The 144,179-nt window shown below is 43.6% G+C and overlaps 7 protein-coding genes across 7 annotated transcripts in view; 5 read left to right on the top strand and 2 right to left on the bottom strand.

The window, feature by feature from the left end:
* The window catches only part of cdc23 (CDC23 (cell division cycle 23, yeast, homolog)), a 31,731-nt gene extending 7,695 nt beyond the window's left edge, over positions 1-24,036 (top strand). The window contains exons 5-16 of the mRNA XM_079507183.1: positions 1,145-1,250; positions 1,671-1,803; positions 4,095-4,272; positions 6,114-6,211; positions 7,164-7,245; positions 9,416-9,569; positions 11,921-12,040; positions 14,639-14,714; positions 17,156-17,217; positions 19,038-19,116; positions 20,556-20,675; positions 21,791-24,036. Of these exons, the coding sequence (XP_079363309.1) occupies positions 1,145-1,250; positions 1,671-1,803; positions 4,095-4,272; positions 6,114-6,211; positions 7,164-7,245; positions 9,416-9,569; positions 11,921-12,040; positions 14,639-14,714; positions 17,156-17,217; positions 19,038-19,116; positions 20,556-20,675; positions 21,791-21,940 (1,358 nt within the window). The 3' untranslated portion in view covers positions 21,941-24,036. The remainder of the gene's footprint in view (positions 1-1,144; positions 1,251-1,670; positions 1,804-4,094; positions 4,273-6,113; positions 6,212-7,163; positions 7,246-9,415; positions 9,570-11,920; positions 12,041-14,638; positions 14,715-17,155; positions 17,218-19,037; positions 19,117-20,555; positions 20,676-21,790) is intronic.
* Positions 24,037-26,466: 2,430 nt separating this feature from the next.
* LOC306927449 (pyruvate dehydrogenase E1 component subunit alpha, mitochondrial-like) lies at positions 26,467-45,206 on the top strand. The gene is made up of 11 exons (XM_079507200.1): positions 26,467-26,614; positions 28,074-28,142; positions 30,503-30,676; positions 32,960-33,086; positions 38,105-38,196; positions 39,095-39,187; positions 40,000-40,155; positions 42,061-42,132; positions 42,748-42,815; positions 43,409-43,517; positions 44,532-45,206. The coding sequence occupies exons 1-11, from the start codon at positions 26,555-26,557 to the stop codon at positions 44,694-44,696; spliced, it is 1,185 nt and encodes a 394-aa protein (XP_079363326.1). The 5' UTR covers positions 26,467-26,554; the 3' UTR covers positions 44,697-45,206.
* A 3,751-nt stretch (positions 45,207-48,957) lies between these two features.
* On the top strand, positions 48,958-61,693 carry prdx4 (peroxiredoxin 4). The gene is made up of 7 exons (XM_079507207.1): positions 48,958-49,293; positions 50,935-51,052; positions 51,163-51,279; positions 57,292-57,414; positions 59,375-59,505; positions 61,275-61,309; positions 61,424-61,693. Exons 1-7 carry the CDS (start codon positions 49,062-49,064, stop codon positions 61,481-61,483), a joined length of 816 nt encoding a protein of 271 aa, XP_079363333.1. The 5' UTR covers positions 48,958-49,061; the 3' UTR covers positions 61,484-61,693.
* A 3,356-nt stretch (positions 61,694-65,049) lies between these two features.
* LOC306927459 (diamine acetyltransferase 1-like) lies at positions 65,050-70,363 on the top strand. The gene is made up of 6 exons (XM_079507210.1): positions 65,050-65,385; positions 65,824-65,875; positions 66,847-66,930; positions 67,449-67,550; positions 68,223-68,263; positions 69,467-70,363. The coding sequence occupies exons 1-6, from the start codon at positions 65,320-65,322 to the stop codon at positions 69,632-69,634; spliced, it is 513 nt and encodes a 170-aa protein (XP_079363336.1). The 5' UTR covers positions 65,050-65,319; the 3' UTR covers positions 69,635-70,363.
* Positions 70,364-74,717: 4,354 nt separating this feature from the next.
* On the top strand, positions 74,718-98,976 carry LOC306927460 (zinc finger Y-chromosomal protein 1). The gene is made up of 9 exons (XM_079507211.1): positions 74,718-74,809; positions 79,686-79,782; positions 83,049-83,453; positions 87,218-87,367; positions 92,108-92,236; positions 93,388-93,528; positions 94,352-94,495; positions 95,356-95,892; positions 97,272-98,976. Exons 2-9 carry the CDS (start codon positions 79,716-79,718, stop codon positions 98,138-98,140), a joined length of 2,442 nt encoding a protein of 813 aa, XP_079363337.1. The 5' UTR covers positions 74,718-74,809; positions 79,686-79,715; the 3' UTR covers positions 98,141-98,976.
* A 4,453-nt stretch (positions 98,977-103,429) lies between these two features.
* LOC306927559 (lipocalin-like) lies at positions 103,430-118,528 on the bottom strand. The gene is made up of 6 exons (XM_079507340.1): positions 118,383-118,528; positions 116,635-116,774; positions 107,969-108,048; positions 106,963-107,076; positions 106,182-106,283; positions 103,430-103,660 (listed from the first exon to the last, which is right to left on the bottom strand). Exons 1-6 carry the CDS (start codon positions 118,482-118,484, stop codon positions 103,641-103,643), a joined length of 558 nt encoding a protein of 185 aa, XP_079363466.1. The 5' UTR covers positions 118,485-118,528; the 3' UTR covers positions 103,430-103,640.
* Positions 118,529-135,681: 17,153 nt separating this feature from the next.
* On the bottom strand, positions 135,682-142,562 carry LOC306928841 (palmitoyltransferase ZDHHC23-A-like; the record flags this gene model as incomplete). The annotated part of the gene is made up of 5 exons (XM_079509113.1): positions 135,682-135,967; positions 137,783-137,950; positions 139,990-140,393; positions 141,041-141,350; positions 142,438-142,562. The coding sequence occupies 5 exons, from the start codon at positions 142,560-142,562 to the stop codon at positions 135,682-135,684; spliced, it is 1,293 nt and encodes a 430-aa protein (XP_079365239.1).
* Positions 142,563-144,179: the final 1,617 nt, after the last annotated feature.

Genomic DNA, 144,179 nt, shown 5'->3' with positions numbered 1-144,179 from the left:
TAAATAAATGAAACTATACAAAACTATAAGATCTACAAATTACATTACAACATGCTATCTAAGTGACATTTTAACCTTTGCATGGTCATCAAGGCTAGGGCGGGTATTAACCGATTTTAGCGCCATTCACATGGAACACGAGAACCTATTCTTTAGAACCTCTACGCCCAACACAGCTTTCTCGGGTTTGAATTGTTTAATCGCTTTTTGATCTGTTTCGATCGGTAGCTGATCTTGCTACCGCTAACGATATTCTGGGACAACAACACAACACACAACCGGCCATTTTGAAGATGCGCGCGCATCCACTTCCATTCTAAGCCCTGCAGTAAAACCACTGTATCTCAAAAACGACATTGCGGGGACAGAATCTGGGCCAGACAAGCGTTTTCAACGGCCTGTAGCAGGCGCTGTGATACTCGCGGTCGGCTTTATCCACCATCGACCGAGAGAACAACAACCGGTGAAGACACCACACACATCAGTTTGTCACAGGAACACAGAATTACGGATATTTGGATCTTCAAAGTAAGTGTCACGCGCGATAAAACCCTGGCAGTACGCGATCAAGAGATGGATTAATGGTAGCGGTAAATGGGTTTTAAATCGAGGCGTTTGTAAAGTAACAGACAGACTGAACCAAATTTTGATTGTAGTTTTAGTCATGGTCTTTTGAATAGTTTTCATTTAGTTTTAGTCACATTTTAGTCACCTGGAATGTTTTAGTGTTAGTTTAGTTTTAGTCGACTAAATATCATAAGATTTTAGTCGACTAAATCTACAGTTGATTTAGTCGACTAAAATGTGTTTTGGCGGGCCTTGATGCCGTCGTAATGGCTGACTTTACACTTGCTGAAAATCGCAGATCTACAAGCTCACAGCGCGTCGCGACGCGCTGTGAGCTTGTAGATCCGCTATTTTCAGCATTCAAACCAAGTGTCCCTTCCTAACATCCGAGTGTAGTTTTTATTTGTTGACGAAATTGTGAATGTATTTAGTCTTAGCTTTAGTCATCATAGCTTAGTTTCCATGTAGTTTCCATTTTAGTTTTCGTCGGTGGAAAAAAGGTAGTCGACGGACATTTTTGCGTCATAGTTTTAGTCGACGAAATCAACACTGTCCCCCCCCCCCGTCCCCCCCCCAGGTCCACTGGAGAAAGGCCAGGTCCGCAACGAAGCCCTGCGTGAACTGAGGGTGGAGCTGAGCAAGAAGCACAGCGCTGGGGAGCTGGATGGCTTCACACTCTACCTGTAAGAATCCTCTAGCGTTCCCACACACACACACACACACACACGCACACACACACACGCATGTATGTCGCACCCATTTCACTGTATCTTCCAATTCTGAGCGTGACACATACTGTATTTGTAGCATTTCTCCGCTGTCGGGGAAAAAAAACACCTAACTCAAATGTTCATTTTTCAGGAAATTAAATATATACATTTTTCAGGAAATTAAGAGTGTGTGTGTGTGTGTGTGTGTGTGTGTGTGTGTGTGTGTGTGTGTGTGTGTGTGTGTGTGTGTGTGTGTGTGTGTGTGTGTGTGTGTGTGTGTGTGTGTGTGTGTGTGTGTGTGTGTGTGTGTGTGTGTGTGTGTGTGTGTGTGTGTGTGTGTGTGTGTGTGTGTGTGTGTGTGTGTGTGGTAATGTGCGTGCGCTCTACACACAGGTATGGGGTGGTGCTACGGAAGCTGGATTTGCTCAAGGAGGCGGTGGAGGTGTTTGTTGAGGCAACGCACGCCCTGCCTCTGCACTGGGGAGCCTGGCTGGAGCTGTGCAACCTGGTCACCAACATAGAGATGGTAAATACATACACATAAGGGGGGGGGGGGGGGGGTGTACTGTACACCACATACACATTGTGTGTGTGTGTGTGTGTGTGTGTGTGATTATATTAATCGTCTAATTTGAGGTGATGATCGCAATTATTATTGTTTTAGACATAATCGTCAACCATTTCCACGTGAAAAAATGTTCATATATTTTCAAACATTTTCAAATATGGAGATGGCATACTTCCAAGTTCAAAACGTGTTTTGAGCTTTCCACCTTTCATCTTTTTTAAGTATAACATTTTTGAGTGGTGCCCAACCACTCCAAGGAACAGCAATGTCCGTCCTAACCTATGTGACTATGTTACTATTGGTTAGAGTACCAGTAGGGGCAAAAGTGGCGCTGTTGTGCCAGAAACAGAGAGAGAGATAGTGCTGCACTGTTGCCTGCTAATGAGAGAGAGAGAGAGAGAGAGAGAGAGAGGTTGCACCACTCAGTTCACACAGGTGTGATTTTTTAAATACGTATGTTTAAAAAATATATATATATATCTGCCCTGTGCACTTTATTACGAAGACTTACGAAAATAAATGTAATTTTGATTCGTAACGTTCCAATGATCAACGACGGACACATAATGAAATCGTTAATCACAATTATTTAAGTGACAACTAATCGCCAAACTAATCGTCTTAATTGTGAGTGTGACACCCATATAGCACACAGTGTATAATAGGTTGAAATAAAGGACGGGGAGCAGAATTATATCGCGTGCGGACATTCCACTTTTCCTTCATGTGACAACCCATAGCCCCACATCTTTGAGTAGACTTGCCTTAATTCTAAAGTCAATCACAGACACTGTGCTGAAACTGTCTTAAAAAGAAGCCATTCAACTCCCTGCCCCCACTGTACAAGATTTGGGCATTCTCTTCTCTTCTGTTCTGTTGCGGGAGGGAGAGGCAATTATGTTAGCAGTCCGTTCCCTGTCGGTGTGGTGTGACCATGTGCCGCTCATCATAACCAGCTGCCAAGTGTGCTGTGACGGTCTCTGTCATTAAACAGCCACATTCTACAAAGAATTGACCCTCCCTGTCTGTCTACTAGGGATGTGCATGACTGATCAGAATCATTTTAATGTTATTAAGAATGATTAATCGGCCCGGGCCTGCCTAGCGGTCCGGGCACCTTGGCTGCCTAATCCAGCCTGACAAGCGTGTTGCGGCTCCCCATCTCTCTCGCCCCCATTTCCTGTAAGCTTACTGTACACCAGGGGTCCTCAATAGGTGGTCCGCGGTCCAACAATATCGGAAATTAGGGATGTCCTGATACACTTTTTTTCCTTTCCGATCCGGTCCCGATACCACAATTTTCCAGAGAATAATATTTATAATAATAAAAAAAGAAAAGAAAATCTCATTTTGAAGTCCACCGACTGGGAATAGTGTTTTATAGCTATCTAGCTATATATCTCGTGTTGTGTTTATAGCAGACTCCTCACTCAAATGTGCACTTGCAGTTTGGGCAACTCCAAAGCAAACTCCACATGCCCCAACATTTTATTTACCTGCCATAGTGTCAACCCCTTACCCCTGTGTCGGATCTGTGGTTAGACTGGCATATTTGACGATACCGATATTACCCGACATGACCAAATAAGGGCCGATCTGATACTTTTCCGATACCGATACAGTATCTCTAATAAAAATGATTAATCGATTCAAATCAAATGTTAGTAATTGCACAATGCACATACTGTAAATATTTTTATTCAGGTAATCCTTAGCGTTGACCTCATTCACCATCCTAGATTTACAATCATTTTTGCATTGCATTGGCCTATCAATTCAATATTTATTTGACATATTTATGGTTTTCGATTTCCTAAATATAGGAAAGCTGTTAACCTGGCTCCATAGACTAATCTATGGAATCTAATTTTATGTAAATGTATTCCACTGTTTGACTGTCTGTTTTCCCGTTTTGTGTTTCTTGTGAGGACTGCGGATGAAAATTAGCAACTGTGCTATATCCGGTGTATTTACGTCCACGTGACGTCCATTAATATGCATTGTCCTGTCCAAATAAACAAAGTAAAAAAGTAAATCGGGCTAGGAAACATTAGCAGGCGTGTCTTTTAGAATGACTAACTGAACCGTTAAGAAAACACAAGCTTCAACAGTAAAAGATCAATGCAATTCATTCTGGTATCCTTGTGAACCATATGGCTGCGTCCCTAAAATAAATGCACCCTCAGAAATAGGATGAATGGCTCATTGTGTCGTCCTCCTCTTCTCTTCTCTTCTCTTCCCCCGTGCAGCTGAAGTCTCTGTCTCTGCCGGACTGCTGGATCCGAGACTTCTTCATGGCTCACATGTACACGGAGCTGCAGATGATCAAGGAAGCCCTGCAGAAGTACCAGAGCCTCATCGAGGCCGGCTTCTCCAAGAGCACCTACATCATCTCCCAGATCGCAGTGGCCTACCACAACATCAGAGGTATTGTTGTCCTCGTCGACTAAAACTAAGACGAAAAATGTCCGTCGACTACCTTTTTCCACTGACAAAAACTAAATGGAAACTAAATAAAAGCTAAGCTATGATGACTAAAAGTAAGACTAAATATACTGACAATTTCGTCAACAAATAAAAACTAGACTAAAATGTTAGGAAGGGACTAGTGGACAAGAGATCCTGTAGATTCCGTCGACTAAAATCTTATGACATTTAGTCGACTAAAACTAGACTAAACACTAAAACATTCCAGATCAGAGGTTTTTGTGTCAAAGTAGTCAGTGATTTAATTGGCCATATAACCTGGCCACCTTTTACACAAATTTTATACAATAGCGTTTGTTTAATTTGTCAGTTACTGGTCGATCTTGGAAGAAAATGATTGGTAGCCTTATCTGTCCCAAACATTCTGATTCTGATCGGAACCACACCCTTTGTAAATGGTAAATGGACTGCATTTATATAATGCTTTCCCCCAAAGCGCTTTTCTTTGCATTGTATTTCACATTCACCCCCACATCCACAATACACCGATGGCGGAGGAAACCATGCAAGGCACCGGCCTTGCTCATCGGGCAGGCTGTTCAGCGTCTTGCTCAAGGACACTTCCACATCAATAGGCCTATCTCACAGCCCGCTTTTCACGCCCACTTCCGGTAAATAGTGGTGTCTTTAACATTAGCATTTACACGTTTTTTTCTCTGGAGAATCTAAGTACATTTTCTAATGTAAAAATGTGACAGACCAATATTATTATGAAGCAAACAAGATGGTAAATCAGCTCGAACAGATAGAACAAACCTTACCTTGAGAAAACAAAAGTTGTAGACTTCTTAAATTACCTCTGTTAACATGTAGCGTCTATGGAGTGACGTCACGCTATCACCACTAACCCCAAAAGAGGGCGTATTAAGGGGGGCGGGGAAATTCTGTGAGATAGGCTTTTTAAGGGTGCCTCCACTGCCGACGGTTGCGTTTGTACCACGTCTGACTCTGGACGACGTCACCCATTCGTCCCGGGTTCATTGTTTGACGCCGTCCAAACGCGTCGCAAGTTCCGCACTCAGCGGAGCCCCCCTGGCCTTAGCCAGGAGGATCCCGGGGATCGAACCTGGAACCGTTGAATTCCAAGGCGGGCCCCGCTCTACCTCCTGAGCCACTGCTGCCCCCAAAAGTTAACCCATTTAGACCTGAAAACGATTCTAAAAAATGTCTTCTAAATCCTGACAGTTTTCTGAAAAACCTATGTTTCTATGTCAGTGGTGCTCAGCCCTTTTCACATCAAGGACCCCCAGAATTATCTGTATTTGGCCGCGGACCCCCCATCTGAAAACATGTAGTTCCAGGGGACCCCGTCCAGAAGCAAAACGTTCGCTCTGAAGAATTCAAAGATTTGCTCCACATTCTCACGATTAAAAAAATAAATAAATAGCAGATCTACAAGCTCATAGCGCGGCACCGAGTGCCGCGCTACGAGCTTGTAGATCTGCTATTTTTCAACAGCTAAAGCACAACATAATGCTTAAAACACCAAAAAGGGGTTCCCGCCCCAAAATGGGTTAAGGAGTTAGGAGCTACATTGTAATTGGTTTAATGGTTGCCAACAGAAACATTATTGGATTCGGTGAGATCTCACTTCAGGCAATAGAAGCTATTAATGTTAATGATGATGATGATGGTGGTGATTCTTTTATCATTTCTTATTGTATTTCTGTTCCCTTGCCACTGCTGCCCAATCACCCCCCCCCACCACCCCTGCCCCCCGGGATCAATATCGGTGCTCTTGTCTTTTATATTTTTGTTTTGTCTGTTCTTCTTAATTGTAGATATCGATCAGGCTCTGGCTCTGTTCAACGAGCTGCGGGAGCAGGATCCGTATCGCATCGAGAACATGGACACCTTCTCCAACCTGCTCTACGTCAAAGTGAGTCTCTCTGATGAATCACTTACTTTTTTAGATTAATTGAATTTGATACATACTGTGCTGTCTGTCTGTCTGTCTGTCTGTCTGTCTGTCTGTCTGTCTGTCTGTTTTTAACAGACAGACAATAGAAACGCTGGCACCTGGTCTGCGTTTCTATTGTAATGTATTGGCATGGATTGTGTTTTAAGAGCTTGTTGAGCCTGTACTATAATGACCTGCCCAAAATGTGCACACCATGTCGAAAGTGGTCCATATCGAATGCCATCCCAAAGAGGAAGAAAGCCTCCGTTCACAACAGGCAGATACAAAGACGCAAAGATAACAGCATATCTTTGTAATCTGTTGCCGTTGACGTCATCAAAGTGTGCGTCCGTGGTGACGTGTGTCGGAGGTGCGGCGGCCGGCGGGGGACATTGAGCTTACAGTTACAGCTACAGTTGTATCTGGAAGTTTAACCCATATTGACCTGAGGACGATTCTACAAATGCTTTCTAAAATCCTGACGGTTTTCTGAAAAACCTCATGTTTCTGTGTCAGTGGTTCTCAAACATTTTCATGTCAAGGACCCCCAAAAATATATGTATTTGGTCGCCGGCCACCATCTGAAAATATGTTGTTCCAGGGACAAAGATTTGAGTTTAAAACGTTATGAAAAATAGCAGACCTACAAGCTCGTAGCGCGGCACTCGGTGCCGCGCTATGAGCTTGTAGATCTGCTATTTTTCAATAGCTAAAGTATAGCATAATGCTTAAAACACCAAACACCAAAATGGGTTAACCCAGATCGGCTTCAATGAATGGTAGACTGCATCTTTGCATCTGCCCGTGTGAACGCACCATTGTGTGTCTGTGTACCTGCCTGACTGTGTGTTCTGTGTCACATGATCTCATCCACAACGTTTGTTTGTGCACCTGACTGACTGTCTGTGTGTTCTTCTGTGTGCTTCCACAGAGCATGAGGCCGGAGCTCAGCTATCTGGCGCACAACCTGGTGGAGATAGACAAGTACAGGGTGGAGACGTGCTGTGTTATAGGTAAGACAATTTACAATTTAGGCATTTAGCAGACGCTCTTAATCCAGAGCGACTTACATTAGGCAAGAACAAAAGTATGGGAATACATCACACATATAAAATGCATTTATCAAGAAACGGTGGGTATGAGCGGTTTTGCCGACGTGCTAATGATGGGGGACAATTTAAAACAACGACGGCTTGCATGCTGTCGTTTGCTACTAACATTGCATGCACAAGGGCTGCCAAAGTAGGCTATCTTTTGTTGTTTTTCTTGTTTTTTCGCCCCCTCTCCTCTCTTCGAAGTTAGACTGGGCAAGCTCTAAACTGACTGGGCCACGGTGATAAGGGGGCCCAGACGCGACAGGTGGTTGCGTCATGGAAGTATGGTGGAACGGGTGAAAGTTTGGTTACATTTTTAAAAAGACAAGAGGGGAGCTAAATGCAATAATGTAGCACAGTTGTTAATTAGTCAAATAAAAGCAAATGCTCGATAGTGGGCTCGATAAGGACCCGGCTCGATAAGCCTGCTCGGTAAGGTGATCGCTATCAATAAAAAATGAACGAGCTCCATCCCTAATTCTTTAGCTCTTTACTGTATTCGTATATGAGATGTATAGCGAATACAATCTTGAACCTTGAATCCTAGTCGTAAGGGTACAACAGCAGCAGTGGCAACACAGAAAAAGTGCCGGGAGGGTTCATTTGCATAACAATTAAATTGGCTACTCTAAAATTTAGCAAAACCAAAAAAATAAAGAAAGCAATGGATCAACGTCAGCATGATTGTAAAGTTTACTATGCTCGCGCTACGAGCTTGTAGGTCTGCTATTTTTGAAAAATCGTGAAAATGTGGCGCAAATCTTTGAATATATATTCTTTCAGAGACCGTTTTTAACTCAAATCTTAGCTTCTGGGGGGGGGGGGGGGGGGTCCCTGGAACAACATATTTTCAGATGGGGCTCGGCGGCCAATTACATAAAATCCTGGGGGTCCTTGACATGAAAATGTTTGAGAACCACTGACATGGAAACAAAGGGTGTTCAGAACACTTTAGAAGGTATTTGTAGAATCGTCCTCGGGTCTAAATGGGTTAATGGTACTGGATGTTTATGAACCTTAAATGAACATTAATTTCCTTGCTGTTATTTTTCTTCTTTTTTATTGAGTGGTGTAAACCACTCCTACAACTGGCTTTGTTAGTCTGTGCAGAAAGAAATGAGCATGGTTGCTATGTTCACCCGGGTGTGATTTCATTACGTCAGACATGATTTCATTACATCAGACAGGCTATATAAGACCTTACACCACTCAGTTCACACAGGTGTGATTTTTTTTGAACCGTTATGTTTCTTGGACTGGCTATTTGTAAGGTTTGCAATGTTGATGCTGCTTTGTACTGAACCTAGATATTGTACGATTTTGAAAAACAAATACAATTTTGAATTATAAAAGAATCATGTGCCGATATGCTGTGTGTCTGCGTGTTGTCCACTAGGTAACTATGGTGTGTCTGCGTGTTGTCCACTAGGTAACTATGGTGTGTCTGCGTGTTGTCCACTAGGTAACTATGGTGTGTCTGCGTGTTGTCCACTAGGTAACTATGGTGTGTCTGCGTGTTGTCCACTAGGTAACTATGGTGTGTCTGCGTGTTGTCCACTAGGTAACTATGGTGTGTCTGCGTGTTGTCCACTAGGTAACTATGGTGTGTCTGCGTGTTGTCCACTAGGTAACTATGGTGTGTCTGCGTGTTGTCCACTAGGTAACTATGGTGTGTCTGCGTGTTGTCCACTAGGTAACTATGGTGTGTCTGCGTGTTGTCCACTAGGTAACTATGGTGTGTCTGCGTGTTGTCCACTAGGTAACTATGGTGTGTCTGCGTGTTGTCCACTAGGTAACTATGGTGTGTCTGCGTGTTGTCCACTAGGTAACTATGGTGTGTCTGCGTGTTGTCCACTAGGTAACTATGGTGTGTCTGCGTGTTGTCCACTAGGTAACTATGGTGTGTCTGCGTGTTGTCCACTAGGTAACTATGGTGTGTCTGCGTGTTGTCCACTAGGTAACTATGGTGTGTCTGCGTGTTGTCCACTAGGTAACTATGGTGTGTCTGCGTGTTGTCCACTAGGTAACTATGGTGTGTCTGCGTGTTGTCCACTAGGTAACTATGGTGTGTCTGCGTGTTGTCCACTAGGTAACTACTACAGCTTGCGGTCGCAGCACGAGAAGGCGGCTCTGTACTTCCAGAGAGCCCTCAAACTGAACCCCCGCTGCCTGGGAGCGTGGACCCTCATGGGCCATGAATACATGGAGATGAAGAACACCTCTGCTGCCATCCAGGCATACAGGTTAGAAGAAGAAGGTCTAATGTTTGTTGGAACCGTTTGACCTAAATCAGGGGGTGGGCAACTTTGACGATGGAGTCGGGCCACTATATTTCCACACTCACTCCCTATAGGGCCAAATATTACTGTCGTAGCAAAGAATTGACGTTCTAAAGCGGTTAGTCCCAATACTTTATTCTGATTGGCTGGTTAGCGCTATTCTCCCGTCTCATAGCCTACTTGCCGAGCAAAACAAGGAAGTGATGTGGCTCGCTCTGGTGGCGCAAAGCGTAGCTACTTTTGTGAATTTAATAGTTTTATTTGGTTAATATTGCTATACCTTTGTAACCGTTTTAGAAAAGCAATAAGCCACTCGGGGCCCTCATGGCTCTCATGGCTTATTGCTTAAATCTAGATCGGCTGTTTTTGCTATTTTTTAATTGGAATCCTGAAAATTTACATTTTTATGTCATTTCAAATGCCTTCAATTATACGTGTGTTGAGCATTGAGCTAATCATTTAGACTGAAGTAATTAAAGCGGGTAATGTTTGCATGTTGTGGAATTGCAACAGCTGAAACCAATATTATATCAGTATTCTGACATTAACCTGAGGGCCACATTAAGTGAAGGTAGGGGGCCGCATGTGGCTCCCCGGGCCGCCAGTTGCCCACCCATGAACTAAATCAGGGGTTCTCAACGTTTTTGGCCGGGTACCCCCGTAAATGCTTTGGCAATGTCTCGGGACCCCCGCCCGCCCCCTCCCTCCCTCCCGACCCCAATATAAATTGACTGCTACAATAACCTTAATAATGGAGACAGTACACCATAAATAAATACTGAAACCACATTAGGGAAGGTGTATGCATGTACTATGTGTAGGCCTAATATGTAAACTCTTCATTTCCATTTTCCAGCCATTCAGCAAAAAATAAATAATAATTTGGGGACCCCCCAAAATAAATTGGCGACCCCCTCCCCCCCGAGGGGTCGCGACCCACGGGTTGAGAACCCCTGACCTAAATGAACCTTGTTTTTAGGAGTCTGTCATGACACCTGGTATGGTACCATGGTGACAGGTAGGGACCTGGTATGTTACCATGGTGACAGGTAGGGACCTGGTATGGTACCATGGTGACAGGTAGGGACCTGGTATGGTACCATGGTGACAGGTAGGGACCTGGTATGGTACCATGGTGACAGGTAGGGACCTGGTATGGTACCATGGTGACAGGTAGGGACCTGGTATGGTACCATGGTGACAGGTAGGGACCTGGTATGGTACCATGGTGACAGGTAGGGACCTGGTATGGTACCATGGTGACAGGTAGGGACCTGGTATGGTACCATGGTGACAGGTAGGGACCTGGTATGGTACCATGGTGACAGGTAGGGACCTGGTATGGTACCATGGTGACGGGTAGGGACCTGGTATGGTACCATGGTGACAGGTAGGGACCTGGTATGGTACCATGGTGACAGGTAGGGACCTGGTATGGTACCATGGTGACGGGTAGGGACCTGGTATGGTACCATGGTGACGGGTAGGGACCTGGTATGGTACCATGGTGACAGGTAGGGACCTGGTATGGTACCATGGTGACAGGTAGGGATACATGGGTCCTTTTTTTACGTTCATGAAGTGTTTACTTTCAAAGTGGCTATTGTTTTTGTTTTTTTTACAAATGCCTGTGTGGTAAAATGAGAAGGCGTCAAAGTTGAAAGTGGGAGCGTGGGCCGGTTGGGGGGGAGGTTGTTTTGTTTTGTCTGTAACTGTCCGCATTAATTTAACTTATTTACCTCATTTTATAGAGCGTCGCAGTCACGCCCCCTACCCTGGACCAGGAAATGATTCTCCGTTCATTTTCCTCATAGACATTTCAGAAAGTATTTATTTAAAGACGTTCACGCCGCGGACAAAGCCAACTCGAGTCGTGACAAATCATGACATCAAACACAATTTTTTGGGCCGAACAAATAATTAGAAAGAAGAAAAAAACACTTTTTGTTGTTTTTCTTCTTTGTAATTATTTGTTTGGTCCAAAATATTGTTTGTGTTGTCATGAGTTGTCACGACTCGAGTTGGCTTTGTCCGAGGCGTAACCGTCTTTAAATAAATACTTTAAGGAATGTCTATGGGAAAAATGCATTGGGATTCATTTCCTTGTCCATGGTAGGGGGCGGGACTGCGACGCTCTATAGATATATATTTTGCGAAATCCTGTAATTACTGGATTACAAATTCCAAAGCTATGTATTTCTCCGTTCTTTGCGAGAAAAAAAAAAGGTTTTCCTCCATTTCCAACCATGTGATATATATATGAGAGAGTTTAGCTAAACAACATATATATATATATTTCCTCCCTCTTCTACTAGACATGCCATTGAAGTAAACAAGCGAGACTACCGTGCCTGGTACGGACTCGGACAGACGTACGAGATCCTCAAAATGCCTTTCTACTGTCTCTACTACTACCGGAAAGCACACCAGCTCAGGTATGAAGTACAGTATGTCTTATATGTCTATAATTGACATTGACATTACAGTTGTTCATCAGCATGCACAGTCAGGAGAGGACACACACAGAATAGATGTTTTGTCTATGTATTATTTATAGGCTACTACTGTGTCTCCTCGGTTTGAAAACCACAGTGCGATACCAGGTGGTTCAAGTTCAAGTTTATTTGAAAAACACCATTGCATAACGGTATGACCTAGAAAAAGTGCCCCTCGGGGCACAGGTCTCCACCAGGGCAGGTCAGGTTGTGGCCTCCTGGTGGCGCTATAATAGGCCAATGTGAAAAGGGTGCCATTTCTTCATACGCCTTTGATGGCAATTGGATGATTTGAGGCATTTTGTTCCAAAAATGTGTTTTGCAACAATCAACCTGTTGGTGGCGCTATAACAGGCCAATGTGAAAAGGGTGGAATATATTCCTCAGCCTAGTAAGAAAATGTGTGAAAGATTTCACGTAAATTGCATGCTGCGTTCATGATTAGAGGCTTTTGTTCAAAACGGGGCAATCTTGCAAACAGTGAAAGCCAATTATAGCCAATTAGGATGGAATATGAAATATCGGACAGATCCGACTTGAGCACATGACCATAGAGATACTGTGTAACGATTTGTGAGATTTTTTGACAGAATCTGGAGGTGTAATATAAAAAAATGTGTTTTACAAAGGTCGGCCTCCAGGTGGCGCTATAAAAGGCAGATGCGGAAAATATGGGACAGAGGTTCATCGTTGGCATCCAGGGAGTGTGTGTACAAAGTTTGGCATCGACCGGGTTAACGGTGCCGGAGATTAGCTGGTAACGGAAGGACGGACACACGGACGGACGGAGTGCAAAACATACTCTCTCCCCATGCCTTCGGCCTGGTGGAGACAATTATGATGTTTCTTACATTTTGAGACACAAGAGGAGCTCTATTAAAGCTTGTACGCCCCAAGAGCGTCATCTGGTGCCTTTTTGTGTGGCTCACAGGTTGTGTGAGTGTCCTCCCATTCCGTAGTGTGTAGCGACTTGTATTTGTATTCCCTTCTTAAGCCCAAACCACACCAAAGGGTCGGGTTGGGACAAAACCTTTTTTTTTGTTAGACCAAACGGTAGGTTATGGTAACCCCGCTTCTTTGACTATAGAGCGTCGCAGTCCCGCCCTCTACCATGGACCAGGAAATGATTCTCCGTTCATTTTCCTCATAGACATTTCAGAAAGTATTTATTTAAAGACGTTTACGCCGCGGACAAAGCCAACTCGAGTCGTGACAAATTATGACAACAAACAAAATTTTTGGGGCCGAAAAAAGAATTAGAAAGAAGAAAAAAACGGCAGGTTACAACACTTTTTTTGTTGTTTTTCTTCTTTGTAATTATTTGTTTTGTCCAAAATATTGTGTGTGTTGTCATGATTTGTCACGACTCGAGTTGGCTTCGTACGACGCTTAAAAGGTCTTTAAATAAATACTTTTCGAAATGTCTATGGGAAAAATGCATTGGGATTCATTTCCTGGTCCATGGTAAGGGGCGGGACTGTGACGCTCTATAGAGGGTATGCGCTAGCCTGGCTAATAAGCCAGACTCCAATCACACTGTCGTGTGGTATTTGAGTCTGGAGATGCTGTGTATGGATCTTGTTTCCCGGGGGGCGGGTTCAAACATTGTCTCTTTGACGCAATTGGTCAGAGCTACTGTCAGTCAAAGGTCTCAAGCATTGAACGTCACTGTACCAAAGCCCGCCCATATTGCATACCGTGTCCCGATTGGCCACACCTGTTCTCTGGTGTAGGAAATGGGAATTGAGCCTCTCCAGACCCTAATCCGCCGGCAGGCAATTTGTTTTTTTGCCAACGGCTGATTCGGTCTGGCTTATTAGCCAGGCTAGGTATGCGCATGCTTAAAGTGAATGGCACATGGAGTGGAAAATCGAGTGGCAACGCAACATGCAAAGTGACTTTAACATTGTTTAACGTTGTTTAATGCAACCAGATTGGACTTTTCTGTTTGGATGCATGGGTTGTCAAGGCCAGAAAGTATTTTTTGCCACTCAGTAGGCGTTCCTGCATAACTTCCGGGTTTGATGATGTCACGTGCATCATCAAACCGTGCATACTCTCTATTCAGTTTCGGCTCTAAAATCAACCGAACCGAATACCGCCGAATATGCTTTTTTTTGTGCCACTATTCGGCCAAATAGTTTCGGTGGCCGAATATTCGGTGCATCCCCTACCTAGTCATTTGATTGGTTCAGGCTACGTCGCAATGGCCGACTCACCATATCAGGACAGTTTTTGTTTGTGTGTGTGATATCGCACAAAAACACTCCCTCCTTGTCTGTGTTGAGGGACCTCCTTGTCTGTGTTGAGGGACCTCCTTGTCTGTGTTGAGGGACCTCCTTGTCTGTGTTGAGGGACCTCCTTGTCTGTGTTGAGGGACCTCCTTGTCTGTGTTGAGGGACCTCCTTGTCTGTGTTGAGGGACCTCCTTGTCTGTGTTGAGGGACCTCCTTGTCTGTGTTGAGGGACCTCCTTGTCTGTGCAGATGAGGTGTTGTGTTGGTTGTGTGACCCTCATGTCATGTGTCTTTTCTCTCCAGACCCAACGACTCTCGCATGCTGGTCGCCCTGGGGGAGAGCTACGAGAAACTGACCCAACCCTCCGAGGCCAAGAAGGTAGTAGCAGCATTAATACTTAACCCCTTTTGGTGTTTTAAAGCATTATGTTATACTTTAGCTATTGAAAAATAGCAGATTTACAAGCTCGTAGTGCGGCACCGAGTGCCGCACTACGAGCTTGTAGGTCTGCTATTTTTGAAAAATCGTGAAAATGTGGCCCAAATGTTTGAATATATTCTTTCAGAGCGAGCGTTTTTAACTCAAATCTTTGCTTCTGGGAGGGGGTCCCTGGAACAACATATTTTCAGATGGGGGTCGGCGGCCAATTACATATAATCTTCGGGGTCCTTGACATGAAATATTGAGCACCACTGATATAGAAACATAGGTATTTCAGAAAACTGTCTGCATTTAGAATACAGTTTAAAAATTTCGACCTCCTTAATGTCTTTATTATTCATCCATTTAGCGCATTAAAACTGGGGAAGCGATCTGTCATTTTAGATTTTTAGCTCCACATATATAGCACATTGGTTCTCAAAGTGGGGGTCCAGGGACCCTCACAGGGGTCCTTGGGGGCGGTTCAGGGGGAGCCCCCCCCAGCAAAAGTAGTTAGTATACTAGTGTCACAATGATTTTAACCATTATTGTATACTTTGTCTATTCAAAAATATATGCAAGATATACAAGCTCATAATAGTATTATTGAGCTTGTAGATCTGCTATTTTTGGAAAAATCTTGAAAATGTGTACAAATCTCTGAATAGATATATATACAGTATATATTTTTAAAGCAAACATTTGTAACTCAAATCTTTGCTTCTGGGGGGCCTTGGAACAAATCATTTTGAGATGGGGGGGGAGTCCGCGGCCAAATACATTTAATTTTGGGTCTCCTTGACATGAAAAGGTTTTGAGCACCACTGATGTGTTAGCAACATACGTTTTTCTCCTGAAAAACTGTTGGAATCAGCCTCAGGTAGGGCATTAAGCAACTAGTCGACTAGTTTACTAGTCGACTAGTAAATCCACTAATCGACCTTGTTGGTACTAGTTGACTAGAAAAAAAATATATATATATATATTTTTTTTCCCCCGATTTTTGTAGGCCTCAAGATCAGGTAGATTAGAGTTATAGTCACCATGTACACAGTTTTTCAATGCACAAATATTTATTTCCCCAAAAAAAAGAAAAAAGTTAATTTTTTTAATTTATTTTATTTTTTACATAATAGGTAGTTAAACAACTAGTCGACTAGTAAACTAGGCAACTAGTCAACTAGTAAAAATGACTAGAAGTGAATGCCCTAGCCTCAGGTAGAGTTCTCAAACTCTGCCCAAACCCAGTGGTTAATTTTCAGGCCCTGAGTACTCACAAAACTAGTGCTACACTGCCATCTAGTGGTTGAAACGGCTGGCCTCCTGGGGCATGTCATTCTTGTGACATAAGCTCCTGTTTTTCACGTTTCCGTGCCATAATGGTGATGTAATGGTTCCTGTTTTTCATCGATTTCACAACCTTTCAACCTTGTGTCCCCATTTTGGTTTATGTCATAATCTGTGAACATTATGAAAAGAAAATGTAAAAATAGCCTCGTGTAAATTGTCTATTGAAACGGTTGTACAATTAAGTATACAAAAGTGTTTAACAGGTATCATTACATCACAATTTGGGGGCCTGCTCTATTGGTAGGGTCGAGCTGTACCCCCTACTGGGAGCAGCGGACTGACTTCATGCTTCCTTCTATGCATGAGGAGTCCAAGCTGCTTCTTTTCACCTGACAGAGGGGGAATAACCCTGGCCGGACGTAGCGCGTGGAAGGAACACGTTATTCCAACCAGTTCCTTTCCCCTCCATCAGGCGCCCCGGCTGGCCAGTGGGAGGTTTTTAAAAATATTTATTGATATAGAATGTTTGTTCAGACAGTCTTCAGGTGGGGGGGGGGATACCTATTATATCCAATCAGGAGATAGAACTCGCACAGGATACTGATTTTAATTAACAGAGTGAAATTGGAAGTGATGACACAATGAATAGACCCAAATTTTTAACTGGAACACTTGAACCCATTTAGAACCTGAACTCGGTGCCGCGCTATGAGCTTGTGCTAAAGTATACGTAATGCTTTAAACACCAAAAGGGGTTCCCACCCAAAATGGGTTAAACGCCAAAAGGGGTTCCCGCCCAGAATGGGTTCAAAAGGAAGCTAGTTCAACGGGAACTCTCTCCTGATTGGCAAATTTGGCAATCCACGACCTGGAAATGTATTTTCCATTTTAACAAAGATCTGGAGACATGGGGAGACACCTGCTACCGAACTACGCACGCAAATTAATTTCACCTACTTTTTTTACTTGTAAAACTGTGATGTGACAATTCTTGAACAAACACATCACAGACAAAAAAACAACCAAAAAATATATCACTTGCCCTACCTTTTAAAAAGAAAAAATCAATAAGTGTGTTCTGAGATTCACAATGTTTTATTTTGCTCTAGTGTTACTGGAGGGCCTACTCTGTGGGAGACGTGGAGAAAATGGCTCTGCTCAAACTGGCAAAGTAAGTTCCAAGCAGCAAGAGTCACCAACTGTAAATAACTTGGTATATTATCATCATCATCATTCAGAGTCACTGACTGTAAATAACCTCATTGGTTAAAATGGTGCGTTTTATATATAGCGCCTTTATCCAAAGCGCATTACATAGATTGTGCATTTTGGGCGGGAACCCCTTTTGGTGTTGGCATTATGTTATGCTTTAGCTATTGAAAAATAGCAGATCTACAAGCTCGTAGCGAGCCAAAAGGGGTTCCCGCCCAAAATGGGCTAAGGCAAAATGACCTAAATTTCGTTCTGCTTTCAGTAGCGTGTGGCGTGTCAAACGAGGGGGTTTTCATGATTCTGAATCCATTCCAAGCATTAGTTTTGCACAAAAAACACTCCTTGGGCTAAAAACGGCCATAGCCACTTGCCCAAATGTGCTCAAATGTGGTGACCTTTTTGTGCAAAACTAATGCTAATTTGAGGTCATTTTGCCTTATTGTGCCTTAACAGGTTGTTGATGGTGGCCATATGGATTTGGGGCTCTCGTGAATTTTCCCCGCATTTTTGCGATTTACATGGGGGCTCAATTTGTTTTAAGCAATTAGGGGTTCAGTGTCTTGCTCAAGGACACTAACTCTGGGGGAACCCACAGGGATAGAACTGGTATATCATCATTCGGATTAAAGCTGCAGATTGCCCTCGTGCAGTGGTTCTCAACCAGTGGTCCGGGGACCACCAGTGGTCCTTGAGGTTGGTTCAAGGTGGTCCCCAGCTATAAATGACGGAGAGTTGTTAGCCTAATGGACCCATTTAGATATGTAGCTCTTGAGTGTGTAAAATGAGAATGTAGAAGAATTGTTATTTTCATCAACGCCTGTTGTCTCTCCTATGACACCACCGTCAAATCAGCATGAAATTGTGGACTAAATCCTATAATCTAACGACAACAAAATATTCAAAGTTTTGGGTCTGAGAGGCTAAATGTCATCAAATGGTGGTGGCCTGTGGCTCAAAGTTCAAATGCTGAATAACCCATTCTGGGCGGGAACCCCTTTTGGTGTTTTAAGCATTATGTTATACTTTAGCTATTGAAAAATAGCAGATCTACAAGCTCATAGCGCGGCACCGAGTGCCGCGCTACGAGCTTGTAGATCTGCTATTTTTTTTTTATCGTGAAAATGTGGCGCAAGTCTTTGAATATATATTCCTAACCAACGTTTTTAACTCAAATCTTTGCTTCTTGGGAGGTCCCTGGAACTATATATTTTCAGATGGGGGGGGGGGGGGTCTGCAGCCAAATTCATATAATTCTGGGGGTCCTTGACATGGAAAAGGTTGAGCACCGCTGACATAGAAACATAGGTTTTTCCGGAAAACTTTTAGGATTTTAGAAGCCTTTTTTTTTCTTCATCGGCCTCTGGTCTAAATGGAATAAATAATGGGCGGTGATACAGTTGGAGGCCATCAATATTGTCCTTTTCTTTTTGCTGAGGTTTGCGTGAAAGGACAGTTAACCCATTTTGGGCGGGAACCCCTTTCGGTGTTTTAAACATTATGTTATAATTTAGCTATTGAAAAATAACAGATCTACAAGCTCATAGCGCGCCACCGAGTGGCGCGCTACGAGCTTGTAGGTCTGCTATTTTTGAAAAATCGTGAAAATATTTATTTCAGAAAACTGGAGGATTTAGAAGGATTTTTTAAAATTTTGAGGTCAGGTCAAAATGGGTCAAATGATAATGATAAGGGACAATATCGGTGGCACCCAACTATATGAAATGGATTGAAAGCCACTGCTCTTGCGTGTTTCCTAACACCTCCGGTGCCGTCTTACAGACTCCACGAACAGCAGTCTGAGTCTGATGATGCCGCCCAGTGTTACATCATTTACATCAAGGACATCTTCTCCTGTGGGGTGAGGAATAACACAAGTCTGTCTGTCTTCTTGCTAACGTGTGAAATCGGATTCCACACAAAAAGCACAATTTCTACTTGGTGTACATGAAATAGACGATCTACTAGGGCATTCACTTCTAGTCATTTTTACTAGTTGACTAGTTTACTAGGTTAACTACCTATTGTGTAAAAAAAAAGATTTTTTTATTTATTTTATTTTATAAATATTTGTACATTTAAAAACTGTGTACATTGGTGACTATAACTATAATCTACCTGATTTTGAGGCCTACAAAATCGGGGGGAAAGATAATAATACAAATGTACTTTTTTTTTCTTATCAACTAGTCAACTAGTACCAACAAGGTCGACTAGTGGATTTACTAGTCGACTAGTTGCTTAATGCCCTACGATCTACAAGCTCACAACGCGCCGTGCTGCGACACGTTGTGGTGGACTTGTAGATTTGCTGTTTTAGCTACGAGGCTACGTGGAGCGGCTACTGTATCTGCAGTGTGCAACCTAAACCCTGTTGATTTTGACAGCAAATGTGCTTTTATTTTAGTTGTAGTCTTATGAATACAATTTCATTTAGATTAGTCATCTGAAAGGTTTTAGTGTTATTCTAGTTCTAGACGACTAAAATATCACAAGGTTTTAGTTGAGACAATTTGCTGTTGATTTTGTTGACAAAAATGTGTTTTGGCAGGCCTTGATGGCCTGATTTTACATTTGGTTGCATGCTGAAAGTAGCCGATCTACAAGCTACAACAAGTGTGAGCTTGTCACTTGTCTTTTAGTTCTACTGTCTGGATCTCTTCTCCACTAGTCCCTCCCTAACATTTTAGTCTAGTTTTAATTTGTGGACACAATAGAGCGTTGCCGTCCCGCCCCCTACCATGGCCCAGGAAATGATTCTCCGTTCATTTTCCTCATAGACATTTCAGAAAGTATTTATTTAAAGACGTTTACGCCGCGGACAAAGCCAACTCGAGTCGTGACAAATCATGACAACAAACACATTTTTTTGGGCCGAACAAATAATTAGAAAGAAGAAAAAAACGGCAGGTTACAACACTTTTTTTGTTGTTTTTCTTCTTTGTAATTATTTGTTTGGTCCAAAATATTGTTTGTGTTGTCATGAGTTGTCACGACTCGAGTTGGCTTTGTCCGCGGCGTAACCGTCTTTAAATAAATACTTTTTGAAATGTCTATGGGAAAAATGCATTGGGATTCATTTCCTGGGCCATGGTAGGGGGCGGGACTGCGACGCTCTATAGTCAATTATATTTAGTTTTAGTCATCATAGCATAGTTTTTATTTCGTTTTTACTTAACTTTCGCCAGTGAGAAAAAAGGTAGTCGACGAAAAATGTTCCTCATATTTTTGGTCGACGGATTCAACCCTGCAGCTGAACCCCGGTTTGAATGTTTTTTTTCTTTGGATGGTCGTCTCCAGGAGCAGTTGGAGCACGCGGAGGTGAGCACCGCGCTGCGCTACCTGGGTCAGTACTACTTCAAGAACAAGATGTACGACGAAGCCTCGTACTGCGCCCAGCGCTGCTGTGACTACAATGACGTGAGTACAACACCACCTGACCAGCTCAGTGTCCTTGTGGTTAGAGTGTTCGCCCTGAGACTGGGATGTCGGGGTTCGATCCCCGGCCGGGTCATACCAAAGACTGTAAAAATGGGACCCAGTGCCTCCCTGCTTGACACTCAGCATCAAGGGTTGGATTGGGGGTAAGTCCCTGCGACATACTAGCGTCATGTCCAGGGGGTGTACTTGTACATCAAGCTGCCTCACGCTACAGAAACAGGAGATAGGCTCCTGCCCCTATGGGCCTCATGGCTCGGCAAGGCTACTTACTTACAACAACACCAGTCCCACATCTCTACACACGTGTCATCTGCATCAGCATCCGTTTGACTCTCTTTGTGCTATTAAGTGGTGTTTTTTTAATTAAATAACGAAAAGGTTAAAGCTCTATATTTTCCGATAATAATCCGGTAATCATTCTGGTAAGCACTGCTATAAATAGAGTGTTTGTTCAGTTGAGAACTCTACTGCTCATTTCTTTTAAGTCACTTCCAATTCCACTTGTTTTGTACCGAGTTCTTTCTCCTGGTTGGAGGAAGTTGGTATCCCAACCTGAAAATGTATTTACTATTTTTGCTGGAGACACGGGAAGACCCACTGTTTTGGGCGGGAACCCCTTTTGGTGTTGGCATCATGTTATACTTTAGCTATTGAAAAATAGCAGATCTACAAGCTCATAGCGCGCCACCGAGTGGCGCGCTACGAGCTTGTAGGTCTGCTATTTTTTGAAAAATCGAAGAACGACTGACATAGAAACACAGAAAACTGTCAGGATTTAGAGGACATTTTTTAGAATCTGATCTCAGGTCAAAATGGGTTAACTGAACAAACACTCTATCTTACTACAGGAATATAGAGCCACGCTGCTCATACGCTGAGTTGGCGGTGCCCGGGTCGGAGCGAAATTAGAACATGAAAATCTGTGTGGTCGACTGGCGAGTGACGCACGTCATGCTAAATACAAATTATACTTTATTCTGGGACTGTGAGAGCCGAGGTTTGAGCATAAAGGACTACAATGGGGTTTGTAAGTGTGTGTAATAACTAATAATGTCACGTTTGACATTTTTCTCTGTTTTTTGTTTCTGCAACAGGCTCGTGAGGAGGGCAAGGCTCTGCTCAGGCAGATCTCTCAGGTCAGAGAGCCGACGGAGACGCCGACGGCCGAGCTGTTTGCTCCTCTGTCCAACAACACGCCCGTGAGGAGGCTGTCTCCTCTGAACCTCTCGTCCTTCACACCCTGAGGAGGCTGTCTCCTCTGAGCCTCTCCTCCTAAACATACTGAGGAGGCTGTCTCCTCTGAACCTCTCCTCCTAAACATACTGAGGAGGCTGTCTCCTCTGAGCCTCTCCTCCTAAACATACTGAGGAGGCTGTCTCCTCTGAACCTCTCCTCCTAAACATACTGAGGAGGCTGTCTCCTCTGAACCTCTCCTCCTAAACATACTGAGGAGGCTGTCTCCTCTGAGCCTCTCCTCCTTCACACCCTGAGGAGGCTGTCTCCTCTGAGCCTCTCCTCCTTCACACCCTGAGGAGGCTGTCTCCTCTGAGCCTCTCCTCCTTCACACCCTGAGGAGGCTGTCTCCTCTGAGCCTCTCCTCCTAAACATACTGAGGAGGCTGTCTCCTCTGAGCCTCTCCTCCTTCACACCCTGAGGAGGCTGTCTCCTCTGAGCCTCTCCTCCTTCACACCCTGAGGAGGCTGTCTCCTCTGAGCCTCTCCTCCTAAACATACTGAGGAGGTTGTCTCCTCTGAACCTCTCCTCCTAAACATACTGAGGAGGCTGTCTCCTCTGAACCTCTCGTCCTTCACACCCTGAGGAGGCTGTCTCCTCTGAGCCTCTCCTCCTAAACATACTGAGGAGGCTGTCTCCTCTGAACCTCTCCTCCTAAACATACTGAGGAGGCTGTCTCCTCTGAGCCTCTCCTCCTAAACATACTGAGGAGGCTGTCTCCTCTGAACCTCTCCTCCTAAACATACTGAGGAGGCTGTCTCCTCTGAGCCTCTCCTCCTTCACACCCTGAGGAGGCTGTCTCCTCTGAGCCTCTCCTCCTTCACACCCTGAGGAGGCTGTCTCCTCTGAGCCTCTCCTCCTAAACATACTGAGGAGGTTGTCTCCTCTGAACCTCTCCTCCTAAACATACTGAGGAGGCTGTCTCCTCTGAGCCTCTCCTCCTAAACATACTGAGGAGGCTGTCTCCTCTGAGCCTCTCCTCCTAAACATACTGAGGAGGCTGTCTCCTCTGAGCCTCTCCTCCTAAACATACTGAGGAGGCTGTCTCCTCTGAGCCTCTCCTCCTAAACATACTGAGGAGGCTGTCTCCTCTAAGCCATTGGTTCCCAAACTTTTTCGTGTCAAGGACCCCCACATCAACATTTATTAGGCCACGGACTCCCCATTTGAAAACATATGCCAGTGACCCCGATAAGGGAGGATTGTTACGGCTCTAGCAGTGATTCCGAAACATTTCATGGACCCCCAAATTCACACGCATTATGCTACGGACCCCCGATTTAATGGCATTTCTATCTCTGGTACCCCAATTTATGTTGTAAAACCACTGTTAATTAAACTCCAAACGGTTCCATTTGTACACTCTGAGTTACAGACCCATAAGGGTCCATTTGGTTCCTTATAGCTCTAATTGAGCCAGGTACCCCCTGGAACTCCCTCAAGTACCCCTAGGGGTCCCCGGACCCCACTTTGGGAACCCATGCTCTAAGCCTCTCCACCTACACATCCTGAAGAGAGGAGGCCGTCTCCTCTCTAAACCTCTCCTCCTTCTCACCCTGAAGACACCAGTGTGAGCTTGTGGATTTGGTATTTCCGGAGCATACTTTTAAAACGAGCACGCACTGACCCCGGGCCTCAATGGGAGAGCGCCCGTTGTGGTTGCCGCCCGTAACCAAGATTTGCGGCTTCTCTAGGTAAAACAAAATAAAAGTAAAAAATTGCCATGCAATTTGTGCCATTTTCTTTTTGTCTACTTGCTTACTTGTCAAAGAGACGGAATCTGGCAGTGGTTTTTTGAATGGCATTACTGGCCTTTTCTCACAAATGGACCTAATAATATTGTCAGTCCTTGTAAGGTTTTGTGGGGGTTTTGCAGAGACTAAAAGACTGCCTTAATGAAAATAAGGCAGCGTCTGTTTCTGAGAACTTCCTGTCAACTGTTTTGAGTGTTCTCTGGTTACTTACAGCATGAGCATTTATTGAAGTATTGCACATTTTTGTAATATTGTACATTTTGTAAGGTTTTGAATTGAGTGGAACTCGGTATAGGACATTGAAACTCCATGAGTGTCAACCCATTCAGTTTGAAGATGTGAATAAAGCTTTTGTAAAGAAATTGAGTGGCCTAATCATTCGGGGTGGATTCACACCTACTCCACTGACTGAGTGGACTATTTCTCTAGCTTCCAGTCTGATAATCAGTACTGAGATGTTTTACATATGTCTCAATTCCCCAATCTCAATCCCACAAGACGATGTAGAAATGATTTGTTAGAAGTAAAGTTCTGGTATTCAAATTATACTTAAGTACAAAGATATTTGCATCAAAATATACTCTTGTCTAAATTGTTGCACACCAACTTGTGGCTATTTTGTAGACTTGAACAGTTAGACACTGTTGTTGGGTATTTATGAGTAATGAATTATAATGTACCGCACTGTTGTGATGAAAAGAGAGCTGAGCCAGAAGGCAAAGCTCTCTGTCTACCGAGCAATCTTCGTTCCTACTCTCACCTACAGTCATTAGTGTGAGTCATGACTGAAAGATTAAGGTCGCGGATACAAGCGGCCGAAATGAGTTTTATCCGACGTGTGGCTGGCATCTCCCTTAGGGATAGGGTGCAGAAGTATATATATATACATATATATATATATATATATACATATATATATATATATATAATGTATATATTGAAGATACAAAATCAGCTGAGTTTGGTTCTTTTGCAATTAGTTTGAGGTCAAATTACATTATTACCGGACTAAGTAGAGCTTCTTCGCCTGGAAAGAAGCCAGCATAGGTGGTTCGGGCATCTGGTTAGGATGCCTCTCGAGCGTCTCCCTAGGGAGGTCCTCGAGGCACGTCCCAGGGAGACCCTTGAGATGGAGTGATTACATCGACTCACTGGCCTTGGAACAGAACAAAGATAATCTACTTCCTCAATATATTGACCTTTCCAAACTAAAATAATTGTTAAATCAAACTAATAAAAGTAATGAGTACAAAGAAAAAAAGAAAGAAAAGAGCTCTTTCTACTAGGATATTTTGAAGGTCATCTTGATTGCTACATTAAGAAGATCTAGACTGACTGAAGGATATATTGTGCCGTGCAACTTGACTGGGGAGAGAGAGACTGTGATGATGAGGAGGAGGAGGATGATGCTGCAAGCTGAAAGTGCTAATCAATAACACGTCTGGCCAGTGAGTGACCGGCCAAATAGTACATAAATACTATATATATAGTATAGTGTAGGTTGCATTGACTTTTATTTGTTATGCCGTCTTGATGTTGACCAGTAAGGTACGCCGACATTCAATATGCCATGTGTGTGCTTTCCCTCCCCTTAAAGGACTTAGTAGAAAAACGTGGTTTTGATTGATTGAAGAGTAGCCTACATTTCAAGCACAACTCTGTTAACTGTGGACGACACCATGAAGCATTACACTTGTTTACAATAGTATCCACCATGTTCAATTCATCATAACATTTAGAGACGTACAGGAAATCATCATAGAGGAGGTAAAAAAGAAGGAAAAAAAACATACACTGAGGGGAAAAAGGGGGATTCAGATTTTATGATTTTACGGGGCCAGTTTCGAATTGCAGCCGTCCGTAGGTGCCCTTTGAGAGCGGTTTTGAAGGAGTCACATTTTGGTGGCATAATGAATTTAGACCCTTGTTTGTGCCACATCTGGGTTGCACATGGTTTGTTGAACTCCCTCTGGTGTTGTGGGTGTTGCCTTCGTTAACATTAAGGAAGTATTTAGACAGTTACATGGGTATCTTGGTGGTGTATCGAATCTTGTGGACCAGACCCATTGCAAGATGCTGTACTGTGTACTCTGTCTTCAACCCTAAGCCATTCCAGCCTGTCAAAGTGGGCAGGGGTGAGGTGGGTTCGGGGAGTGAGGCCAAGTAGTAGCCTGACCAGTTTGTTTTGGGAAGTCTGGAGCCTTGTTTTAAGGGCCGTTTGAAGTGCTGTGGTACCAGGTATTTTATCCTGAACATTAGTGAGGTGGTCTTTTAAAGTAAACAAGTGCTTTTTCTGGTGCAAAAGCAGATTTTGTGTTGTTGACCTGTACTTTCCTTGAACTGCTGTACCCATTCTACAAACTGTTTAAAATACACTTTTCAATCCATCATCAGCAGGTGTCGCTGCGCGCCACTTCCACTTCCACCTCTTCGAGCACAGGAAGGACAGAAGAAGGGTATACGGTCTAGAATCCCATCTCCCAGAGGGACGACCGTTCGCATCGGTGATTGGTTGGTTCAATGTATTGCATACTAATTAACCTTGATGTACGTGTGTGTGTGTGTGTGTGTGTGTGTGTGTGTGTGTGTGTGTGTGTGTGTGCGTGTGTGCGTGTGTGCGTGTGTGCGTGCGTGTGTGTGTGTATATCACACACACACACATGTGAAAAAATCATATGGTGTGTAAACGTTTGAAACCAAACTGGCATTGACTTTTATTTACATAACTTCAATTTTGTGCCTAGTAGCAACCAACCAACCAGCCAATGGCAGCGGGGTCCGTCCCCGCGGCCTATGGGATATATGTCCCACCCACCCCACACACAGTAAGGACGGAGGGAGGGTGGACTGTGACAGAGTGGAAACCAACAGATGAGGAGAAAGATGCTGGCCAACGTCTCTAATGTTCTGAGAGCCTGCGCTCAGAGAAATGTAAGTTCTAAAAGCCTTTTATTCCTAACAGAACAGAGCATAAACTCGACTCGTGTGTTGTTGTCCGGGCATAACAAGCGATGTTTACCCCGCAAATGTCATGTCAAAAATTAGCCAGCTGAGCTGACCTTGTCCCATACAAGAGGCCCGATGATGAGTTAGCTTACTGAGCTAAAGTTAGCTGTACAGTAGAGTACAGTACAGTACAGTACAGTGGTGGTTCAGTGATGTGGTCTTGACATGTTCTGATACATTGAAAACGCAGGACCCTTATGTAAACAAGTATTTAGTGCTTTGTCTGGTTTTATGTCCTTAATAGCAGATTTTGTATTGACCTGTACTGTACCTTCCTTGAACTGTACCCATCCTGCTAACTGTTAATAACATTTTCAATTAATGTGATGTGATGATGATGGCACCAGATTAATGTTGTAACAACAGTGTGTGTCGTTGTATTTGACATTGATTGATCGGCTGTCAAATACAACAATAATGAGATTGTGAAAGTAGCTTGTCAGTCACTGGTGTGACAGCTAGTGGTGGCGTGTTCAATTAAACGATATGGCAATAGGCTGTATTGATATATATATATATACTCCAGATAAATGTGAATCGATATGTGAATTGATACGTGATATGTGAGGCTGCTATATCGATTGTGTGGGCGATGAAGTTTTGACATATAAAACACATGGTGTGTAGGTGCAATGCACAATAAATCCACGAGGTGGCTTTTTATTTTAATTTAAAGATCTCTGTGGGCCTGAAATTTCATTACAGAATACTAAAGAAGAGCTCTTGTAGTGAATACATGGTCATTATTTTGTAATCAACGTATAGTATTGTATGTGGATATATATCGTATCGTGGCCTCTGTATCGTGATATGTATCTATCTATCGTGAGTTTGCAGGCAATAGCCACCACTAGTGACAGCCAGCTAAATGTTAAACACCATCATATCACCTCCCAATAAACCACAAGCCTTAATTATGATGCAGTCAAGTCTGTGAAATTCATTCGTGAATCCCTAGACTCCTTCAAAACCGCTCTCAAAGAAGCACGGGCAGCTGCAACTCGAAACTGGCCACTGTATAAAAAAAAAAAGTCCCCCCCCCCCCCTCCATACTGTACACGCTTTTCCCTTTTCTTTTCTTCTTTTTTTTTTTTTAAACTTTCTTTAATTGTAATGTATATACTATATGACGATTTCCTTTTTTTTCATAGAAGTCAGTGTATATTTGTATGTCTTTAAATGTTCGGATGAATTGAAAATGGAGGTCCCTGATGTAAACAAGTCTTAGTGCTTTTTCTGGATTTATCCTTTTATTTAATTTTATTTTTACAGTGCGGTACATTATAATTCATTACTCATTTTTTTTTTAATGGAGGTTTATTAGTTCATTAACTTGCTTTGTTGTTGTTGTTCAACCCTTCTCTTCCTCTCCTTCCCCTTTCAGGCCACTGCTGTGGTCATCTCGGCTCGTACGTACGCCGACTTCACTGCTGAGGCCACTTTTGACATAAAGGTACGTCGATGTGGGAACGATGTGGGTTTTTAGTTCAGGTTACTGACTGTCTAGTCCAGTCCAGGGGTCTTCAACAGGGTGTCCTGTCGCTGTCTGGGACCCCTCAGCCTCGGGGGGCCCTCAGGGATACTGTAGGGGGCCGGGCCGCCAAATCTTTGTGTGATAGGGACTTCGGGGACCTATTTATTTTTATATTTGCATTAACCATTTAGTTCCGGAGTGGTCCCAACGGATTGTGTGGCCCTGGTCTTTCCCTAGTGGATCTGATTGAGGGTAGCTACTGGGACGTAAGTCGGGACTTGATCACCCCGGCTGGGTCACCCGAGTGAGGGGTATGATGTTCGCGAGACCCGAAACCCCGATGACCTTGGGAAACATCACTGAGGATACGTCCCAGGTGCATCCAAGCGATGTATTTTCGTTCTGAACCCTAGCATTCCTATTCTGACAGATCTTGTAGATCTGCTATATCCAGAGGAAAGAGGTTTGTTGTACAGGGACAATACAGCAGACCAAGTACGCCGCAGGGGTTCTCAACCCGTGGGTCGCGACCCCTCGGGGGGGGTCGCCAAATTATTTTAGAGGGTCCCCCAATTATTTAAAAAATTATTTTCACGATTTTTCAAAAATAGCAGACCTACAAGCTCATAGCGCGCCACTCGGTGGCGCGCTATGAGCTTGTAGATCTGCTATTTTTCAATAGCTAAATTATAACCATGCTTAAAACACCAAAAGGGGTTCCCGCCCAAAATGGTTTAAGGTTATTGTAGCAGTCAATTTCTATTGGGGGTCGGGAGGGGGCGGGGCGGGGGTCCCGAGACGTTGCCAAAGCATTTCCGGGGGTCCCCGGCCAAAAACGTTGAGAACCCCTGGTGTACAGGGACAATACAGCAGACCAAGTACGGTACCGAGCCAAATGTCAGGTTTACAAATTGTTGTCGTTAAATGTCCATCAAACCATCAACACTAGCAGATCCCCTATAGCTCGAAACTCTATTTATGCTTGTAGATCTGCTGCCTTGGTCTTAATTTGTTAAACAATACTTGTATTAGGTTCTTGCCGGTAAAGTACGCACACACACACACACACTAGGGCTTTCACTTCTAGTCATTTTTACTAGTCGACTATTCAACTAGTTGTTTAACTAGGCCTACCTATTATGTCAAAAAATAACGCTTATATTTTTTTCTTAATAATATTTGTACATTTAAAAACTGTACAATGGTGACTATAACTACAATCTAGCTGATCTTGAGGCCTATAAAAACGGGAGGAGAAAAGTGGATGAAACTAGTCGACTAGTTGAATAGTTGCTTAAAAAGCCCTAACACACACACACGCACACACGTACGTGCACCCAGATGAATGAATGAATAACCAGCGTTACCTGTTGATGATGTAATCATCAGTGAGTTTAGCACATTTGAAGTACACAGTATAGGACACTCTGTGATTTCCTGTTCAGTATGAGAAGCTTAAGGAGATAAGTCTCAGAAATGGTGCATTTTGCATAAAATGAGAGAAAGGCAACATACGATCTGGAGACCAATATTGTAAGAGTTTATCATGTTTGGTAAACCCAGCAATAACAGCACGCAAGCTGTTATTATCCACCAAATGGACCCGTTTGTACCTTCTCAGAGTAGGCCTCATCGACATAGCAATAATAATAATATATAGTTGTCATATGAGACTAGATATCGTCTGGGGGGAATTTTGATATTGTAATATCGTGATCATATGGCATATGTGTTTTCCTTTTCTTGGTTTCTTGTTTTATACCGTCAACATTTTAGTCACCTGGAATGTCTAGTTTTAGTCGACTAAATATCATAAGATTTTAGTCGACTAAATCTACTGTTGATTTAGTCGACTAAAATGTACTTTGGTGGGCCTTGATGGCGTCGTAGGGCTGTTTTCACACTTGCTGAAAATAGCCGATCTACAAGCTCACAACGCGTCGCGCTGCGACGCGTTGTGAGCTTGTAGATCGGCTATTTTCAGCATGCAACCAAGTGTAAAATGACTTTACTGGATCTCTTGTCCACTAGTCCCTTCCTAACATGTTGGTCTAGTCGCTATTTGTTGACAAAATCGACAGTAGTCATAGTTTTAGTCGTCTTGGCTTATTTTTTATTTCGTTTTTATGTCGTTTTTGTCAGTGAAAGCGACACTGATATCACCTGCCTCCTATCTCAGAGTTACAAATGGATACGTTAAGTTAACACTGATTTTACTGCGTGTCTGTCTGTCTGTCTGTCTGTCTGTCTGTCTGTCTGTCTGTCTGTCTGTCTGTCTGTCTGTCTGTCTGTCTGTCTGTCTGTCTGTCTGTCTGTCTGTCCGTCCGTCCTTCCTCCAGAAAGTCGACCTCCACAAATTCGAGGAGGGTCCGCCGCTGCAGGCGACCCTGACCCGTGAGGAGGGTCTCCAGTACTACAGGCTCATGCAGACCATGCGGCGCATGGAGCTGAAGGCCGACCAGCTGTACAAGCAGAAGATCATCAGGGGCTTCTGTCACCTGTACGACGGACAGGTACGGTAGCATACAGTACCTTCTTCTGTCACCTGTACGACGGACAGGTACGGTAGCATACAGTACCTTCTTCTGTCACCTGTACGACAGGACAGGTACGGTAGAATACAGTACCTTCTTCTGTCACCTGTACGACAGGACAGGTACGGTAGAATACTGTACCTTCTTCTGTCACCTGTACGACGGACAGGTACGGTAGCATACAGTACCTTCTTCTGTCACCTGTACGACAGAACAGGTACGGTAGAATACAGTACCTTCAAAAAATTCAGATTTTACGGGGGCCAGTTTCGAATTGCAGCCATCCGTAGGTGCCCTTTGAGAGCGGTTTTGAAGGAGTCAAGGGATTCGCATGTCTTAATGACTGTTGGTAGGGCGTTCCACATTTTGGTGGCATAGGAGCGAAAATAATTTACTCCCTTGTTTGTGCCGAATCTGTCACCTGTACGACGGGACAGGTACGGTAGAATACAGTACCTTCTGTCACCTGTACGAGGTACAGCACGACCAGACAGACCACACGCCAAAGTTTATCCTCTTGTCTTTCACATTTCGGGTTTGCGTTCGGCTAGTATGCACTGGGAATGTGCTCAGTTTTTTTGAGTGCGCTGGCCGCTGGGCTGTCGCGTCACAGAGCACACTGAATGTGGCTTATTTACGAACGACCAGTTCAAACTGTTCGTTTGTACCAGTTAAAACATGGGCCAAGGTAAATGATGAACACTTGTATGGTGATGGTACTAAATGCTTGCCGTAGCTATACCGTTAACTTTCACCCTCCGGGGAGAGCTCGAGACACCACAGTGACGAACACACACAGTGAACAACCGAGTAGGGTCGGTCTGTGTGGGCATTCGGCACAACTGGGGCTCAGCGCACCAGATTTTCGAACGCCAACGCACAGAGAGCACTGAATAAACAAACGACAAGAAAGAGCGGTGCGCTCAGTGAGAATTTCCAAACTAAGGCAACATAGGTTACTGTTATGTCCTATTTGGGAGCCTGACATACCAGGGTCTACATTTCTCACTGGAAGAGATTTATGTTTATGTATTTGCGTTTGTTGATTTGAAGAAGGCCCGTATGGAGCCATCCATATTCTCTTTGATATACCCCTGAATATAAGACCTACGTTTTTTTTCCCCAATGGAAATATCCTAAAAAAATGGGGTCGTATTATAATCGGGTACTATAGAGCGTCGCAGTCCCCTTACCATGGACCAGGAAATGATTCTCCGTTCATTTTCCTCAGACATTTCAGAAAGTATTTATTTAAAGACTTTTACGCAGCGGACAAAGCCAACTCGAGTCGTGACAAATCATGACAACAAACACAATTTTTTGGGTCGAACAAATAATTAGAAAGAAGAAAAAAACGACAGGTTACAACACTTTTTTTGTTGTTTTTCTTCTTTGTAATTATTTGTTTGGTTCAAAATATTGTTTGTGTTGTCATGAGTTGTCACGACTCGAGTTGGCTTTGTCCGCGGCGTAACCGTCTTTAAATAAATACTTTTTGAAATGTCTATGGGAAAAATGCGACGCTCTATAGAGTATAGACTATTTGACATTCAATGTTCTTTTTTCCACAAATGAGTCTTGAAAAATGATCTTATAATCCGAGTCGTTTTATATTCAGGACAATACGGTATTGACATTCTACCATACAGATTGGTATTCATTCCAGATTGAAGCTTTAAAGGTATATTCAGTGATTTCACTTAATTCAAATATCACTTATTTATTTGATTTATTGTGATAATCCTCCCTACTATAGAGTGTGCTGACCATATAAGGAGTTCCTGACCCTCCGGGGGTCAAAAAGCCTTAGGTTTCGTTTTTGGCTAGGTGGCCCAGCCTTCGTCCAATCAGGATAGAGAGGGGCCTCTCGCCAATCATGATCGAGCGGGGGTGGGTCTTGGGTCCCCCCCCCCCCCCACTGTAGTGCGTGCATGTGCACATCTTGTTACCGGGGCGGACCGGGGGCTTTTCCAGATCACTGAATGCTCCTTTTAAATAAGAATTTATGTGAACAACTTCACACAATAGATATTACCGGTAATCCTCAAATGTAAAGATGCTATTTTGGGCGGGAGCCCCTTTTGGTGTTAGCATTATGTTATGCGTTAGCTATTGAAAAATAGCAGATCTACAAGCTCAAAGCGCGCCACCGAGTGGCACGCTACGAGCTTGTAGGTCTGCTATTTTTGAAAAATCGAAGAACCACTGACATTTCTGATCTCAGGTCAAAATGGGTTAAGGCAAACGCTTTGCTCTTCACAGGAAGCGTGTGCGGTTGGTATCGAGAGGGGTATCAACCTGTCGGACCACCTGATCACTGCATACCGCGCCCACACGTACACCCTCACCCGAGGGGGGACGGTCAAGGAAATCATGGCAGAGCTGACCGGTGAGTACACGCCGTGATATGATGCTCGAATACTCAATGCACAAATTGGTTCTCAATATTGGGGGTCCTTTTGGGCGAGTTCCAAGGTGTACCCACTACCCTGTGAAACGTTTGATGGGAAAAGTAAAATATAATTTAACAAACATGTACGAATTAATGTTTTGATTGGAGGCAACTGTGTAATTCAGGAACCAGATCATATCTAACAATAAAAATCTTCTTGGTCCCAGAGACAACATCTTATTGTCTCCCCATGCCGACCAGGCCGAAGGCATGGGGAGAGAGTATGTTTTGCACTCCGTCCGTGTGTCCGTCCTTCCGTCCGTCTGTGAACAGCTAATCTCCGGCACCGTTAACCCGGTCGATGCCAAACTTTGCACACACACTCCCTGGATGCCAACGATGAACCTCTGCCCCACATTTTCCAGAACGGCCTGTTATAGCGCCACCATGAGGCAGCTTTTCACATTTTTTACCTACAACTGCACCGATCTGCGTGAAACGTTGCATGCACACTCCCTAGAGGCTAAGGACAAACCTTTGACCTGCATTTTCCGCATCTGCCTTTTATAGCGCCACCAGGATGCCGACTTTTGTAAAACACATTTTTTGATATTACTCCTCCAGATTCTGTCCAAAAATCTCACAAATCGTTACACAGTATCTCTATGGTCAAGTCGGATCTGTCCGATATTTCATATTCCATCCTAATTGGCTATAATTGGCTTTCACAGTTTGCAAGATTGCCCCGTTTTGAACAAAAGCCTCGAATCATGAACGCAGCATGCAATTTACGTGAAATCTTTCACACATTTTCTTACTAGGCTGAGGAATATATCCCACCCTTTTCACATTGGCCTGTTATAGCGCCACCAACAGGTTGATTTTTGCAAAACACATTTTTGGAACAAAATGCCTCAAATCATCCAATTACCATCAAAGGCGTATGAAGAAATTGCACCCTTTTCACATTGGCCTATTATAGCGCCACCAGGAGGCCACAACCTGACCTGCCCTGGTGGAGACCTGTGCCCAGAAGGGCACTTTTTCTAGTTAGGCTATGGAATGCAGTGGCTCTCAACCCCCAAATTGATATGCATTAGGCCCTAATGCATATCAATTCAGGGGTTGAGGAGTTGAGAGCCACTGTATTCCACATTTCCAATGAAGACATTTACAGTTTTAGCGTTGTCAAAAATAACCGATTGAGCAATGCATCGCAATTCGTCCGTGCACGATTCTACATCGATGCCGCAGCGTGACATATAATCGATAATCAAAGCCTAAATAAATATATCGAATTATAATATTGTATACAAATATCATCATCATCAAAAAAAAAAGAAAAGAAAAAAAAAATATATATATATATATATATATATATATATATATATATACTATACTATACTATACTATACTACTATAATAATAATTCAGTCAATGTCTGAATGTCTGTCTGTCAGAAACACCGCCGTATCTCCTCACCGCCTGCACCAATCGCTCCCACTTTTCGCACAGGCATTGACCATAATAATATGGAGGTCTTAACGAAGCCCCTTTTCCAATTTAACAAATTATAAATTAATAATGAATTTATTAGTGAATTAAAAATGCGAAAACGCACCCAGGGCGCAGTATCTCACAACGGGTAAGGGCTAGTTATATATAATATATTAAAACAATGGCATGTTGTGCTGTAATATAGAAAAGTGTGATGCATTGTAGAATGGAATTGTTACCTGGTGAATCGTAATCAACTTGAGGGCTGTGCCAATGCACACGGTGACGGCTCTTATGCTGTCCTCATTCCCCGGGGTAACCCCTGGGGGTCTAATTATAGACACCCAGGGGTGTCTGTATAATTGCCGGCCCTCTCCTATTTTCCCTCTCATGTCCCTCTGCGAGTTAAAGGTATATTCAGTGATTTCACTTAATTCAAATATCACTTATTTTTTCTTATTTTTTGGATAATCCTCCCTACTATAAAGTGTGTTGACCATATAAGGAGTTCCTCCCTGTCCCCAGTGAGCCCCTGGGGTAAAACAAACCCTAGTTTCGGTTTGGGCTTTGGGTGGCAAAGCCTTCATCCAATCAGGATGAGAGGGGCCTTCCTCCAATCATGATCGAGTGGGGCGGGCATTGGTGCACGTGCTGTTGGTCTGTTGTACTTCCCCCACTGTAGAGCGTGTGCATGTGCACATCTTGTTACCGGGTGGACCGGGTTTTTTTCCAAATCACCCAAATCACTGAATGCTCCTTTAAAGTGCAACACTGAAATGAGTTATTGGATTTGAATCATTACTTCTAATAACACTAAGGAAAGAGGTCACTGCCATATAGCACCCAGAGAGATGGTCATAATGTTCATATTCTATTTATCTGTTCCTTAGTTTGTTTACTAACCCACACCAGTTTTTGATTTTAGTTTTAGTCATGTCTCTTGAATAGGTATCATTTAGTTTTAGTCACATTTTAGTCACCTTTTTTTTCCGTTTCCGTTTTTTCTTTTCACTTGCTGAAAATAGCCGATCTGCAAGCTGCAACGCGTTGTGGGCTTGTATATCGGCTATTTTCAGCATGCAACTAATTGTAAAATGACTTATAAGGGATCTCTTGTCCATTAGTCCCTTACTAACATTTTAGTCTAGTTTTTATTTGTTGACGAAATTGTCAGTATATTTAGTCCATTTCGTTTTCGTCAGTGAAAAAAAGTTGTCTTGGTTTTAGTCGAGGAAAACAACACTTCGTTGGAGTTTATTTACATCAGGGCTGTCAAACCCATTTTAAGTCGGGGGTCAGAGTGGGGGAAAAATAAGATTGCATGCCTGGTTGTGCATGTGTGTGTGTTTTACTGTTTTGTTTTGTTTATTGAATGAATGAATGGTTTATTTCGGTCCTTGTTTTCAAATCAAAATAATAATAAAAAAAGGACTTGTGGACTTACAACAAGAACATTAGCATCAGAAATGTAATGTCCAACCAAATCACACACAAATTCATGACTGAAAAAGGCACATGTTGAAGGATATTGCTTATTCTTAAATTGCCTATTCTTATTCTATACAATGCTTTCAAAACAATACTGCAAGACAAAAGAAAAATAGAAATGAACACGAGTTGCTATTTTTGTAGCCTTCCTAGTTCCTACATTTACTATTTGTTTTTTAACCTGTTCTGATTGTTATTGAACCTGTTCTGAAGCGTCTCGTGTCACATTCACACCAGCATGCTATACTGCGATTTAAAACGACTCCTGCTGCGTATTGTCGGAAAGTGCGCTTCGTTTGGCAGGTGTGAAGGCTCATTCGAATCCTGATCCGCAAACAAAGAACCGCATTCTACTTGCGCCAAAAAAACAGGGGTTTCACTTTCACTTCGCTTCCAAGCGCACCTGACTTCGATTCACTGCCTGTGTGAATGCAATCCGCCGCAAATTAAGGACATGATTAAGCAAACTATGTGGCGCCGTGGCGGATGAAAGAGGATAAAACACAGTCGGAGACGGAGAATGGATATTAATCTTACGCAGCGCAAAGATGTCTCGTTACCGTGGACAGACGTGGGCAGATAAGGATAGCCTGGCTAATAAGCCAGACTCAAATCACACTGTCGTGTGGTATTTGAGTCTGGAGATGCTGTGTATGGATCCTGTTTCCCGGGGGGGCGGGTTCAAACATTTTCTCTTTGACGCAATTGGTCAGAGCTACTGTCAGTCAAAGGTCTCAAGCATTGAACGTCACTGTACCAAAGCCCGCGCATATTGCATACCGTGTCCCGATTGGCCACACCACTTCTCTGGTGTAGGAAATGGGCGTACAATTGAGCCTCTCCAGACCGTAAAATCCGCCGGCAGGCAAATATTTTTTTTTGCCAACGGCTGATTCGGTCTGGCTTATTAGCCAGGCTAAGATAAGGAGACTGAAGGCCTCATTGAAATTAATGAAATATGAGGACGAGTACATTAATGCAATTGCTTAAGGAAACGCATAAAAACACTGTAGTGTACAGAATATTCGGGCCATCTGTGAGTAAACATGGAGTGCTGTCACTGTGGGGTGTGGGGACTTTCTTCATCTCGATAAAACTTGTGAACGTCGGAGGTCGGATCAATTTTGTGCTGTTGTCTGCGCTGTGCCTCCAGTGCCCTCCACATGCACTCTGCCCAAAAGAACAGTGCGTGCACACACACACACACACACACACCGAGAGAGAGACGTCTAGTTGCCCTAATTCTGTGTCCCAACTATTTCTCGAAGTATAATTTTAAACACCATATATTTAATTATGTGGTTTATGAATTGAACACATTGATAAGGTTCCTTGCTGCGAATGACAGCGCAGTGTGCAAAACGCAGAGAATTAAATATGCAAGAATGATGCGACTTCTCCGCCCATTCGCATCGAGTCTACCGAATTCGAGGTGTAAATGTGACCTCAGTCTCTGCTTCCTATAAAGATTCCCCAGCAAGCATTGCTTTTATGATTGGTAATTCTGTATTAACCCATTTAGGCCTGACCTCCAAAATTAAAAAAGAATCTTCTAAATCCTCCAGTTTTCTGAAATAAATATGTTCACGATTTTTCAAAAATAGCAGATCTACAAGCTCGTAGCGCGCCACTCGGTGGCGCGCTATGAGCTTGTAGATCTGCTATTTTTCAATAGCTAAATTATAACAACCCGCCCAAAATGGGTTAACTTAATCATAGGCCATGCATCCTTTCTCTGAATAAACCATTTTGAAATCAAACATTGGCAGACACAGCATCTGCAACTAACAAAACAAAATGTAGAAAGGCTGTACAATTGCAAGTTATATTTATTATAGTAAAGTAAAGCACGCCCAACTCCCAGGCTGTCCCAGACTCCCAGCACAGGCCAGATATGGCCCGCAGGCACCCAGTTTGTCACTCCTTGGCATAAATGATGTCCTTTTTTGTTTTTGTGTACTATCAAATCACTCTTATTTGTATTCTCTCTCTCTCTCATCTGCATTGTTTGTTTACGGTCTTCCTTTTAGGCAGAAGAGGAGGAATTGCCAAGGGCAAGGGAGGCTCTATGCACATGTATACTAAACACTTCTATGGAGGGAACGGAATAGTGGGAGCTCAGGTAATTCCTTACTCTTTATGGATGAAACCGGTATTAGTCACAGTGGGAGCTCAGGTAATTCCCTAGTTTCCAAACCAGCAGGGTCCAGAGGCGTATCTACAATAAGGCTAGGGCAGGCGTCCGCCTGTCCAAATCCATTTCTGGCCTGGCCAAAATCCATACAATGAGAAAAAAAAGAGGACAAAAACAAGACATGAGAACTATTAGTGGACAGCTGATTGGCCGTCGCGGTAGAGTGCGACCCTCAATCACCCATTGGAATGTAAATGCATGCCTTTCAGCCTTTGTATACTACTCGTCTGGCAGGTATATCTCTTTGAAAACCTTTAGTGCTACGATTGTGCGCGGGGAGACGACAATTAACACATCTTGCCTGTCCAAAATGTAATTCTTGCCTGCCCAAAATGTAATATCTGGAAACGCCACTGGCAGGGTCAGGCATTTGATTATAGCCTTTCAAATGTTGCTACATTTCAGTTTTGTCACATTAATCATTGGTGTATGTATGTGTACAATTAGTGTGTCACTAGTGTACACGCAGTACACAAGTGTACTGCGAGTGTACACAGTAAAAGGGTCTTTGTTAATTTTAAGTCATACTGTTACGTTTTCAATTAAACAAAAGTAATTTTTTGAGTGCCACTCCAAGGAACAGCAATGTCCCTATGTTTAGAGTACCAACAGGGGGCACTGTTGCACTTCAGACCGGTCTGATTTTTGCTATAATCTTCCACTAGTATATGTTATTGTTTCCACAATAACCAGTCCACATGAATATATACTGTTTTTGTGTGAGGCAAAATGGCACAAGGATTGAAAATGTAACTTTTACACGTGCATTTATGTATTGTGTAACTTTTAAAGTGTTTTCCAAACGTGACGTTTAACCATGCAACAGGTTCCTCTGGGAGCTGGCATAGCGCTCGCCTGCAAATACCTGGAAAATAACGAGCTCTGTGTCAGTCTCTACGGTGACGGAGCAGCCAATCAGGTACGGAATTCAAGCAAATGTTTTCTTCATCTACACAGTGTAGTGGTGTAGCGGTGTTGATTTCGTTGACTAAAACTAAATATACTGACAATTTCGTGGACAAGAGTAAGTAGTAAGTAGCCTTGACGAGCCATAGGGCCCATCTCCTGTTTCTGTAGCGTGAGGCAGCTTGATGTACAAGTACACCCCCTGGACATGTCGCAGGGACTTACCCCCAATCCAACCCTTGATGCTGAGTGTCAAGCAGGGAGGCACTGGGTCCCATTTTTAGAGTCTTTGGTATGACCCGGCCCGAGGATCGAACCCCGACCTCCCAGTCTCAGGGCGGACACTCTAACCACAAGGCCACTGAGCTGGTGGACAAGAGATCCAGTATAAGTCATTTTACAATTGGTTGCATGTGTACAATCTGTCATTACAACAGCATCAAGATAAAATACATTTTAGTCGACTAAAATCGCATGACACTCAAATCAAAACTAGAGTAACACTAAAACATTCCAGGTGACTAAAATATGACTAAAACTAAATGAAGTTTCAGTCCAAAGACTATGACTGAACTAAAATAGAAATGTGCTGCCAAAAACAACAGTGGTGGACAGGTATGTACGACGTAGTAGTGACTTTCTTGTCTGAAATTGCCTGTTTTAAGTGTCATTTTATAATACTAAATGCATGCAATAATTCATTAGGTATTATGTCTTATGTGTCTACATTATTTAACATTTTCTAGGGAATCTTTGGAAAACGAGTGAATTATGTTCTGAGAAAAAAAAACCTAAAGAGTGCATTTTGCATTAAATTGGACACAGGGTCAGATCTTTGAGAGCTACAACATGGCGTCTCTGTGGAAGCTGCCCATCATCTTCATCTGTGAGAACAACAAGTACGGCATGGGCACGTCCGTAGAGAGGTCTGCCGCCAGCACGGACTACTACAAGAGAGGAGACTACATCCCTGGGCTCCGGGTAATGCCCTTTTTTTTATCTTTATTTTTATTCCTGCCTTCGGTATCTGGAATGCTCGCCTTAAAACATGATCGCCCTTGTTTTTTTTTCCCCCGCCAAACCTCACACCGACTGACTGTGGAGACACATGCTGGAACTTTTTACTTTGAAATGTTTTATAGTTTGAGTTATTTAATTTAAACGCCAAATGCATTCTCAATGGCGAAAACACAAACTTTGGCACCACGTGTTAAAAAAAAGGAAAAAAAGGTGTTTTGATTTTTCTGATTTAAAAAAAAAATATATATATATAAATATATATATATATATATATATATATATATTTTTTTTTTTTCCAAAGACGTCCACAGACGTCTTGGGCTATGCACGTGCGGTAATACCCAAGACGTCCACAGACGTTTTGGGCACAAAATGTGTTAATATACCTTAGAGCTGTTGTGTGGAAATAATAAAGTCCCCCCCATTCTGTGTTTCCTAGAACTGGAGGTCTGAAAAAAATCATTAACAGGGTGAATCACATCTTTGATGATGTCATCAAGATGTGATTCACCATGTTAATGATTTTTTTTAACAGCAAAAAAGAACACTCATCTTTTACTTTCTCTAATAACAACCTAAAACATGAACCTTGGTTGAAAAAAAAAAACCAAAGTTGTCCTGTTAAAGTCGAAACGTGACACGAAGCAGCAGGGTTTGAGCTTGTCGATCTGCTACTTTCGCCGATTTTGAATTTGAATCATGAAAAGTAACTGTTTGGATGTACAGTATGAGGTTTCCCACCCTGACCCGACAGAGACTAAGTATATATATTTTATTACACCTGGCTGTGTAACTAACTAACCGCCGCCAGTGGTTTGGTTGTACACAATGCTGTGTTGCATGTGAGGTAATGAAGGAATACGAGACTGCTCGCCCCTTTACCAACTCGCCCCGGGCGTACAGCCGGCGGAACAGCGCGGCCTGGTATTCCTAAAGTCATCTAAGTAAACTATGCTTAAACGGTTAAACCTAACCTTATTCCTAACCTCAACCTCAGTAAAACGATGCCTAAACCTAACCCTATTCCTAAACTTAACCCCAGTAAAACTATGCCTAGCCCTAAACTTATTTCTAACCTTATTCTCAGTAAAACAAAATAAAGAATACAAGAACCGCCGCACCGAGCTGTCGGCGTGAGGTCGGCGGAAAAAAGCTGGGGCGAGTTGGAAAAGGGGCGACCTGACCTGTTACCTACTGAAGTACTAATAGACTTTTTGCTTTGCGTCAACATCCCCTCGTGGTAGTTGTAGTAGGTAGTTGTTGTTGAGTATGGGCTAGAGCTGTGCTCACTTATGTGTCCATTGAGGAAAGTGCTGTTTTCCGCACCCTTTTATAATAGACATTATTTTTAATGCATCAAAATATTCTGGAAAGATTTCCACCGGTGTTATTTTTGTTGACTAAGACTAAAAATGACTTCACACATCAATTGCCCAAGACGTCTGTGGACGTCTTTGGTATTACCGCACGGGCAGAGCCCAAGACATCTGTGGACGTCTTTGGGAAAAAAAAAGAAAAAAAAATATGTGGTGCCAAAGTTTGTGTTTTCGCCATTGAGAATGCATTGGGTGTTTAAATTAAATAACTCAGAAACTATAAAACATTTCAAAGTAAATGTGTCTCCACAGTCAGCTGAATATATATAATATAAAAAATGTAAATGGATTTTCTAGGTGAAAGTGATAGCAGTAAGAATAAGACTAAAAGACTAAGGTTTTTCAGAAGACAAAATAGGCGTAAATAGGACTTAAATGGTATCATTCAAAAAACTAAGACTTTAAATCAAAATATTCTGAAAGAATTAACACTGATGTGCAACACGTTTCACATTTAAAACAAAAAATAAATAACCTTGTTGTATTTCAGGTGGATGGTATGGATGTGCTCTGCGTCAGGGAAGCCACCAAATTTGCAGCTGATCACTGCCGAGCTGGGAAGGTAAGATAACAGCTTTTTAAAGACTTCTCCTGTCCTGGGAGCAGTGTTGTTTTTGGCAGCAAATTTTAGATTTTAGTTTTAGTCATAGTCTCTTGGATAGTTTTCATTTAGTTTTAGTCACATTTTAGTCACCAGGAAAGTTTTAGTGTTAGTCTAGTTTTAGTCGACTAAATATCGTAAGATTTTAGTCGACTAAATCTACAGTTGATTTAGTCGTACAAAATGTATTTTGGAGGGCCTTGATGCCGTCGTAATTTTTCACTTGCTGAAAATAGCTGATCTACATTACAAGCCCGCGACGCGTTGTGAACTTGTAGATCGGCTATTTTCAGCATGCAACTAATTTTAAAATGACTTATCGTGGATCTCTTGTCCACTAGTCCCTTCCTAGCATTTTAGTCTAGTTTTTATTTGTTGAGGAAATTGTCAATATACTTAGTCTTAGTCATCACAGCTTAGTTTTCATTTAGTTTCCATGTAGTTTCCGCCAGTGGAAAAAGCTAGTCGACGAACATTTTTAGTTTTAGTATTAGTCGACGAAATCAACACTGCCTGGGAGACACGATGAATGTCATCTAAAATGATCAGTGATGATAATATGTGTGTCATTTTCAGGGCCCTGTCGTCATGGAACTGCAGACCTATCGTTACCATGGACACAGCATGAGTGATCCTGGTGTCAGGTAAATAAATAAAAGCTACACCCACTTATACTACTTTTTAAATGTGTTCTTATTCTTAACCCATTCTGGGCGGGAACCCCTTTTGGTGTTTTAAGCATTATGTTATACTTTAGCTATTGAAAAATAACAGATCTACAAGCTCAGTAGGTCTGCTATTTTTTTTTTTAAATCGTGAAAATGTGGCTTACTAATGACGTCGTAAGACGTGTCCAAAATAACATACTACATATTAACCCATTCTGGGCGGGAACCCCTTTTGGTGTTTTAACATTATGTTACACTTTTTTTTAGAAAAATCGTGAAAATGTGGCGCAAATCTTTGAATATATATTCTTTCAGAGCGAACATTTTTAACTCAAATATGTGCTTCTGTGGGGTTCCTGGAACAACATATTTTCAGATGGGGGGGTCGGCGGCCAATTAAATATATTTTTGGGGGCCCTTCCTTGACATGGTTTTCAAACTATTTCATGTCAAGGACCCCAAAAATGATATGTAATTGGCCGCCAAACCCCATCTGAAAAGTTGTTCCAGTCTCTCCTCCTGTCACAGGTACCGTGCACGTGTCTTAACCAGTCTCTCTCCTGTCACAGTTACCGCACACGTGAGGAGATCCAGGAAGTGCGCAGCAAGAGTGACCCCATCTCCATGCTGAAGGACCGCATGCTGAGCAACAACATGGCCAGCATAGAGGAGCTCAAGGTAGCCTCAGCCTGTCTGTCTTTCTGAACTCTGACTGGCCAAACATACTTTGACCAGCTCAGTGGCCTTGCGGTTAGAGTGTCTGCCCTGAAACTGGGTGGCCGGGGTTCGATACTCGGCCGGGGTCATACCAAAGACCCAAATAATGCCTCCCTGCTTGGCACTCTGCATCAAGTGTTGTTTTGGGGGGTTAGATCAACTACAAATGATTCCTGAGCGCGGCACGGCTGCGTCTCACCGCTCCAAGAGATGGATGGGTCAAATGTGGAGAACAAATTTCGCATACAGCAATGCATGTGACAAATAGTAGGACTTTAACCGTAACCTTTAACTTTAGCAAGACAAGAGGTGTCTCATAGAGTCTATGAGACACACTGACGTGTCAATGTCTATGACATAGACATTGACACGTCAGTCACTCTTCCTAGCACCTTTATTTTTTTTATATATAATTAAAAATCGCTTAAATTGTCCGAGCCGCTCCGGTGTCCTCTCCTCCTTCGCTGCTGTATTGTCCCGTTCCTGTGACCTGCCTCGTTCTGGCTAAGCTGTGGTGGTAGTATTCGTCGTCTTCTCAAAAGTACTTGATATGATTCGGTTGCTCCGCTAAATAGGCCTATATAGCTGAACAACTGAATAAAAATCACCAGCTACTACAGTATTAGCTAGTGATTTCATTACAGCCAAATTTGCGGATCCATTGTCTTGTTTCATCATTGCTTGCTTGTCGACTGTGGCTCAGGAGGTAGAGCAGGTCGTCCAATGATCCATGGGTCAGCGGTTCGAATCCCAGCTCCTCCTGTCTACATGTCGAAGTGTCCTTGGGCAAGACACTGAACCCCAAATTGCTCCCGATGTGCTGGTTGGTACCTTGCATGGCTTCCGCCGCAATCGGTGTATGAATGTTTGTATGAATGGGTGAATGTAATGCACATGTAATGCACAATGTATGTAAAGCGCCTTGGATAAAGGCGCTATATAAATGCACCATTTACCATTTTTTACTGTGTGCAGGAGATCGACGTGGAGGTGAGGAAAGAGATCGAGGACGCGGCGCTGTTCGCCACCACGGACCCAGAGCCCCCGCTGGAGGACCTGTGTAACCACATCTTCGCCAACGAGCCTCCAATGGACGTGCGGGGCGTAAACCCTTGGGCCAAGCTGAAGTCTGTCAGCTAAAGTCTGATCCCTCCAGTCTCCCCCTCTCTCCCATACTTCTTCTTTCTGGTGTTTTGTATTCACCCCCTGTCAGCTACTGTATGGCCTCCACCAACCCCCTAATCTCCAGATCACGAACGCAGATCAGTACCTTTCTTTACGCCGGTGCTCGACACACAAACGGCGTACTGTAGTAAGGTATCAAGTCTTAGGACTCCCAGGTTCGGAATGCACCGTCAACCGATGATGTTTTAGCATTGGAAGTTGACATTGTAACACCATGGGGGTGAAATTCACAAACATTTTGTACTGTGTATGGCATCACGAGTCAAAAACATTAAAACATAGTTATTTATAAGATTCAACATTCGGGAGTTCCTCTTTATTTCTTTTTTAGGTCGCATTAAAGAAAGACGGTTAGTACCCAGCATACAACTTAACAAGTTAACTATTATGAACGGTTATTTTCATGTGGGGAAAGCTTAAAAAACGAGGGGAAAAAAAGAAGGGACAATAAATTGGAAAGACACACGGCACTAAAGGTGGCCTTACACTAGCCGATAATCGGGCATTTGAAATCTGACAGCACCACACACTACAGGATAATCGGAGCGGGGCCGAGCAAATATCAAACATTCTTGATGTTGATCGGGCCGATCCCGATCGCGCGCGGGGGGTGCCCGATTGAGTCAGGCACCCCCCGAGCGTCAAAAATGCCCGATTATCGGCTAGTGTAAGGCCACCTTTAGAAAGGTATTTTGTTCTTGTTCCAGAGAGCCCTGTGTATCTCTATATCCATCTATGTCTAGATGATTGACTGATGCTGAATTTACAGTAAAACATGAGTATACAGGGTTGTATTAATAATCGTCAGCATACCTCATTCTCCAACATTGCTTTGTAGAAATGTTCTTATTTTGTGCAATCTCTCAAGAATTAATCCATGGTAAAAGTTCTCACGTAGTCCTTGGATCCTTGCTTAAAAAAGTCAGCAGGAAAATGCATAATTATGACTTGTAAAAGACATTTTCCCATCATTGTTTTTCCTCACATAATTCATGATGTAGTTCTGATCAGCCATAGTTTAGCTTGCCAAACCAAACATGTGCCTCTAAAGCATCCTGTGCTGTTTGGAAGAGGAATGTCAGCAACATTTTAAAGGGATAGTTCAGATTTTTTGAACTTAAGTTGTATGAAATACTTGCCGTTAATATAGTGGTTGCAACTGTATTCATTGATTGCCCGAGTCCTGTGGTGGGAGTTCTGCTCTGGTTTTGGTGAAATATCAAGTAGTTCCGGTCATTTTGTGGGGGGCACTGGGGGCCACGCAGTAAAAGTAAATCAATCCACAAAACTAACGTCATTTGTATTGTTGACCTATTTCTAAAATATTAGTGCAACTTCCGTTCTTTTTTTACCCCTCTATCACACAGAACTATGTTTTTTGTGTCCATATCACTACGCCCCAAAAAATAGTTCCATGTGATGGAGGGGTCAAAGTTGAACGAAAGTCGCGCTAATATTTTAGAAATAGGTCAACAATACAAATTACGTTCGTTTTGTGGATTCATTTACTTTTACTGCGTGGCCCCAGTGCCCCCCAAAAAATGACCGGAACTACTTAATATTGACCAAATTAATACAGTTGCAACCACTATATTAATGGCAAGTATTTCATACAATTTAAGTTAAAAGAATCTGAACTATCCCTTTAAGGAGATAAATGCTGAGTAAGAGACAGATTGGGATACATGTTCATTACTTTTTTTCTTTTTCTCTTTTGCTAGCATAGCAGATACTGAAACCGTCTGCGTGACTACATTTTCGAGTAGTATTCATAAAACGGTTTATTTTGGATCACCACCCTGAACATGATTGGAACCGTAATATGAACCCTCATCCAAAACTCTTCATGTATGTACATCTAATTCAATGTTTCATGGTCTTCATGATTCAAACATATCTATTTACAGTAGTTTATTCTCTCTTTTAAATAATTTCTTGTTTTTTTTCTGGAAAGGGGGTTTGTACTATTGTGGGCCACTCCTCTGATTTATTGCCGGGAAGGTTGTTTTGTGATGAAATTAAATGAAATGATTACTATATTTACCCAGGGTATCTGGGCTAAGCTCAAGAACTTGTTTCCAGCCAGGCCCTGCTCATAGAACATTTCATCGTAGTGGTTCAATGCGTTGTTCAAGGGCACTTCAGCGGTGGTAATTTTAACGTGTCGGACCGCTGATTCGAACTGGCGACCTTCCGGTATCAAGACCGCTCCACAATCCGTTCGGCCATGGCAGTGCGGTTCTGTGATCTGCTAGAATCCTTTGGTTTCAGTTGGCAATATTTTCTACACTGCCGTTTTAGTTTCCTCATGGAGAAGTATAGAAATAACCTGACTCCGCCAGATTGCGGCAGTATTGAGTTCACAAGTTCCCTAGGAGGAACTCACTGCTGCCACCAGCTGGCGGGGTCAGGTTAGTATAGAAACCCTTCTCACCATAATGTATAACAAATGCCTGGCAAACATAAGATGACAGAGTAACATTACAAGTACATAAAGAAAGAAATCTGTGAGAACCACCTATGAGTGTATTTGTGGTAAACTGTTGCAGAACAGACATACAGATTACAGACAGACAGCAGAGCATTAAAGATAATGCTTTGCATGTACATTGGATTCATGCAATAAAAACATTGGAATGTTTGTGCTTGTGTGCCTGTGTTTGTTTTAAAGGTGGAGTGGTGTATTTACTATTTTCTTTGTTGTGTTACAATAATGATAACGTTGTATTTCAACATAACTTCCTTATCGAAATCTCTCTTTGGTACAACTGGGTGACAGAATTGATGCAAAAAAAACATCAATGCTAGTTTTATTTTGAAATCCCTTAACGGATGTAGCATCCATACATATTGTGCTGTCTTGATGCAGGTGGGAGACAGTGTTGCCATGTCCGCTTATTATAAGCGATTTTCTGTAAAGCTGCTTGTAAATATTGGTTTTTTGATTGATTGATTGAAAAATGTATTAACAATTACAGTACATTTCAAGCACAAACTCAATACAAAGACTGTTAACTGTGAGTGGACGACCCAATTAAGCATTACACTTGTTTACAAGAGGGTCCACCATGTTCAATTCATCAAAACATTTAGAGACGTACAAATAGACACTTCTATATAGTCAAAGAACAGAACAGGAATTCATCATAGTAGTAGTTGTTGCGGGTTGTGGTTTTTTGGGCTGATTTCTAAAGTTTAGTTGCTGATTTGGGTTTGCCCAGTGATTCTCATACATTTCCATGTCAAGGTGACGGTCAAGGACCCGTCCCTGACACATTCATGTATTTGTCCAAGGACCGTCCATACATCTAAAAAATATGTTGTGCCAGGGAGTCAGGGACCCCCCTAGTAGAAGCTATGAGTAGAAGGCTATGGACCAGAGCTAGGACCCCCCATACCAACCAGATTTGTGTCTTAAAATGTTTCGACACTATTCCAAGTTTGTCACTTTTTTCCCCAATATTTATTTTGGTGAAAATAGCCTAACGGCCGGGCTCCACCGGGCGCGTCAGCGTCGCGTCTCCGTCACCGTCAGGGAATGTTCCCTTTTTAATCAATGAAGGGTGGCTCCACTGCCCGCGTTGACGGAGACGCGACGCGTGCATTAAAATTGAACCGGTGCGTTTTTTGACGCGACGCAGACGCAACGCAACGCGTCTGGTGGAGCCCTGGCGTAACGGCCGGGCTCCACCGGGCGCGTCAGCGTCGCGTCTCCGTCACCGTCAGGGAATGTTCCCTTTTTAATCAATGAAGGGTGGCTCCACTGCCCGCGTTGACGGAGACGCGACGCGTGCATTAAAATTGAACCGGTGCGTTTTTTGACGCGACGCAGACGCAACGCAACGCGTCCGGTGGAGCCCTGGCGTAACCCTAGTTTGCAGAATTACAGTACATTTCAAGCACTACTCAATACAAAGACTGTTAACTGTGAGTGGACCAGAGCCATCTATATCTAAGGCTCTGGAGTGGACGACCCAATAAAACCTTGTTCAATTCATCAAAAAACAGTGGGCTTGTTTTAATAGTTATGATGAATTGTCAGAATTGAACATGGTGGGCCCTATTGTAAACAAGTGTAATACTTTTAAGGTGTCGTCCACAGTTAAAGGTTTTGTATTGAGTTGTAGTGCTATAAATGTACTGTAATTCTCCAATCTGTTAATGAATTCAATCAATCAATCAAACCTTATTGCGTATTTCTCTCACGCAATCTGGCAACACTGGTGGGAGATTCAAGCTTCTGCTACAACTAACTAGCAGCAGTGCTACTACTACATGCTACCACTACTATAAGTGCTCTCTCTCGGTCAGTAGGACAGAATGGAAGACGTTCTGCTCTCCTCCACACACACGCCACCGACCACCACCATGTTGAGAGTGAGACACATTCTGTGTGTGTTGTGCACCGTCCTCCTGGTTGTCTCAGCAGACCAGGACAACCACAAGAAGGACCAGGCGTGCTACAACTACGCAGGAGGACACGTCTACCCCGGAGAGGCTTTCCGTGTTCCCGGCGTGTCCGACCATTCCCTGCACCTCAGCAAAGCCAAGAGTGAGTTGTATTTTTTGTTGCGTTCGTTGGGTCTTTTGGTTGTTGTTTTTTTACAAATGTATTACACCTTTCAGTGTTTCCTTCAGTCTCAGTGGCAATGAATGAATGCTGCAGGACGCATAGCAGTGACAATGACAATGGAAACGACATGCAAAATATCAAGCCAAAGAGTTAATTTAAAATGTTTGACTTGATAAGTTTGTGTTTATTTTCAGAGGAGGTTGTGTAAGTAAGGATATTCATTAAAGCCCCCCCACACGCACACACAACATAGTAGTATAGGCCTAACTTTGAAGGGACACGTCATTCAATGAAATTTGGTGAAATCTGCCCCCTACTCCACCCACTACACACCCACCCACCCCTTCCTGACCAGATATATAGCTGAAACACATGTATAGCAGTGTGATACAGAGACCTCACCTTACCACTCTTGATATGAAACTCAAGGCAAAGGGTTTAATCATGTTAAATTGTAGCCCGTCTCCGGACCCCCCGGGTTGAGCTCCTTTGGACCTACCACGTAGGGTCCGGTCTCACCGGCGTCAAGCGACATGGGATGCCATCTGATTTCCCCTGACTTAGCCCTGTGCTGCGGTGTGGGTGTCACGCTGACATATTCCAAACGAAGCATATGAACGCTATAGGAGACAACGAACCATCTGACCCCCCCCGCGAACGGCTCAGAAGCCGTTAAGTATTTTTAATGTTTGTACGACCGTTTTGCCAGCTCTGAAATTCTCTCTTCGGTCCCTCCTTGTTGACATCTCGGTTGGCTAGCTGCGCCTACGAGGCGCGTAGGGAGGCGCTGCTAGCCAACCGAGATGCCGAGAGGCGGTACAATGGGATGTCAACAAGAGAGAATTTCAGAGCTGGCAAAACGGTCGTACAAACATTAAAAATACTTAACGGCTTCTGAGCCGTTCGCGGGGGGGGTCAGATGGTTCGTTGTCTCCTATAGCGTTCATATGCTTCGTTTGGAATATGTCAGCGTGACACCCACACCGCAGCACAGGGCTAAGTCAGGGGAAATCAGATGGCATCCCATGTCGCTTGACGCCGGTGAGAAGGAACCCTACATAAAGTCATCAAAATGTCAGAAACTTTAACGTAGGGTTCCGAAAGGAGCTAGTTAAATTGTTGAATTGAAAATGGAGCACCCTTATGTATACAAGTCTTAGTGCGTTTTCCTGATTTTTGAGGGGCGCAAGCCCCTCAAAATGTGCCTCGTCATATTGTCTCTTTATTGTTAATGGCGTTTAATGTTTGTTGGCACCGTTTGTTTTATATCACCATTACATCACCTAATCAACATGAGTTAGAGACTTTTAATATATTAGCACCCCTCACTTCACACGGGTGTGATTTTTATCCTCTTGAACAGATTTTGTATTGACCGACCTGTACCTTCCTTGAACTGTACCCTGTTGTTATATCCTGCTCCACATGTTACCCATGACTTCACACACATTATGGGATTCCTTAATCTTCCTGCACACTTTTGTATTATAGCTGATACTCCCATCATTTGTGCAAATAGTGACTCATTCTTATTCCTATAGTGACAGTTTTGTTTGGTCAATACTATATGCAGCACAATGCAATCAAAAATGTTGTGTTTGTTTAATTCCTGGATGGCAGTTTCCAAGCCTGCGCCTCACTGGGAAGGAACAGCTGTCATCGACGGTGAATTTAGGGAGTTGAAACTGTCTGACTTCAAAGGAAAATACCTCGTTTTCTTCTTCTACCCCCTGGACTTGTGAGTCAAAGATTTATCGTCTTATTATTTGATTTGGTTTGACTGTCTTCAGGGCAGGCTAAACGCCTATTTTCTTTCTAACTTTAATGTTTACCATTTTTGTTTTGTAGCACATTCGTCTGCCCCACGGAGATCATTGCATTCAGTGACCGTGTGCAAGAGTTCCGTGCCATCAACGCTGAGGTGGTTGCATGCTCTGTTGACTCTCAGTTCACGCACCTAGCCTGGTAAGCAAAAGCGATCTGTGTTCATCACATATTTCTCTTCTGCGTTACCCACCACACCATGTCTGTTCCCTGGCTCCCACACTTTGTATACCACACCTCTTAAAAGAAAGTTAAGCATATAATTAGGCCTAAACTAGTCAATTGTAAAAGAAAGGGAGAAAAAAAAACGAACTATCAAATCTGTCCTGTCTTGTCTTTGTCCTCATTAATGGTTAATGTGGTTAACCGCTAACGTGACATGGATGCGTTCCATGTCTCAATGGATTAATGCAATGTATCTTTTATGTCTTGAGGCAAAGTGTTCTCAATCCGATCATCTCATGATCTTTAAAGGAAGGAACAGGTGGTGGTTTTGCATGTTTACTTTTACAAATCGGATATGCTTTACGTTACTGCATATGATTTGCCTGGTTAACCACTCCCCCTTGAAAACAGGCTACAGTATGGAAATCAACTTGCAAGTGAAACTTGATGTCACCCCACTCATTATTTTTCATCAAAGAGTTACATTATCGTTCAAGGTTCAAGCCAAGGTTACTTGATTTTGTCTGCCAGGGGCAGTGTTGGACGCACAGACCTGCAGCATACACAAACAAAGCAATACAGTATAAAACAATTACCCAATACTATGAGAATATTTTGTTTGTTAGGATTTTGTCCACAATTCCATGCTGTATTGTTGTGGTACTGTAACATATAGGAGAGACAACAGGCGTTGATAAAAATAACAATTCTACATTCTGTAATTGTGTAGACTTAAAGGTATATTCAGTGATTTCACTTAAAGGGGAAAACCACCCATTTTCAACATTTTACTATGTCATTAATATACCTTAGAGCTGTTATGTGGAAATAATAAAAAAGTCCCCCCATTTTGTATTTCCTAGAACTGTAATTATGAAAAAAATCATTAACATGGTGAAACACATCTTGATGACATCATCAAGATGTGTTTCACCATGTTAATGATTTTTTTCAGACCTCTAGTTCTAGGAAACACAGAATGGGGGAACTTTTTTATTTTGTCCACACAACAGCTCTAAGGTACATTAATGACATAGTAAAATGTTGAAAATGAGTGGAATGCCCCTTTAATTCAAATATCACTTATTTTTTCTTTTTTTGGATAATCCTCCCTACTATAAAGTGTGCTGACCATATAAGGAGTTCCTCCCTGTCCCCATTGAGCCCCTGGGGTCAAAAAACCCTAGTTTCGGTTTGGGCTTTGGGTGGCAAAGCCTTCATCCAATCAGGATGAGAGGGGCCTTCCTCCAATCATGATCGAGTGGGGCGGGCCTTGGTGCACGTACTGTTGATCTGTTGTGGTCCCCCCCCCCCCCCCCCGTAGAGCGTGTGCATGTGCACATCTTGTTACCGGGTGGACCGTTTTTTTTCCCCAAATCACTGAATGCTCCTTTAAAAATAATGTAACTCTTGAGACCGTAATAGTGGTTTCACTTTACGCTCTCAAGAGTTTAACCCATTCAGGCCCTGACGTCGAAATTTTTAAAAAAAAGTTTTCTAAATCATGACAATTTTCGGAAAGATTTGAGGCACATTTTAACGATTTTTCAAAAATAGCAGACCTACAAGTTCATAGCGCGCCACTCGGTGGCGCGCTATGAGCTTGTAGATCTGCTATTTTTCAATAGCTAAATTATAACATAATGTTTAAAACGCTAACGTGACATGGATGCGTTCCAGGTCTCAATGGATTAAGGTCTATAAGGGTCCATTTGGGTCGCAACACTCCATTTAGCTGGGGACCACCTGAAACCCCCTCAAGGACCACTCACTGGTGGTCCCCGGACCACTGGTTGTTTAAGGTCTATAAGGGTCCATTTGGGTCGCAACACTCCATTTAGCTGGGGACCACCTGAAACCCCCTCAAGGACCACTCACTGGTGGTCCCCGGACCACTGGTTGTTTAAGGTCTATAAGGGTCCATTTGGGTAGCAACACTCCATTTAGCTGGGGACCACCTGAAACCCCCTCAAGGACCACTCACTGGTGGTCCCCGGACCACTGGTTGTTTAAGGTCTATAAGGGTCCATTTGGGTCGCAACACTCCATTTAGCTGGGGACCACCTGAAACCCCCTCAAGGACCACTCACTGGTGGTCCCCGGACCACTGGTTGTTTAAGGTCTATAAGGGTCCATTTGGGTCGCAACACTCCATTTAGCTGGGGACCACCTGAAACCCCCTCAAGGACCACTCACTGGTGGTCCCCGGACCACTGGTTGTTTAAGGTCTATAAGGGTCCATTTGGGTCGCAACACTCCATTTAGCTGGGGACCACCTGAAACCCCCTCAAGGACCACTCACTGGTGGTCCCCGGACCACTGGTTGAGTTTAAGGTCTATAAGGGTCCATTTGGGTCGCAACACTCCATTTAGCTGGGGACCACCTGAAACCCCCTCAAGGACCACTCACTGGTGGTCCCCGGACCACTGGTTGAGTTTAAGGTCTATAAGGGTCCATTTGGGTCGCAACACTCCATTTAGCTGGGGACCACCTGAAACCCCCTCAAGGACCACTCACTGGTGGTCCCCGGACCACTGGTTGTTTAAGGTCTATAAGGGTCCATTTGGGTCGCAACACTCCATTTAGCTGGGGACCACCTGAAACCCCCTCAAGGACCACTCACTGGTGGTCCCCGGACCACTGGTTGAGTTTAAGGTCTATAAGGGTCCATTTGGGTCGCAACACTCCATTTAGCTGGGGACCACCTGAAACCCCCTCAAGGACCACTCACTGGTGGTCCCCGGACCACTGGTTGAGTTTAAGGTCTATAAGGGTCCATTTGGGTCGCAACACTCCATTTAGCTGGGGACCACCTGAAACCCCCTCAAGGACCACTCACTGGTGGTCCCCGGACCACTGGTTGAGTTTAAGGTCTATAAGGGTCCATTTGGGTCGCAACACTCCATTTAGCTGGGGACCACCTGAAACCCCCTCAAGGACCACTCACTGGTGGTCCCCGGACCACTGGTTGTTTAAGGTCTATAAGGGTCCATTTGGGTCGCAACACTCCATTTAGCTGGGGACCACCTGAAACCCCCTCAAGGACCACTCACTGGTGGTCCCCGGACCACTGGTTGAGTTTAAGGTCTATAAGGGTCCATTTGGGTCGCAACACTCCATTTAGCTGGGGACCACCTGAAACCCCCTCAAGGACCACTCACTGGTGGTCCCCGGACCACTCGTTGTTTAAGGTCTATAAGGGTCCATTTGGGTCGCAACACTCCATTTAGCTGGGGACCACCTGAAACCCCCTCAAGGACCACTCACTGGTGGTCCCCGGACCACTGGTTGAGTTTAAGGTCTATAAGGGTCCATTTGGGTCGCAACACTCCATTTAGCTGGGGACCACCTGAAACCCCCTCAAGGACCACTCACTGGTGGTCCCCGGACCACTGGTTGAGTTTAAGGTCTATAAGGGTCCATTTGGGTCGCAACACTCCATTTAGCTGGGGACCACCTGAAACCCCCTCAAGGACCACTCACTGGTGGTCCCCGGACCACTGGTTGAGTTTAAGGTCTATAAGGGTCCATTTGGGTCGCAACACTCCATTTAGCTGGGGACCACCTGAAACCCCCTCAAGGACCACTCACTGGTGGTCCCCGGACCACTGGTTGTTTAAGGTCTATAAGGGTCCATTTGGGTCGCAACACTCCATTTAGCTGTGCACCACCTGAAACCCCCTCAAGGACCACTCACTGGTGGTCCCCGGACCACTGGTTGTTTAAGGTCTATAATGGTCCATTTGGGTCGCAACACTCCATTTAGCTGGGGACCACCTGAAACCCCCTCAAGGACCACTCACTGGTGTTCCCCGGACCACTGGTTGTTTAAGGTCTATAAGGGTCCATTTGGGTCGCAACACTCCATTTAGCTGGGGACCACCTGAAACCCCCTCAAGGACCACTCACTGGTGGTCCCCGGACCACTGGTTGTTTAAGGTCTATAAGGGTCCATTTGGGTCGCAACACTCCATTTAGCTGGGGACCACCTGAAACCCCCTCAAGGACCACTCACTGGTGGTCCCCGGACCACGGGTTGTTTAAGGTCTATAAGGGTCCATTTGGGTCGCAACACTCCATTTAGCTGGGGACCACCTGAAACCCCCTCAAGGACCACTCACTGGTGGTCCCCGGACCACTGGTTGTTTAAGGTCTATAAGGGTCCATTTGGGTCGCAACACTCCATTTAGCTGGGGACCACCTGAAACCCCCTCAAGGACCACTCACTGGTGGTCCCCGGACCACTGGTTGTTTAAGGTCTATAATGGTCCATTTGGGTCGCAACACTCCATTTAGCTGGGGACCACCTGAAACCCCCTCAAGGACCACTCACTGGTGGTCCCCGGACCACTGGTTGTTTAAGGTCTATAAGGGTCCATTTGGGTCGCAACACTCCATTTAGCTGGGGACCACCTGAAACCCCCTCAAGGACCACTCACTGGTGGTCCCCGGACCACTGGTTGTTTAAGGTCTATAATGGTCCATTTGGGTCGCAACACTCCATTTAGCTGGGGACCACCTGAAACCCCCTCAAGGACCACTCACTGGTGGTCCCCGGACCACTGGTTGTTTAAGGTCTATAAGGGTCCATTTGGGTCGCAACACTCCATTTAGCTGGGGACCACCTGAAACCCCCTCAAGGACCACTCACTGGTGGTCCCCGGACCACTGGTTGTTTAAGGTCTATAAGGGTCCATTTGGGTCGCAACACTCCATTTAGCTGGGGACCACCTGAAACCCCCTCAAGGACCACTCACTGGTGGTCCCCGGACCACTGGTTGTTTAAGGTCTATAAGGGTCCATTTGGGTCGCAACACTCCATTTAGCTGGGGACCACCTGAAACCCCCTCAAGGACCACTCACTGGTGGTCCCCGGACCACTGGTTGAGTTTAAGGTCTATAAGGGTCCATTTGGGTCGCAACACTCCATTTAGCTGGGGACCACCTGAAACCCCCTCAAGGACCACTCACTGGTGGTCCCCGGACCACTGGTTGTTTAAGGTCTATAAGGGTCCATTTGGGTCGCAACACTCCATTTAGCTGGGGACCACCTGAAACCCCCTCAAGGACCACTCACTGGTGGTCCCCGGACCACTCGTTGTTTAAGGTCTATAAGGGTCCATTTGGGTAGCAACACTCCATTTAGCTGGGGACCACCTGAAACCCCCTCAAGGACCACTCACTGGTGGTCCCCGGACCACTGGTTGTTTAAGGTCTATAAGGGTCCATTTGGGTCGCAACACTCCATTTAGCTGGGGACCACCTGAAACCCCCTCAAGGACCACTCACTGGTGGTCCCCGGACCACTGGTTGTTTAAGGTCTATAAGGGTCCATTTGGGTCGCAACACTCCATTTAGCTGGGGACCACCTGAAACCCCCTCAAGGACCACTCACTGGTGGTCCCCGGACCACTGGTTGTTTAAGGTCTATAAGGGTCCATTTGGGTCGCAACACTCCATTTAGCTGGGGACCACCTGAAACCCCCTCAAGGACCACTCACTGGTGGTCCCCGGACCACTGGTTGCGAATGCAGTGGTTGCGAAAGCAGTGAGTGCGAATGCAATGAGCGATTACTATGTAACCCAGGCAGAACGTGCAGCTGTATCACACAAAAGAAATGCACGTGCACACAGTATAAAACCTTAAAAAGAAAAACGTACAAAAAGAGAACTTAAAATAAAGTACATCATTTATTCTTGTTATTGCAATTTACGAGCTGCGTTCGCTTCCCGCGTTCGTGTCTTAGAAGTACCCGACAAAGTCAACAACACGGTGAAACATGAGTGTGTGTGTGTGTGTGTGTGTGTGTGTGTGTGTGTGTGTGTGTGTGTGGTCCCTTCCTGACTGAGAGAAGCAGTGGGATGTTTTCTGTCTTATGTGCATTCGCTTGCCTACCAGCACCTCCACCCGGATATGCACGAGTGCTACCCATTGATTGTAACGAGCTTTCATAATGTTTCTTATGATGTTTCTGCGTTATCTACAGGATCAATACGCCCAGAAAGACGGGTGGGCTTGGACCGATGAAAATCCCTCTGTTGTCTGACCTGACTCACCAGATTGCTAAAGACTACGGGGTGTACCTTGAGGACCAGGGACACACTCTCAGGTCAGTGTTTGTTGACTGAAACCAAGACGAAAAATGTTCGTCGACTACCTTTTTATTTTCACAGACGAAAACTACAGTCAATAAACTAAGCTATGACTGACAATTTCTTCAACAAATAAAAACTAGACTAAAATTAGTTGCATTCTGAAAATAGCCGATCTACAAGCCCACAACGTGTCACGCTGCGACGTGTTGTGAGCTTGTAGATCGGCTATTTTCAGCAAGTGATTACGACGGCATCAAGGACTACAATTCCCATGATGCTTTGGTGCACTGCTCCTTGTGGATAGGGGTAGGGCTGTCTTACTGAGACAACATGTAGTGCAGGAAGTAAGTGAGCCCAGTGTCCATGACATCAGAGACACTGGGCTCACTGCTAAAATATCTAAAACTACATATTACACACACAAAGACCCCCATGAAAGTGTTCTAAATCTTCTAAACATCATTAAAAAAAATGTTTTTGCAGGGTGAAGTGTCCCTTTAAGAAAATGTACTTAGTTGCTTTCCACCACTGGTCAACAGCTAGAATCTGTATTGGAGCCACAACAAGGTCAACGACTTGAATCCTAGCATCCCACCTTCCGTCGAAGCATGAGCTTGTAGATCAGCTGTATGTTCTCCAAAGATATTAAGTGCACAGCGAAAACAGGACAGGGCCTAATATAGATGTAGGTTCATGTCGGGTCGGGTCTCCTGTTGTGACCTGAGATCAGATTCTAAAAATGTCTTCTACATCCGGACAGTTTTCTGAAAAAGCTATGTTTCCATGTCAGTCGTTCTTCGATTTTTCAAAAATAGCAGATCTACAAGCTCGTATGAGCTTGTAGATCTGCTATTTTTCAATAGCTAAAAGCATAACATAGTGCTAACACCAAAAGGGGTTCCTGCCCAAAATGGGTTAATAAGATCATGTGAGGTAACGGGGCCCAATTACAAGAGTGTTATTATAAATAATGATGTAATCTGCCATGTTTCAGTTGGTCATTTTGTCTGATCATTGTGTGTGAATTGTCACGTCGGGTTCACCCATTTGGATCTGAGGCGGAGTCTAAAAAAGGCCCTCTAAATCCTGGCCTATGGTTTTCTGAGAAACTTCAAATATCTATTCAAAAATAGCTTTATGTTGCTACTATATACTGTCAACAACTGTCAACTACCACCCCCAAAAGGGGTTCCTGTCTTGAAAGGTGAAGAAAAACACCAAAAGGGGTTCCCCTCCTAATGAAATGGTAAAAGTGTCCATAGGGGCTGGGATCCCTCCTTCGAAATTGAAGCATGACACGTTAACAAAAATAAATCAATCGGTCAAATTAAATGTAGAGCCCTTGGGAATCCAGCCAACTAAGGCCAGGGTTTAAGTGTCCAGGGTTTAAGACAGAGTGTGCATGGAAAAAGAGTTAAGTGGAACACAGCACTGCGTGGTAATGTAGTGTACTGTAGCGTCGTCATCTCAAACAAGAGATTATTGAGAAGAATAAACCTATTGTCATACAATCATACAAACAAGCACTGAAATATTGATGGGATTGATGTTCTGCAGAGACTGTGCACATAATGCAATTATACTGGCTGTAATGAAGTAAAAACTCAATCTAAATGATGCAATTATAGATTAGATGAAATATAGTTAAAAGTACAGGTATAGAGGCAGATATGGTATGATCATAAGGCGGGTATACTATCTTCTAGCAGCAATGTGCGAAAAGGAAATGTACAAGTCAAGACAAATGCACTTGTCTGTACTCTGTAGTACTCTGTCTGTACACATTGTGCAAGCAACACATTTTGAGCACCTGCTCAGGATTGAATGCAGTTTTATTTTATTTTTTGGACCATGTCCTCAAACTCCTCATTCAGGGCTCTGACATGAGGACGCAAGGGTGGAAAAAAACACTTTCTGAGCCTTGATGGTCCATATGGATCGTATTTATCCCTCATCTCTCTCTCTTACTCTCAGGGGGCTTTTCATCATCGATAACAAAGGCATCCTGAGGCAGATAACCATGAACGACCTCCCTGTCGGCCGATCCGTTGACGAGACCCTGCGTTTGGTGCAGGCCTTCCAGTACACCGACAAACACGGAGAAGGTACCTCGATCAAATTTAAGTTTAACCATAAATTGGGTGAAAAACCACCCATTTTTCAGCATTTTATTTTCTTTCCAACTCAATTTGGGTGACGGCAGGTCCGGATTTTTTTTTGGGTGGTGCCATGTCATTATGCGCGGGCGGTATTTAACAGATTAATCGCCCAGGACGAAGTTCTTTGTCCTTTCTATTAGTAACGCCCGACGCTCAGGACGAAGTATTGTCCTAAAGACGAAGTTTATTGATACGAGAACAGATCGCCTGGCTGTATAGCCCAGGCGCGCCTGCTGGGCTCTCCTCGGTGACGCGCAAGACTGAGACGTCATCAAAAAACTCCCTCCTCTGTTTAGCTGATGAAAACGAAAATCTTAAAACGTTCATAAATCGCGATCTAAATCATCCCGTCTTTTTCTGAAAAGATCCTGTGTTAGACGGTGCTCCGCGGTCCAGTCGCTAGTCTCGATAGATTTATTCTTGTCTCCCGTTGTTGTCGATCGTTTCTAAAGTGCTGTGGCTATTGTTAGCTGCTACACAACATCATGAACTTCCGGCCGGTCCGTCCGGAAAAGGCGTCCGTGTTTATAAATCGACTGGGCGCATGAATGTAATGGATTAAATAGTTCCGGGCAATTAAAGTGTTAAATACCTGCGGTCGGGAACAGGCGGTCAACCAGCAGGCCCCGCAAAATCCCGCATCCTGCGATTAACCAGATACAGAGCTTTTATATACACTTTAGCAAGATATGAATATACGTCTGAGGAGAACGTATTTTCCCCTACATGGCACGTGGAGTCGCTCTCGTTGTGTTATATAATATATAGGCCTACCTATAATATAGGCTTCTCTATCTGTGAGCAAATCAACAACCCCCCCCCCTCTCTCTCTCGTGCAAGCCTTCTCATTCTGTTTGGGTAAATGTAAGGTTTTTGGTTCTCAATAGAAATGTACTGTATAAACTGCAGGACTCCGGGACCTGCAGTACCATGCGCCGTTGGGACTAATGGCATTTAATTGTTTTTATTGCGGGAGGGAGCGACAGACTGATATTAACTGCGGGCGGTCAGAAATGAAATCATTGCATGGGGCGGGCGGGAATGGTCAGAAATCCAAGGGGAGTGGGTGGGAGTGGGATTACACTAACCTAGTGGTTGGAATCAGAATAATGGCATGTTGGAATTGTTGAGCGGACCCCCTTAATGGGTGTGATGGGTGACAGAGGAATCTCCTTATTGTCTGTGGGTGTATTCTACTCAGCTGTCAGGACCTCACGTTGCATCACTGGGTCACGTGGTTGTTTATGTTTAGTCTAGTCTTGCGGGAGGGAGCGTTGCACACCCATTCCTACATACATCGCATTCAGTCTACACAGCACACGCACATTATGGGAGCAGTGTCCCAAGTCATCCCAGGACATTAGCTTTGGCTGACTGATGGTATTTGAAATTGATAGGCCACGTTGTTCAGATGTTATTTTTTTTTATATATAAAAAAAAAAATCCAGAGTTCCACAATAACTTTGGATTCGACAACTAGTTTGACATTCTCCAGATCAAACTGCACCATCGGTTTTCAGAAGGGAATTCAGTTTATGGCTGCTGGCTGTAAATTCAAATGTTGCATTGTGCATACATTACACTTATTTATGCATGTTATGCCATTTACAATGGCACACTGTAAAATAATGGTTGGTTTTAGATCCATTATAACATACAGTGGATGCTTTCGTTGTTACTGATGAGAATTGTTCTTTTTTTGTTTTGTTTTTCAGTTTGTCCAGCAAACTGGAAACCAGGAAGTGACACAGTGAGTTTTATTAAAGAATCTATTGTAAAGTTTCTGTGCATCATTGATTGGGAATGCATTTTTATTTAATCTGTATTTGTTTTCCATATTAATACAACATTATTTATTCCACAGATCATTCCAGACCCTTCAGGCAAACTGAAGTATTTTGACAAACTGAACAAGGAACTCTGAAGAACTGACCCATCCTCCTTTGTTTTACGAATCTGTGACAGCCTGCACTTAAACACACCACGTTCAAATAAAGACAGTTTTCGTAAGCTGTTGTCCGTCTCCTTATACGTAGGTATCTGCACCAACTCAAGCTGCCTTTTGTATGGCTAATAATACACTGTGACTGACATTGCAAAGATCTAATTGATAAACGTTTCTATTTTTGCTTGAGATTGGAGTCATTGCCTCTTGAGTCACTTTCTCTGGATGTAATATGTGCTGTAAGCCTTATTTTCACATCCCGGGTTGGTTGAAAGAGCATGTTATGGTCTGTTAAGGATATGTACATGTAGAGGAGTCAAAAGTTTAGATCAATTTTAACCTTGGGTAATGTTAACAGGATTAAACGTGGAGTCTAGACCTTTATCAATCTGGGAAATAGCCTGACACTGAATTTTCATTTCAACCCATTTGGTAAAAAATGCTACTGAAGGCTACTGAGACGAGCTGATATTTGGCCCAGAATAGAGACGATAGGGTTCATGTGGTTATGTGTTCTCTGTTGATGAGGAGCCATCAGCAGGCCAGGTGGTGTGCAGCCTCTGTTTCACTGTGTGAAACACGGGTGCATTTATATACAGTGCTTTATAGATTGTGCATTACATTCATACTGGTGGAGGAGACCATGCAAGGCACCAACCTGCACATCGGGAGCAATTAGGGGCTCAGAGTCTTGCTCAAGGACACTTGCACACTAACTCTAAGGGGAACTGGGATCGAACTGGGAATGATGGTTCAAGTTTCTTTATTAGGAAAAAAGACCCCTTGAGAATGTTTTCGAGGGGCTCCCAGCACAGATGCATGTCACAATCATTATTGTACATGTAAACAAATTACATACAACATGCATGGACAAGACGAAACACTAAACATTGCAAACCTTGAAAACCTCAGCCTCATTACAGCATTGTAAATCGACCACTCGTGTAGGTGGAAATGTAATGTAAATGTATGATATGATATAGTACTTTATTATCAGTTCACACTGAAATTTGTCTTGCGACCCAGCAGCCAAGTATGCAGTATGTGGCAGCGGTGGCCGAAACGGATTGTGGAGCGGTCTTGATACCGGAACAAGGCATTGAACCACTACGATGAAATGTGTTCTATGAGCAGGGCCTGGCTGGAAACAAGTTCTTGAGCTTAGCCCAGATACCCTGGGTAAATATAGTAATCATCACAACACACATTTGACATAACACAAATAACAAGACAATTTACATACATAAAGACATGAAGACGAGAGCAATATCCACCGCCTAGATTACCCCGTGGCTACTACAACTCCTGATTAATCATCAAAGTCGACTGGTGGACAAAGGACCTCTTTAGCCTGACCTTACTGTATGCTGGTACACCATATCTCCTTCCTGAAGGTAGCAACCTATATTCTCCATACAACACATGGCTAGTGTTTGAGGTGAAATGCCTTGCTAACCTTAGGACGCTGTCATCATACGTGCATGTACAAATACAATACAAATACGGTATAAATACAGTTTCTGAAGTGGTTGTCCAACAATCATTGAACAAATGTTCAAAGATATGGATGTGATACCAGGTGGTATCACTAGGTCTGAGACAAAAACACTTGGCTGGTAGGTCAAAAACAACATTTCAGTCATGTTCTCATACATTTTGGCCACATTCTTGCTGGAGCATTCAGGTGGTTAACTTTTTTAAATACTGCCTCTGAGATATATATTTATTTTTAAATATTTGTATAACCACTTTGAGGCTATGGTCACAACGAACTTTGATTCTACCTATGCGGTGGCTTCTGCCAATTTCAATGGGAATGGATCGGAATTTTTGCAGAAATGTGTGAATGGCAACAAACCGCTCCGGCCCCATTGAAAAGCATTGGCAGAATCTGCCACTGAGTGCCGCATATATGCAGAGTCAAAGTTCGGTGTGACCTTATGCCCTAACCCGCGCTTCCTCATTTTGGCCATGTTATAAGCAAAAACATTTCAGGGATGTTGAGAAAATTTCTACAAAAAGTCTTGGGAGAGAATCTTTAAAGATTTTCTCTAAATTGATTAATTGCTCACAGCCTTGTGAGCTTGTAGATCTGCAATTTATCCTACTTGTGAAATCAGTGGTTAAGCAACGGTTTCCTTCCTGCCATCCTGAGGTTGTGGATTTTTCTGCAGTGATCTGGAGATTGTTGACCTTTCCTCCAAATCTCAGAAAGTGAACTCTTGTCTGCATGTGGTATTATTGACATTGACGTGTTTCTTGATGATGGAGCACATTTTGTGAGCCTTTTTTGCCGTTAGTGTTATGTAGCATCGCAATCTTACATTTTTTTTAACCACATTATCCATATGTTGGCTATTAACCCATTTTGGGGCGGGAACCCCATTTGGTGTTTTAAGCGTAATGTTATACTTTAGCTATTGGACAAATAGCTGATCTACAAGCTCAGCGCGGCACCGAGTGCTGTGCTACGAGCTTATAGGTCTGCTATTTTTGAAAAATCGTGAAAATGTGCAAATCTTTGAATATATATTCGTTTTTAACTCTGGGGGGTCCCTGGAACAATATATTTTCAGATGGGGGTCGACGGCCAATTCCATATAATCTTGGGGCTCCTTGACATGAAAATGTTTGAGAACCACTGACACAGAAACATGGGTTTTTCAGAAAACTGTTTAGAAGACATTTGTAGAATCGTTCCCAGGTCTAAATGGGTTAAAACATAGCAGATATGCTTTCTCTCTCTCTCTGTCTCGGTCCCTGCCTGGCACAAAATATTTTCAGATGGGGTTAATACTCTGGGGCCAAATAAATTCATATCAATTTGGAGGTCCTTGACATGACAGTATGTAATGTACTCCAGTAACCATGGCATGCAGTGGTTCTCAACGATTGTCATGTCAAGGACCTCCAAATGAATAGGAGTATAGTTCACCCAAAAAGGCTTCATGGGGTGTGTAATTAAATTGATAGCAAATAAGTATAGGCTAATAATTATTTCACTCGTTTATTATTTATTATTATTTCACTTTAAAAAGTAGCATTTTTAACCTAAATTAAGATGCTGTACTGTGAGAAATTACATTTCTGGTCATTCACACACACTGTGTAAAGAGTCCCTGGAAAATGAAACTTCAAACAGATTGCATCTTTTAAAAACTCATAAAACTTTTTTTTTTTTTTAACTCATAATTAAGCTGACCTGCTGGGAGCCTATAATATGGCTATAGTGGTGAATGATTAACATTGACTCAGCATTCAAGTCATGTCTCAGAACCCGTATTAAAGATAAGCATCCTTGAGAACAGAAAGGGGGGGAAAGAAAAAAACACCCAAGTAGGCCAAGTGCATGCATGTGCGAGCGTTTGTGCGCGCGTAATTCACACGCACGTGTGTGTGTGTGTGGGCACTGGGTGCGTGGGCATGCGTGCGTGGCCTTTGAGACACCGTCAGTCGCGTGACCCGCTATGCATTTCCGGGGAGCGACTTTATTTTTTTTCTCGCTAGCTAGACGACAGTAGGTGCGCAGTGCGCACACACACACACCGTGACGCACGGAGCCACGCACGCAGACCGTGGAGAGAGAGAAGTGCTTGGCAAAGACAAAGGGAACGTCGTTGTCCATATGAGCCGGTGTTAATCTGCTGTTTTTCTCTGCCGAAGAGGGGTGTTTAATGTGTTAAACTTCCTAGGACGCGAATGAAGAAACACATCTTGCTGACATTCTGCTTCAAAGGACTGGTGGGGAAAGGGAAAAAGAGCAAAAGGAAAAAGAAAGAGCAATAAATATAACAGAGAACTAGAGCAAGGAAAACATGGCCAACGTCGAGTTACGGAAAGCGGAGCCCAGGGATGTGTCGGATATGTTGCGACTAATTAAAGTAAGTTAACGTCTTAATGATGTGTGGATATAGTCTATACAACCTATAGTGTAGTGTCACTGGTCTACAAGGCTGATCTTATCGGCAAGCGACACTGTCACATACTATAGGTTGGAATCGGCTGCTATTATGCTGTGCTGTCATAATGTGCTCTGACAACCAGATGTCAAACATATTTGGATATTTCTTGCTGATACATGATGTCAGTGGCATCTGTTTAAATTAAAATGATTGGATTATTGTTATAGGCCTACCGTGAATTATTTACTGTCCGTTTGTGTTTTTCCATCTGTTTTTAATATTTCTTATACTGTAGATAGGCCTATTGGATTATTGTTTATAGGCCTGTTTATTGTGAATTTAATATTATTCAGATATTTACTTTCAGTTTTATTTTTGTGTGTGTTTTTTTTTCCATCTGTCATTAACCCTTTATAGGACCTCGCTAGGTTCGAGGAGATGGAGGAGCAGGTTATACTCACAGAGAAAGGTATACTTTATTTTGGCATAACGGGTCACGTTGAGGATATTTATTAAGGGCAAGGCAGGGACTTCTCAAACGTGGACCCCCTGTGGTCCTTGCTTGGGGGGGGGGGGGGGGGGGTATAGTAAAGGTATAGTTAATCATTTTAACAACTTTATCCGTTTATTAGTTGGCTATTCAAAAATGGCAGATGCTGAAAATGTTGAATCGTTGTTTAAAAAAAAAAAAAAACATAAATCTCTTCTGGGAATCCCTGGCAAAACCTTCTCAAATGGTTGTCCTCAGCCAAATAACTATAATTATCACCGAGGGTCCTTGACAGTTTATTTGGTTTAATTTTTACGCTCTCACAAGTTAATTTGTTGTTAAACATCTGCATTACTTAAAGGGGAATAAATCATTAACATGCATGAATCAGATCTTGATGATGTCATCAAGATGTGATTCACCATGTTAATGATTTTATTCAGTTCTAGGAAACACAGAACGGGGGACCTTTCTTATATTCTTTCCACCAGCTCTAAGGTATATTAACCCATTCAGGCCTGACGTCGAAATTAAAAAAAAAGGTTTTCTAAATCATGACAATTTTCTGAAAGATTTGAGGCACATTTTAACGATTTTTCAAAAATAGCAGACCTACAAGTTCATAGCGCGCCACTCGGTGGCGCGCTATGAGCTTGTAGATCTGCTATTTTTCAATAGCTAAATTATGACATAATGTTTAAAACACCAAAAGGGTTAATGACATAGTAAAATGGTGAAAATGAGTGGAATGCCCCTTTAATTTACAAGAGGTCTACACAATTAGAGAATGTAAAATAGTTGTTATTTTGATCAACATTAATCCTGTTATCTCTCCTAATGGTACCAACATCAATACAGCATGTGGAATTGTGGCTCAAATGATGAATAATGATCATGGCTCAAATGATGAATAAGTATGGACCTTGAAATGAAAAGTCGTTGTTTTTTAGATCTACTTGAAGACGGTTTTGGGGAACATCCGTTCTACCACTGCCTTGTTGCTGAAGTGCCTAAAGAGCAGGCCAGCTCTGAGGGTAAACACACACACACACACACACACACACACACACACATACATATTCTCTCCCACTCTCAATTTACAATTCAATTCTTCCACTGTCTCTCTCTCATGCACACGTAGGCCACACACACACACACACACACACACACACACACACACACACACACACACACACACACACACACACACACACACATTCTCTCCCCCACACATGTGCACATTAGCGCTCTCTCTCTCACACACACACACACACACACACACACCACATTCTCTCTCCCACACAGACCTGCACATTACTCTTTCTCTCTTTCACTCTCTCACACACACGCACGCACACACACACACACACGCACGCACACACACACACACACACACACACACACACACACACACACACACACACGGAACATATAGTGACACTGTTTAGTATTATATTTTGCCATTTGCTTTGTTTTCCTCATGCCAATAAAGCTCCTTTGAGTTGAATTGAACCATCTCACAGTTATCTCCGTTCTGCTGTGTTTTGTATAGGGTACACTGTGATTGGTTTCGCCATGTACTACTTTACATATGACCCGTGGATTGGGAAGTTGCTGTACCTGGAGGATTTCTACGTGATGGAGGAATTCAGGGGTAACCGTCCCAAATTGAGTGTGCACACTGTCAATATATATAGCGGTCACAAATACCAGTTCTTCAGTGTCTTAACCCACTCTGGATTGGGAACCCCTTTTGGTGCGTGCTATGAGCTTGTAGATCTGCTATTTTTCAATAGCTATAAAGTATAACATAATGCTTATAGTTAACGCGCTACGAGCTTTGAATATAAGTCTTTGAATATATATTCTTTCAGAAGACTTTTTTTTATTTATTTCGACTTCAGGCCTAAATGGGTTAAAGGTGGCCTTACACTAGCCGATAATCGGGCATTTTTGACGCTCGGGGGGTGCCCGACTCAATCGGGACGCTCAAAGCGCGATCGGGTTCGGCCCAATCAACATCAAGAATGTTTGATTTTTGCTCTGCCCCGCTCCGATTATCCTGTAGTGTGTGGTGCTATCAGATTTCAGATTGAAAAAATTCGGCTAGTGTAAGGCCACCTTAAGTGTTCACCACATGTCTTTGAACAGTTTGTCCTGAACATACATTTTATTTTTTACTTTATAATGGATGTGCCAGCTCTTTTGCTTTGAACTGTACAAACTGGTAGATCAACATCACTTCTGAGGATAATTGGAGATCAGATGTCATCCTCTGCTCTTCTCTCTCTGTCCCCCCCCTCCGTCCCCCCCACACCCCGTGCAGGTCATGGCATCGGTTCACGTTTCCTGAAGATACTGAGTGAGGTACAGTGGTTTTATATAGTTCCTCATTTGGTATAGTGAGCGGCGGCCGGGGGGGAGATTGCTGTCATACTGTACTGATTATCTACTTACAGTCCTAATCAGTTAACGTGATGCACGCGACCGTGCAGACTATCTGACACCAACACGGTGATGCACATGAGGATCGCTGCATGCCCTCCTCCACTCCCTCTTGCTCAACATCAGGGTCTTTTCTTGAGCCCTGCAGTGTTGTCATATAGCTCCGCTGTCCCACTGCAGTCATTTGTCTATTTAGGTGGTGCACCTCGGTAGCCCTCGCTTTTGGACGTTCTCTAGACCAGGGGTTCTCAACGTTTTTGGCCAGGGACCCCCGGAAATGCTTTGGCAATGTCTCGGGACCCCCGCCCCGCCCCCTCCCGACCCCCAATATAAATTGACTGCTACAATAACCTTAAACCATTTTGGGCGGGAACCCCTTTTGGTGTTTTAAGCATTGTTATAATTTAGCTATTGAAAAATAGCAGATCTACAAGCTCATAGCGCGCCACCGAGTGGCGCGCTACGACCTTGTAGGTCTGCTATTTTTGAAAAATCGTGAAAATAAAATTAAAAAAATCTTTTTTTTTTTTTAAATAATTTGGGGACCCCCTAAAATAATTTGGACCCCCCGAGGGGTCGCGACCCACGGGTTGAGAACCCCTGCTCTAGACGTTGTAATAGCCGTCATCAGCCCTCAATCAAGACCAATCAATGGAGCCGGTATTTCCTACATATTGACGTCGTTGTCGGCCATTGTCCGACGTCACGTTGGTTGCGTTGTCCGACTCCTACCCCTATTACTAACCCTAACGTCCCAGAAACCTAACCGACTCATACCTCAAGACCTTGACCCAGCAACCTATACCTCTAACCCTAACCTCAGTACTCTTAAGCAGCCACGTAAGTAAGTAAACATAAAAGCAAAGTTGTTGTATAGCGCGGTTTCACGTCGTTTTCGCTTCGGCAGGAGTAATTTCACATCCGCGTTTCCTAGTCGCCTACTCGCGGTATAGGCAGTAGGAAAGGTCCATATTGCTCCATCGCATGGTCTGAGAAGAACATACCGGTGATTATCGGTCGACATGTCCAGAATATGGATGCTATAGCGTTCATGTGGCTTAAGAGCACTTTGTATTCTGTCAGAGTTCATGAAATGCTGCTCACATTGTTGCCCCTCCCATGCAGACAGCGGTGAAGGCCCGCTGCAGTGGCATGCACTTCCTGGTCGCAGAGAACAACCAGCAGTCCATTGAGTTCTACAAGCGCAGGGGAGCGTCAGATCTGTCCGTGGAGGAGGGCTGGCGTCTGTTTGAGTTTGACAAGGACGTCCTGGCCAAGATGACTGCCAAGTAGAGCAGGACTGATTGGTGGTGAAAGTCCCTTTTTTTTGTTGTTGTTGTACACTATTTTGTATAGTTTCAATAAAGATACTTGAATGAATTCTGCTGGTCGGTTGAATGAAGCAAAAGGACCTACAGTTACGCAGCTTTTAAGGTATTTCTATAACTTACAATAAAACATTCATGGCTCCGACCTTTGGTCCTTAAATTGAACCTCAGGAAAGGAGAAGATACCCTGACATGTTCATGTATTATTTTGCTGGTAATTACAGTTTTTCCTTCTTTTTTTTTATCCCAGTTCATGTTTTGATTCGTGTACCCTGTGCAGAATGCTTGTGAAGGCCAAATGCAGACGTGTTTTGACTGGCTTTGACGAAAGGAGAAGTTGAGAGAAGACACAGTTTAAAATGTGTGCAATGGACTTGACCTAAGTGTACATGTTCAGGGTGTTTTTTTTAACTTTTAACACGTGTTTGTTTACTGAATTAAACAGGATGCCTATGGTTAAGTGCAAAGGTGTTGTTTGATAAGCTTGTTTGAGTGATGGGGCAAATTCCCATAATTAAATGAGTTGCTTTATATCATCATTATATCATTGGCTATTTTAACCCCACAAGATAAGGTCCAGACATAACAGAGCTTCCAAGGGGTCAGATTCAATTCCTGGTGAGGAAATGGAAGAGATTTAAAGTGGCACTGTGTACCCTTTTTTTTAACAAATAAAATGTGTATTATAATAGAATACATGGTCAATTCTTGAATAATGTCAGCATGAAGCTTTGATTCCACTGCTGCTGCTACTAACTACTATCACTCTCAACCTGATGTGCCTATTTTGCGCATGACATACTTAGATTTTTATTTTTTTTTAAATACAAATTAGTGAAAATAGCCAATCTAAAGCATTGTGAGCTTGTAGATTGGCTAACTCTGAATGTGAAATTTGATGTATTAAGATTAAGTATAGGGCGGCCTACAAGGCTTGTTAAAGGGTGATACATTATATAATGGTAAAAGGTGCATTTTTATAATGACTTCATCCAAGGTTTACATATACCTGTAGATTGTGCATTACATTCAACCATTCACACACCGATGCCGGAGGAAACCATGCACGGCACCAATCGGGAGCAATTTAATAGGGGTTCATAGTCTTGCTCATGGACACTTCGACACTAACTCTGGCGGAGCCCGGGTTCGAACTGGGAACCTTCTGGTTACCATGTAGCCACTCTGCCTCCTGAGCCACAGCTGCCCATAATGTACTGAAATTTGTTCATAATTATAATAATAATAATACATTGATAAGTTGTTTGGTTGGTTGATTTAGTAAGGATCATAAGTCACAATGTACGTTTTATTATATGTACAAAGGTAATAAAATGTTAATTACTCCAAAGGTCTGTTGAGAGAATTAAATTAAAAAGCCTCCGCCCACCATCAAAACTTTGCAACCTTTAAGATTGATTAGTCAGACAACCTGTCAATGATTTGTGGAGAGGAATGAAATGAAGAGCTTTACATTTTGACTTGTCCCATGCAGAGAATGCTCATTTAATTCTGCCAACTAAAGATAGATCCTTTGGTTTGTGAACCAGATGTCCTAAACATTGCATCATAAATCATTGGAAGTGTTATTGATTGATTGATTGCATTTTCTATTTCACAGTATGTAGAATGAGTACATTTCAAAACGAAAGCACAAGTCAATACAACAACTGCTACTTTGTGGACGAAACCATGAAAAGCACAGGACTTGTTTACATCAGGGTCCACCATTTTCAATTCATCATAACAATTAAAGACGTACAAATATACACGTCTATGAAAAAACAGGAAATCATCATATAAAGAAAGCAAAAAAAGCTACAGTATGGGGAAAAAAGGTGGTGGGTGGGGGGGGGACTCTGACTTTTTTACGGGGCTCGTTCGAATTGTAGCCGTCTGTAGGTGCTCTTTGAGAGCAGTTGAAGGAGTCAAGGGATTCACATTTCTAAATGACTGTTGGTAGGGCGTTCCACATTTTAGTGGCATAGGAGCGAAATTAATTTAATCCCTTGTTCGAGCTGAATCTGGGTTGCACGTGGTTTGTTGAACTCCCTCTGGTGTTGTGAGTGTGAACTTCGTTGACATTAAGGAAGTATTTAGACAGGTATGAGTATCTTGGTGGTGTAGCGAATCTTGTGGACCATTGCAAGATGCTGTACTTATCAACGAGTCGTAAACCCTAAGCCATTCCGGCCTATCAAAATGGGCAGGAGTGAGGTGTGTTTTGGGGGTGAGGCCAAGGAGTAGCCTGACCAGTTTGTTTTGGGAAGTCTGGAGCCTTGTTTTAAGGGCCTTTGAGGTGCTGTGGTACCAAGAGGTGCATGCATATAGTCGAAGAAACCTTTACAAGGGCAGCTCTCCTGTTAGGGTCTTCAAGGTGTTTTTCTTGACCAGTGAGGAGATCCTGTATACAGGAATCTTGTTAGCATTGTATAGGTAGCCAGGTAGATATTGGTAAGTACGTATTGGTAAGTAGATATTGTATTCACATTCATCCCTGAGGGGAAATCTATAAGAATAGTCAACCTAGATCAAACACTACTAAGAGCCAGTCAGTGGCTTGATTTCAACATCCAAAAACAAAAGTAATGCATTGCACAATGCACATCCTCTGCCAAACTGCATAGCCTATAAGCCCTTAATTCCTTGTCCTTGATTCCAGTGGCTTGATTTCAACATGCAAAAACAAAAGTAATGCACAATGCACATCCTCTGCCAAACTGCATAGCCTATAGCTATAAGCCCTTAATTCCTTTTCCTTGATTTCAACATCCCCATCCTAATCAGCCTGATCAAGCCAACTAGAGGAGCAGTCGTATCAGTCTATTAGGCCTATAGTCTTATTGCACCAGGGAGAAAAGATCTCCTATTGTGAAACAGTCTTTTGCTGCAGGAGCTGCTCTTCTTCTCTGATTGATTGATTGATTGATTGATTCATTGATTGAATGAATACTTTATTAGTCAGAAATGTAGCCTAAACAGCACATACAGTCAGACATTAAAGCTAAAAGTAACAAAATAAAAAGTCCTATGGTGAATTCCTGTTCTGTTCTTTGTCTATATAGAAGTGTCTATTTGTACGTCTCTAAATGTTTTGATGAATTGAACATGGTGGACCCTGTTGTAAACAAGTGTAATGCTTAATTGGGTCGTCCACTCACAGTTAACAGCCTTTGTATTGAGTTTGTGCTCGAAATGTACTGTAATTCTGCAAACTGTTAATACATATTTCAATCAATCAATGGGACTTGTTTGCATTGTGATCCTGCATGTATGCAATTAATTAATTAACATATAGCACAAACCATTAACACAATAATACTGTCATCAACAAATACAAACACTATGTACAAAAGAGATGATAAACTCTATAACTAGCTGAAGACCTGGTTATATATTAATATTATGTACATTTTTTATTTGCTTTTGGGGTGTTTTGGAACGCAGACATGGACAATGCCATGACTATATTCATAATTGAAAATGCTGCAATAAAATATACACTGACTGAATTAACGCAGACAATGACATTCTATGTCACCTACCATGGCTTCAAAATTGCAAATGTTACAACTGCAACATTAGGCTCATGTGCCATTTAGCATGTACCATATATATTTAGACGTGCAATCCCAACGTTTAACATTCAAGATACAATTCAATGACATTATGATTTCAATGAGACATGAATTGGACATAATTGACGTGAGCTCGAGACAATACAATATAGCACAAATACATAACAGTATGTAAAACCAACAAACACTAAGCATTCGTGTGTGTGTGTGTGTGTGTGTGTGTGTGTGTGTTTTATGTGTGTGTGTGCATATTTATGGCTCTATACATTTGTTATTTTCATTAATGTGTAATATGACATTCAAGCCTACACCATTCAAGGTTATGTGCACTGTAATATATATATATATATATATATATATATATATATATATATATATATATATAATTGTATATACATTTGCACAATAAGAAATGTGTTTGTGGTTATGGCAAATGTTGCAGAAATGAAATGACGTGTTTAACACATAACATACTGAATGTAGGCTATATCAAATACATTTGGATATTTCTATATTGCTGTAGGCCTACTTGTTTTTGTGTGCAACATAAAGTGTAGGCTCTATGAAATCCAGTTAATTTGTCCATTTGTATCTCAGACAGAGACTACAAATATACCCAAAGTACTTGCATGTGTGAATTGGTCTACCTACCCTAATACAACACTTATAAATATCAATGTTTAAAACAACCAACCAACCAACCACATGCATAATAACAAAAGGAGTGTGTGAATGTGGTTTGTTAATGCAAACATACGTTTGCATTGCCAAAGCAAGTGTCAAAACTCAAAATATAGGCCTACAGCATCAGTCAACGAGCTATGTCAATTACATTTTCAATTGAATGTAGGCCTATGTCACATTGCATATACATTATAATATACAGGGTAGGTCTATAAAGCTTTTGGAAACGAATATCAGCAATGTTTTGCAGTCATTTTGGGGACAAATAGCAGTTATCATTGTCATCATGCCATGGCCTGCTGGTATAGTCTGCCTGGTCTGGTGATAGTACTACCAGTAGTGGTCTACAAAAGCCACCACCATTTATTTTGGACTTCGCAGGAGAATCCTTCCGCATTTTCCCCGTGTAGCCCAGTGCGCGGCGGCGAGGCCAGTGACGTTGCTGCCTAGTGCTTGCTGACGGGGTGGACGGGACGAGGACGGCCCTGGCCTTGGGAGCGGAGCGGAGCGGGGGGCTGCAGTGCATGCATGCAGCGGGAGGGACGACCAAGTAGCTCCGGCTGCAAGTAGCCCTGCCCTGCCCTGCCTTGCCTTTAGCCTGGAGGACACTTACACTAACACAGTATAGACACAGTACTAGGTCTCTGCTGCTCGCTCGCTCGCTCGGCCCCTCCTTCTCCTTCCCCGCCCAAAATACACACGCAGGCTCCCGGTCGAATCCCAGCCCGAGTGTGGGGGGAACCACAGCACGGCCCTGGCGCGGTTGGAAAACTCAAGGCAAAGCAAAAAAAAAAAGGAACGACTACTATACCCTGTCTCTCCACCAAAGAAGAAAGAAAAGAGGTCCCCTTCCCCCGTCCGTCCCGCTATAAAATCTGGTATGCGGGTTTGTTTTTTGCACGTTTTGCACGCATTTATTGGGCTTTTTTTGTGCTGTTTATGTCTTTGTATTGCATGCGAATACATGTTTTGTTGTGTTGTTGTGTGTGTTGTGTACGGCGGAGGCCGTGAAAGGACGGAAAGAGGGCCTTTTCTCTTTTTAGGCCACAGAGAGGCCTTTTATACACAGAGCGGGCCGTGGTTAGCCACACGGCTAAGCGACTCACTTAAAACAAAACACCTTCAATAGTGCGTGTTTAAAAACGTGACTGTGTTTGGGGGCTGCGAGTGAGGTCGTTTTGTTGCAGCAATGTCACGTTAACCGCAGCGGCGTTGCGCGCGCGTTCATTTAAAAGCTCGCCATTTGTGATAATAATTAAACGTTTTTGTTGGGAGATATCTGGCTAACAAAATGGCGCAGGGCCGCTGGGTTAATGAAAACCAATAGTGGGGAAGGCGTTCCTGTTCCTCCACCACCAGTGAGCCATGATACAGACATGTAGCTAGCAGCTCCTTGTGTGTGTGTGTGTGTGTGTGTGTGTGTGTGTGTGACTGACTGTGTGTGGGGAGGGGAACTGGAGCCGCTACATTGCAACTAATAATGGCTACATTGTAACGTATGTCCAGGTTAGGTCATCATCGTAGGTGCAATTATTTTGTGCAATTAAATGTGCCTTTTGAGCATAATATTATGCGTTTGGTCTCTCCGGTGTCCCCAAATCCCATGGCAATGCATGCAGATGACCACCAGTAGCCGAAATGACAGCCAGGGGCGTTAAGTTTAACCCACTTGAACACTAGCGTGCGTTTTCTGGGGGGCGGGCGATCATTGGGCGAAAAATAGCAGATCTGCAAGCCCACTGAGTTTATTTTCAGAGAATAGATGGTGTAGTCTGGGGGGAAAAAAACATTAAACCCCTGGGCTGGGGGGGGGGGGGGGTATATCCCCCTCTCCCCCATCAGTAGGTTAAGGCAACCGCCTAACCTCTTGAACACAATGGCCACAATGCTGTCAGATAGCAGTTGTTACATTGCACAGTTGTTTATGTATGGTAATAGCGGCGTAATACACCAGGACGTTGCTCTGCTCGTGTGTTCAGTTTGTTTTGTTTGTGTACGTCAGATTTTGTGTGACACTGAGCATCTTTCAAAAAGCACAAGTCACACACACACACAGACAGTGGCATTTTCCCACCTGGAGGTGGGGGGATGGTGTATGCACTAGTGCAAATTAAATGGCATCCCCCGGCTTGCTTGCTAGCATGCATGCATGCATGCATGCATATCTACTGTTTACATCTTGTTACTATGTTACCGTGCTCTGCACTAGCGCATCATACATGTTTGCATTGGTTGCACTCCCTGAAATTTGATGCAATGTACTGTATGTAGAGACTTCACTAGGCAACTGAGGCATCATTATATATATACGTCCGTCCCCCCCCCCCAAAAAAAATCTGCACTTAATGGTTATAAATGTATAATATAATCATGTAATAGCACCAATTGTTTTATTTGCTGTTACATGAATCACTGTTGTGTCAGTCAGTGGTTTTCAACCAGTGGTCTGGGGACCACCAGTGGTCCTTGAGGAGGGGGTTCCAGGTGGTCCCCAACTAAATGATGGACAGTTGGTATTGGAAATGCAAATGGCCCCTTATTGGATCTTTAACTCTTGAGAGTGTAAAAGTGTTGAATTTATTGTTAAACATCTGCGTTACTAGAAGAAGTCTACACAATAATCGAATGTAGAAGAATTGTCAATTTGATCGTTTGCCTGTTGTCTCTCCTTATGGTACCAACATCAATACAGCATGAAATCTGACAACAAATCTATCTACAACGCGTCGCAGCAAGTGTAAAATCAGACGGCATCAAGGCCAGCCAGAATACATTTTAGACTAGTCGACTAAATAAACTGTAGATTTAGTCGAATAAAGTCTTATGATATTTAGTCGACTAAAAATAGAACACTACAACATTCCAGGTGACAAAAATGTGACTAAAATGAAAACCATTCAGAAGACTGTGACTAAAACTAAAATCAAAATTTGTATTGCTGTCAAAATCAACACTGGTTGGTAGTGCTTGAGACTGAACCGAAAAGACTGGCTGTTGGTGGAGACAAATTGACACTAATTAGCCCACGGACCCCCATTTGAAAAGATATGCCAGGGACCCTCATAAGGGAAGATTGTTACGGCTCTAGCAGTGACTCTCAACCATTTTATCGAGGACCCCCAGTTTGACATGCATTAGGCTACGTACGTACCCCCATTTAATGACATGTCTATCCCTGGGACTCCCAATTTACATAGTAAAATCTATGTTCATTTAACTGAGAGTGTACAATGTACATTTGTACATTCTCAGAGTTACAGACCCATAAGGGTCCATTTGGTTCCAAACTATAATTTAGCTGGGGGACCCCCTGGAACTGCCCCAAGGACCCCTGGGGGTCCCCGCCGCTCCCGGGACCCCACTTAGAGTCTCTGTAGGTCTGTAGACACAGTGAATATCACTCTCAATTACCCTAATTTGTTGTGTCAGTAGCTTCTGTAGGCTAGGCTACATGGGTTCATGCTTCTTTGCATTCGGTTTGGTTGCAGCTTGTCTGTCCACCCAGCATCCTTTGTACCAGCCCACCACACCAGGAAGTTGAACTGGATGACATTACATGACATGCATGTAATTGGGCCGTGTGCATCAGACTGCCATAGAGCAAGACAGAGTTACGACATTGAGGGGGCAGAAAGCTGAGCGCGGCTCGAGCACTGTTCATGCAGCCTGAACGGGGACAAGCTGGAGTGTGAAATACATTGTTTTCAACAAGGGCGACGCAGATGAGAGCAGTTTTAGGCGTGTGTGCAACATGCCAACTGTTTTAAAGTATTGTACAGTGACGACTAAAGTCTCTGTAATGTTTATGTTGTACTATTAGAAAAAACAAAACAATCTAAAATAAAGGGATTTAAGATCATTAAAGCTGGGCTGTTGCCTCTGTCCAATGCATTTCTGCCAACTTCCAGTCCAGGACTTGTCCCCATTTGTTGTCTCCATTCAACAGAAGTCTTATGTAGAAGACTGGCCCCATGAAGTGAACAGAGTCGTCCTAACTCTGTCTTACTCTATGCCTATACCAGCCCACCACCAGCAAGTTGAACTGGATGACATGACATGCTTGTAATAATGGCCGTGTGGCGTGCATAATGTTGTGATCTGCTGTTGTGCTGATTGGCGAGTGCAATCACAGTACGATCACAATGGCACCACAATCACAAGTGCACCAATGGTTGTTGTGCTGCTTGCCTTGCCTTGCCTGCCTGCCTGCCTGCCTGCCTGGTGTTGTAACATACTGCATGATTGTGGAAAAATAATAATACATGATTATAATATAGTTTTTTAAATAGTGACATTGTAAAGACCTTTTAGTTAGTTACCGTGCCATGATGATGTAACGCCAAAGGTGGGCAAGAAGAAATCAAAAATGTTTGCTCCGCTGACTAGAAATTGAGCATTCAAAATATGCTCCTCATTGACTTACATCAGGGGCTTGAAATAGAGGGGGGAAATGGAATAGGTAGGATTTTGTTTGTATGCAACTTTGTAATGCTACTGTCTTGAAAACCAAAGTATTGCATTGTGGGTTTGAGCTTACAGGCCCGTTTTGATGTCAATCAATCAAGTCACCTTAATTCAAGTGACAGATTACATTTCAATTATTTATTTTTAGGGTAATGTCATGTGGTCTCCCCGCACACCCTTTGTGATCTACTGGTAGATCACAATCTACCTTTTGGGCACCCCTGACGTTCATTGTACGGTGAAACATAGTGACTTTGAGAACTGTTTCAAAAAGGAGGTGGAAACATCCGCACGCTTGTTTCTAGAGCTCCACAAGACTTACTTTATGCGATGCTTCGACCCTCTAGGACAGGTCTTCATCAGGCAAATGTTCTAGCGCTGGGATTGGTTTAGGCATTTGTGCTTCTTCCCACTCCCAGGTGTTATGGATGATCAATGATTTTTGTATATATTTGTTCTGTTTTCTGTCATTATAACCTTTGCCTGATGAAGACCTAGGTTGAAAATTGAAATTGCATTTTTGCCTTTTTAATAAAGAGCTCTAGAAACAAACAAGTGTGCAGATGTTTCCTCCTCCTTTTTGATGTTTGCCTTGATGCCTTGACATCGAGCAACCTGGCCTAAATACAGGCAATGAGATGTGCACACAATCTTCTCTGTAGTGTGAGAGCGGTTTCACCATACAAAATGTAAGGAGCATATTTTGTTTTCTAATTTCTAATCAACGGAGCAATTGTTTTTTATTTATTTGTCCACCTTTTGGAGTTAGCATTATGGCAAGGTAACTAACTAGTTACACAACCCAAACCTCTACCATAAGTGACCTGAGGACGATTCTGACAGTTTTCTGAAAAACCCTGTTTCTATGTCAGTGGTTTTCAAACATATTTTCCCCAAAAATATATGAAATTGGCTGCCGACCCCCATCTGAAAATATGTTGTTCCAGGGACCAACAAAACGTTCGCTCTGAAAGAATATATATTCAAAGATTTGCGCTACATTTTTTTGCGACTTTTCAAAAATAGCAGACCTACAAGCTCGTAGCGCGGCACTCGGTGCCGCGCTACGAGCTTGTAGATCTGCTATTTTTCAATAGCTAAAGTATAACATAATGCTATAAACACCAAAAGGTGTTCCCGGGACAAAATATGGAGGAAGCCAGGTGTTTTGTGTGGCGGTGTTGCATGGAGATCTGCTGTTGTTGAAGTTGCACTGAACTGTGGTTGAGAGAGTGATGGCAGGGCAGGCGTGGACCCTGTCACCTGACCCCTTCATTGTTCTCCTTTCAGCTCTCCATTGACAAATGCAGTGTGAGGACAATGGATGAGGATGACACCAGGCTTGCAATCCATTCTCAAGAGCCTAAAATAATATTACACGGATCTGGTAAATAATCACCCATTAATGCATTACCCAGGGGTTGGCACTATTACGGTCTCAGTAGCAGGTCATGTTCTATACTTGCCCAAAGGTCATGCCCACAAAGTTAATTGTCCATTAAAAAAAAAAATGACAGGTAAAATTTGAATTACCGTTCAATGTAACACTTTTTTCTTTTTTTTTGTACCTACTTTTTTTTTTTTTTTTTTTACCTGTGTGATAAAAAAAAGGTCCTACCTCAATTTGTATGCCAAATACCTGTCCTACATAGCTATGGACATGACTATGGGAGGTTCACACTTATTTTACATCTAGCAACAGTGAAAACGGCACATTATACACCAAATAATGCTCTTATTTTACATTCTACAGAGTACAAGACCAGAGGACTTGTGTTGTGTTTATAGACGGTTGCGTCCCCCCCTCCCAAACAAGCACTTCCCCTGTCGGGCAACCGGAAAGCAAACTCTTACCGGCCCCGAAAGCAACCCTTAGGGCCGATTCATACTCCTATTTTACCGCTGTTTCGGCGCTGTAGTGCCGAAATGATTTCGGCTCGTCAGAAATCTTCAGTAGCACCAAAGAGCCGACTTTAGGACGGTACCCGCGCCCCCCCGAACCTCAAATGACGTCACATTGTAGGCTCTACAATAGGAGTATGAATCGGCCCTTAGTGTCAACTCCGCATTACTGAGTGTTCAGTAGTAGTACAGCTCTGTGTAGTGGTGTGTTTGAGTTGTCTAGTTTTGGGAAGAGTTTCAATAAAACGTATTTGGTTTTTGTGTGGAGATGTCCTCATCGGAGCCACGCAAAACAAACAAAAAGTATTGTTTCTAATGACACCAGTAAAACAACATGGGTGTGTGGATGACTCTCTCTCTCTCCCTCTCTCTCTCTCTCTCCTCCTTTCGCCCAACATTCAAACCAAATTTCTAGGTATGGCTACGTCACGTCCTGCCTAATCCTTCAAGATGTGTTATTTGAGATGGGTTTTTTTTTGTGTCTTTTCGGCTTTGAAATGATGTTTCCTTATTACGTTATTAGGTATTATTTAAACATGTTTAGCCCTATTTCAGGGGTCTTCAAAGGTTTCTCAGGCCAAGGACTCCTTAGCTGTGAGAGAGATGCAGCAGGGACCCGCCCACTACATGTTGTATTCATGACACTTTCAGACGACGCATCTATGACGCTTTGTGAGCTTCTGGTTATGTTGATAGTGACAGTGTGTTCAGATACATTGAGCCGTTGCTTTTCTTAACCCATTTTGACCTGAGATCAGATTCTAAAAATGTCTTCTACATCCTGACAGTTTTCTGAAAAAGCTATGTTTCTATGTCAGTCGTTCTTCGATTTTTCAAAAATAGCAGACCTACAAGCTCGTAGCGCGCCACTCGGTGGCGCGCTATGAGCTTGTAGATCTGCTATTTTTGAATAGCTAAAGCATAACATAATGCTAACACCAAAAGGGGTTCCCGCCCAAAATGGGTTCAAATTGCTTTAAAAGTCCTCACTCCAGCATTGACAAACATCTGACCAGCACTGCCCCCTCTGGGTGCATTCTGTATCATTACGCCATGCAACTTGCAACCTTTGCATACTAGATTTCTTATAAGAGGACCACAGGTGGGCAGTATAAAGTATAACATATTTTTATTTGTTTTTGCTACAAGAGAGAGATGTTGTCCGTTTAAAGCCACAGTCGTTGAACTCAATTCTTGTGGAGGAAAAAGAAAAATCGAGATTCACATTTGAGCAAGAATCGTACAGCACTAGTTTAGAGTCGTTAAAAGCTAAGATTACACAGCTGTGTTCCAGCCAGGTCTTAATGGGCATGTTCCAGAGCAACATAATGAACAAAAAGTAGTGTTTTAACAGTTACGTGGGTGTTGTTGTGCAACCAGATCTTATTTTAATGATGTTTAGGACACAAAGAATCACTTTCCCTGAGGGTTTGTATGTGTGTAATATGTTTTTTGTTAGATATTTTAGTCATGAAGCCATCCATGTTCATGACAAAACATTGTCATGAAAATGTGGTCTGACTTCCTTCCTGGACTACTAAGTCACACCTTCATGCAGCCCGCTCCACAAGGAGCATTATGGGCATTGTAGGAATTCAGCAACCACACAGACTTCATTATTTTTCTGGCCATAAGGGTGCACATTTCAAATAGTGCTACTCAGTGGTGGAAAAAAGTACTCAATTGTTTTGCTTAAAGGACCACTTCACTGCTTTCAACCTGCCTTCATATAATTGGTCCTCACTAATTGTTCATGATACAATACCACCATTTTGTTCTACTCGGTCTGTGTCTCATGGGAGGGCTGTGGGCAGTTCAGACACGCGTCCACCAGTGACATCATCGATGGGGAATCCAAGCTAATAGAAACGGCAGGCTTTCTATTCCTGAAAAGTTGCAATACGATAATGGAAGCCATCGTTCTCATGATAATACAAATCTAAATATATATATATATATTTTTAATCTTGTTTAAAAAAATATCTGCCTAACGATGATGTCACTGGTGGACAGGTTTCTAAACTGCCCACAGTCCTCCTATGAGTCACAGACTGAGTAGAAAAAATGTGTGGTATTTTATCATGAACATTAGTGAGGACCAATTATATGAAGTTGAAATATAGTGGTGAAGTGGTCCTTTAAGTAAAAGTACCAATATTGCAATATAGAACTACTAAGTAAAAGTACAGAATTGAAAATGTACTTGAGTAAAAGTACAAAAGTATCGGCATCAAAATGTACTTAAAGTACTAAAAGTAAAAGTACTCATATTGCAGAATTCGCCATTTCACAAGTTCAAAATGTGTACAAAATCTATTGAAAATAGCAGATCTACAAGCTCACAATGCGTCGCGTTGCGACACATTGTGAGCTTGTAGATCTGCTATTTTCAAATGGTCGAAATGTATAGGGTTGAAGTGGTTAATGTATGTTTTCTAATCAAAATTAAAATCGCCAAAGTAACTAGCAACTAAAGTTTTCAAATAATCGTAGTGGAGTAAAAGCACACATTTTGGCTCTGAGATGTAGTGGAGTAGAAGTAAAAGTACTGGAAATTGGAAATTCTCAAGTAAAGTACAAATACCTCAAAATTACAGTAAAAGTACAGTACTTAAGTACAAGTACTTAGTTACTTTAGTTTCCACCACTGCTGTTATCTACCACAAAATACTATTTACACTGGAGTGGGACTGCAGGTTCCTCCCAGCGGTTGAAATGTTGTTACAGTGTGTAATCCTCTCCGTTCCCCAGATGAGGGTGGCGCTGGCGGACAGGAGTTTGTCGTGGAGCTACAAGAGACGGTGCTGGTTTCGGAGGGCGAGGGCGTCGGAGGAGGAGGCGGCAACATGGCGGTCCACAGGTTCGCCCCGGACGAGCTGGTGATCCAGGACGCCGTGGAGGACGTGGTGTCCGAGTACGTGCACTGTGAGGACGAGGAGGAGGAAGAGGAGGAGGAGGAGGAGGAGGGGGAGGAGTGCGAGGAGGAGGACGGGGGCGTGGCCGTGACCATGACCCTGGAGGGGGAGGAGGACGGGGGCGTGGTGGCCATGGGGGACGAGATACCCGAAGAGGACGGACTGGAGGAGGAGGACCCCGAGGAGGCGCAAGATGACGAGGACCAGGACGACAGCTGTGGAGACTACCTGATGATATCATGTGAGTGTGTGTGTGTGTGTGTGTGAGACGGTGTTTTAGACCTGAGACCAGATTCTACAAATGTCTTCTAAATCCTAACCTGTTTCTATGTCAGTGGTTGCTCAACCTTTTTCATGTCAAGGACCCCCCAGAATTATCTGTATGTGGCTACGGACCCTCCATCTGAAAATATGTTGTTCCAACTTCCAGGAACCCCCCCCCCCCCCCCCCCCCAGAAGCAAAGATTTGAGTTAAAAACGTTCGCTCTGAAATAAATTTATAATATATATTCAAAGATTTGCGCCACATTTTTCAAAAATAGCAGATCTACAAGCTCGTAGCTTGTAGATCTAGAGCATTTTGATTTTCACCTATCTCCATTCTGTGCACCCGTGCCCTCAAATGACACACACGGGTGCGCTAGAACCGGAAAATACCGCAATGATGATCCACACGCGACAATCCGTTTGAAAGTTACAGGCTCTGGTGTAGAGCAAGCGCTGCGTGCCGTTGTGGTGACCCGGGAACCCCAGAAAAGGTTAGCGAACAGTGCTATCCAGGGGCCTTGGGGGGAAAAGACCTCTTAATCTGAATGTACATCGACTACGTTTTTACCTCCTTTTTTTCAGTCGAACCAGGGCCTGTCACCCCAGGTTGCGTCTGCACAGCGTCACCCATTTTCCCCGGTTCATTTTTTGGACCAAACTCAGTGGAGCCCAGGCATTACCTCCTGGTATGGTTGGTTCTAATAGGCCTATCTCACAGCCCCCTTTCCACGCCCCCTTCCGGTAGATAGTGGTGTCATTTAACATTAGCATTTACACGTTTTTTTCTCTGGAGAATCTAAGTACATTTCCTAATGTGAAAATGTGACAGACCAATATTATTATGAAGCAAACAAGATGGTAAATCAGCTCGAACAGATAGAACAAACCTTACCTTGAGAAAACAAAAGTTGTAGACTTCTTAAATTACCTCTGTTAACATGTAGCGTCTATGGAGTGACGTCACGCTATCACCACTAGCCCCGAAAGGGGGCGTATTAAGGGGGCGGGGAAATTCTGTGAGATAGGCTTATTGCACACCAGGTGTGTAATCATTATTACCTACATGAGCCCAATTCGTTTGACTTTGGCTTAAATCAGCCATCCCTCCATCTCACACCCTGCAGACTACAGCACTGACCCTAAAGACGTCCGAAGGGGTTTGGATTTCAATAGAATTGTTCCGAATTTATTTAACTTTCTGGCGAGGCTACTCACTTGGGTCTCACATCTGGCTTTTAGAGAGGATACAGAGGTTGTCTGTTTCTGTGTGTACCAGATACAGTAGTGGGGTGCTGCTGACAGAAACAGGGTTTCCACCCAGTGGAAAATCTTGTATTCTGAATACAGTGGAAATAAACATCTTATAATAACCATATTGTTATAAAAGTTAACCCATTTTGACCTGAGACCAGAATCACCAGATTCTAAAAATGTCTTCTACATCCTGACAGTTTTCTGAAAAAGCTATGTTTCTATAATGTCAGTGGTTCTTCGATTTTTCAAAAATAGCAGACCTACAAGCTCGTAGCGCGCCACTCGGTGGCGCGCTACGAGCTTGTAGATCTGCTATTTTTCAATAGCTAAAGCATAACGTAATGCTAACACCAAAAGGGGGTTCACGCCCCAAAATGGGTTAATAAGTCAATGTTTGTGTCGGTGTGGTATAACTGCCCATGTAATCAAAATGTCAGACGTGCTTACGCGCACAATCATTTTGAATCCTTGAATGGTCCACTTCATCATTTAGTTAATTAAAAAGGTTGAAAAATAATGTCTTATCTAGAGACATACTCCCTCCTTTTTCCCCCAACAAAGAACAAGAGCTCTTTCATAGAACCAGAGCTCTTTCATTGTTCAAGGTCTGTCCGTACAGAGAGAGAAACGGGGTATTGTTAAGCCATGTGAAAAGACTTCCAAAGTCTACGGCGAAAGCAGAGCATTCGAGTAAAGTCAGCTCTGCACCTGTTACAACCCGGCCTACGGGAGCCTAAGTCACAACAACAAAATGGACTAGTCCCCCTCCTTCCCAGTCCCCAAACACAACCAGTCAATACCAGTTGCGGAACTCGACTACGTCTCGTTCCTGACCGCATGAACTGTCGTGGCAATAAGCACGTTAAACCACACCCTCTCGTGTAATATTGCTTAATTATCTGATTATCATTATCTTTATTAAATATACTGCATATGTTTCTGTGCTCTCTCCGGTGGACGAGGCGGGTAAGATGGTGTTAAATCTACTGCATATAATGTGACCAGATTTGACTGAGAGCCTGCCATCGCGCAACCTTCAGCTTTTCACCAGAATGAGTTAATAGCACAGGCAGACTCTTCACATACTAGAGCATGTCTGAAATAAGTGTCAGAGCTGAAATCGACATGTAAATATGAAATGCATGCTTAAACATGTAGCTAGGTGTAATGTTAGAGATCACAGAAGTGAACATTTCAAGCCTGTTTTCTTAAAGGAGAATTCCATACTAAAAGGCTTTCTTACCTTTCTTTGTAGTTGTTACGTCCCCACCAAAGAGGTCCTGCAGGTGTTATTTTGTGCAAAAGCTCCTTATTGGCTATTTCCCCTACCATAAGCCCTACATGAATTGCATTGAATTGAATGGGGCTATGGGGTGTTGTGCTAATTCGCTTATTCTTTTTTGTATATATCCTCTCTTCATAATGTAAATAATATCCCAAGCGGCACACTTTACTACTTAATTCGATGGAAATAAGCAAATTAGCACAACACCCAATAGCCGCATTCAATTCCCATTTCCATTCAATGCAATTCATTGAGGGCTTATGGTAGGGGAAATAGCCAATAAGGAGTTTTTGCACAAAAAACACCTGGACCTCTTTGGTGGGGACGTAACGACTACAAAGAAAGGTAAGAAAGCCTTCTAGCATGGAATTCTCCTTTAAAGGACAACTTTAGTTTTTTTCAACCAAGGTTCATGTTTTAGGTTGTTTTTCTCATTTGCTGCTTTCTTTCGTTTTAGGGATTTTAGCTGTTTTTGACAGGGGGCGGGGGCATTCGAGCATGGGACTAAATATGTATTTTTTTACAACATTCTATAGCGATTTCTTTTTTAATTATTTACTATAGTCCTAATATACCCCAGGAAATTTCATCTGGCCACAAAACATCACGAGATCTACTGAATGTGTCAAACTGACATTGAGCCTATGACACACAGTGTGGCTTCCCCCCAGTAGGCTACCTTCACATTCAGTAGATCCTGTGATTTATTTGTGGCCAGATGTAATTTCCTGGGGTTTATTAGGACTATAGTAAATAATACAAAAATAAATCTCCATAATACTTTGTAAAAAAATACATATTTAGCACCATGCTCGAATGCCCCCGCCCCCTGTAAAAAACAGTTAAAATCCCTAAAACGAAAGAAAGCAGCAAATGAAAAAAAAAAATAACACTCATCTTTTACTTTCTCTAATAACAACCTAAAACATGAACCTTGGTAGAAAAAAAATAAAGTTGTCCTTTAACTCTGTTTTCTGCAAGATATTACTCTATAAGCCATGCCTCCAAAACTGGTGGGTCAAACTGAACAACCAATATGTCAATTTGAAGCTATGATTCCCTGCTTTCATATGACATGGAAAAAACTCCAATGGCAGTCCCTCAGTCAGATTTGGTCACATATTTCTGTGTGCTCCCTCTAGTGGACGAGGCCGGTAAGTTGGTGTTAAATGTATTATGTTTCTGTGTGCTCCCTCTAGTGGACGAGGCCGGTAAGATGGTGTCTGACGACGGGACGGAGGTGACGGTGGAGGGGACGGTGGAGGACCAGGAGGTGGAGAAGGACGAGGACGGACAGGAGGTCATCAAGGTGTACATCTTCAAGGCCGACTCGGGGGAGGACGACATGGGTGAGTTCACGACGTCACGCGGTCAAACTGTCCCAACGACGCACATGCATGGATTGAAGTTCTCGCCGAGTTCACATCATGGTCAAACGGCCCCGAGTCGACGCACGGGATTTCAGTGAGTTTGCAGATCATGGTCAAACAGTCCCGACGCTAGTGCTGCACAATGAATCCTGGTCAAACAGTCCCCGACGCTAGTGCTGCACAATGAATCATGGTCAAACAGTCCCGACGCTAGTGCTGCACAATGAATCATGGTCAAACAGTCCCGACGCTAGTGCTGCACAATGAATCATGGTCAAACAGTCCCGACGCTAGTGCTGCACAATGAATCATGGTCAAACAGTCCCGACGCTAGTGCTGCACAATGAATCATGGTCAAACAGTCCCGACGCTAGTGCTGCACAATGAATCATGGTCAAACAGTCCCGACGCTAGTGCTGCACAATGAATCATGGTCAAACAGTCCCGACACTAGTGCTGCACAATGAATCCTGGTCAAACAGTCCCGACGCTAGTGCTGCACAATGAATCATGGTCAAACAGTCCCCGACGCTAGTGCTGCACAATGAATCATGGTCAAACAGTCCCGACGCTAGTGCTGCACAATGAATCATGGTCAAACAGTCCCCGACGCTAGTGCTGCACAATGAATCATGGTCAAACAGTCCCGACGCTAGTGCTGCACAATGAATCATGGTCAAACAGTCCCGACGCTAGTGCTGCACAATGAATCATGGTCAAACAGTCCTGACGCTAGTGCTGCACAATGAATCATGGTCAAACAGTCCCCGACGCTAGTGCTGCACAATGAATCATGGTCAAACAGTCCCGACGCTAGTGCTGCACAATGAATCATGGTCAAACAGTCCCGACGCTAGTGCTGCACAATGAATCATGGTCAAACAGTCCCCGACGCTAGTGCTGCACAATGAATCATGGTCAAACAGTCCCCGACGCTAGTGCTGCACAATGAATCATGGTCAAACAGTCCCGACGCTAGTGCTGCACAATGAATCATGGTCAAACAGTCCTGACGCTAGTGCTGCACAATGAATCATGGTCAAACAGTCCCGACGCTAGTGCTGCACAATGAATCATGGTCAAACAGTCCCGACGCTAGTGCTGCACAATGAATCATGGTCAAACAGTCCTGACGCTAGTGCTGCACAATGAATCATGGTCAAACAGTCCCCGACGCTAGTGCTGCACAATGAATCATGGTCAAACAGTCCCGACGCTAGTGCTGCACAATGAATCATGGTCAAACAGTCCCGACGCTAGTGCTGCACAATGAATCATGGTCAAACAGTCCCGACGCTAGTGCTGCACAATGAGTCATGGTCAAACAGTCCCGACGCTAGTGCTGCACAATGAATCATGGTCAAACAGTCCTGACGCTAGTGCTGCACAATGAATCATGGTCAAACAGTCCCGACGCTAGTGCTGCACAATGAGTCATGGTCAAACAGTCCCGACGCTAGTGCTGCACAATGAATCATGGTCAAACAGTCCCGACGCTAGTGCTGCACAATGAATCGAAAAACCACCGCAATCTAGATTCGGACACTAGTCACACTACGCAATTTCAGTTCCTCAATTCAAGAAAATACGTAAGAGAAAAGGTTTCTGCCCGACAGCAACGATATACAGTAACCACTAAAACGGATGCTTTCCCAAGACTTAGACGCATGACAAAAATAGCAGACCGACAAGCTCGTAGCGCGCCACTCGGTGGCGCGCTATGAGCTTGTAGATCTGCTATTTTTCAATAGCTAAATTACCACAAAAAAAAGACACCGTATAGCCTTTCCATGTCTGAATGGGTTACGGAATTAGCATATTTTTGCATCTCCTCCTGTGCGTGTGCGTGTCACACTACGCAATTTCAGTTCCTCAATTTGAGCATGAATCATGCAGGCTTGCAGCACTAGTTGGCTGTCCAATACATTTTAGTTATACTCTTATGTTTTTGCTACAAGAGAGAGGCTTTGAGACAAGGTTTAAGTCAACAGCACTTTGATGTCGTCTGTTTAAAGCCACAGTAGTTATGGCTCCAGGTGCCACATTTTGAATGTAGTCATGTTCAGCAACTGCAGACTAATAAAGACAATACATATTTTCTTAGAAACAATGAGAATCGGGTGAGAATCGTGATCTCAATTCTTGTGGAAGATTGAACTTGCAAGAATCGCGCAGCACTACCGATTCAAGTTCTCAGTCGCCACCACTGATTTCAGTGGGGATGCACCGATGTATCGGCCACATAATCGGTATCGGCTGGTATTTGCCATTATCGGTCAATATCTGTATCGGCAAATAAAACCGACATTAACCGATGGCAGTAGCCAATATTTATCTGTTATTGATATAAGCATACATTTTGCGTTGGTGGGTTGGTTATCTGCAGCCTACCAAGCTGTAGGTTCTGAACATTTACAATTTTTCTTTGTGGTGCCACCCCCAATAGCAGCCCTTTTGTGACATATATTCATATTTTTAATTCATCATTCCGCGGTATACACACTATATCTCATTTTTACGGGGCAAGACCATAGTATTGGGACAATCAGTCCTGATGGTGGCGGTAATGTCACCATTATGCCGATTCTGACCAAATAGAGCGAGTGAGCGATGACGACTTCCGGTTTGGATCAAAATATCCGGTAGTATCTTTGCTACTGTGCAACACCATCAGATGTCCGGAATGCTAAGCTATCATCGTATTTTTCATAACTAAGTCAAATTAAGCTCTAATCAAGCCCAAAACATCGCATTTTACGCAGCGATGCATGCGCGATCATGCGCGTGCGTGATCGACCATGCACGCGCGGATTTCGGCCGGTTTTAGGAACATTACATCGGCCGTTAGCCAAATTAGCCAGAAAATGCTAAATTTTGCTACATTAAGGTCCCGATTAGGCTCCCGATTGACAGCCCGTCAATTCCGTCAACGGGAGGTTTGGATTTATTGATTAATTCCGTCAATCCCGTCAACGGGAGTTCAAGGGTTAATATGTAACAAAATGTAATAAGGATAGGCATTTATAAGCTACTAGCTTCTACCTATACTTTTCGATCACATAAGGGAAAACTTTTTTTGTAACGTCTCACTGAAAAAAAACGAAATAAACCATTCATTCATTCATTTCTTGTATTGAAGATGTAATCGTTTCCCTGGCACAAAAGGGGGAAATAAATACAACAAAAAGTTCAAAAACGAAATATATATCGGTATCAGTCATCTGCTAAATTGTTATTTTTAACATCGGTATTGGCCAAGAATGGCCCTGGATTTCAGTCAATTGGATTCCATAGAAGCCAGCAGCATGTATTGTATTCTACGGAACCATGTTGCTGCAGCGAAAATAACCGATCTACAAGCTCTCAATGCGCATTAATTCTGGCTAAGATTGGAGCACCTGAAGTGGTCAAACTAGCAATTTATGTTCAGAAGCATCTTCCACAAAATCTTTAGTGTGACACTTGTGTATGATGAAGTACTGCGTTCATTATTTTTGACAAGATACAAGGTTCCTGGCCGAAAGCAACGCATGGCACGTGCTGTGTGTGATGGCTCTGGCACTCCATTTTTATCTAAATGTGGATGTGGATTTATTTATTTTTATTTTGTTTTTACAACCAGCCTCCCCTTCCTCTCCCTCTCTCTCCAGTCCGTATGGCCGTACCGCTCTACACGTACCCTTTGCCCTCGCCCCGCACTATTAAAGGGATAGTTCAGATTTTTTTAACTTAAGTTGTATGAAATACTTGCCATTAATATAGTGGTTGCAACTGTATTAATTGATTGCCCGAGTCCCATGGTGGGAGTTCTGCTCTGGTTTTGGTCAATATTAAGTAGTTCCGGTCATTTTGTGGGGGGCACTGCATGGGGCCACGCAGTAAAAGTAAATGAATCCACAAAACGAACGTAATTTGTATTGTTGACCTATTTCTAAAATATTAGCGTGACTTTCGTTCAACTTTGACTATTTTTTGGGCGTAGTGATATGGACACAAAAAACATAGTTCTGTGTGATAGAGGGGTAAAAAAAAAACGGAAGTTGCACTAATATTTTAGAAATAGGTCAACAATACAAATTACGTTAGTTTTGTGGATTCATTTACTTTTACTGCGTGGCCCCAGTGCTCCCCACAAAATGACCGGAACTACTTGATATTTCACCAAAACCAGAGCAGAACTCCCACCACAGGACTCGGGCAATCAATTAATACAGTTGCAACCACTATATTAATGGCAAGTATTTCATACAACTTAAGTTAAAAAAATCTGAACTATCCCTTTAAGCTCGAATTGCACCTCTCTAAAACTATTTTGTTGTATATTTATTGAACATAGACTACTGTGAAGTTAAAAAAATAAATAATAAAAGAATACTAAAATAATAATAATTTTCCTACTACAAGGAAAACTTGCACGTGACATGTACATATGATACTCTTTTTCTACTCTTGTTTGCTCTTTTTTGCACTCTATATTCTATTTTGTTTGCTGTGTTTTTGCTGTTTTGATGTCGTATTATATATTTGCTGCTGCATTGTCTGAAGGAAGCCAAACAAAAATAAGTTTTACTCTTATGTACCTGTACATAACCTGCACAACCTTGAACCTTGTATTGTTTCTGTCAGTCACTGTACATTCAAATTGAATGTAAAAACTAAAGCACAGGGTTTGTCGTCATCACTTCTCTCTCTCTCTCTCTCTCTCTCGACGTTTTGCAGGCGAGTCGGTGGACATCAGCGACGGCGACACGGAGAGCGTGGCGCTGACGGAGTCTTCGGGCCAAACGCTGAGGGAGAAGATGGTCTACATGTCTGTGGGAGACTCTCATCCCAACCAAGGAAACCATGGTGTGTGTGTGTGTGTGTGTGTGTGTTTAACTCGGCATCCCAAAGAGCAGGTTCTGTATGCATGGCACAGAGATGACACGCTACTTAACCCATTTTAGGCGAAATTTAAAAAAAATCTTCTAAATCCTCCAGTTTTCTGAAATAAATATTTTCACAACTTTTCATAAATAGCAGACGACTGTTCTAACAAGGACACAGGGGCGTTGTTGTCATGATGGTGTTCTTAGGTGACCGCCGGGTGTCATATAAATGTTTCCTAGAAAGGCAAAAAGGAGGACGGTGCGTTTTTCATTGACACATTGAATGACTGGACCGTCGACACCAATACGTATTACGTAGTGTAATGTTAAAACAGGGTAACACTTGGCAACGGCAAAACATTTTTGAATTGCCTTGTCATTGTTGTAACCGGGGGACCTCACAGAATAGCGTAATGCGAATGCCATATTGCAAGTTGCGAAAAATAATCGTCTCTGTGGGGTGGACGCCTCATGTGCCAAACGTACTTTTCAAGATCCAGATAATGAAATAACACCCGTGTGTGAAGTGAGGGGCGCTCTTATCATCGTAAATCATCATGGCGTAAAATAGACACTATGACGTCGTACAATTCTCCATTCATTGTCGATGGGAATTTAATGTTTGTTTAAGACGAAGTTTGTGGGCGACGGTAACCACAAGCTGGATCTAGGAGGGGCAAAAAAAAAAAAGTAGCTGATCTACAAGCTCAAAACACGTCGCTTCACGCCGTTTTTAATGCTTTGTGACGATGTAGTACCTATGATCGAGTAGGCCGTTAATTCAAGAAAAAACGTAAGAGGAAAAAAAGAAGAGGTTTCTGCCCGACAGCAACGATATACAGTAACAACTAAAACGGATGCTTTCCCAAGACTTAGACGCATGACAAAAATAGCAGACCTACAAGCTCGTAGCGCGCCACCTGGTGGCGCGCTATGAGCTTGTAGATCTGCTATTTTTCAATAGCTAAATTACCACAAAAAAAAGACACCGTATAGCCTTTCCATGTCTGAATGGGTTACGGAATTAGCATATTTTTGCATCTCTGCGTGTGCGTGTGCGTGTGTGTGTGTGTGTGTGCGTGTGTGTGTGTGTGTGTGTGTGTGTGTGTGTGCGCGTGTGCTCGGCTGCAGGTGGGTCCAAGGTGACTGATGAGGTTTATATGGAGGTGGTGGTAGGAGGGGAGGAGCCAGTAAGTCAGGAGCGCTCGTCGTACGATAGGAGCGTTTCTCTAAGCAAGGACTTCATGCCCGTGGCCTGGGCAGCAGCGTATGGTCAGTAAACAAAAATTACCTCCTGAAATCGGAAAAGAAAAAGTATGTTCACACACTGTCCTCCCTTTTTTTTTTAAATAAAATAGCCAAACAATTTAGAAATGACCTAAAGGGGGTCGCCTTTTAAAAGGTGCTAATAAAATGCGCGATAAATTGTGTGTCGAGATGTCACTCCGCACCAGGTCTTCAAATGGACCCTTGCTTAGCCCAGGGGTTCTCAACGTTGTTGGCTGGGGGACCCCCGGAAATGCTTTGGCCATGTCTCGCGGCCCCCGCCCCGCCCCCGCCCCCCTCCCCACCACCAATACAAACTAACTGCAAAAATACCTTAATAATAGAGACAATATATCATAAATGAATACTGAAACCGCAGATATAATCATTAAGAAAAGTTTATGCATGCACCACGTACTATGTAAAGTCTTAGTTTCCATTTAGCGCTTTTCCATAACCTAACGGGCGGACAGTGTGAACAACACACCCTTTTAGACAACAGATATTACAGCTTGAGGTTAATTCAGATGGAGGGAGACCTCCTTCCTTAGTCCATCCATTGATATTTAGATTTATATGGTGAAATATGGGCAATGCTGCAAGCCAAGCTCTTTGTATTTCCAACCAGATTTCCACGTTTTCAGCGCTGTCTGAATGCCATGCAACTTGCATTTTGCTGCAAGGGGTTGTAGAACTACAGGTGTCTGTATGTCATCGTTGACGTCGTGCTCTCTCTCTCTCTCTCTCTCTCTCTCTCTCTCTCTCTCTCTCTCTCTCTCTCTCTCTCTCTCTCTCTCTCTCTCTGTCTCTCTGTCTCTCTCTCTCTCAGGTGCCGAGGACAGCGAGAGCTGTGAGAACAGGAACGGCGCGGCCAGCGCTCTGCTGCACATCGACGAGTCGGACGGCGTCGACGAGCTCAACCGACAGCGGAGCAAGAACAGGCGGCGGTCGGAGCCGCGGCAGGTCCAAACCGGTGAGCGGCGGCGGCGGGGGAACCTCGGTTGCAGTGTAGATTTTGTCGACTAAAACTGTGACGAAAAATGTCCGTCGGCGACCCTTTTTCCACTGACAAAAACGAAATAAATACTAAGCTGTGATTACTAAAACTAAGACTAAATATAGTGACAATTTCGTCAACAAATGTTAGTCAGGGACTAGTGGACAAGAGATCCAGTATAAGTCATTCTACACTTGGTTGCATGCTGAAAGTAGCCGATCTACAAGCTCACAACGCGTCGCAGCGCTGGCCTTGATACGACGGCATCAAGGCCAGCCAAAATACATTTTAGTCGACTAAATCAAGGATTTTTGGATTTTAGGGCAAAAAAATGAACTTTTACACAATATTCTAATTCATTGAGATGGAGCTGTATATTTTGTGTCCTGTAAGTCCATGTGGGCTGGGCACCTTTTATCATCATATCGTGCATAGAGCTGTCACCATTACAAATTTAAGTTGACTATTAATTGTCACACAAATTATTGCGATTAACGATTTAATTGTTTAGTGCATTGAACATTGGAATATTACAATTTGTATTTCTGTTTGCCACAAATTGCCCAGGGCAGATATGACAAATAACTTAAATATACAAAGAAATCACTTAATCTTCCCCAAAAAAAAATTTTTGAAAAAAAAAAAAATGTTTGAAAATCTATGGACATTTGTCATGGAAACGATTGCCGATTATGCAAAAATAATTGCGATTAGGCGATTACTGTTATCGTGACATAGGCCTAACCATGTACCTCTGCAAAGTTTTAGTGCGCCGTGTTTGTAGCGCCCCACCGTCTCATCTCCCTCCCTCTCCCCCCTCCCCTGTGTCCGTATAGCCATCATCATCGGCCCGTATGGCCAGCCGCTGACCGTGTACCCGTGCATGCTCTGCGGCAAGAAGTTCAAGTCGAGAGGCTTCCTGAAGCGCCACACCAAGAACCACCACCAGGACGTGCTGACCCGGAAGAAGTACCAGTGCACGGACTGCGACTTCACCACCAACAAGAAGGCCAGCCTCCACAACCACATGGAGGTGCACACGCTCAGCAGCAACAACAACAAGGCGCCCTTCGAGTGCGACATGTGCGGCAAGGAGTTCCACCAGCAGGCGGCGCTCTTCTCCCACCGGCTGCAGCACCACCACCGCGGCGGCGGCGAGCCCAAGAACCAGTCGCCGTCGTCGTCGCCGCCGCCCTCCTCCGCCAACAAGATGCACAAGTGCAAATTCTGTGACTATGAGACGGCGGAGCAGGGCCTGCTCAACCGCCACCTGCTGGCCGTGCACAGCAAGAGCTTCCCGCACATCTGCGTGGAGTGCGGCAAGGGCTTCCGCCACCCGTCCGAGCTCAAGAAGCACATGCGCACGCACACGGGTGAGAACAGGGGTGGGTTGATGAATATCATATATATTCACATTTAGAACTGATGTTGAAATTTAAAAAAAATGTCTTCTAAATCCGGTGTGTGTTGTTTCTATATCAGTGGTGCTCAATATGTCGAGGACTCCCAAAACTTATATGTAATTGGCCGCCAACCCCCATCTGAAAATATGTTGTTCCAGGGACCCCCTCCCAGAAGCAAAGACTTGAGTTAAAAAAACCTTCGCTCTGAAAGAGTATATTCAAAGATTTGCGATTTGCGATCTTTCAAAAATAGCGATCTACAAGCTCGTAGCGCGGCACTCGGTGCCGCGCTATGAGCTTGTAGATCTGCTATTTTGCAATAGCTAAAGTATAACATAATGCTTAAAACACCAAAAGGGGTTCCCGCCCAGAATGGGATATTGTGATAATAATAATGGATTGCATTTTTATAGCGCTTTTCTATGCACTAACGTGCCTCCTCAAAGCGCTTTACAATGGTCCATTCATTAATTCATACATTGGGAGGGGATACAGTGAATGCACATTCTATGATTTGGAGTTCTATACCTTAACCCATTTTGACCTGAGATCAGATTCTAAAAATGTCTTCTGCATCCTGACAGTTTTCTGAAAAAGCTATGTTTCTATGTCAGTCGTTCTTTGATTTTTCAAAAATAGCAGACCTACAAGCTCGTAGCGCGCCACTCGGTGGCGCGCTATGAGCTTGTAGATCTGCTATTTTTCAATAGCTAAAGCATAACAATGCTAATGTTGCATAATGGGGTTCCCGCCCCAAAATGGGTTAATTCAGGGGTTCTCAACGTTTTTGGCCCGGGGACCCCCGGAGATGCTTTGGCAGTGTCTCGGGACCCCTGTCCCGCCCCCTCCCGACCCCCAATATAAATTGACTGCTACAATAACCTTAATAATAGAGACAATACACCATAAATAAATACTGAAACCAGATAATCATTAGGGAAGGTGTATGTATGCACTATGTGTACTATATGTAAACTCTTCATTTCCATTTTCCAGCCATTCAGTTGCAAAAAAAGAAAAATAATTTGGACCCCCCCCCCCAAAATAATTTGGCGACCCCCAGAGGGGTCGCGACCCACGGGTTGAGAACCCCTGCCTTAATTTATACTTTTGTAGAACGACGGGTTTTGTTAGCCAAAATTAACATTTTGTAAGTATTTTGGTCTAAATGTTCTGTTACTTCTTTGTCTTTATAGTTTGTGTTACCTCGTAGGTGGTTATACTGTGAAGTAACTTGAACAATAACACTAAAACCTGCATGAAAACATTTCGTGATAACATCATGTATCGTGATACTGCTTGAAAAGAATATCGTGATATTATATTTCTTTCCCTATCGCCCTCCCTAGGTGAGAAGCCCTACTCCTGTCTGTACTGCGACTACAAGTCGGCCGACTCGTCCAACCTCAAGACCCACATCAAGACCAAGCACAGCAAGGAGATGCCGTACAAGTGCGAGCGCTGCTTCCAGACCTTCGCCGAGGAGGAGGAGCTGCTGCAGCACGGCCTGACGCACGAGGAGAACAAGACCCACCACTGTGCCCACTGCGACCACAAGAGCTCCAACTCCAGCGACCTGAAGCGCCACATCATCTCCGTGCACACCAAGGACTACCCGCACAAGTGCGCCGTGTGCGGCAAGGGCTTCCACCGGCCGTCGGAGCTCAAGAAGCACTCGCTGGCGCACCGCACCAAGAAGCTGCACCAGTGCCGACACTGCAACTTCAAGATCGCCGACCCCTTCGTGCTCAGCCGCCACATCCTGTCCGTGCACACCAAGGAGCAGCAGCAGCAGCAGGCATCGTCGGAAAAGAGCGAGGCCAAGATGTCGTCAAGGACGGTGGTGGTGGAGGCGCCGGTCGCCCCGCCGGCGGCGGCGACCCCCAAGAAGGCCCCGGCTAGCGGGGCCGGTGGGGGTGGCGGGGGAGGGGGAGGAGGGGGGAGCTCCACTCCCCCGGCCAGGGTGAGCGCGGCCAGCCTGGCGAGCAGCGTGACGGTGGTCATAGGCCAGGGCCAGAAGGAGCGGAGGATCTACCAGTGTCAGTACTGTGACTACAGCACGGGGGACGCGTCGGGCTTCAAGCGCCACGTCATCTCCATCCACACGAAAGACTATCCGCACCGCTGCGAGATCTGCTCCAAGGGCTTCCGCCGGCCGTCGGAGAAGAACCAGCATATCATGCGCCACCACAAGGACGCGGACGTGGTGCAGGAGTAAAGTGAGTGGGGGGGGGGGGGGGGGGGACAAAAATACTGTGCCACCCCACCACCACCACCGCCCGGCCGCCACGAACACTCACTGTTCACTTCACTGCAACCTCCCTCGTTGTACTTTCAATTTCACATTTTAGAAAACGACAACAGACAAAAAAAAACGGTGCCGTATATATGCACGAACGATGCATATGACACTTAGGGGAGTCTGTTCGGATTATTTTCGCTCTTTTTTTTTTTTTTTTTTCCTTTTTTTTTTAGCAACCACCCTCAGCAGGCACCAACCTCTCCCTTTCCTTCGTTTTCGGATATGTATAAACATGTACATAAACGTCCGTCAGAGTAACCGTACTACTAGGCAACAAGAAGCCCTTCATCGAGTCGCACTTTTTAACTGCATGTCCCTCGCTGGTGACCCCAGTGTTGCATGGCAGATCGTGCAGATGTCTCTGATCTCTTTGTAGATACACCGTTTTACCACTTCTTGTTTTTTATTAAGCAATCAATTCCACATCGCGGCGATCCTAATTATGGATTTATTATATCCTTGTAATGGAGAAAAAATAATAATTGCATAACGGTAATTATCTTGAAATTGATTCCTGGGGTCCTCCTCTCTCCGCAAAACACAGCAGCAGTGTTATGTGGTTGTGAGGAACTTTGCTTCCAGTAGCACTTGCCAACCTCGAGTTTGAGGAGAACACGTTGGAAATGCATTTATATCCAGTTCTGTTCTGATGTATGGTCGTGTGAGGATGAGAGAGAGAGAGATGATCTATCCACAGTGCTTCCCTGGTTCTGTGACGAAACATTCACCATTTTGCTTTTTTTTTTTTTTTACCGAAAATGTTCACAATGCTGCTGGTGTGTGTGTGTGTGTGTGTGTGTGTGTGTGTGTGTGTGTGTGTGTGTGTGTGTGTGTGTGTGTGTGTGTGTGTGTGTGTGTGTGTGTGTGTGTGTGTGTGTGTGTGTGTGTGTGTGTGTGTGTGTGTGTGTGTGTGTGTGTGTGTGTGTGTGTGTGTGTGTGTGTGTGTGTGTGTGTGTGTCTGAGTGTACAGCAAAGAGAAACAATCAACTCATACCTGCCGATAGTTAAGGAAATAAGAGAGAAAACAGCGTGCTACTGGTTCTGTCCTGATAATAGTTATATACCCTGAAGGATTGGTTACATATTATTAACCTATTTTGGCCTGATATCGAAATTTAAAAAAATGTCTCTCTAAATCATGAGTTTTCTGAAATGTTTCTACGTCAGTGGTGCTTAATATTTCATGTCAAGGACCCCAAAAATGATATGTATTTGGCCGCCGACCCCCATCTGAAAATATGTTGTTCCAGGTACCCACCCCCCAGAAGCAAAGATTTGAGTTAAAAACGTTCGCTCTGAAAGAATATATATTCAAAGATTTGCAGCACATTTTCACGATTTTTCAAAAATAGCAGATCTGCAAGCTCATAGCACGGCACTCTGTGCCGCGGTATGAGCTTGCAGATCTGCTATTTTCAATAGCTAAAGTGTAACATAATGCTTAAAACACCAAAAGGGGTTCCTGTCCTGAATGTCTACAAAGCTAGTGAAGCCTGATTACTGCTTCATCACATGACGGTGTCGCGCACAAGGAAATGTCGGATTTCAACAAGGTTTTACCACGAGCTCACATAGCATAACTAAATGCTATGCTATGCTAATTAAAAGCATAATTATGAACTCAAACGAAAATGTGATGAGGCTCATCGAGCCGGGTTCTTATCGAGCCCACTATCAAGCTTTTTCTATTATTTTGTGGAAATCCGGGAGACAATACATTCTGAACAGAACCAGTATCCTTTACTAGGGCCTTCAAATACAGTACTATTCTAACAGACGGCAATTGAGTACTACAGACGAAAAACAGTTTAAATCCAAATTTCATTCTGACCCCTCCACCAAAAGGCCTCGTTGTCCTGACCCCTTATGCGTCATTTATACATTATGGATCATTAGTGTGGACTTGAACAGTTTTTCGTCTGTATTACTCAATTGACCTTTTTACCAATAAAATACATATTAAAGAAACTGTTAACCGGTTAATATATGTGTACCGTCCGTCGCTTCAAAACCGTAATTTTTGATTACCCGGACAGCGCTGGTTGGCAGGTATCGATACACTTTTAGACCGACATGTTTGTGCCAGCATGGATGATTACATTTATTTCTCGATCGCCTCTTGTCTTGATTTGTTTAAACATGACGACATGGGCCGCTATGCTCGATAACATAGCTTGATATTAAGTCCAAAGCGTATCGATAACGGGTACTCGATAAGCTTTTATCGGATTTTGTTTTGGGTGGGGTCCGGCGGCCTGAAATGGTTGAGAACAAATGGTGCCAGGTATGGTGTGTGTGACACCGCCCTACAACGACGGAACATATATTAAACATTATACTCCTTTTTTTTTTTTTTTTTTTTTTTTTTTTTAACTCTGGGTCTTAAGGAATTACTAATGACACAATTTAATTTACATTGCAGACTAGTGAGCACATCATGCTTCTCGTGCACCATTTATCCATGACGTTTTGGTTCAGACAATAACGTACAGTTGGGTGCCACCGATATTGTCCCTTATCATTTGACCCATTTAGGCCTGACCTCAAAATCTTAATAAAATCCTTCTAAATCCTCCAGTTTTCTGAAATAAATATTTTCACGATTTTTCAAAAATAGCAGACCTACAAGCTCGTAGCGCGCCACTCGGTGGCGCGCTATGAGCTTGTAGATCTGCTATTTTTCAATAGCTAAATTATAACATAATGTTTAAAACACCAAAAGGGGTTCCCGCCCAAAATGGGTTAACTGTCCTGTTGCGCAGATCACGCAAACCTCAGCAAAAAGAAAAGGACAATATCGATGGCCTCCAACTGTAGGTTGGTGTCCCATGGAGTCGATATCTGTTTCTACCATAATACGGTCAGTCATGTAGTCATTGACCTCTGTCTGTTGTACGGCAATAGGCAATAATCGGGATTATGAAATGCAGTATAACCTGTGTCCCTCCACTTGTTTTAGACATTATAACATTCTGCCTAACTTTTTTGACCACTGAAGATGTTTTTTTTCCCCCGGCTACACCCAAATGTTCTGACTTTCTCCACAGACTGCATCTCGAGTAACTACCAACGACCGGACCCTTTTATTCCCCCTCACACACAGAGCCTTTTGCCAGCGAAAAAAAGGCAAGATCAAGTCTCATTAAAATGCAACTTCAGAGGGCTGGTGTTGGTGGTAAAAAAAAACAAAAAAACATTTGTACTACGGCTTTTTACATTTATTTCACCTGTGATATTATTTGTTTTGTTTTTTTTGTCTTTATATTTATTTTACCATTTACAACTTGTTGTATAGTTAAGTGTAACTAGCCTTCTATGGGACGTAAATTATTGTTTTGTACACAAATCTGTAAAAAGTGTGTAGATGTAAACACTTGATAAACGCGGAAGAAATCAGAATTGTGTTGTTATGGATGTACTTCAATGTATTTGTTAAGAAAAAGGTAATAAAAAACAAAAGTATTTTACCGGCACGTGAAGCTCGTTATTGGGTGTGTTGATGTCATTGATAGGCGTCCAATCCTTACCCATATACTGTATATCGTTGCTGTCGGGAGGAAACCTCATAACTCCAAAATGTTCATTTTTCAGGAAATGAAAAATATAAATTTTTCAGGAAATTAAGAAAACCATATATTTTTTTTAAAACAAAGCAATACAGCCTCATCAAAGTTGGTGTAACTTTATATATTGTCAATTACTTCCATGAGAGGGAGAGAGGTGGTGGAGTTAGTTGCTTTAGTAGACATTGAGGGTCCAATGGAGTTAAGAGGTTTTGTCCAAAGCACCTTTTACTACTTTCCATTGGTTCAATATTTTCGAAACAACACACAGATGTAAAGGGTGTTCAATTACACTGATTTATGCCAAAAACCTCAAAAATTGAGTTATGAGGTTTCCTCCCGACAGCAACGTATATAGGGTTTATAAGATGTCCCCCTTTGCGTGGGACAGTCCCTGAGACCCTGTCCCACATTGTGACTGGCAGGCAAATTGTGTTCAAATGCCCTAAAAGTTAGTCTCCTAATAGTTGGCATTCTGTTGTAAAGCTCTCGTCTCTTTTTCCTGCAAGATGTGTTTTTAAGCCCGTTTTATAATAACATGAGAAATATCCCCTAGGCCAGGGGTTCCCAAACTGTGGTGCGTGCACCCCTTGTGGTGCATGAACGCCCTCTAGGGGGTGCGTGACATGAAAAGGGTAATGGCCGTTTTATGGTGTTATTTAGCACAAACAAATCCGGTAAACCACTGTTGTAACTTTGTAAGGAGATGTGTAGAGCAGCTGAGGGAGTATACAGGAGCTGCATGTATCAGTGCAGTGTGTCATTCTGTGATTGTTTGCTATAATCATCAATCAATCAAATGTATCATTTTCGGCCAAATACAACGAGACTTAGCGCTGGGGGGCAGCTAGGTCGGGAGGTAACATGGGGGGCATAGCCAAAAACGTTTGGGGACCACTGCCTTAGGCTTACAGCACCAAGTCGGCCATACCACCCGTGACCAAAATTAGTATTGTATGAGACTCCGAGACGCTAGAGAGCGGTTTAAATAACAAAATGATAGGCAATATTATGCCTATGGTTGAATATGAACTAAAGACATTTAAAATAGCAACTTTAGTAATACGTTTCTAAGCCAGTCCCGTCCCACTTGTGCCGTTGTCCCACACAAGTGATACTTCTGTCTTTGGACTTTGGATCCATAGGATACACCCTATGGCAGTGGTTCCCAAAGTGGGGTCCGGGGACCCCTAGGGGTCCTTGAGAGAGTTCCAGGGGGTCCCCAGCTAAATGATAATTAGGAACCAAATAGACTCTTATGGGTCTGTAACTCAGAGATGTTAATGTTAAATTAACATTGATTTGACAATATACATTGGGGTCCCAGAGATAGAAATGCCATTAAATATGGCATGTTCTGTGACTGATAGGACCCCGTAATGTAGCCTGCCTGCATTCATTTTCTAAACTGTCCCATCTTTCTTTTTTTTTATGTTTTTATTGGTAGAAAGTTTCAACAAATGCAAACAGTTGAACATACCTTTTTTTTTTTTTTTTTTTTTTTCTCCCTTACACCATCCCTCCCCCCCACATTTTCTTTTTCTTTAAGACAATATAAAAATAATAATAATAATAATAATAATAAAGTACAGACACAAAGAAAAAAAGAGAACAGTCCAATCATCTCCCGTCTTTTGAGATGGCGGGTCTCTCTGGACTGTTAACTTGAGCCATAGAAATAAGGCTGCAGAAAGAAGGACGAATCGGGGAGAAAAATGCACAATAATACCAGTAGTATTTTATTACACAAGTTGGGGAAATTAAATTGGTGGCAGATTGGAGACAACAAATACAGCGGTGTCGTTGAAAAGCTTCAGACAGCATGGCTGCCGGTTGAACACCAGAGAGGAAGATTAGGCGGCAGGACACTCGTCTAAGAGAAGACAGATTGACACGTGATGTTCAGAGAGTGTCATTATATAACGTCATTAACCAAGCGTCTCTTCCATCCGGCGGAGTCAGGTTATAACATCATTGCAACACTAATCTTGGTTACTAATGATACTAAACTAATACTAGTCAGTCTCTGTTCCATTTTGGTCAAACAGAGTCAGTGTCGATGATACTAATGAAGGCTCTGTTCCATTCTGGTCAAACAGAGTCAGTGTCGATGATACTAATGAAGGCTCTGTTCCATTCTGGTCAAACAGAGTCAGTGTCGATGATACTAATGAAGGCTCTGTTCCATTCTGGTCAAACAGAGTCAGTGTCAATGATACTAATGAAGGCTCTGTTCCATTCTGGTCAAACAGAGTCAGTGTTAATGATACTAATGAAGGCTCTGTTCCATTCTGGTCAAACAGAGTCAGTGTTAATGATACTAATGAAGGCTCTGTTCCATTCTGGTCAAACAGAGTCAGTGTTAATGATACTAAATGAAGGCTCTGTTCCATTCTGGTCAAACAGAGTCAGTGTTAATGATACTAAATGAAGGCTCTGTTCCATTCTGGTCAAACAGAGTCAGTGTTGATGATACTAATGAAGGCTCTGTTCCATTCTGGTCAAACAGAGTCAGTGTTAATGATACTAATGAAGGCTCTGTTCCATTCTGGTCAAACAGAGTCAGTGTCAATGATACTAATGAAGGCTCTGTTCCATTCTGGTCAAACAGAGTCAGTGTTAATGATACTAATGAAGGCTCTGTTCCATTCTGGTCAAACAGAGTCAGTGTTAATGATACTAATGAAGGCTCTGTTCCATTCTGGTCAAACAGAGTCAGTGTTAATGATACTAAATGAAGGCTCTGTTCCATTCTGGTCAAACAGAGTCAGTGTTAATGATACTAAATGAAGGCTCTGTTCCATTCTGGTCAAACAGAGTCAGTGTCGATGATACTAATGAAGGCTCTGTTCCATTCTGGTCAAACAGAGTCAGTGTCAATGATACTAAATGAAGGCTCTGTTCCATTCTGGTCAAACAGAGTCAGTGTTAATGATACTAATGAAGGCTCTGTTCCATTCTGGTCAAACAGAGTCAGTGTTAATGATACTAATGAAGGCTCTGTTCCATTCTGGTCAAACAGAGTCAGTGTTAATGATACTAAATGAAGGCTCTGTTCCATTCTGGTCAAACAGAGTCAGTGTTGATGATACTAAATGAAGGCTCTGTTCCATTCTGGTCAAACAGAGTCAGTGTTGATGATACTAATGAAGGCTCTGTTCCATTCTGGTCAAACAGAGTCAGTGTTAATGATACTAAATGAAGGCTCTGTTCCATTCTAGTCAAACAGAGTCAGTGTTAATGATACTAATGAAGGCTCTGTTCCATTCTGGTCAAACAGAGTCAGTGTTGATGATACTAATGAAGGCTCTGTTCCATTCTGGTCAAACAGAGTCAGTGTTAATGATACTAATGAAGGCTCTGTTCCATTCTGGTCAAACAGAGTCAGTGTTGATGATACGAATGAAGGCTCTGTTCCATTCTGGTCAAACAGAGTCAGTGTCGATGATACTAATGAAGGCTCTGTTCCATTCTGGTCAAACAGAGTCAGTGTCGATGATACTAATGAAGGCTCTGTTCCATTCTGGTCAAACAGAGTCAGTGTCAATGATACTAATGAAGGCTCTGTTCCATTCTGGTCAAACAGAGTCAGTGTCAATGATACTAATGAAGGCTCTGTTCCATTCTGGTCAAACAGAGTCAGTGTCAATGATACTAATGAAGGCTCTGTTCCATTCTGGTCAAACAGAGTCAGTGTTAATGATACTAATGAAGGCTCTGTTCCATTCTGGTCAAACAGAGTCAGTGTTAATGATACTAATGGAGGCTCTGTTCCATTCTGGTCAAACAGAGTCAGTGTTAATGATACTAATGGAGGCTCTGTTCCATTCTGGTCAAACAGAGTCAGTGTCGATGATACTAATGAAGGCTCTGTTCCATTCTGGTCAAACAGAGTCAGTGTCGATGATACTAATGAAGGCTCTGTTCCATTCTGGTCAAACAGTGGGTCTCAAAAGTGTGGTCCAGGTACCCTCATTGTTCCTTGAGTGGGTTCCAAATGTCCCCTTACGGGTGTGTAACTCTGAGTGTAGATCAGGGTTCCCCAATTAATTTTCCTCGAGGGCCATATTTTGACTAGGGTACCAGGCTGGGGGCCGAGTCCGCACGCGTGAGGTCGAGGTCTTGCCCTGAAAATTCATTTTCAGGGCAGGACCCCATTTGAAAAGGATGCCCAGTTTGACATGCACAGGCTACTGACCCCCATTTAATGCCATTTATATCTGGGACCGCAAGGCCGCAAGGGGCCCGCGGGCCGCCTATTGGGGAACCCTGGTGTACATAATGGTACCAAATTCACCCGTCGTATAATTGTAGTATAATTGGGTAAGACCTGGAATTTCTTTCCAACATGTCAGCTGTGCTTAGAGAGAGCCTATCATTCACAGCCTACATACCACTTTGGGGCAGGATAGCGATGTTTTCCGCCAGGATTCCAGTGCCCAACGAGAACTGCTGGAACTTGTCCAGCACTTCAGGAGAGACAGTCGGCCTTCGGCCTAGGAGGACAAATGAATACAAAAAGATATGCCGTCCAGTTCTGTTCAATCTATCGGTTATCCACACTGTTGAGGTAGTTTGAAGCACAATATTTGAATAGTCTATCTCTATAACTATAACAGTGCTACAGCGGTACTGTATGTTTATGTCTCTGGTTGTTTTCTAGGTATGGTCTGGGGACCCCCTCAGGGGTCCTCGAGAGGGTCTCCCAGTCCCAAGGGGTCCCACAACTCCCCAGCAAAATGATCAACAGTTTAAACACATGCCATTATTTTAGTTTTTTAGCTAGCAGATGTACAAGCTCACAGCGCGTCCGTTGCATAGCAAATGTGTTGTGAGCTTGTAGAGCGTTGTGAATTTGTAGATCTGCTACTTTTTTTCATAGACCTCTCATTGGGGTCCCTGGACACAGGCATCTTCTCAAGACGGGGGTCCATGGCCACATTAAAATGTTTGTAGCTCTGCTACACATGTAGCAGAGCACATGTGTACATTGAACCACTACCATGAAATGTTCTATGAGCACCACTACCATGAAATGTTCTATGAGCAGGGCCTGGCTGGAAACAAGTTCTTGAGCTTAGCCCAGATACCCTGGGTAAATATAGTAACTTTGCTTTGCTTTGCACGTGACATGAGCATGCAGACACAGATGAAATAATGCACGTAGCAGCCTACTGTATAGTTTGTTGAGAACGGTGGAAATGCCTCCTTTGGTCTTGACGGTGTGAATGAGGGCATACTCATCATAATTGACATCGACCACGTTCATGACGTTATCGTTGTTCCAACCTGCAGGGGTGGATTGGAAAGATACATGATAAGTGTACATAACATCAGTATTATGCGTGTCTTAAGTACCAGGTCTTATGACTTAACTTAAGACCTGGGGGCGTGATCAATGCCATTTGGCTATTCTGAGTGGCCAAACAGCATTGACCACGCCTCCAGGTCTTAAGTTAAGTCATAAGACCTAGTACTTAAGACATGCATAATACTGCCCCATGTCTCTTATAAATTAAACCCTTGTGACTGACTGCTGGCCCCGTTTTAATCATGGTCCGGGACCATGATTGGGACCTCAGAGTTACTAGGGATTGTCACAAAGTTATTTGTGACAATAACTTTGTTTCCCTTTTTTCCTTTACTTTTTTTACCCACATTATCCACTTGAACCCTAGCATCCCTATTCTGGGGGAACGTTAGCCGAAAATATGAACTTAATAAAATAAAATCTCTGTATATTATATATTTTTTTACACAAATGAGATGAGGCATTATATGCACAGTGCATTGTTATTTGTTAACAGACAACCCTGAAACCCTGACAAATAAAATGTCATTCCAAACATTTGGGAAGATCTCTTTTAATCTCTTGTTATCCCTATATTCACAGCAATACTGTAAATGTAAAAGAGAAGTTGGTACTCGATGCCTATAGTGATCTCATGTTTTATCTGAAATAGGAAAATGCTTGGTTAAGAGCTGAGGCATCTGAAGAAGGTTTATAAAATCAAATAACAAGAGCTTATACTCATCAATTCTTACAACTTCAGTACAAGAATTAGGCCAGGAGAGGGTGCTGTATAACAACACATGGGGAGTTGGGGAACCATTTTTAAAGTGAACAGTGATTGTGTGTGTGCGCGTGTGTGTGTGTGTGCGTGTGTGTGCGTCGACTCACGCTCGCTCCTGAACATGAACTTCCCGGGTACATTTGTCTTCTTGCCCTGGTGAGTCATTCTCCAGCAAGAGCCGTCAGAACTGAGTGGAGAGGAGAGGGGGTCACTGGAAGAGTGGGCACCTGGGCACCATTTCAATTTGATTTATTTACGTAACTATTTATGTATTTTTTTACATTACTTTTTTTTTTTTTTTTACATTACTTTATAATAATAAATTATTACATGGCATACTCCATGTCCAGACCACCTACTTTAGACTGGCATACACCATGTCCAGACCTACTTTAGACTGGCATACACCATGTCCAGACCTACTTTAGACTGGCATACACCATGTCCAGACCACCTACTTTAGACTGGCATACACATGTCCAGACCTACTTTAGACTGGCATACATCATGTCCAGACCACCTACTTTAGACTGGCATACTCCATGTCCAGACTACCTACTTTAGACTAGCATACATCATGTCCAGACCTACTTTAGACTGGCATACACCATGTCCAGACCTACTTTAGACTGGCATACACCATGTCCAGACCTACTTTAGACTGGCATACACCATGTCCAGACCTACTTTAGACTGGCATACACCATGTCCAGACCTACTTTAGACTGGCATACACCATGTCCAGACCTAATTTAGACTGGCATACATCATGTCCAGACCTACTTTAGACTGGCATACACCATGTCCAGACCACCTACTTTAGACTGGCATACTCCATGTCCAGACCACCTACTTTAGACTGGCATACATCATGTCCAGACCTACTTTAGACTGGCATACACCATGTCCAGACCACCTACTTTAGACTGGCATACACCATGTCTAGACCACCTACTTTAGACTGGCATACACCATGTCCAGACCTACTTTAGACTGGCATACATCATGTCCAGACCTACTTTAGACTGGCATACACCATGTCCAGACCACCTACTTTAGACTGGCATACACCATGTCCAAACCACCTACTTTAGACTGGCATACTCCATGTCCAGACCACCTACTTTAGACTGGCATACACCATGTCCAAACCACCTACTTTAGACTGGCATACTCCATGTCCAGACCACCTACTTTAGACTGGCATACACCATGTCCAGACCTACTTTAGACTGGCATACACCATGTCCAGACCTACTTTAGACTGGCATACACCATGTCCAGACCTACTTTAGACTGGCATACACCATGTCCAGACCTACTTTAGACTGGCATACACCATGTCCAGACTACCTACTTTAGACTGGCATACACCATGTCCAGACCACCTACTTTAGACTGGCATACACCATGTCCAAACCACCTACTTTAGACTGGCATACTCCATGTCCAGACCTACTTTAGACTGGCATACACCATGTCCAGACCTACTTTAGACTGGCATACACCATGTCCAGACCTACTTTAGACTGGCATACTCCATGTCCAGACCTACTTTAGACTGGCATACACCATGTCCAGACCTACTTTAGACTGGCATACACCATGTCCAGACCTACTTTAGACTGGCATACACCATGTCCAGACTACCTACTTTAGACTGGCATACACCATGTCCAGACCACCTACTTTAGACTGGCATACACCATGTCCAAACCACCTACTTTAGACTGGCATACTCCATGTCCAGACCTACTTTAGACTGGCATACACCATGTCCAGACCTACTTTAGACTGGCATACACCATGTCCAGGCCACCTACTTTAGACTGGCATACACCATGTCCAGACCACCTACTTTAGACTGGCATACACCATGTCCAAACCACCTACTTTAGACTGGCATACTCCATGTCCAGACCTACTTTAGACTGGCATACACCATGTCCAGACCTACTTTAGACTGGCATACACCATGTCCAGACCTACTTTAGACTGGCATACACCATGTCCAGACCTACATTAGACTGGCATACACCATGTCCAGACCTACTTTAGACTGGCATACACCATGTCCAGACCACCTACCTTAGACTGGCATACTCCATGTCCAGACCACCTACTTTAGACTGGCATACTCCATGTCCAGACCTACTTTAGACTGGCATACACCATGTCCAGACCTACTTTAGACTGGCATACACCATGTCCAGACCTACTTTAGACTGGCATACACCATGTCCAGACCTACTTTAGACTGGCATACACCATGTCCAGACCTACTTTAGACTGGCATACACCATGTCCAGACCTACTTTAGACTGGCATACACCATGTCTAAACCTACTTTAGACTGGCATACACCATGTCCAGACCTACTTTAGACTGGCATACACCATGTCCAGACCTACTTTAGACTGGCATACATCATGTCCAGACCTACTTTAGACTGGCATACACCATGTCCAGACCTACTTTAGACTGGCATACACCATGTCCAGACCTACTTTAGACTGGCATACATCATGTCCAGACCTACTTTAGACTGGCATACACCATGTCCAGACCACCTACTTTAGACTGGCATACTCCATGTCCAGACCACCTACTTTAGACTTGCATACTCCATGTCCAGACCTACTTTAGACTGGCATACACCATGTCCAGACCACCTACTTTAGACTGGCATACACCATGTCCAGACCACCTACTTTAGACTGGCATACACCATGTCCAAACCACCTACTTTAGACTGGCATACTCCATGTCCAGACCTACTTTAGACTGGCATACACCATGTCCAGACCTACTTTAGACTGGCATACACCATGTCCAGACCTACTTTAGACTGGCATACACCATGTCCAGACCTACTTTAGACTGGCATACACCATGTCCAGACCTACTTTAGACTGGCATACACCATGTCCAGACCTACTTTAGACTGGCATACACCATGTCCAGACCTACTTTAGACTGGCATACACCATGTCCAGACCACCTACTTTAGACTGGCATACTCCATGTCCAGACCACCTACTTTAGACTTGCATACTCCATGTCCAGACCTACTTTAGACTGGCATACACCATGTCCAGACCACCTACTTTAGACTGGCATACACCATGTCCAGACCACCTACTTTAGACTGGCATACACCATGTCCAAACCACCTACTTTAGACTGGCATACTCCATGTCCAGACCTACTTTAGACTGGCATACACCATGTCCAGACCTACTTTAGACTGGCATACACCATGTCCAGACCTACTTTAGACTGGCATACACCATGTCCAGACCTACTTTAGACTGGCATACACCATGTCCAGACCTACTTTAGACTGGCATACACCATGTCCAGACCTACTTTAGACTGGCATACTCCATGTCCAGACCTACTTTAGACTGGCATACACCATGTCCAGACCTACTTTAGACTGGCATACACCATGTCCAGACCTACTTTAGACTGGCATACACCATGTCCAGACCTACTTTAGACTGGCATACTCCATGTCCAGACCTACTTTAGACTGGCATACACCATGTCCAGACCTACTTTAGACTGGCATACACCATGTCCAGACCTACTTTAGACTGGCATACTCCATGTCCAGACCTACTTTAGACTGGCATACACCATGTCCAGACCTACTTTAGACTGGCATACACCATGTCCAGACCTACTTTAGACTGGCATACACCATGTCCAGCCCTACTTTAGACTGGCATACACCATGTCCAGACCTACTTTAGACTGGCATACATCATGTCCAGACCTACTTTAGACTGGCATACACCATGTCCAGACCACCTACTTTAGACTGGCATACTCCATGTCCAGACCACCTACTTTAGACTTGCATACTCCATGTCCAGACCTACTTTAGACTGGCATACACCATGTCCAGACCACCTACTTTAGACTGGCATACACCATGTCCAGACCACCTACTTTAGACTGGCATACACCATGTCCAAACCACCTACTTTAGACTGGCATACTCCATGTCCAGACCTACTTTAGACTGGCATACACCATGTCCAGACCTACTTTAGACTGGCATACACCATGTCCAGACCTACTTTAGACTGGCATACACCATGTCCAGACCTACTTTAGACTGGCATACACCATGTCCAGACCTACTTTAGACTGGCATACACCATGTCCAGACCTACTTTAGACTGGCATACACCATGTCCAGACCTACTTTAGACTGGCATACACCATGTCCAGACCTACTTTAGACTGGCATACACCATGTCCAGACCTACTTTAGACTGGCATACACCATGTCCAGACCTACTTTAGACTGGCATACACCATGTCCAGACCTACTTTAGACTGGCATACACCATGTCTAAACCTACTTTAGACTGGCATACACCATGTCCAGACCTACTTTAGACTGGCATACACCATGTCCAGACCTACTTTAGACTGGCATACATCATGTCCAGACCTACTTTAGACTGGCATACACCATGTCCAGACCTACTTTAGACTGGCATACACCATGTCCAGACCTACTTTAGACTGGCATACATCATGTCCAGACCTACTTTAGACTGGCATACACCATGTCCAGACCACCTACTTTAGACTGGCATACTCCATGTCCAGACCACCTACTTTAGACTTGCATACTCCATGTCCAGACCTACTTTAGACTGGCATACACCATGTCCAGACCACCTACTTTAGACTGGCATACACCATGTCCAGACCACCTACTTTAGACTGGCATACACCATGTCCAAACCACCTACTTTAGACTGGCATACTCCATGTCCAGACCTACTTTAGACTGGCATACACCATGTCCAGACCACCTACTTTAGACTGGCATACTCCATGTCCAGACCACCTACTTTAGACTTGCATACTCCATGTCCAGACCTACTTTAGACTGGCATACACCATGTCCAGACCACCTACTTTAGACTGGCATACACCATGTCCAGACCACCTACTTTAGACTGGCATACACCATGTCCAAACCACCTACTTTAGACTGGCATACTCCATGTCCAGACCTACTTTAGACTGGCATACACCATGTCCAGACCTACTTTAGACTGGCATACACCATGTCCAGACCTACTTTAGACTGGCATACACCATGTCCAGACCTACTTTAGACTGGCATACACCATGTCCAGACCTACTTTAGACTGGCATACACCATGTCCAGACCTACTTTAGACTGGCATACACCATGTCCAGACCTACTTTAGACTGGCATACACCATGTCCAGACCTACTTTAGACTGGCATACACCATGTCCAGACCTACTTTAGACTGGCATACACCATGTCCAGACCTACTTTAGACTGGCATACACCATGTCCAGACCTACTTTAGACTGGCATACACCATGTCCAGACCTACTTTAGACTGGCATACACCATGTCCAGACCTACTTTAGACTGGCATACACCATGTCCAGACCTACTTTAGACTGGCATACACCATGTCCAGACCTACTTTAGACTGGCATACACCATGTCTAAACCTACTTTAGACTGGCATACACCATGTCCAGACCTACTTTAGACTGGCATACACCATGTCCAGACCTACTTTAGACTGGCATACATCATGTCCAGACCTACTTTAGACTGGCATACACCATGTCCAGACCTACTTTAGACTGGCATACACCATGTCCAGACCTACTTTAGACTGGCATACATCATGTCCAGACCTACTTTAGACTGGCATACACCATGTCCAGACCACCTACTTTAGACTGGCATACTCCATGTCCAGACCACCTACTTTAGACTTGCATACACCATGTCCAGACCTACTTTAGACTGGCATACACCATGTCCAGACCACCTACTTTAGACTGGCATACACCATGTCCAGACCACCTACTTTAGACTGGCATACACCATGTCCAGACCACCTACTTTAGACTGGCATACACCATGTCCAGACCTACTTTAGACTGGCATACACCATGTCCAGACCTACTTTAGACTGGCATACACCATGTCCAGACCTACTTTAGACTGGCATACACCATGTCCAGACCTACTTTAGACTGGCATACACCATGTCCAGACCTACTTTAGACTGGCATACACCATGTCCAGACCTACTTTAGACTGGCATACACCATGTCCAGACCTACTTTAGACTGGCATACTCCATGTCCAGACCTACTTTAGACTGGCATACTCCATGTCCAGACCTACTTTAGACTGGCATACACCATGTCCAGACCTACTTTAGACTGGCATACTCCATGTCCAGACCTACTTTAGACTGGCATACACCATGTCCAGACCTACTTTAGACTGGCATACACCATGTCCAGACCTACTTTAGACTGGCATACTCCATGTCCAGACCTACTTTAGACTGGCATACTCCATGTCCAGACCTACTTTAGACTGGCATACACCATGTCCAGACCTACTTTAGACTGGCATACACCATGTCCAGACCTACTTTAGACTGGCATACACCATGTCCAGACCTACTTTAGACTGGCATACACCATGTCCAGACCTACTTTAGACTGGCATACTCCATGTCCAGACCTACTTTAGACTGGCATACACCATGTCCAGACCTACTTTAGACTGGCATACACCATGTCCAGACCTACTTTAGACTGGCATACACCATGTCCAGACCTACTTTAGACTGGCATACTCCATGTCCAGACCTACTTTAGACTGGCATACACCATGTCCAGACCTACTTTAGACTGGCATACTCCATGTCCAGACCTACTTTAGACTGGCATACACCATGTCCAGACCTACTTTAGACTGGCATACTCCATGTCCAGACCTACTTTAGACTGGCATACACCATGTCCAGACCTACTTTAGACTGGCATACTCCATGTCCAGACCTACTTTAGACTGGCATACTCCATGTCCAGACCTACTTTAGACTGGCATACACCATGTCCAGACCTACTTTAGACTGGCATACTCCATGTCCAGACCTACTTTAGACTGGCATACTCCATGTCCAGACCTACTTTAGACTGGCATACTCCATGTCCAGACCTACTTTAGACTGGCATACACCATGTCCAGACCTACTTTAGACTGGCATACTCCATGTCCAGACCTACTTTAGACTGGCATACTCCATGTCCAGACCTACTTTAGACTGGCATACTCCATGTCCAGACCTACTTTAGACTGGCATACTCCATGTCCAGACCTACATTAGACTGGCATACACCATGTCCAGACCTACTTTAGACTGGCATACACCATGTCCAGACCTACTTTAGACTGGCATACACCATGTCCAGACCTACTTTAGACTGGCATACTCCATGTCCAGACCTACTTTAGACTGGCATACTCCATGTCCAGACCTACTTTAGACTGGCATACTCCATGTCCAGACCTACTTTAGACTGGCATACTCCATGTCCAGACCTACATTAGACTGGCATACACCATGTCCAGACCTACTTTAGACTGGCATACACCATGTCCAGACCTACTTTAGACTGGCATACTCCATGTCCAGACCTACTTTAGACTGGCATACACCATGTCCAGACCTACTTTAGACTGGCATACTCCATGTCCAGACCTACTTTAGACTGGCATACACCATGTCCAGACCTACTTTAGACTGGCATACTCCATGTCCAGACCTACTTTAGACTGGCATACACCATGTCCAGACCTACTTTAGACTGGCATACTCCATGTCCAGACCTACTTTAGACTGGCATACTCCATGTCCAGACCTACTTTAGACTGGCATACACCATGTCCAGACCTACTTTAGACTGGCATACTCCATGTCCAGACCTACTTTAGACTGGCATACTCCATGTCCAGACCTACTTTAGACTGGCATACTCCATGTCCAGACCTACTTTAGACTGGCATACACCATGTCCAGACCTACTTTAGACTGGCATACTCCATGTCCAGACCTACTTTAGACTGGCATACTCCATGTCCAGACCTACATTAGACTGGCATACACCATGTCCAGACCTACTTTAGACTGGCATACTCCATGTCCAGACCTACTTTAGACTGGCATACTCCATGTCCAGACCTACTTTAGACTGGCATACTCCATGTCCAGACCTACTTTAGACTGGCATACTCCATGTCCAGACCTACTTTAGACTGGCATACACCATGTCCAGACCTACTTTAGACTGGCATACTCCATGTCCAGACCTACTTTAGACTGGCATACTCCATGTCCAGACCTACTTTAGACTGGCATACACCATGTCCAGACCTACTTTAGACTGGCATACTCCATGTCCAGACCTACTTTAGACTGGCATACTCCATGTCCAGACCTACTTTAGACTGGCATACACCATGTCCAGACCTACTTTAGACTGGCATACTCCATGTCCAGACCTACTTTAGACTGGCATACTCCATGTCCAGACCTACTTTAGACTGGCATACTCCATGTCCAGACCTACTTTAGACTGGCATACTCCATGTCCAGACCTACTTTAGACTGGCATACACCATGTCCAGACCTACTTTAGACTGGCATACTCCATGTCCAGACCTACTTTAGACTGGCATACTCCATGTCCAGACCTACTTTAGACTGGCATACACCATGTCCAGACCTACTTTAGACTGGCATACTCCATGTCCAGACCTACTTTAGACTGGCATACACCATGTCCAGACCTACTTTAGACTGGCATACTCCATGTCCAGACCTACTTTAGACTGGCATACTCCATGTCCAGACCTACTTTAGACTGGCATACTCCATGTCCAGACCTACTTTAGACTGGCATACTCCATGTCCAGACCTCCGTCACCGGTTGGCTTCAGGATGGCAGTGCCCATGGTCATGCTGCTCCTGTGGTTGACAAACCACTGGGCGTTGGTGGCGAAGCCGATCATGTACCACTTCCCGGATACCTGGAGATGAGGAGAAAAAAAACACATGTTATGGGGGAAACCTGGTATAATTCCACTTCTCTGAGACCTGGGGACGAGGGAATGAGGAAAATCACCACCTGACGAGGAAAAACCTGGTTTAATTTCACTTCCCTGACACCTGTGTGCCTGTGTGGAGTTGGACGAGGAAACGAACTGGTTTAATTTAAGTTCCAATTAAATTCCAATAGGCTACCCCAAATCTCGCTCACTCACACTCGGTCACTCCAGCATGGCAAAATGATGGTGAAATTGGTGAGCTGGCGAAATATGTTACCATCTTGTGGACTTCACACAATTTACATGGAGGTATTTAAATACGTGGCCTAAATACCTCTTGATTGAACTCTGCTAATAAACAAACTGCAACGATTTGCATTCGGACACTGACGTTATCTGCGTCACATATTTCAGTAGGTCACCAGTTCCACCGTAACACCTCCATGCTGGAGTGAGCGAGTGAGTGGCCGAGATTTTGGGCATTGGAATTTGGCTAGTCTTTCTTGAGAGGTAGGTAAGAGATATATATGCTACTAAACTCCAACTTCAACTTAACTTCAGCAACATATTAGCCTACAATAGAATGTCATAAAATATACACAGAGTCGACAGTGATTTTATGCTAGTTGATGTCTCACGATAGTCACTTAATTGGCGCGGCGCAATGGATGCGTAAAAGCGCACACAATTTCCCCATATGTTGGACTGGACAACAACATTATGGACAGGCTGAAGAGAACGAACTGAGGAGGAGGAGGAGGATGGAGATGGAGATGGAGGAGATGTATGGAGGCTTCCATTTGGGAATGAAAGACGCACAGGTGGAGGAGAGGAGGTAGGCCATTTATTTACGCCCCCGAGCTCCCTCGATATTAATTTGCTCTGTTGTTGGCCGTGGGCATCGTTTCATGAACTTGTTTGTTTCTATACTTCTTAATTCTGACAATTATGTCGTGTGTTTTTATTTTTGTTCTGTTTTTACCACGCTTTGTTTCGATTCCGTGGTTAATTGATTGATTGATTGATTGATTGATTAGCTGCCGGCGTCTCCTTTACGGTTGATTGATGTCAGCTGTGTCTGTGTGTCAGTCAGTGAGTAGCCTCGGAAACCCAGCTGAGCTTTGAGCTAAAAAGGGGCTTGATATTTTCTGTTGACAGTTCGTTTTACGTTTCTTTTCAGTTATTAATTTTAAGTTTCAGTAGGCCTATATACACAACATTTATTTAGACCTTAATGTGGGTTGTGGGCTGGATACTTGTGGTTACAGTAGCCTACACGTCACAATAACAAATAGTAGCCCACTGTAACAACAATAATGCATAATATAAATAATTCAACTGATGATATTAATTGTATTTGTAATAATAATAATAATACATATTGAATAAGTTAATATACACTATTAACACTTCAGTTAATATAATTCAGCAATTATTTACGTTATGGGGTGGGGGGGGGGGGGGGACAATAATGCAAATAATATAAATAATTCAAATGATGGTATTAATTGTATTTGTAATAATAATAATAATAATAATAATAATAACATTACATATTAATAAACAATAGATCGTCTCTTATAGTCTTACCCCCTGTAAATTGAAGTCGGCTTGAGGTTGCACCTCAGCAGCAGTGGTCGTAGCAGCCAAGGAGCAGAGCATCGCTCCCATCATCCCCAGCAGTATCGTCATCTTCTCGTCTGCAGGAGGTGGACACAATCTCAGATCAATCGGAAGATTAAATGAACCTGGATGGGATGTTTGATGACCTAGGTTTGTTTCGCTGCCCGGGCCCGGGACACGCACCCTTTTATATAGTGGAGAATGAGGGTTGTTGCATAATAAAGTTACCCCCCACCCCCACCCCCAGCCCACCACCACCACCACCACCACCACACACCCACTAGCATTTTCCCTCCCAACAACATCCCAGCAGCCCTGGAGGGCCATGCTGGGATGAGTTCAAACAGGAGAGACCGTTTGCAGCAGCAAACAGGTGTTATGTTCCTGACCCTGCCAGAGCTAAGGATAACATCACCATTCTCGCTCAAATGTCAATCTTCCATTTTTTACCTCCACAATTAAGATATCGAGATTAGGATTGTCAAACGATTCATTTTTTTGTCCATGAAAATACTTATTGTCTTTATAGTCTGTACTTGCTGAACATTGCTACATTCAAAATGTGGCACCTTGGAGCCAACTACTGTGGCTTTAAACTGACGACATCGAAGTGTTTAACTTAAACTCTAAGGTCTCTCTCTTGTATTAGCAATAGCATGAGAGTAACACAAATGAATTGGACAGCCAACTAGTGCTGCACCATTCTTGCTCAAATTTAGGAATTGACATTGTGGTATATAGGTGTCTGGAATCTAGATTGCGACCTTGTGCAGCACAACTCTCTCTCTCTCTCTCTCTCTCTCTCTCTCTCTCTCTCTCTCTCTCTCTCTCTCTCTCTCTCTCTCTCTTGCGACAAACAAAACCATATCAGGATGGACTGAAATGCAATATACAGTTTAGTCTGTATAGTACACAACAAAGCCTGTTCCGGGGCATTCTGTGGGCAGACACCAGAGAATCAAACTCAACTGTCAGCAATAGTAAACAACACACATCCCGTGTGTGTGTGCGTGCGCGCGCGCGTGCGTGCGTGCGATAGATATATGTTTTGTTTTGTAACAGAACCGTCATTTAACTTTAATATTTTTAACCACCAGTCATGGCTATTTTGAATAGTCCTGTGAAGTTTCAGAAACAGTGCATTGTGAGGCAAGCACAAAAACAGACCTAGCAGTTTGACTCCATTGTGCTGCAGACAGACAATGCTGCTGCGCTGGTGTCTCTCTGCGAGTATTGTTTGTTTCATATCAGTCATGTACCGTACGCGCAGTGTTGTCAAAGTTACTCTTAAAGAGTAATTTATTACTTACTTAATATATTTACACTACTTATTACTCCCTGCCAAAAGTAACTAGTTACTTATTACTTTACTTATTACTTTTTTCTCGCCCACGGTAATTGCATCTTTTGTCTCCAAAAGTCTTACTTTGCATTTTCAACATTAGCAGTCCTCCCCGTCCCCCCCTATTCTGCAGTTTATTTAATTCTGTATATAGTACTGTATATAGTGTACGCCACACCTTCTTCCCTATGCACAACTTGCAGCGGACAATAATGTTCATTTCATCTTTATCGCGGGCATACTCAAAATAATGCAAATACTTCCAAGTAGTGAATGAAACGCTTTGTGGTGCCGGTGTCTCCTCCACCTCCTCCATGTTTAGTTTGTTTACTTCTCTTGCAGTTTAACAACACGAGTCACACACTAGTTTGCACCGAGTGCCGCGCTACGAGCTTGTAGATCTGCTATTTTTGAAAAATCTTGAAAATGTGGCAAATCGCAAATCTTTGAATATATATTCTTTCAGAACGTTTTTAACTCAAATCTTTGCTTTCTGAGGGGGGTTCCTGGAACTACATATTTTCAGATGGAGGTCGGCGACCAATTACATATATTTGTGGGGGTACTTGACATTTTGAGAACGACTGACATAGAAACATGTCAGTCGTTCGCTACGTCCAACCAGGGAAACTCCCCCCTGTCAGCTGTAAAGGAGCAACTTGGACACTCATGCATGAAGGAAGCATGAGTTCAAGTCCGTTGCTCTCCCCAGGTTGGCGGAGGGTGTGTAGAGCCCAGGATCACATTAGATAATTGACACAGGGGTGAAAAATGGGTTACAAAATCGTGGGATAAAAATTATTATGTTTTTGGTTTTTTTCAGAAAACTGTCACCCAGGATTTAGAAGATAGTTTGTAGAATCGTCCTCAGGTCTAAATGGGCTGAATAAAATGATAATTATGAACTCAATACTTATTGCACCCAGCCCTAATCGGTACATATCTAAGCTGAAGGCTGGTGGTGTCGCCACTAACCCAGGCAGGCAGCCTCGACATGAAGACGCCTTCAGGCCCTGGCTCTCCTCATTCCTCCCTGTGTGTGTGTGTGTGTGTGTGTGTGTGTGTGTGTGTGTGTGTGTGTGTGTGTGTGTGTGTGTGTGTGTGTGTGTGTGTGTGTGTGTGTGTGTGTGTGTGTGTGTGTGTGTGTGTGTGTGTGTGTGTGTGTGTGTGTGTGTGTGTGCCAGCCATCTGTCAGGGAGAGGGGAGGTTAGACTATAGCGTGGTTCACTATAAGCTATGTCACGCCATCCGTGATTTCACGGCCACAAGAAGAAGCTCATCATAGCGCGGGCCACACCTTTGCAGTTCATGGTGGCCACATCGGTTAATGTCTAGAGAGAGGCTCCGAGATCGAGATCTTGTGCTCACACACCTTAATATGTTGTTGCCACGAGACAGTGTTAAAACTAAGACGAAAAATGTTCGTCGACCGCCGGTTTTCCACTGACGAAAACTAAACGGAAACGAACTGAAAACTAAGCTATGATGACTAAAACTAAGACGAAATATACTGACAATTTCGTCAACAAATAAAAACTAGGCTAAAATGTTACGAAGGGACTAGTGGACGCTGCGACGCGTTGTGAGCTTGTAGATCGGCTATTTTCAGCAAATGTAAAATCAGTCATTACGACGGCATCGAGGCCCGCCAAAACACATTTTAGTCGACTAAATCAACTGTAGATTTAGTCGACTAAAACTAGACTAACACTAAAACATTCCAGGTGACTAAAATGTGACTAAAACCAAATGAAAACTATTCAAGAGACTATGGCTAAAACTAAATCAATCAAAATGTGCTGCCAAAAGCAACACTGCCAACGAGATCAGGAGGATGCCATGGTCTCGTCTCGCCAACAGAACCACGACATCCAGGTCAACTCTCTTCTGTATGGTTTTCTGTTTTTATGATATAACAAGATAAGATAAAACCTTTATTGAAATTTAGGGAATTTCACATGTCATACTATTGCAGTGAGAATATGAACCAAAGATAGACAAAGAAAAGACTTCACACTAGACACACTACTGTCTCTCTGAATGAATGAGTGTACTGTACATTTGCACGGCCTTATCTATAAATACTAAATAGGTATGCATTGACTAGTAGGTCAAACATTGGTATTGGATGATACTCACTTTGTTTTGCTTTGATCTGATCTGTCAATTGGCAAATGAGACATTTGGACATTCACAGTGGCCAATGCCATACGTTGTTACGTTGTTTCGTAAATCTATAGGGCTGGATTTGCGCTCTTTAAAACATAGTAGTGTGATGAGTGGCAGTTTACTTTAACCCATTCTGAACGGGAACCCCTCTTGGTGTTTTAAGCATTATGTTATACTTCAGCTATTTTTAAAAAATCGTGAAAATGTGGCGCAAATCTTTGAATATATATATATTCTTTCAGAGTGAACGGTTTTAACTCAAATCTTTTCTTCTTGGGGGTCCCTGAAACAACATATTTTCAGACGGGGGTCGGCGGGCCAAATACAGATAATTCTGGGGGTCCTTGACATGAAAAAGGTTGAGCACCACTGACACAGAAACATAGGGTTTTTCAGAAAACTGTCAGGATTTAGGAGACATTTGTAGAATCACCCTCAGGTCTAAATGGGTTAAGTACAGATTTATTTGCGAATTCAACAATCACAACGTATCCACATAAAGTCTCCAACGTTCAATACACTGTAATATCACCATGATGCTGCCTTTTGCCTTGATATGGTGTCACATCAGGTCAGGGTGAAAAGGCCCTCCGGTATACAGAGTGGAGAGAAGCGCGCTGCGATGATTGATTAATGGAGGAGAATCCCATTACTGCGCCGCTATACTTATACAGTTAGTTATGATAAGATCTCAGGCCAGCTGTGTCTCTCCCCCCCCCCCCCCCCCCCCCCCCACCCCCCCACCCACCCACTGCATAGCATCAGGGCTGAATGGTGGACTGCTTTGCCAATAGGTCGTTATAGCCCATTTACACCTGCAGGTCGACTCTACGAAATGTCTTCTAAATCCTGATAGTTTTCTGAAAAAAACCCCGATATGTCTCTATGTCAGTAGCCTGGAACTCACCTATGCTTTTTATGGCATAGGCAGCTCCCGGCAGGATCCGCTGGGAGAAACTATGCGCAGCTGCGCGACATGAGACTAATTACTTAGAGCGACAGAGAGAGAGAGGAGTGTGTGTGTGTGTGTCAATTTAACAAAGGTGCGGACGATCAGAAATCAGCAGAGAGTGAGAGATGTTTGCGCTACTCTATGCCGAATTGAAGTGGACTCGGACCCAGACTTTTTTTTCCCTCCCTGGAAATAAAAACGTCTGGGTTTCCGAGGCTACTATGTCAGTGGCTCTCAAACTATTGATTGTCAAGGAGCCCCAGCCGCCGACCTCCCCATCTAAAAATATATTGTTCCAGGGACCCCCTCAGAGGCAAAGATATGAGCTAAAAACATTTGCTGTGAAAGAATATATATATATATTCAAAGATTTGTACGATATTGTCACGATTTTTGGAATAGCCAAAGTATAAAATAATGGTTAAAGTGGTTAGCTCATGAAGTGACACAGATGCGTGCCAGGTCTTAATAGGTTAGCAGAGTCCAGTGCAGGCAGATACATGTTCTATAAAGAGAACCCGCACCAACCTACATACCATTCCAGTTTTAACAGGCACACCATCTATTTTCTCCCCTCCCCGCTTCACCCCCCTGGCTTCTTGCATCCCTCCATCCCCACTGCTACTGGGGATGGAGCAGTTGGTTGCCAGATCTTTGGGCCACACAAGCACTTTGTTTCTACGGGCCGACGGCGTGGAACAAACTCCCACTGTACCTTCGACAGGCAGCCTCTGTAGACATTTTTAAAGCGCAGCTCAAGACTCACTTCTACACTCTTGCTTTTAATTGATCTTTTATTTATTTTTGTTATTCATGTATTGCATTACTTCTCTTGTTTTTTTTTAATGTTTATGCCTTGCTTTTATTTTTTTCCTCCATTGCTCTGTAAAGCACTTTGAGCTGCATTTCATGTCATGAAAGGTGCTATACCAATAAAGTTTTATTATTATTATTATTATTACTTTTGAACCTATACTACAGTATATACGTCGGCTGAGATCTACAAGTTCACAACACGTTGGGTGTGAGTTTCTAGAGCTATTTTCAATTAAAGGGAGCCTCAGCTTAATGTTTGAGGGGCGCTAGCCCCTCCTATACACAGGTTTAATGTTTGTCTTTAGTTCAATGTTTGTTTCGTAAACGCCATTGACAATTACGTCATATTGTCTCTTTATTGTTAATGGCGTTTAATGTTTGTGTTGGCACCGTTTGTTTTACATCACCATTACATCACCTAATCAACGTGAGATAGACTTTAATATATTAGCGCCTCTCACTTCACACGGGTGTGATTGTTTTTATATGGCAAGCTTTTGGTCATAGACCTTCAGGCTAAAACATGATTTTGCACTGTTTTGAGGGTGCGGAGGGTGCTCCCTGTTGTTCATCTGGCTGGAGTGTTTTTTTTCTTTTCACCATTTTGTTAGGTCTGTTTCAAATCTGTAAAATATTTGTATTTTTTTTAAACATAATTTGAAACATTCTAACAACACAAATCTGGTACAGAGCTCTCCCTGGCACAAAACATTTTCAGATGGGGGGTTACATACATACTTTTTTTGTCTTTTCGTCCATGACATGAACGTGTGGCGATCGCCGTCGGCAGGTCCCGGTTCACCATCCTGTTCACCGTCCTGTTCACCATCCTGTTCACCATCCTGTTCACCATCCCGTTCCATCTTCAACCAGGCCGTGATTGCCCCGGCCTCGTCCATTCCCGCTCGGCACGTCAGTATCATGAACGGTATAGTGCTATTCTTGCTCACAAGTGAACTTGCATAATAGGCTATTTTAGCTTTTGTTTAATTTACCGGTAAAATAAATGTTAAATTCGTTTCCCCACAATCGATGTCGTTGTTTTTTTTGTTACAATTGATTATTGGTTTTGTTTGATTACTTTTAGTAACTGCTGGACCCTCAATAAACAAGTCCCCATGCCGGACTTTCTTTGTGTTATCCTTTTAACCTTAATGTCTGACTCAGACTGACTGTACCATGTGCTGTTTACATTTCTGACTAATAATGTATTCACTCCATCAATCAGACAAGACATGAGAAGAATGTGACAAGCTTATGAATGCAGAGATTTGACTATAGTAGTCATTATCAGATCAGATCAGAAGCATCAGGGAGTACAGGAGGTACATGTCAGGACAGCTGTGGAAGCAGATGTTTGGTTTACCCCAGATCACCTCGGCCGTGGACTGATTCTGGCGGAGGTTATCCCATTTTGGGCGGGAACCCCTTATTATGTTATACTTTAGCTATTGAAAAATAGCAAGCGGCACCGAGTTCCGCGCTACGAGCTTGTAGGTCTGCCATTTTTTTTAAATCGTGAAAATGTGGCGCAAATCTTTGAATATATATATATATTCTTTCGGAGCGAACGATTTGGACTTAAATATTAGCTTCTGGGAGGTCCCTGGAACAACATATTTTCAGATGGGGGTCGGTGGCCAATTACAGATAATTCTGGGGCTCCTTGACATGGAATACTTTGAGAACAACTGACATTAGAAACATGGGGTTTGTCAGAAGACATTTTGTAGAATTGTCCTCGGGTGTAAATGGGTTATAGCACAGCCTCCGGGCCTGGACCACAACAAGCTTTGTACACCTCACAACTGGCCTGCCTGTTTCCTGTCTGGGACACGCACGTATACGCAGTCGCGCACGCGCATTCATGCATAAACACACACACATTTAGATTATTTGACTTGGATCTGCTCTAAAGGCGCAATATACATAATAGATCCATACACTGACTGATCGGAAGAAGGAGGTTACATTACGGTCATACCAGATACGCTGCTGCACATGCGTATGCACGCACGCACACAGGGTCACACACGCACGGAAGCACGCACGCGCACACACAGGTTTAAATGCATGCTAGTGTTGCACGCACACCCAACACAGCTGATCTACAAGCTCAGTTTGATGCTAAACAACAACCAACCAATGACAGCGGGACTTGCTGTCCCAGCCGCTGCCACGTGGGGTCAGGCTTGCAGTGGTACAGAATGATTTTTATTTATTTTTTCCTTTTATTTGACGGCGTTCCACAGAGTTATGGGGGTCTGTCCGTGGCCTAAAACGTGAACGGTAAACGGGGCCGGGGTCCTTGCAATGAAAAGGTTTGAGAATCAATCATGACTGGTATTTTATTTTTTATAATCAACATGATTGTTTTCACTGCTGTTTTGTGGGTCTTATCAGTGAGTGAAGAGGGGAGGGGCAGAACACCACCAGCAATCAGCAATCAAACAAAATAATGACCAAACATTCAAACATTGGTATCAAACACCAATCAACATCAACATCAAGCAAATGTTTGGTAGTTTTTCTTGTTTCTTTTTTAGGCCACCACAATGATTTTCCAATGGGAGTCACATGGTTTGACCAAACGTTTTTGTTTTTATGGGGACTCCCACAATGCTTTCCCATTGGAAAAGCATTGTGGTGGCCTCTAAAAAACCCCCTCAAAAAACGAGCAAACATTTGCTTGATTGGTGTTTGGTATGTGTGAATGAGGCCTGAGGCCTAGTTCACACGTACCAAACACCAATCAAGCAATGTTTGGTCGTTTTTTTGTTTTTTTGGGCCACCACAATGCTTTTCCAATGGGAGTCACATGGTTTGATCAAACATTTGTGTTTGATCGCTGATTGCTGATTGCTCCCCGCTCATCAAACAAAAATGTTTGGTCAAACCATGTGACTCCCATTGAAAATGAATTGGAGCAGCAATCAAAAAGCAATCAGGCATCACACACGGACCAAACATTTGTTGTGTAGGTGTGTAGGAAGCCTGAGGCCTCATTCACACGTACCAAACACCAATCAAGCAATGTTTGGTCGTTTTTTTGTTTTTTTGGGCCACCACAATGCTTTTCCAATGGGAGTCACATGGTTTGATCAAACATTTGTGTTTGATCGCTGATTAATGATTGCTCCCCCCTCATCAAACAAAAATGTTTGGTCAAACCATGTGACTCCCATTGAAAATGAATTGGAGCAGCAATCAAAAAGCAATCAGGCATCACACACGGACCAAACATTTGTTGTGTAAGGCTGCGTACACACCTAAAGAACAAATGTTTGGTCCGTGTGCGATGCCTGATTGCTATTTGATTGCTGCTCCAATTCATTTTCAATGGGAGTCACGTCGTTTGATCGGACAAACCTGTCCGATGTGGGGGCGGAGGGCACAACAAACACATCGGACACCTTGTAGTCAAAACGGCCAACGAACAGGGTGGGACTTCAGATCGGACATAAGGGTGTTTTTTAACCGCCAACTAATAGGAGAGAACTTCCGTTCTTGACAGCACTGGGTGGGGTTTAGGCTGTAGTCTTCTGAGTTACGTGACACAGACTATTATATCGCTTGTTTGTATGTCTTCTTTTGGCTATAGGGCCGTGCGTAACTTGGAGAGTCCAAGTTGCGCACGGCTGTCTCCAGTCAGTGAGTGAGTCCAGTCTGGTACTAAGTTCTATTCTATATACAGAAATACAGGACGATAGCCAAAATAGCCGTCGGGCCTCGGCAGTTGTGAGGCTGCATTAATAATTAGTTCTAAAAGCATGTCTTTTTTACGGGGATCACTATTGATTTTAATAGTAGACGCATATATGTCTATGAGTAGCCTAGAGTAGAAATGTAATGGCAGCGTACGAGGTTCACATGCGCAAATATAACAGATGTACAAGTTATCGACACGAATGGTACTTACGGTATGGTACACGATGTAAGCTTGTGGATCTGTTTATTTTAAGCATGCGCCACCGCCACCACGCAAAGTTATGACGCGCGCACATGTGGGGGGAGAGACCCGATATATTTTATAGCTCTATGGGAGAGACGCAGACAGAGAAATATTTAAAATCATCCTGTCTCGCTCTAGCGCACGGCCGCACGCATAAAGAGCCAATGGAGCAAATGTTAAATAAGCTACACAGGTGGTCCTAAATGGTTAATTGATTACATCACTATAGCAAAAGACGTGATATAGGTCAACTGCAGCGGAGCTGTTCTGACTTGAAGCTTAACTGACCAGCACGGCTTCAAGTTTAAACCATAAGATGACATGGAAATGCCCGTCGATTTGATGCGCAGAAATAACATAGGCCTATATCGAATCAGGTTAAGGTGCACACATGGAAGAAAAGTCCCTTTTATCGGGATTCGGGGATACTTTGTTGTAGGCTATAACACCTGCTCCTCTGTTCATCTGTTGCCTTATTTGGCTAATAAAATAATTAAGAATTAATGCAATTTCAAGTTGTTGCTGCAATCATGATTCATGTTGCTGTTCTCTTCTCTCTGTGTGACTGAAGGTTGCGCCCAAAAATTGTAGACAGTGATTTCCCGCACCCCCTCATGTTATTTTTCCCTCCGTCGTAAAATTACCTCTTTTCTTTTTTTCACTATTTGGTTCGCTTAACATGTCCACGTGTCATTTGTTTACATATTTGGTACGCTTTACAAAGTCCAGTGTGAACACCAAACGGACCAAAATCAAAATGCAAATATTTGGTCCTTGATCCGGACCTTCTAAGTGAACTTTGAGTGTGAAAAACGGCCTCGACAAACTACCGCTAGCTGCTGCTGCAGTCAAGAAAACTACACTGAACATATGTGCATCTATTTCCGCGTGTCGTAGCACCGCCCAAATCGCGCAAAGCATTGTGGGACATGGAGGCATCAAATCATAAAAATGTAATCAGTGGTCGGTCGGACAGATCTGTGTGTCCGAAAGGTGTGTACGAAGCCTAGGGCTTCGTACACACCTTTCGGACGAAGCCGATTTGGGCGGTGCTACGACACGCGGAAATAGATGCACATATGTTCAGTGTAGTTTTCTTGACTGGAGCAGCAGCTAGCGGTAGTTTGTCGAGGCCGTTTTTCACACTCAAAGTTCACTTTAGAAGGTCCGGATCAAGGACCAAGGACCAAATATTAGCATTTTGATTTTGGTCCGTTTGGTGTTCACACTGGACTTTGTAAAGCGTACCAAATATGTAAACAAATGACACGTGGACATGTTAAGCGAACCAAATTGTGAAAAAAAGAAAAGAGGTCATTTTACGACGGAGGGAAAAATAACATGAGGGGGTGCGGGAAATCACTGTCTACATTTTTTGGGCGCAACCTTCAGTCACAGAGAGAAGAGAACAGCAACATGAATCATGATTGCAGCAACAACTTGAAATTGCATTAATTCTTAATAATTATTTTATTAGCCAAATAAGACAACAGATGAACAGAGGAGCAGGTGTTTGAACAATAATGCGCTTGCTGCTGGTGCATACAATTCACCGGAGACGTATAGCCTACAACAAAGTATCCCCGAATCCCGATAAAAATGACTTTTCTTCCATGTGTGCACCTTAACCTGATTCGATATAGGCCTATGTTATTTCTGCGCATCAAATCGACGGGCATTTCCATGTCATCTTATGGTTTAAACTTGAAGCCGTGCTGGTCAGTTAAGCTTCAAGTCAGAACAGCTCCGCTGCAGTTGACCTATATCACGTCTTTTGCTATAGTGATGTAATCAATTAATCATTTAGGACCACCTGTGTAGCTTATTTAACATTTGCTCCATTGGCTCTTTATGCGTGCGGCCGTGCGCTAGAGCGAGACAGGATGATTTTAAATATTTTTCTGTCTGCGTCTCTCCCATAGAGCTATAAAATATATCGGGTCTCTCCCCCCACATGTGCGCGCGTCATAACTTTGCGTGGTGGCGGTGGCGCATGCTTAAAATAAACAGATCTACAAGCTTACATCGTGTACCATACCGTAAGTACCATTCGTGTCGATAACTTGTACATCTGTTATATTTGCGCATGTGAACCTCGTACGCTGCCATTACATTTCTACTCTAGGCTACTCATAGACATATATGCGTCTACTATTAAAATCAATAGTGATCCCCGTAAAAAAGATATGCTTTTAGAACTAATTATTAATGCAGCCTCACAACTGCCGAGGCCCGACGGCTATTTTGGCTATCGTCCTGTATTTCTGTATATAGAATAGAACTTAGTACCAGACTTGACTCACTCACTGGAGACAGCCATGCGCAACTTGGACTCTCCAAGTTACGCACGGCCGTAGCCAAAAGAAGACATACAAACAAGCGATATAATAGTCTGTGTCACGTAACTCAGAAGACTACAGCCTAAACCCCACCCAGTGCTGTCAAGAACGGAAGTTCTCTCCTATTAGTTGGCGGTTAAAAACCACCCTTCTGTCCGATCTGAAGTCCCACCCTGTTCTTTGGCTGTTTTGACTACAAGGTGTCCGATGTGTTTGTTGTGCCCTCCGCCCCCACATCGGACAGGTTTGTCCGATCAAACGACGTGACTCCCATTGAAAATGAATTGGAGCAGCAATCAAATAGCAATCAGGCATCGCACACGGACCAAACATTTGTTCTTTAGGTGTGTACGCAGCCTGTAGGTGTGAACTAGGCCTGAGACAGAGTTAGGTACTAGGTGCTGTAAATGATGTACTGTTGATGAATACATGACGAGTAAAGACGCCCTGAGGGCGAGCGGCGGCGAGGTTGCGCTGAAACAACAGAGCTTCTTAACCCATTCAGGCCTGACGTCGAAATAAAAAAAAATGTTTTCTAAATCATGACAATTTTCTGAAAGATTTGAGTCACATTTTAACGATTGTTCAAAAATAGCAGACCTACAAGTTCATAGCGCGCCACTCGGTGGCGCGCTATGAGCTTGTAGATCTGCTATTTTTCAATAGCTAAATTATAACATAATGTATGTAACCACCAAAAAGGGTTCCCGCTCAAAATGGGTTAAATAAATGCAGATCTAGTATGTCAAACCATGTATGGCTATCCAGGGTTTGATCAGTGTCGTGATCTTCGTATATGGAGATCCACGGTGATGATAGTCAGCTCCACATAGAGATCCATGTGTTGGAGTGACCACAATATGGTCACATATTGACATTCCCATATGGGCTGTTGCCCGGCCTAACACAATCTCTGTTAGGCCCACGAATGGATTTTTTTTAAATTTACGTTTTTTTAGGCCTGAAACAACAGAGCTTCTTAATACGGCACAGTTGAGAAGCAGGAGCTAAACTACTGATCTGGTGTCAGTGAGGTCAGATGTAGATTTGCTGGCCGGGCTCCATATATGCAGATGTAGGTGATGATCCAGTCTTCTACTTGTATGGCTATATCCAGGGTTTGATGAGGTCAGTGTCGTGATCTTCATATATGGAGATCCACGGTGGTGATAGTCACCTGATAGGCGTGATGAAATGCAGGTTTTCATAGTAAATGCGACCTACAGTGTGTGTGTGTGTGTGTGTGTGTGTGTGTGTGTGTCCGTATCTCCGGCACCGTTAACCCGGTCGATGCCAAACTTTGCACACACACTCCCTGGATGCCAACGATGAACCTCTGCCCCAATTTCCAGGACGGCCTGTTATAGCGCCACCAGGAGGCCGACTTTTGAAAAACATTTTTTTGGACAGATTCTGTCCAAAAATCCCGCAAATCGTTAAACACTATCTCTATAGTCATGTGTTCAAGATGGATCTGTCCGATATTTCATATTCCATCCCAATTGGCTGACATTGGCTTTCAAAGTTTGCAGGATTGGCCCTTTTGAAACTAAAATCGTGAACGCAGCGTGCAATTTAAGTAAAATCTTTCACAGACTTTCCTACTAGGCTGAGGAATATGTCCCACCCTTTTCACATTGGCCTGTTATAGCGCCACCAACAGGTGGATTTTTGCAAAACACATTTTTGGAACAAAATGCCTCAAATCATCCAATTGCCATCAATGGTGTAAGAACAAATGGCACCCTCTTCACATTGGCCTATTATAGCGCCACCAGGAGGCCACAACCTGACCTGGCCTGGTGGAGACCTGTGCCCCGAGGGGCACTTTTTCTAGTTGCACCTCTCTCTCTCTCTCTCCCTTCCTCTTCCCTGCTCTCCCTAACCCTCTTTACAACACGTTGATCAGTTTGATCGAGGTTGAGATTGCAGCATTGGCTGGGTCATTGCATGGATGGAATAAATCTCTCTCTCTCTCTCTCTCTCTCTCTCTCTCTCTCTCTCTCTCTCTCTCATAGAGATATGTACTGATGGTCAGAACTGTATTGCATTACTGGGTAAAACAACAAAAACATTAAGACTCAGAATCCTTCATGGTGGTTTTAATTAATGTAGTCCCATCTGTACAGTAGATACTGTGGAACTATTGGCATTTTAACCACTCCGGTTCCTTAACGATGCCCTCTTAATCATAGACATATATACATAGACGCCCCTTCCGGCTCTGAGGCGTGTGTCAAAATTGAAGGCACTATTTTCCCGACATTCCTTGCGAAGAATAGCGGAAGCAAAGCGGAAGCTTGTCAAGCTTCCGCGTGCGTAACATAAGTCCCGGAAAAGACGCGCTGTGATTGGCCAGTAGTCACTTGAGTGACAGCGAGAGACATGGAGGATTCACTCGGGCAGCGACGCAGTCGCCTTCAGCAAATGCCTTCAGCACTTCTAAATAAGAAAGCTGCGGAGAACTGTTGCTTTGTGTTCACTCTTTTAATGTTTTCTGTTAGTAATCTAATCCCCCCTGGCTCTGATGTTGTATTGTTAATAACTTTGTTGTTTGTGTTTGTTTGTCTTGTTTTGTAATGTATATTGTCATGACTGTTATAAAGATTTGTTAAAAAAAAAAAAAGCCTTCAGCACTGCACTTCCGCCTTCATTGGGATACACGTCGCTCCAATGAACTGCAGCGGCAAATGAGGCGTCTATGTATATATGTCTATGCTCTTAATGGTCTGGTTTCCTTTAACGATTCCTATATATATTTAAAAAAAGAAAATGTATACAATTTTGGCCTTCGTTGTCTCCACCAGGCCGAAGGCATGGGGAGAGAGTATGTTTTGCACTCAGTCCGTGGGTGTGTGTCCTTCCGTCCGTCCGTTATCAGCTAATCTCCGGCACCGTTGGCCCGATCCATGCCAAACTGTGCACACACACTCCCTGGATGCCAACGACGAACCTCTGCCCCAAATATTCCTCAACGGCCTGTTATAGCGCCACCATGAGGCCGATTTAGGCAAAACACATTTCTGTAGATAACTCATACACATTTTATCCAGACATCACACAATTCGGTATACACTATCTCCATAGTCATGTGATCAACACGGATCTGCACAATTTCCCATCTTCCATCCTGATTGGCTAAGATTGGCTTCCAAAGCTCACATGATTGGTCCGTTTCGAACAAAATGCCACAAATCACAAACACAGTGTCCAATTTCCATGAAATTATACACACACATTTCCACTAGGCCGAGGATGACATGCCACTATTTTTCTCCCAAATCAGCCTCACGGTGGCGCTATAACAGGCCAATTCCTGTTTTTACTTATGCATCGATCTGTATACAACTTATGTATGCACACTCCCTAGAGGCCATGGAAAAACATTTTCCCTGCATCCCTCCACATCTGCCGATTATAGCGCCACCATGAGGCCGATTTCTGAAAAACACATTGTTTATGTTAGTCGCACAGATTTCATCCAAATCTCACGCAAATCGGTACACATGATCTCTGTAGTCATGTGATCAAGACGAGCCTGTTCTCAGATTCTACACTGATTAGCTAAGATTGCCTTCCAAAGTTTTCAGGAGTAGCCCGTTTTGTACAAAATGCTGCACATGTCCTGCTCATCCAGAATTCTATCCTCAGAGATGCTATGAGTGATCTGGCTCTGCATTTCCTCAACAAAATGAAGAAAATTGTTGCAAGAAACAAACAAACAAAAAAACATGTTTATATTACTCCTAAACATTTTGCCAAACATCACACACATACACTCCTATCCTCCTGGTGGAGACCTGTGCCCAGAAGGGAAATTTTTCTAGTTTTTTGTTTTTTGTAAATCATACATACAGTATTGCAGACATATTGCTGTAGTGGTCTGTAACTCTGAGATGGAAATCATGGAACCAAATGGACCCCCACTGCTGGTCCATTTGGTTCCATTTGTACACTCTCAGAGTTATGGTGGTCAATGATACTCGGTATCGTAATTGTACAGTAAAGTAGATGTGAACTGAAGACAGTTAACATACAGTATAGCAGCGATAAAAAAACATGGTTCCAGAAACGCTTCCCAAATATGTTGTAACCGCGATTATCCTCAAATGTTGGATCCGGTTCTGGATGCCAAACCTATAGTGCCAAGTGCAAAAAGACTCTAGTCATAAAGTCACATCAGCTTGCATTCCTTTCTCTTGTATAAAACCCATTTTGGGGCGGGAACCCCTTTTGGTGTTTTAAGCATTATGTAATACTTTAGCTATTGAAAAATAGCAGACCTACAAGCTCGTAGCGCGCCACCAAGTGGCGCGCTACGAGCTTGTAGGTCTGCTATTTTTTGAAAAATCGTGCAAATGCGGCACAAATCTTTGAATATGTATATTCTTTCAGAAGACCTTTTATTTCATTGTATTCGACGTCAGGCCTAAATGGGATAATGTAGCTTAGTGGGTCGCGTTTACAGTCTGTGTAGTCATGGTGCGGTGGGGGAGAGGACAGGAGAGCAGGCTTACTATCCCATTGGCCGTGGGGCTAGTCTCCCATTGGCTTAAGAGGTCAGCCAATCTTGCCACTATAGAGCGTCGCAGTCCCGCCCCCTACCATGGACCAGGAAATGAATCCCAATGCATTATTCCCATAGACATTTCAAAAAGTATTTATTTAAAAACGGTTACGCCGCGGACAAAGCCAACTCGAGTCGTGACAACTCATGACAACACAAACAATATTTTGGACCAAACAAATAATTACAAAGAAGAAAAACAACAAAAAAAGTGTTGTAACCTGCCGTTTTTTTCTTCTTTCTAATTATTTTTTCGGCCCCAAAAATTTTGTTTGTTGTCATGATTTGTCACGTCTCGAGTTGGCTTTGTCCGCGGCGTAAACGTCTTTAAATAAATACTTTCTGAAATGTCTATGAGGAAAATGAACGGAGAATAATTTCCTGGTCCATGGTAAGGGGCGGGACTGCGAGTCTGCGACGCTCTATAGACCACGTAACTAGAATAGAGAAAGTCTGTTCAATGATCAGCTCTGCAAGCTGATTAAAAACAACAATCTCGCCCGGACGGCTGCTGTAGCCGTCTGGTTACCGATAGGCTTCCAGTGCTGCTTGACAGCGTGTCGCGGTCACGGTGGCACAGTCGGTAGTGCTGTCGCCTCACAGCCAGAAGGTCCTGGGTTCGATTTCCGCTGGGGACGCTGTGGGTGCTGTGGCCGTGTTCCCTCCTCCGTGTGTGTGCCCCAGTGCCCCATACCCGAGGCGGGGTTGGCGAAAGGGCCCTTCTGTGTGGAGTTTGCATGTTCTCCCCGTGTCCCCTGGGGTAGGTACCCTCACAAAAAACATGCAGTAATCCTGGTCTCTATAAACGACCTCCCCCTGGCCAGCCAGGGCGCCCGATGGAGGGGAAAGGAACTGGTCGGAATAACGTGTTCCTTCCACGCGCTACGTCCGGCCGGGGTAACTCTCCCCCTGTCAGGTGAAAAGAAGCAGCTTGGACTCCTCATGCATAGAAGGAGGCATGAGGTCAGTCCGCTGCCCCCCCACCCAGGTTGGCAGAGGAAGTGTAGCGCCCAGGATTACATTAGATAATTGACACTGGGTGAAAAAATGGGTTGCAAAATCGTGGGATAAAAAATATAAAAAAATAATAATAATAAATAAATCTGAGGCAGAAAAAGCCCCAAACATCCTAGACACTGAGGCTGGCGTAGGACGTCTGAAGCGAGCCGTGATCGCCGCCATCGTCCGCCATGGTCAGGAACTCCAGCCAGTTGCGGTAGAAGCCCCTGGAGTACAGTCCCGTGTCGATGACCATGCCGCAGAGGCGCCGCTGGCCGCCGTGGTTCCTCATGGCCAGCTGGGCCTCTCGCTCCGTCACGTTGTAGCTGACGTTGAGCAGCTGGAGCAGCAGCAGGTGGAGCAGGCCTCCCGTCACTATGCTGCTGTACCACGCGCAGGTGAAGCACAGGGCGGTGCTGTGGGGGAAAAGTACTCACATTCTTTACTTAAAGGTGCAGTGCAACGGAAATGGTGGACATTTTATTTTGAAGTTTCAAACTGTTTCAAGTTGAAACGCCGGTCTGAAGTTTCTGAACCAATCAGAGCGTCGCATCCCTTCAGGCGATGGGACGGTAGCTAGGGACGGTAGCTATGCTATACGCAGCAGCCACCATGCTGCTGCGTGTGTGTTTGTTTACAAATCAGATAGACGGCCAGGTGTACCAGTTTACTGTTATGCGGCTTATTTCTACCCTATAATGTTTTCAGATATACATATTTTAGCGTGATGATTAAGTTGAAACCGAGTAATACACTGTCTGGATGTTATCTTGAATGGGAATAAAAACAGAGGATTTCTGTAATCAGTAGCAGCTGTGCAGCCTGTGCTGGACAGATGCGGAGATATGGGGAATTAAACGGGTGAGCTTCATTTTTACTGGCTTTTATCGATGTGGGCCTCGACACGTCATCACGCAGCACGTTTTCGTTTTCAGGAAGTAATATAATATATAATAATAGTAATATAAACTATATTTGTATGGACTTTTGATATAAAAACACACAAAAATTCTCATTTTTGTGTGCCCATTTTTTTGGCATCCATTGTTAGGTATGCCCATATGATGACCACGGATATGGTCATTTCACTACACCTTTAAAGGTAGTGAATTAGTGATATCTTTTTTTTTGTTAAAAGGTTAAATCACTATATAGTAATCATTGCTATAGAGTGTCTGTTCAGTAACAGGGGTGTGGGGAGAAGATCCCAGGGAGGCATTTTCTTCATTCTACAGTAACAGGGGTGTCCCTGTCTCTCCAGCCCTTTTAATAAACAGAAAATACATTTTCAGGTAGGTGACAAAATGTCAGCCCCAATCAGGAGAGAGTAGCTATTTATGTTTTCATATTCTTTTTAGTTTCCCAGTTCCAATTTTGTCTGCTCATTTCTTTGTGCCATCACTTACAATTCCACTTGTTTAATCTGTATCCTGACTGTGTTCTCTATCCTGATTGGATACAATTGGTATCCCAGTTTCGGTTTCTGAAAATGTTTGTTTAATAAAAAGCTGGAGAGACACGGAGAGTTTGGACACTCTTGTTACTTGTAGTACAGTGGTTCGCAAACCTTTTCATGTCAAGGACCCCCAAATTGACACTAATTAGCCTGCGAACCCCCATTTGAAAAGATATGCCAGGGACCCCCCATGAGAGAAGATTTTTACGGCTCTAGCAGAGATTCTCAACCCGTTTAATTTCAAGGAACCCCAGTGTGACATGCAATAGTCTACGGACCCCCCATTGAATGGCATTTCTATCTCTGGGACCCCCAATTTATATTGTAAAATGAATTAATTTAACTCTGAGATTGTGTACAAATGGAACCATTTTTGTTACATTTGTACACTCAGGGTTACAGACACATAAGGGTCCATATGGTTCCAAACTATAATTTAGCTGGGGACCCCCTGGAACTCTATCAAGGACCCCTGGAGGTCCCCGAACCCCACTTAGGGAACCACTGCTGTAGTGATCGTAGACTCCGGGGCAGTATACTGACCTGTAGTGATCGTAGACTCCGGGGCAGTAGGGGGCAGTATACTGACCTGTAGTGATCATAGACTCCGGGGCAGTAGGGGGCAGTATACTGACCTGTAGTGATCGTAGACTACGGGGCAGTAGGGGGCAGTATACTGACCTGTAGTGATCGTAGACTCCGGGGCAGTAGGGGGCAGTATACTAACCTGTAGTGATCGTATAGACTCCGGGGCAGTAGGGGGCAGTATACTGACCTGTAGTGATCGTAGACTCCGGGGCAGTAGAGCAGGGCGGTCACCAGGTACTGGCGAGGACACACGCTGTGCAGCACCAGACTGATCCCGTACAGAGAGGTCAACAGGAAGAGGGACAGCGTCAGCAGGAAGCTGCGGTGGTTGGCCTCGCCCACGCAGCTGTTGATCCTGACAGCGGGCGGGTGCACACACACACACACACACACACACACACACACACGGGCACGCACGTACACACAGAGGACATTATAGCACAAATCTCGATTGATCATCTACCTATGAAAGAAAAGTATATGTCTTCAGATGATTGACATATGACTTTTAGAAAGACTGAATCGTATATGAATCTGAATCGTGTCGTAACTGTATTGCTCCCGATGTGCAGGTTGGTACCTTGCATGGTTTCCTCCGCCACCGGTGTATGAATGTGTGTGTGAATGAGTGAATGTAATGCACAATCTATGTAAAGGTGTTTGAATGTGTGTGTGAATGAGTGAATGTAATGCACAATCTATGTAAAGGTGTTTGAATGTGTGTGTGAATGGGTGAATGTAATGCACAATCTATGTAAAGGTGTGTGAATGTGTGTGTGAATGAGTGAATGTAATGCACAATCTATGTAAAGGTGTATGAATGTGTGTGTGAATGAGTGAATGTAATGCACAATATATGTAAAGGTGTATGAATGTGTGTGTGAATGAGTGAATGTAATGCACAATCTATGTAAAGGTGTTTGAATGTGTGTGAATGAGTGAATGTAATGCACAATCTATGTAAAGGTGTGTGAATGTGTGTGTGAATGAGTGAATGTAATGCACAATCTATGTAAAGGTGTATGAATGTGTGTGTGAATGAGTGAATGTAATGCACAATCTATGTAAAGGTGTATGAATGTGTGTGTGAATGAGTGAATGTAATGCACAATCTATGTAAAGTGCCTTCGATAAAGGCGCTATACAGTATAAATGCACTGTTAATGTCTCCTCTGGTTGGCATATTCATGATCATTGCCCTAGGCATGTAACGATATATCGATATATATCGATATTAATCCCGACGATATGAATCGATTCATTGAAATAAAAAAATCGATTTCCAAAGTGTGTGATGTGAAATGTGAGCTTTAGTCATATTCCATCATATTCAAGTGCTTTTGGAGAGAAATGATAGTCACTTTCAGTAGTAGAGCACTGTAGAGGGGAGCTGTGTGTGTCTGTGACTGTGCCCAGGTGATGATGGTCGTTGATGCTCATCAAGGAAGGCAATTATGTTTCTGCACTGTCAAAAGTAATGCTACTTTTTTGCAATGTAGTTAAATAAAAAATCTCAGGGGGGGAGATACATTATATAAAATTTAAAAAACGGTAATTTTTCTTTAAAATATAAATATTTTTGAATATTGTGAAAAATCGTATCAAAGTCAAAGTCAAAGTCATACGATTTGTCACACACGTTACCGCAGTGAAATTTGTTCTCCGCATTTGACCCATCTCTTGGAGCGGTTGAGCCGCAGCGGTGAGCTGCAGCGTGCGCCGCGCTCGGGAATCATTTGATTAGTAGATTTGACCCCCAATCCAACCCATTGATGCTGAGTGCCAAGCAGGGAGGCATTGGGTCCCATTTTTACAGTCTTTGGTATGACCCGGCCGGGGATCGAACCCCGACCTCCCAGTTTCAGGGCGGACACTCTAACCACAAGGCCACTGTCTGGTATCGTGAACCTCATATCGTGATACGAATCGTATCGTGAGTTGAGTGAATCGTTACATGCCTACTAAGCACTGCAGAGATTTGATCCAGGCAGGTATTGTAATGGGACAAGTCTCACGTAGCCAGACAACTATTCCACAATCTCTGAATGCTAGTATACATGGTAGTGTAGGGTCTGGAACTACACCTCCCGAAATCCGAGTAATCCGTTTGTCATTTCCGTTCACAAAAATATATTTTAAAATATCTTTTAGAGCTTATTTTCTTATTTACATTACAAGCGGCAAGCTATATATGCTTAGATGATTTATATTTATATTGGGATACATTTGCGCGACTGTAAAGACGAAACGGAAGTGGAGGAGGAGGCTTCACTCCCACTATATATTCTATTTGACTCATGATATAGCTTCCGTTGCTCCGGACTGTCTGACGGAAGCATTTGAAAATTGCGAGAGGCGTACAGTCTGCCAACGCGAGACGATAATGTGACCCACCAGATGCAGTGGTGGTCCAGCCTCTTGACACACGAGCCGCAGATCCGGCAGTGCCCGGCCCGCGGCGGGCGTGGCGCCCGGCACACCGGACACCTGCCTCCTCCCCTCCCGACGCTCTGGACCTCTGTCTGGGCCTGGGAGGAGGAGGTGGTGGCGGGGGGGGTCCCCCCAGCTCCGTTGTGCTGCTGCTGGTAACCAGAGCCCTTGTGGTGGTGCTCTGAGGGGCTCTGAGCCGGAACAGAGTGGTGGTGTTGGTGGGTGAGGTCAGACACCTGCTGGGACCCCCCAGGGGTCACAACGAGACCCGTCTGGGACCCGGCCGGGGTCACCACGAACCCCGGGCCCCTCTTGGTGCGAACCAGAGAGACCAGAGTGAGGACCATCCCGATGGTCACCGTGCACACCTGCAGGCGGTGGTGGAAGAAGTACAGACATGCCGTTTGAAAACTTAACATGCCATTGGAAATTCAGTAAATCTGTCAGAACATTGCCAGTGAGAAAGGGGGGCATTTGCCAAGGTGTTTCTATTCAGAATGAGTCGAGGATTGATTGACGATTCTTTTCAGTGGCAAAGCAGTAAAAACCTGGGGAAAACATGCATTTTCAGAAAACCTCCCAGGAAAAGTTAGGAAAGTGTAAATCTGTAGGCTCATGTTTTTTTTAACTTGAGTAAAAGTATTGATACCACGATGTAGAAATACTCAGTGGTGTAAGTAAAAGTCTGGTATTCAGAATTTACTTTTAGTAAAAAACCACAAAAGTATTGGCATCAAAATACTGTTTACTTAAAGCACTAAAAGTAAACGTACTCATTTCCTATGCTGAATGTCCCATTTCAAGTTTCAAGACTAGATTCAGGCCCAAACTGCACCAATGATTCGATGACTAAATAGCAAGCTACACACACAGACACACACACACACACACACACACACACACACACACACACACACACACACACACACACACACACACACACACACACACACACACACACACACACACACACACACACACACACAACACAACACAACACAACACACACACGCACCTGCCTGGGGTGGACGTCGCCGCGCGGCAGTATCTCGGCGAGGAACAGGTAGTACATGTAGCCCAGGGAGTACAGCGCCAGCGCCAGGAAGAAGAGTGTCCTCCTCTTCCTGCGGTGCGTGGCGTAGTAGTACCACAGCACCAGGGCGGGCAGCGCCGTCAGCACCGCCACCCCTAGGAGGCAGTGCAGAGCCGCCACGTGCAGCAGCACGGGCAGCAGGAGCAGCGCCGGCACCGTGCTGACCTCCAGCCTGTGGATCACGGCGCCCAGCGCCGAGCTCTCGCTCTTCAGAGGCGTGCATTTCAGCCACCTGGGTATAGGGCCAAGGTTCATTAAATAAGGTTAGGAAGCGAAGACCGTACGGTGGACTCCATGTTGCTCCACGGAAGGAAGGAAACATGCGCACCAGGAAGAGACCAGGAAGTTGTACATGCCCAAATGTGTCCGAAACGGTTGAGAAATGACAGTTACCGTGCGGGGGTCCCTCTACTGTACTGTACTGTACTGTACTGTACTGTACTGTACTGTACTGTACTGTACTGTACTGGCACACCTGAAATCACCATATATACAGTTAATATGTGCGTGTGTGTTTGTGTGTGTGTTAGGTTGCGCACAGGTGGTGAAAAACAACCATTCTGTTTTCGTGCTCATACCCAGCCAGGCAGAGACCCAGCCAGGCAGAGACCTGAGTGACCACATAATCACTTAAGGAAGTGGTTTGCAGTTGCACCACTTAAAAACTAGACTAAAATGTTAGGAAGGGACTAGTGGAGAAGAGATCCAGTATAAGTCATTTTACAATTAGTTGCAGATCTACTACAAGCTTGTGGGCTTGTAGATCAGCTATTTTCAGCAAGTGAAAGAAATGGCGACGGCATCAAGGCCCGCCAAAATACATGTTGTTCGACTAAATCAACCGTGGATTCAGTCGACTTAACATCTTATGACATTTAGTCGGCTAAAACTAGACTAACACTAAAACATTCCAGGTGACCAAAATTTGACTAAAACTAAATGGAAACTATTCAAAAGCCTATGACTATAAAACTCAAAATGTGCTGCCAAAAACTACACTTGCTTGGTTGGTATCAGGGCTGGACTGGGACAAAAATTCGGCCCGGGCATTTTCGCGTGAATTTGGCCCAGACCGGCCCACCACAACCAGCGCGCAGATAGGCAACATAATATTATGTGCCCCCCCCCTGCACTGCACCACCGGGGGGGGGTCAGGGGGGGCGCTACCCCAGAATGGCAGCACGCCCGGACCTTTCCTGGTGGCCTGCCGCCTATTGGCCTGCCTTTTTTTTTTTTATCATGGCGGCCCCCTACGGTCGCGGCCCACCGGGAAAATGCCCGGTATGCCCGGTGGCCAGTCCAGCCCTGGTTGGTATTACCTGTGACAGGCCTCGTCCATGTCACTGCAGTCCCAGCAGCCTCCACAGTGCTGACCCAGGTGGTCACACTCACAGCAGCACATGGGGTCGTCTGGCCCTGGAGGTTTTAGCTTCTCCCATTTCATAATGGCTCCTTAAGGGTGGTTAGAGTACTATAGACAGACACTCCCCTCCCGAGCGCCTATGACACCAACAAGCTGCCACAGTACAATAGAAACAAACAAAGAAACAAGCACTTTTATTGTATTTAACCCATTTTGACCTGAGATCAGATTTTTCGAAAATAGCAGACCTACAAAGCTCGTAGCGCGCCACTCGGTGGCGCGCTATGAGCTTGTAGATCTGCTATTTTTCAATAGCTAAAGCATAACATAATGCTAACACCAAAAGGGGTTCCCGCCCAGAATGGGTTAACCTTTGTATTCTCTGGTGACAACCCACATAATTTGATTGATTACTGTTAGACTACAATGACGAAGAATATTTCTTTCAACTGATGTTTATTTTTTTATTGACAAGAATGCAATGACATATATATCTGTTTTGATATTCGCCTTTGTTTTTTCTCGGCTTGATTACTGCAATGCACTTTTTTCTGGACTGCCTAAGAAAACCACTGACAGATTACAACTTGTCCAAAATGCAGCAGCCAGAGTTTTAACTAGAACTAAGATGAGAGAACATATTACTCCAGTTTTGGCTTCATTGCACTGGCTTCCGGTTGCTTTTAGGATTGATTTTAAAATGATTTTACTTGTTTATAAAGCTCTAAATGGTCTCGCACCTTCCTACCTACATGACTGCCTGCCTAAATATGTCCCAAACCGCCCCCTAAGGTCTTCCACTGCTGGCCTGCTCGCTTTACCTAAAAAAATGGCTTCTACGGGCCGACGGCGTGGAACAAACTCCCACTGTACCTTCGACAGGCAGCCTCTGTAGACATTTTTAAAGCACAGCTCAAGACCCACTTCTACACCCTTGCTTTTAATTGATTTGTTTTTTAATTTATTTTGTTATTCATGTCCTCACTGTATTGCATTACTGCTCTTGTTTTTTAATGTTTATGCCTTGCTTTTCTTTTCTTTTTTTCTCTCTTCATTGCTCTGTAAAGCACTTTGAGCTGCATTTCATGTCATGAAAGGTGCTATACAAATAAAGTTTTATTATTATTATTATTATTATTATTATTGATTGATCGATTGAATGCTTTATTTAACAATTTGAAAAAAAGTACAGTAGTACGATTTATAGAATGATGCTAAACACAAGATGCCCTGGGGGCTTGTTTCCATTGTGGTCCTGTTGTATTCAGTTCATCAAAAGAGCAGAAAGGGAAAGGAACCCAGGTCGCAAGAATGGGGATCTTGCATGATATCCGCTAGGGCATTAAGCAACTAGTCGACTAGTTTACTAGTCGACTAGTAAATCCACTAGTCGAACTTGTTGGTACTAGTTGACTAGTTGATAAGAAAAAAAAAGTTTATTTTTTTGTTTTTTCCCCCGATTTTGTAGGCCTCAAGATCAGGTAGATTATAGTTATAGTCACCATGTACACAGTTTTTCAATGCAAAAATACAAATATTTATTTCCCAAATTTTTATTTTATTTTTTTAATTTATTTTATTTTTTACATAATAGGTAGTTAATAGGTAGTTTACTAGTCGACTAGTCGACTAGTAAACTAGGCAACTAGTCAACTAGTAAAAATGACTAGAAGTGAATGCCCTGATATCCACTGGCGC

Source organism: Electrona antarctica (genome assembly GCF_951216825.1).
Source record: "Electrona antarctica genome assembly, chromosome: 8".
NCBI lineage: Eukaryota > Metazoa > Chordata > Actinopteri > Myctophiformes > Myctophidae > Electrona > Electrona antarctica.
Note: the sequence above shows the minus strand (reverse complement) of the source record. Positions and strands in the feature narration are given on the sequence as shown.

Bases quoted from the DNA above. Each gene is read 5' to 3' on its own strand.
- LOC306927460 (XM_079507211.1), top strand. From the start codon at position 79,716: ATGGATGAGGATGACACCAGGCTTGCAATCCATTCTCAAGAGCCTAAA. The intron at 92,237-93,387 runs GTGTGTGTGTGT...GCTCGGCTGCAG, and splicing joins TCCCAACCAAGGAAACCATG to GTGGGTCCAAGGTGACTGAT. The intron at 93,529-94,351 runs GTCAGTAAACAA...TCTCTCTCTCAG, and splicing joins GGCCTGGGCAGCAGCGTATG to GTGCCGAGGACAGCGAGAGC.
- LOC306927459 (XM_079507210.1), top strand. From the start codon at position 65,320: ATGGCCAACGTCGAGTTACGGAAAGCGGAGCCCAGGGATGTGTCGGAT. The intron at 65,386-65,823 runs GTAAGTTAACGT...AACCCTTTATAG, and splicing joins ATATGTTGCGACTAATTAAA to GACCTCGCTAGGTTCGAGGA. The intron at 68,264-69,466 runs GTACAGTGGTTT...CCTCCCATGCAG, and splicing joins TCCTGAAGATACTGAGTGAG to ACAGCGGTGAAGGCCCGCTG.
- LOC306927449 (XM_079507200.1), top strand. From the start codon at position 26,555: ATGAGGAGAAAGATGCTGGCCAACGTCTCTAATGTTCTGAGAGCCTGC. The intron at 30,677-32,959 runs GTACGGTAGCAT...TGCTCTTCACAG, and splicing joins GTCACCTGTACGACGGACAG to GAAGCGTGTGCGGTTGGTAT. The intron at 42,816-43,408 runs GTAAATAAATAA...CTCCTGTCACAG, and splicing joins ATGAGTGATCCTGGTGTCAG to TTACCGCACACGTGAGGAGA.
- prdx4 (XM_079507207.1), top strand. From the start codon at position 49,062: ATGGAAGACGTTCTGCTCTCCTCCACACACACGCCACCGACCACCACC. The intron at 49,294-50,934 runs GTGAGTTGTATT...CCTGGATGGCAG, and splicing joins GCACCTCAGCAAAGCCAAGA to TTTCCAAGCCTGCGCCTCAC. The intron at 61,310-61,423 runs GTGAGTTTTATT...TTTATTCCACAG, and splicing joins GGAAACCAGGAAGTGACACA to ATCATTCCAGACCCTTCAGG.
- LOC306927559 (XM_079507340.1), bottom strand. From the start codon at position 118,484: ATGACGATACTGCTGGGGATGATGGGAGCGATGCTCTGCTCCTTGGCT. The intron at 107,077-107,968 runs GTGAGTCGACGC...CCACCCCTGCAG, and splicing joins GTTCATGTTCAGGAGCGAGC to GTTGGAACAACGATAACGTC. The intron at 103,661-106,181 runs GTATGTAGGCTG...GTCTTCTCTTAG, and splicing joins CGCTATCCTGCCCCAAAGTG to ACGAGTGTCCTGCCGCCTAA.